At 39.7% G+C, this 144,179-nt stretch overlaps 3 protein-coding genes across 7 annotated transcripts; 1 reads left to right on the top strand and 2 right to left on the bottom strand.

Moving 5' to 3' along the window:
* Positions 1 to 48,755: 48,755 nt before the first annotated feature.
* gata6 (GATA binding protein 6) lies at positions 48,756 to 54,445 on the bottom strand. The gene is made up of 7 exons (XM_068341366.1): positions 54,309 to 54,445; positions 52,804 to 53,712; positions 52,269 to 52,441; positions 51,353 to 51,478; positions 51,150 to 51,237; positions 50,837 to 50,934; positions 48,756 to 50,527 (listed from the first exon to the last, which is right to left on the bottom strand). Exons 2-7 carry the CDS (start codon positions 53,651 to 53,653, stop codon positions 50,366 to 50,368), a joined length of 1,497 nt encoding a protein of 498 aa, XP_068197467.1. The 5' UTR covers positions 53,654 to 53,712; positions 54,309 to 54,445; the 3' UTR covers positions 48,756 to 50,365.
* A 24,453-nt stretch (positions 54,446 to 78,898) lies between these two features.
* mib1 (MIB E3 ubiquitin protein ligase 1) lies at positions 78,899 to 127,975 on the bottom strand. 5 transcript variants are annotated; one of them, XM_068340037.1, is made up of 22 exons: positions 127,102 to 127,975; positions 124,833 to 125,004; positions 122,587 to 122,716; positions 120,273 to 120,377; positions 119,334 to 119,400; positions 118,189 to 118,393; positions 117,718 to 117,901; positions 115,579 to 115,723; positions 115,339 to 115,472; positions 114,642 to 114,749; positions 114,332 to 114,529; positions 113,858 to 114,009; positions 89,132 to 89,264; positions 88,155 to 88,241; positions 87,237 to 87,395; positions 86,203 to 86,384; positions 85,204 to 85,393; positions 85,040 to 85,118; positions 84,784 to 84,933; positions 83,296 to 83,367; positions 82,571 to 82,671; positions 78,899 to 81,153 (listed from the first exon to the last, which is right to left on the bottom strand). In XM_068340037.1, the coding sequence occupies exons 1-22, from the start codon at positions 127,328 to 127,330 to the stop codon at positions 81,013 to 81,015; spliced, it is 3,123 nt and encodes a 1,040-aa protein (XP_068196138.1). In that variant the 5' UTR covers positions 127,331 to 127,975; the 3' UTR covers positions 78,899 to 81,012. The 5 variants fall into 5 exon arrangements, with proteins under 5 accessions (XP_068196138.1, XP_068196139.1, XP_068196140.1 ...); XM_068340038.1 differs by having other exon boundaries at positions 83,296 to 83,364; XM_068340039.1 differs by having other exon boundaries at positions 84,847 to 84,933.
* A 2,316-nt stretch (positions 127,976 to 130,291) lies between these two features.
* On the top strand, positions 130,292 to 143,696 carry abhd3 (abhydrolase domain containing 3, phospholipase). Its single transcript, XM_068339945.1, has 9 exons — positions 130,292 to 130,522; positions 131,991 to 132,154; positions 134,039 to 134,221; positions 136,043 to 136,088; positions 139,613 to 139,725; positions 139,945 to 140,118; positions 140,455 to 140,503; positions 140,595 to 140,760; positions 140,837 to 143,696. The coding sequence occupies exons 1-9, from the start codon at positions 130,361 to 130,363 to the stop codon at positions 141,019 to 141,021; spliced, it is 1,242 nt and encodes a 413-aa protein (XP_068196046.1). The 5' UTR covers positions 130,292 to 130,360; the 3' UTR covers positions 141,022 to 143,696.
* The last annotated feature ends 483 nt before the right edge of the window (positions 143,697 to 144,179 follow it).

The raw sequence follows: 144,179 nt of genomic DNA, 5'->3' as shown, positions 1-144,179 counted from the left end.
CTTGATCTCTGGTCACATTAATTGTCTTATGGCAAGCAAAATATTCTTCGTAGTTCATGGGCACAAACGGAAAGTTTCTCTCTTAAATGTGCATTATATCAACCACCTCACGGGGTCCCCACAAATACTTCTCACCTGACGTGTGACAGTGTGCTTGTCAGCAAATCAGTAAGATCCTGGCCCATCCCCCACCCATCAGGAACAGTTGGCAAAGTCCCCTCAAATACCTCTAACCTGACATCTGAGAGTGGGCATAACAGCATCTTTAAGAGTATAACTGACCTACTGCTCCTTTTCAGTACAAACAGTTTGACCTTAAATAAACCAGGTAAGCCTTAAATTAACAAGTGGTACCTTGTGTGGACAAACTGGGGAGTCTAGTGGTTCCTCTTTAGTGACAATCACAAGTTCACCCTCAGATGTTGCATACAAAGTTTCCTATACCATGGAAAGGACAATTTTCAACATTAACAGCAATATTTTAATCACCATTAAGTTTATTTGAAGCAAACACATTATGTGCCATATGAAACCAATATAGAATGCAGGAGGTTTCTCTGAGTCCATGGACAAAAAAGGCTACATTAATGTCTACGAACTGCATTACATTAACTGCCTCGGGCAGTCCCAAAAAATACCTCTTAACTGACACTTGAATGTGCTTGGTAAACTGCCATATCCTGAATAGATTTTACTTTGATGTCAATACAAATATTAACCACAGCTTTAATTTCCATCACAGGAATGTACAGTAGCTCTGACTTACATAGTAATGACTAATTAGGTACAACAACATATAGTGATCAAGTATGGGCAAAGGAAAACAATCTATCTGCAAGCTCATGTGAAAACAAATCTTGATCTCTGGTCACATTAATTGTCTTATGGCAAGCAATATATTCTTCTTAGTTCATGGACACAAACGGAAAATTTCTCTCTTAAATGTGCATTATATCAACCACCTCACGGGGTCCCCACAAATACTTCTCGCCTGACGTTTGACAGTGTGCTTGTCAGCAAATCAGTAAGAACCTGGCCCATCCCCCACCCATCAGGAACAGTTGCCAAAGTCCCCTCAAATACCTCTAACCTGACATCCGAGAGTGTGCTTAACAGCATCTTTAAGAGTATAACTGACCTACTGCTCCTTTTCTGTACAAACAGTTTGACCTTAAATAAACCAGGTAAGCCTTAAATTAACAAGTGGTACCTTGTGTGGACAAACTGGGGAGTCCAGTGATTCTTCTTCAGTGACAATCACAAGTTCACCCTCAGATGTTGCATCCAAAGTTTCCTGTACCATGGAAAGGACAATTTTCAACATTAACAGCAATATTTTAATCAGCATTAAGTTTATTTGAAGCAAACACATTATGTGCCATATGAAACCAATATAGAATGCAAGAGGTTTCTCTGAGTCCATGGACAAAAAAGGCTACATTAATGTCTACGAACTGCATTACATTAACTGCCTCGGGCGGTCCCAAAAATACCTCTTAACTGACACTTGAATGTGCTTGGTGGTAAAACTGCTATATCCTGAATAGATTTTACTTTGATGTCAATACAAGTATTAACCACAGCTTTAATTTCCATCACAGGAATGTACTGTAGCTCTCACTTACACAGTAATGACTAATTAGGTACAACAACATGTAGTGATCAAGTATGGGCAAAGGAAAACAATCTCTATCTGCAAGCTCATGTCAAAACAAATCTTGATCTCTGGTCACATTAATTGTCTTATGGCAAGCAAAATATTCTTCGTAGTTCATGGGCACAAACGGAAAATTTCTCTCTTAAATGTGCATTATATCAACCACCTCACGGGGTCCCCACAAATACTTCTCACCTGACGTGTGACGGTGTGCTTGTCAGCAAATCAGTAAGATCCTGGCCCATCCCCCACCCATCAGGAACAGTTGCCAAAGTCCCCTCAAATACCTCTAACCTGACATCTGAGAGTGGGCATAACAGCATCTTTAAGAGTATAACTGACCTACTGCTCCTTTTCAGTACAAACAGTTTGACCTTAAATAAACAAGGTAAGCCTTAAATTAACAAGTGGTACCTTGTGTGGACAAACTGGGGAGTCTAGTGGTTCCTCTTTAGTGACAATCACAAGTTCACCCTCAGATGTTGCATACAAAGTTTCCTATACCATGGAAAGGACAATTTTCAACATTAACAGCAATATTTTAATCACCATTAAGTTTATTTGAAGCAAACACATTATGTGCCATATGAAACCAATATAGAATGCAGGAGGTTTCTCTGAGTCCATGGACAAAAAAGGCTACATTAATGTCTACGAACTGCATTACATTAACTGCGTCGGGCAGTCCCAAAAAATACCTCTTAACTGACACTTGAATGTGCTTGGTAAACTGCCATATCCTGAATAGATTTTACTTTGATGTCAATACAAATATTAACCACAGCTTTAATTTCCATCACAGGAATGTACAGTAGCTCTGACTTACATAGTAATGACTAATTAGGTACAACAACATATAGTGATCAAGTATGGGCAAAGGAAAACAATCTATCTGCAAGCTCATGTGAAAACAAATCTTGATCTCTGGTCACATTAATTGTCTTATGGCAAGCAAAATTTTCCTCGTAGTTCATGGGCACAAACGGAAAATTTCTCTCTTAAATGTGCATTATATCAACCACCTCACGGGGTCCCCACAAATACTTCTCACCTGACGTGTGACGGTGTGCTTGTCAGCAAATCAGTAAGAACCTGGCCCATCCCCCACCCATCAGGAACAGTTGCCAAAGTCCCCTCAAATACCTCTAACCTGACATCTGAGAGTGTGCTTAACAGCATCTTTAAGAGTATAACTGACCTAGTGCTCCTTTTCAGTACAAACAGTTTGAACTTAATTAACCAGCTAAGCCTTTAATTAACAAGTGGTACCTTGTGTGGAAAAACTGGGGAGTCCAGTGATTCCTCTTCAGTGACATTCACAAGTTCACCCTCAGATGTTCCAGCCAAAGTTTCCTATACCATGGAAAGGACAATTTTCAACATTAACAGCAATATTTTAATCACCATTAAGTTTATTTGAAGCAAACACATTATGTGCCACATGAAACCAATATAGAATGCAGGAGGTTTCTCTGAGTCCATGGACAAAAAAGGCTACATTAAACGAATTGCATTACATTAACTGCCTCGGGCGGTCCCAAAAATACCTCTTAACTGACACTTGAATGTGCTTGGTGGTAAAACTGCTATATCCTGAATAGATTTTACTTTGATGTCAATACAAGTATTAACCACAGCTTTAATTTCCATCACAGGAATGTACTTTAGCTCTCACTTACACAGTAATGACTAATTAGGTACAACCACATGTAGTGATCAAGTATGGGCAAAGGAAAACAATCTCTATCTGCAAGCTCATTTGAAAACAAATCTTGATCTCTGGTCACATTAATTGTCTTATGGCAAGCAAAATATTCTTCGTAGTTCATGGGCACAAACGGAAAATTTCTCTCTTAAATGTGCATTATATCAACCACCTCACGGGGTCCCCACAAATACTTCTCACCTGACGTGTGACGGTGTGCTTGTCAGCAAATCAGTAAGATCCTGGCCCATCCCCCACCCATCAGGAACAGTTGCCAAAGTCCCCTCAAATACCTCTAACCTGACATCTGAGAGTGTGCTTGACAGCATCTTTAAGAGTATAACTGACCTACTGCTCTTTTTCCATACAAACAGTTTGACCTTAAATAAACAAGGTAAGCCTTAAATTAACAATTGGTACCTTGTGTGGACAAACTGGGGAGTCCAGTGATTCCTCTTCGGTGACAATCACAAATTCACCCTCAGATGTTCCAGCCAAAGTTTCCTATACCATGGAAAGGACAATTTTCAACATTAACAGCAATATTTTAATCAGCATTAAGTTTATCTGAAGCAAACACATTATGTGCCATATGAAACCAATATAGAATGCAGGAGGTTTCTCTGAGTCCATGGACAAAAAAGGCTACATTAAACGAACTGCATTACATTAACTGCCTCGGGCGGTCCCAAAAATACCTCTTAACTGACACTTGAATGTGCTTGGTAGTAAAACTGCTATATCCTGAATAGATTTTACTTTGATGTCAATACAAGTATTAACCACAGCTTTAATTTCCATCACAGGAATGTACTGTAGCTCTGACTTACACAGTAATGACTAATTAGTTACAACCACATGTAGTGATCAAGTATGGGCAAAGAAAAACAATCTCTATCTGCAAGCTCATGTGAAAACAAATCTTGATCTCTGGTCACATTAATTGTCTTATGGCAAGCAAAATATTCTTCGTAGTTCATGGGCACAAACGGAAAGTTTCTCTCTTAAATGTGCATTATATCAAACACCTCACGGGGTCCCCACAAATACTTCTCACCTGACGTGTGACAGTGTGCTTGTCAGCAAATCAGTAAGATCCTGGCCCATCCCCCACCCATCAGGAACAGTTGCCAAAGTCCCCTCAAATACCTCTAACCTGACATCTGAGAGTGGGCATAACAGCATCTTTAAGAGTATAACTGACCTACTGCTCCTTTTCAGTACAAACAGTTTGACCTTAAATAAACCAGGTAAGCCTTAAATTAACAAGTGGTACCTTGTGTGGACAAACTGGGGAGTCTAGTGGTTCCTCTTTAGTGACAATCACAAGTTCACCCTCAGATGTTGCATACAAAGTTTCCTATACCATGGAAAGGACAATTTTCAACATTAACAGCAATATTTTAATCACCATTAAGTTTATTTGAAGCAAACACATTATGTGCCATATGAAACCAATATAGAATGCAGGAAGTTTCTCTGAGTCCATGGACAAAAAAGGCTACATTAATGTCTACGAACTGCATTACATTAACTGCCTCGGGCGGTCCCAAAAAATACCTCTTAACTGACACTTGAATGTGCTTGGTAAACTGCCATATCCTGAATAGATTTTACTTTGATGTCAATACAAATATTAACCACAGCTTTAATTTCCATCACAGGAATGTACAGTAGCTCTGACTTACATAGTAATGACTAATTAGGTACAACAACATATAGTGATCAAGTATGGGCAAAGGAAAACAATCTATCTGCAAGCTCATGTGAAAACAAATCTTGATCTCTGGTCACATTAATTGTCTTATGGCAAGCAATATATTCTTCTTAGTTCATGGACACAAACGGAAAATTTCTCTCTTAAATGTGCATTATATCAACCACCTCACGGGGTCCCCACAAATACTTCTCGACTGACGTTTGACAGTGTGCTTGTCAGCAAATCAGTAAGAACCTGGCCCATCCCCCACCCATCAGGAACAGTTGCCAAAGTCCCCTCAAATACCTCTAACCTGACATCCGAGAGTGTGCTTAACAGCATCTTTAAGAGTATAACTGACCTACTGCTCCTTTTCTGTACAAACAGTTTGACCTTAAATAAACCAGGTAAGCCTTAAATTAACAAGTGGTACCTTGTGTGGACAAACTGGGGAGTCCCATGGTTCCTCTTCAGTGACAATCACAAGTTCACCCTCAGATGTTGCATCCAAAGTTTCCTGTACCAATGAAAGGACAATTTTCAACATTAAAAGCAATATTTTAATCAGCATTAAGTTTATTTGAAGCAAACACATTATGTGCCATATGAAACCAATATAGAATGCAGGAGGTTTCTCTGAGTCCATGGACAAAAAAGGCTACATTAATGTCTACGAACTGCATTACATTAACTGCCTCGGGCGGTCCCAAAAAATACCTCTTAACTGACACTTGAATGTGCTTGGTAGTAAAACTGCTATATCCTGAATAGATTTTACTTTGATGTCAATGCAAGTATTAACCACAGCTTTAATTTCCATCACAGGAATGTACTGTAGCTCTCACTTACACAGTAATGACTAATTAGTTACAACAACATGTAGTGATCAAGTATGGGCAAAGAAAAACAATCTCTATCTGCAAGCTCATGTGAAAACAAATCTTGATCTCTGGTCACATTAATTGTCTTATGGCAAGCAATATATTCTTCTTAGTTCATGGACACAAACTGAAAATTTCTCTCTTAAATGTGCATTATATCAACCACCTCACGGGGTCCCCACAAATACTTCTCACCTGACGTGTGACGGTGTGCTTGTCAGCAAATCAGTAAGAACCTGGCCCATCCCCCACCCATCAGGAACAGTTGCCAAAGTCCCCTCAAATACCTCTAACCTGACATCTGAGAGTGTGCTTAACAGCATCTTTAAGAGTATAACTGACCTACTGCTCCTTTTCTGTACAAACAGTTTGACCTTAAATAAACCAGGTAAGCCTTAAATTAACAAGTGGTACCTTGTGTGGACAAACTGGGGAGTCCCATGGTTCCTCTTCAGTGACAATCACAAGTTCACCCTCAGATGTTGTATCCAAAGTTTCCTGTACCATGGAAAGGACAATTTTCAACATTAAAAGCAATATTTTAATCAGCATTAAGTTTATTTGAAGCAAACACATTATGTGCCATATGAAACCAATATAGAATGCAGGAGGTTTCTCTGAGTCCATGGACAAAAAAGGCTACATTAATGTCTACGAACTGCATTACATTAACTGCCTCGGGCGGTCCCAAAAAATACCTCTTAACTGACACTTGAATGTGCTTGGTAGTAAAACTGCTATATCCTGAATAGATTTTACTTTGATGTCAATGCAAGTATTAACCACAGCTTTAATTTCCATCACAGGAATGTACTGTAGCTCTCACTTACACAGTAATGACTAAGTAGTTACAACAACATGTAGTGATCAAGTATGGGCAAAGAAAAACAATCTCTATCTACAAGCTCATGTGAAAACAAATCTTGATCTCTGGTCACATTAATTGTCTTATGGCAAGCAATATATTCTTCTTAGTTCATGGACACAAACGGAAAATTTCTCTCTTAAATGTGCATTATATCAACCACCTCACGGGGTCCCCACAAATACTTCTCGCCTGACGTTTGACAGTGTGCTTGTCAGCAAATCAGTAAGAACCTGGCCCATCCCCCACCCATCAGGAACAGTTGCCAAAGTCCCCTCAAATACCTCTAACCTGACATCCGAGAGTGTGCTTAACAGCATCTTTAAGAGTATAACTGACCTACTGCTCCTTTTCTGTACAAACAGTTTGACCTTAAATAAACCAGGTAAGCCTTAAATTAACAAGTGGTACCTTGTGTGGACAAACTGGGGAGTCCAGTGATTCCTCTTCAGTGACAATCACAAGTTCACCCTCAGATGTTGCATCCAAAGTTTCCTGTACCATGGAAAGGACAATTTTCAACATTAACAGCAATATTTTAATCAGCATTAAGTTTATTTGAAGCAAACACATTATGTGCCATATGAAACCAATATAGAATGCAGGAGGTTTCTCTGAGTCCATGGACAAAAAAGGCTACATTAATGTCTACGAACTGCATTACATTAACTGCCTCGGGCGGTCCCAAAAAATACCTCTTAACTGACACTTGAATGTGCTTGGTAGTAAAACTGCTATATCCTGAATAGATTTTACTTTGATGTCAATACAAGTATTAACCACAGCTTTAATTTCCATCACAGGAATGTACTGTAGCTCTGACTTACACAGTAATGACTAATTAGGTACAACAACACGTAGTGATCAAGTATGGGCAAAGGAAAACAATCTATCTGCAAGCTCATGTGAAAACAAATCTTGATCTCTGGTCACATTAATTGTCTTATGGCAAGCAAAATATTCTTCGTAGTTCATGGACACAAACGGAAAATTTCTCTCCTAAATGTGCATTACATCAACCACCTCACGGGGTCCCCACAAATACCTCTCACCTGACATGTGACAGTGTGCTTGTCAGCAAATCAGTAAGAACCTGGCCCATCCCCCACCCATCAGGAACAGTTGCCAAAGTCCCCTCAAATACCTCTCACCTGACATGTAACAGTGTGCTTTTCAGCAAATCAGTGGGAATCTGAAGTGTTACCTTGTTTGGAGACAGTGGGGAGTCCAGTGAATCCTTTTCAGTGCCTCTAGCAAGCTTGGTCTCTGGAGTTCCAGGCAAAGTTTCCTGTTCCACAGTCAAAGGAAAAAATTGATTGACAGAAACACTTTAATAACCAAAATTTCCATTGAATCAAAAAAATATGATTTGTCATATGAAAAATATAATTTGCCCTTACCACTAAAATAATGTTTTAATTATTTTTAATCTAGTATATTGCAATTTATCTTTGCTCCACATAGTCAGCAATTACCCAAATGTTTTTATGCTCCACATGGCCCAACCTGAATACTTGAACACTGCCAGCTATGCGTCACAATTTTTTTCAGTTTGTGCTAATTTTTAATAGCTTATATGTATATTTCATTCAGTTTACAAAAGACACACAAAGTACCTGATTAAATCCTTAATTTAATTTTAAGTCAAACAAATGCATTACGTACTTACGTCCTATTCTGGCATAAATCTAAAAGATTCATACCTGGTTTCAATGATCATTGTATAGGGAGGTGAAAGGGACCAGAGCATAAGTCTGTGAAATGGGTGGTTGATTTTTTAAAAAAAGGTATACTGTATGTCGTCATTACAAATAGCGAGGTTGCCGAATTTAAGCAGACTCTTTACCATGAGTATGGGAGTTATGTGTCATGTGTCTTGACATGTTTTTTTATTCATTACTGTCACCATAATTATGGCTGAGTTTGTGTTATTTTTCCTGGATAGAGCAGTTGGTCATTACCAGCAGCATCAATGCCCTGGCCCAAAGCATTTGGGGGGATCTGGTGTGAATAAGCTCAAGGTGGGGGATGTGCTGCTGACAGCACATAGTTTTTTCTTGAACTTGTGAGTAGAGAAATAAAAGGAAAAGTTTTACCTGCAATCTTTTGGTTTGCTCATTTCTGTAAACCTGGCTCTCATCAAACGCATTTACAATGATGTGCATTGTGAAAAAATGCAAGGTGTTTCTCTGAGTCCATGGACTAAAAAGGCTAAATTATTCTCTTTAAACATGCATCTTTATCCGTCTCAACTTTATTTAGAGTTGAGAAATAATCACTGAATCTGGTAAAATGAAACTGACATGATCCTATATAATGACAAATGTTTGACATAATGTTAAGTCTTTGTCATACATCTGTACATATTAACCAGCTGTTGTGGATTCTACCACACTATACCATTAGTGATGGGTTTTTGAGTTTTCCAAACCTTTTTCCTCCAGGGCCAATCACATTCGCCATAGTCATATGAGATTTCATCTCCTGGATGAATTTCCCTTAGGGCAAAGAGAAAGAGATGGGGCTTGCCCTCTGAGACGACTTTCTTCATTTTGCAGTTGGGACTGCGGTGGTCATCATTGACCAGTCGTCCCAAGGTGCCATCTTCTTGTGATGCATCAATACTTTAAAAACAAACATATCATGAATTTGTCAATCAGCAAGTCAAATCAATCATCATAATATTTGACTTAAAGAAGCACTATTTACAACATTACAGAGTGCTTCACAAAGTGATTGAAAGTAAAAAAACAAAGGTTTTTACACTTCTATATTACCTAGATAAATTATCAGTTCATCTAGGTAGTTAAATAGAGTATCATGCTATAGCCAAATAACAAAAGATGTTTCTTATGTTGTATACAAGATAAACTATGCTGGTGGTCATAATGGTTCATTATCAGTGACTGATTAAAAAATTGTCTGATGAGTGAAAAAAATAATTGTTCAGATTGACAGAATTTTGTGTCTTACCACCATTTTCTTTGATTCCAGGAAAAGTCAAACATGAAAACACTGCATCTTTTACGATATATCTTCATCCTTCTTTGAGCTTCTTTAGAACTTATCAAGTCCCCTCTGTACTCCACAACAAAATCTCCTTTTTGGAAATGGGCTGTGGAAAACACCCCTCGACCTTGTGCACACAAAAAGACAACTAAATCACTGAATATATGACAATTTTTAGAATTTTACATTCAATAGCGTATCATCAGAATACAAAGCATACCTTTAAAAGAGTTAATGAACTTAACTTCCAAGTCTCCAGTCTTGTCTAGTTCTTTGGCTGCATGTTCAATTGCATCCATTTCAGGGGTCTTCCTACGAATCATTGTTGCACCAGAGTGACAGGAATGTGTGGATGTTTCAAAACCCTTTAAAAGAGGAGATGAAATGTCAAAATAGACATGTATAGCTTTGGTAACTTAATAGGATATACCACAAAAATAATTTCATCCAAAATAATAACTTACATCACACAAGTAAGTTATTGTTGAGAAAAATCCATTCATTACAAGATCTGCTGTATTTATAACAGTCATAACGGGAGGTACTGAAGGTCACAATTTTAGCTGCGTTCAGACTGCAGGCAATCGGATACCAATAAGATTGCCCTCCATATCTGATATTTAGGAATGACTGTTCACGCTGTTTTTAGCAAGTGTTGAAATGTGACCTGGCTCTGTTCAGATTGGGCCACATTATCGGCTGTTGGGACAAGTTGCCATAACAACGACGTTGGGGCGTATAATGTGTGAGGTCTCATAATGATGGCAATGATGAACATGGACATTGGTTACATTAGCGTATTGGTGATGTCACTGTCTAGTAGAGGTGGAGAAAATCTATGACACACCAGATTGTCAACTTCTTTTTCCATTTTTTACTGCTCCGTAATACGACACTCTTTCTTCTGGTGCCTTGCTCAAGTCGCATACAGTGAAGTCACGGTCTGCCATATCCGATCAATATTTTTGGAGCTGTTCAGACTGAGACGCATCTGTCCAAATGTGATATGAATCTACCTCCTGAATGTGGTTTCAATCTGTCCCGCAAAATTCGGATTTCATGTGGTATGTGACTGTTCAGACAATAAAAGGAGACATCCAGTAACAATGAATGGGCTAAAGAATGGGCTAAAATGGATGGGCTAAAAAGTCAGATTTTGGTGACTGGTCTGTTGCAGATCACATGATGAACACCACTCTAGATGCATATCATTCATCAAGTGTGCTTAGATGTGTTACAGGAAGATCAGGCTTCAACACATTTTAAAGTCTTTCACCGAGAAGCTCACCATAGGGGAAAACAGTATTCATAGCTTGTGTTATTCAAACATCAATGATGTTTATATCGTATATATGAGTTGTTTGGTCTAATTTACCACAAATGCTGTTCAAACTGACAACTGAATAGTTTCCTGGTGTATTTTCTTTACAAATGATTTAACAGTGTCAGTTCACCGCACCAATACAATGAATTTAGGAAACTTCTCTCATTTCTCATTACTTAGTATCACCAGGAAATTCATGTAAAGTTTAGTACACCTTTCAGACAAAGATTAATTTACCATCTATGATACCGAGTAACTTAAACTGGTAACGTTTGTACCATAACTCAGACTGGTGTGGATAATGTCACTTGTGTGGCTTTACTGGCCTGAACAGAGCTCAGCACAGACGCATGTGCTAATGTTTTGATGCTCCTCACGTGGCGGACAGGCGGTGTTTTACTGGTATGAGTGCCGATGTGCACACAGCACAGCGATGTAAAATTAAAATTAGGGCTGTCACTTTAACGCGTTAATTAGATAAATTAATTACGCTGCAAATTAACACGCTATAAAAATTAACGCAATTAATTGCGAGTGGCAAACTTGGCCCATGGGGGGACCCGTAGGCTGCAGTGACGTCACTTCCTACCTGCGCCACTCATCAAAAGCGTGACGAGGGTGACTGACAACAGAGATGGACGCTACACAGGAGAGCGAGGCAAGCCCACTTGGATCTTTGGGCAGAAAGTTTATTTCTAAAAAGAACAAAGACGGGACTATCAACAAAAACGCAGTGATTCTGCGCTGTAGACCCTCCGTCAGTCTGCCCCAGGACAGCTCCAAGTATGAATGAGGAGTGAATGAATAATGGGTCCGATGTAAAGCGTCTTTGAGTGTCCAGAAAAGTGCTATATAAATCTAATCCATTATTATTATTATTATTATTATTATTATTATTATTATTATTATTATTATCATTACTTGTACCTTTTGTAAAAGAGAATTTTCATATCACCAAAGCAGCTCCAGCCTAACATATCATTTAAATGTAAAACATGTCAAGGACACAGAGTTGAATGTTAGCTTACCCTTTTAGCCTTATTTAGAGGCATGTAATACTATTCATTTTGAATTGCTGTATTGAGTCAGCTTTAGCATTCATTTTGATTGAGTCTGCTTATGTGCCTATTTGAGACTCAGCCTTATTTTATTTCTGAAATTTATTTAACGATTTATATTTCATTTTTGAGAAATGCACCTGGTCTAACTGGTTTGCTGATGTTCTTGGCCTGTTTTCTTTTGAATTTCATTTATAAATCACACTTAACCATAAAAATGCGGATTTCAAATCTTCTCAAATTGGTGTATTCTATTGATTAGTCATTCACTACAATTTTGTAATGTCCTAGAATTCAAATTCTTTATTTGGGGGCCTTTAGCGGGTATGAGGTTAAAATGTGATTAATTACATTAATTAATTACAAAACCTGTAATTAGACTATTTTTTTAATCGCCTGACAGCACTAACTAACGTTCAATTCAAGGCTTAACTGACAAACCACAAATAAAACTTTCAGGTGTCGCACCATAAATACTGAGAGCAACTGCAATTATTACATAGTAGTAACTAACTTTATCAACCTTATTAACATGTCCCGTTAGCAGCTAACAGTTAACATTATACTAGCCAGTAGTCAAATCCACGCACAGCGTACGGCAATCACATCGATATTAGCCGTAAACTTTTAAAGCATTGGTAAAATAAAGAAATGTTATTACTCACTGCCAGAAGATATGGCTTTGTGTGTCTGGAGTTTGACTCCGTTAACGTTTAATCACACATTGAACCCTCACAACAACAACGAAGCGCGATCTTTATGGTTGTAGCTTCGTAACTAACTACAAATAAAACCTATTCAGACTCAAACATCCTGTCTTTTCAGATGTCAGACCTTAAATACAAATTTAATAATACCAATACTATTGCCACGGGTACTTTAACATCATGAGCATGTCCGGTTACCGGCAAACATAGAAAACATTATCCTCACCAACTCCAGCCAAACACAATCGCATCAATCTAAGCCGTAAACCCGTTTCATCATAAAGCATCAGTAAAATAATGAAACGTTATGTCTCACCGTTAGAAGATATGTCAAGCCTCTTGCATGTAACTTTCCTGACTTCGCTTTAATATTTCAATACATTCCTTGGTGCACAATAAATCATTAATACCGTCAGGCTCCAGGGTAGTGTTCCGAAACGATTAAAATACGATTAAAATAAAAGCTGACACGCTCTCGCCTCGTGGACAGGCTTCCGGCCTACCTGCCGCCGCGTCCGTAATAGTTACCAAACAGTCACGTTTGCGTGTCCAAAGTAATCCACTCATAATCATGTCACTACAGCAAAGAAAGTTTAATTCTTAACGGGTGTAACTGCAGCAAGCTGCTTGACAGTCCAACCACCGTGCCTTCTCCTATATGTGAGGAAACTTACATGAAATGCGTTCAAGTGCGGTCACGTAAAGACTTTTACACTTACCGCTAAAAGTTGGCTAACTTCTGATCGGTTTTCACTTGTTACCATTTTTCACTATCATTTTCGCTAAGGATTAGTATTTGTTCTTTTGTAACATAACATTTTCAGTAAAATAACTCAAATAAGCACACAATTTAAATCAATACATTACACTCTACAGTTCACGAAATGATGTTGAATGCACCACCTAGTTGACCATCACCAGAACCAATCATGTTTCAAACTTTTCCTTTTGTAATGCACAATACACAACCATGCTTGGGCATGCTGTAGAGAGAATAAAGGCCAAGGGAATGGTTAGGGTTAGTGTGCTTAGTTTAGTTAGTTAGTTAGTGTGCTTAGTTAGGTAGCTTAGTTTAGCTAAGGAATATGGAAAAACAATTACATAATTTTGTACAAATACAAACCAGCACACCAGGACAGGACTTAATAACATAAAACGCACGCGTTCCCAAGCCAGTCAAGAGACAGTCCCTCTAGCTAGTGTGTTTAAGGTAGCTTAGCTTAGCTAAGGAATATGGATAAAACCAATTATATAATGTTGTACAAAAAATATCTAACATGTCTGTCTGCCTATCAATCTAGCAATCTATCTAGCTAACTAGATATCTACCTAACTAGATGTCTAACAATCTATCTAGCTAACTATCTCTATCTATCTATCTAGCTAACTATCTCTATCTATCTATCTAGCTAACTATCTCTATCTATCTATCTAGCTAACTATCTCTATCTATCTATATCTATCTATCTATCTATCTATATCTATCTATCTATCTATCTATCTATCTATCTATCTATCTATCTATCTATCTATCTATCTATCTCTATCTATCTATCTATCTATCTATCTATCTATCTATCTATCTATCTATCTATCTATCTATCTATCTATCTATCTCTATCTATCTAGCTAACTATCTCTATCTATCTATCTATCTATCTATCTATCTATCTATCTATCGATCTATCTAGCAATATATCCATCCATCCATCATTGTCTGTCTATCTGTCTATTTATCTAGCAATCTATTTAGCTAACTAGCTATCTAGCAATCTGTCCAGCTAATTAACTATCTAGCTATCTATCTAGCTCACCAGCTATCTAGCAATCTATCTAGCTAACTAGCTATCTAACTAACTAGAACTCTAACAATCTTTCAAACTAACTATCTTTATCTATTTACCTACCTATCATTGTCTGTCTATCAATCTATCACTCTATCTAGCTAACTAGCTATCTAGCAATCTATCTAGCTAACTAGCTATCTATCGAGCAATCTAGCAATCTATCTATCCATCCATCCCTCATCCATCCATCCATCATTGTCTGTCTGTCCATCTGTCTATTGATCAAGCAATCTATATAGCTAATTAGCAATTTAGCTAACTAGTGATCTATCTATCTATCTATCTATCTAGCTATCTAGCTAACTAGCTATCTAGCAATCTATCTAGCTAACTAGCTATCTATCGAGCAATCTAGCAATCTATCTATCCATCCATCCCTCATCCATCCATCCGTCATTGTCTGTCTGTCCATCAGTCTATTGATCAAGCAATCTATATAGCTAATTAGCAATTTAGCTAACTAGTGATCTATCTATCTATCTATCTATCTATCTATCTATCTATCTATCTAGCTAACTAGCTATCTAGCAAGCTATCTATCAAGCAATCTAGCAATCTATCAATCCATCCATCCATCATTGTCTGTCTGTCTATTTATCTAGCAATCTGTCCAGCTATCTATCTATCTATCTGTCCAGCTATCTATCTATCTATCTGTCCAGCTATCTATCTCTCTATCTATCTATCTATCTATCTATCTATCTATCTATCTATCTATCATTGTCTGTCTATCTAGCAATCTATCTAGCTAACTAGCTATCTATCCATCCATCCATCGTCTGTCTGTCTATTTAACTTGCAATCTAGCTAACTAGCTATCTAGCAATCTGCCCAGCTAATTAGCTATCTAGCTATCTACCTAGCTCACAAGATATCTAGCAATCTATCTAGCTAACTAGCTATCTAACTAACTAGATCTCTAACAATCTTTCAAGCTAACTATCTTTATCTATCTATTTATCTACCTATCATTGTCTGTCTATCAATCTATCACTCTATCTAGCTAACTAGCTATCTAGCAATCTATCTAGCTAACTAGCTATCTAGCAATCTATCTAGCTAACTAGCTATCTATCGAGCAATCTAGCAATCTATCTATCCATCCATCCCTCATCCATCCATCCATCCATCCATCATTGTCTGTCTGTCCATCTGTCTATTAATCAAGCAATCTATATAGCTAACTAGCAATTTAGCTAACTAGCGATCTATCTATCATTGTCTATCTATCTAGCAATCTATCTAGCTAACTCGCTATCTAGCAAGCTATCTATCATGCAATCTAGCAATCTATCAATCCATCATCCATCCATCCATGCATCCATCCATTCATCCATCCATCATTGTTTGTCTGTCTGACTAGCTATCTAGCTATCTGTCTATCTAGCTATCTGTCTGACTAGCTATCTATGTTTTATATAGCTATCTCGCTAACTATCTAGCTATCTCTCTAGCTAGTTATCTAGCTATCTTGCTATCTTTATATTTATTTATCTATCTATCTAGCTACTGTCTATCTATCCATCTAGCTAGCTACCTATCTAGCTCTCTACCAAGCTATCTATCTAGCTAGCTATCTAGCTCTCTACCTAGCTATCTATCTAGCTAGCTATCTAGCTCTCTACCTAGCTATCTCTATCAAGCTAGCTAGCTAGCTAGCTATCTAAAATTAATCACTCAGCAGACAAAGCACTTCAATCGACAAAGAAACCCAACAAGACACTCCTAAAACAAAAAAAGTAAAATAAACTGAAAGCATGGCTTACCTCAAAGTTGGCAGGAGTTGCTCCTCCACTTAATTTATCCCAAACTCTTCTCCTTAGTGATTTACTCCATGCCATGCGGTCTGTTCATGTTGGTAGATGAAGGAGCATGTGTTTGTTACAGTCAGTAACAATCGGTAAGGGCGGGTAATGGTGGAGAGACATCTCCACCCGCCTGAAATGTCCCTTTGTCCAATCTAACTCACCCATGCTGACGTCACATCCGGAAGTGTGCTTAAGTGTGTGTTGAGTGCAATTGTTACTCCTGCCTACAGGGGGCAAACGAGAGTAGACCCTCTAAGCACACTTAAGCACAGAACCGGTGCTGTTGGTGAATTGTGAGACTTTATTTCAAACTTTGGCGGGTAAGTCTATATACCTATCTATAAGTGAATCTATGGTCAGAATGGTGAGGACCGGCATTTTGGTCCCCACAAAGATTTTGGTCCCCACGGCGTGACTGTGTTATCAGGTGGTGGTCCCCGCGACGTAATAATGACAAACACACACACACACACACACACACACACACACACACACACACACACACACACACACACACACACACACACACACACACACACACACACACACAGTGCCTCCTGCTGCGCTCATCTAAGAATATTCAACTACTCAAATGTACTGCATTGCAGAAAAGGCTTCTACTTTAGCAGGTCCACAGAAGTGATCTTCTCATCTCTTGGATAATAAATCAGGTTGTCATTGTTTCATTTTTGACTTTGAATTCCACCGTATTCCTCAGTGTCGAATCAAATCCATCAACATTAGCAGCTGTGGTTGCATTAGGTCAGTGCAGATGAAGGATTTAGATAAGAGTGGGTGTGTGAGGCCGACGCTGAGTCGTCACACAGCTGTGGCTCAACTTGATAGGATCTTATCAGAGGAATCATAAGAGCTCCTGGAAGTTCACCTAAATTTAATCACAGGATTTCAGATGACAGTTACAGTAAAATTTTGACATACTTTACCATTGTGTACAAACGTTTGACTGGTGTCGTGCATAATGCATTTGAGAAAATCAAAAGTCATGGATAATGAGTAAGCAATAAATGTTTTTATTCTATCCAGAATGGGATGTCAAACATTGACATCCCTCGTCAATTCTATTAGACAAGGAATGTGTCTGTGTGTCAAACATGTTCGTCCTGACTGAGTGTTTGTGCTCTATGGTCAAGACAGCAGAGCTGGTTGTGGTCCACAATTAAAGAAGGAGGAGGAGGAGATAGGAGGTGTGGAGTGGTGGTGGGGTCTGTGGTCATGGCCTGGGATTGATGACTCTGTTGTAGGACATGGAGCAATAGCCCACCCGTGTGCCACAGCCCCACAACATCAAACATGCCATATTATGTTGATCTATGGAGATGGCCGGGCAGCACTTTCAACTGAGTCAGGCCAGGTCCATCAAAGGATTTATCTCTTCACAAGATTAAAGGGAGGCCAAGGCGTCTCACAAACAAAGGCTAACTTGGAAAGTCAGACCAGGTCCTGAACCAAGAGATTTACAGAGACAACCTTCAGATCCCTGTGAGACCCAGAACACATCTCAGGCACTGTGACATCTGACTTAAATCTGACAGCTAAATTCAGTTAGCAAGCTGATAGTCGCATCATGATAGTCCACCTCAATTGATAAATTGTCTGTAAAAATCTTTTTTATATACTAGATGTCTCCTCGTGCACGCAGTGTAAATGCTCAGCAGTCGACCCTCTTATAACACTACAAATACATTAGCGCATACTTTCTGTCAGAATGTGAGGCAGGCAGGGTTAAAGTTATTCACAAACTCCTTTATATTTCTGACATGTTCCTGGCATCTTTCAGGATTCCACAATAATGACGATACAACTTTGTGAAAACATGAGGTCGGTTATATTTATATTTCCTTTTAAATGGTAAGATCAGATCTATAGTTAGTCTTCTCTAAGAATACCTGAACTCTCTTTGTACAAAATCGTGTCACATCCAGTGACTTGTACCTGTTACTTTGACCTTTGCACTCCATGCTATTATTCACTCTGTGGTGTTTTAAGTCTGGTAATCCAGGCCTGGTTCCTTGCTGCGCTTAATGTACAATGCACTGGAGTTTTCTTAACAGCTAAATACCAAAACCAAAGATAAAACATTTGATCTTGTGTTAATTAAAAATGCAAACACTAATTATTTACTGTCTTTTTTATTGTAAATGGGCGTCCTCATCTTTCTTCTGGTTTTCTGCATTTTGCACATTAACCAAATACAGACATGAAAAACAAGAACTGGCCAAGAATTTCCTACTTTTGTTTTTCTTTTAGATGAGTTTGCTCCGTTTAAGAGTATTAGCCAGTGTTTTTCATAACATACTTTGCTGTTTTCATTATGTCTCACAATGAAAACACTCATTTATATTCATTTGGAATTTAGTGGGTGAGAGACATAAAGTGGACTGTTGGCAAGATATGATCTGGAGCTGTAACTGGAAGGACATGGGCTCTCACACACGAACATGGAGATTTTAAATAAGGTACGAGCTGAACTTGGGAAGGAAAGCTTGAAATGAGGGTATAATGTTCACAGGATGTACCTCTACATACCTTGCAATTCATTTCAAAGGGCAATATTTGTCTCACTAATCAAATTTGAGGTTGACAGTTTTGGGTGTTGTGAAAGGAAGACTCACATGAAGGGAAAAAAAGATTTTTATTTGAATTCTACTTTTCATCTTGAGAGGTCAGAGCAAAAGTAGAAGGAAAAGCGTGACCTGCGCTGATGTTTTTACAATGCATCATTGATAAAGCTGCAATGGTGGTTTGACTGGCAGCTCTCTCATTCATTAGGTAAAAGTGAGCATGGCGAAAGCTACAGCTGAACCATTTGATACACGTTAACAGTAGCAATATTGGAGAAATCAAAAAGCAGGATTTATTTCTGCAGCTTCTGAACTTTTTAATACACATATGCAATGAACAAATATTATGTCTTTTATTCCTTTTGAATGTGTAAAGGTGTGTATCTGTCTGTTGACCTATCTGTGTTGCACATATCAGTATTAGCACAGTGTTGCTATGGGCTGCACCGCCACGCCTCGCCCATAGTGCGAGGGGAGTACAGGGCAGGGTCAACACTGTGTGAGCCAGAGGAGACGCTGTGCCTGGCACCGCCACACACACACACACACACACACACACACACACACACACACACACACACACACACACACACACACACACACACACACACACACACACACACACACACACACACTAAAAAGGCAACCTTGAGAATCATAGCCAAAGCAGAACAGAATGTACATTAAGGAGGTTGTGTCTCCTCCCCTCCTCTCCTACTTTCCCTGCCTGTACCCTCCACCTGAACTGCACAGTGAGGTTAAAATAAGTTCCCTAAAATTTCCAAACTGTGGTGCAAAGAGTACATTTTTCATTTATGTTACTTCCTGTTTGATTCACAGTGAAAGCAGCAACAATTTCCCATCCAGATTTGTGACTCAAACAGTTCCGACTCCGTTTTACTTTCATGTTTGTTCCTTACCAGTAAGAGCGTTTAAAGGTTGAAGAGCAGTGTGCCATAATCGAGCCCTCGTCCTGCTGCTCCCTTCCTCCTTCAGTCACTGTCTAACAGTCACATGGCCTAACTTTGTCTTGTAAACAGCCATTGCATGGTTTTATTTTTGTGTTAAATGTCCTGCATTAGCCATACACCCAATGAGTAGCAGATGAGGGGAGTTGTGCATATAGGTTTATAGGTGTGTATGTGTCAGGGTCATGTGTGCTGTCATGTAGGACTTGCAGGATCTATTGCAGGATCTGGGACTTTGGAATTAGCTTTACAGCCAAAATGTGAAATGCTATCCTTAAAGGTACCTGACCCATATAAGATTCAAAGGCAAGGAAAATACACATGAACATAAAATCCTGAGAAGTTTATTAATGTAATTTATTCAGTTTTGCTGCATTACAGGATAATTCTATTTTATTGCAGTCCGCATCTTTTTCTGCAGTTTTGGCCACTGTTTCTATTGGTAAAAACAAAGTTGAACTTAACAAAGTCATTCTGGGATATAGGAATGTTGTGGCATTGCAAAGCTTCCAAACTGGGAAAGAAGCAAGGTCAATGGTTTTATGAGTGTGAATCATGGCTATGTTGTACGATTTCTGGAGCTGATAATTTACATGCAGTTTAGGTGCAAGATCAATCAATTGAACATGTTGTCCAGAGCCCAGTCTTGTTCCCAAATGTCATCCAGATGCAGATGGCACCATTTTGCTTTTGACAATGTGTTTGTTCTTTCAGTCAAAACAGATCAGCAAATGTGTGCAGGTTAGGATCTGCTTGGAGAAAGCCGTAGTTTCAAGGAACATACTCTGCTTACTGTACTGTAACCACCATCTTTCCACAACTCTAATTATAATTTAACCATGATTTATTTGCCATAACTACAACCTTTTCTCATAAAATTTTTTTTAATGATTGATGATTAATGATTGATTTGTCATTGTCATCACAGCGCCACATTCCTGTAAATGGGATTTAAACAAAAACCCTACATTAGCCAGTCTTCTGTGGAGCATAAATTGAACATTCATCAATTGTATAATGCCCATCCCAGTATCCATCAGAGTTTCAAGACTTCTTGTTTATACTTTTGAAGATGGATTCCAACATTTGCAGGATAAAAATAGATCAACTTTTTTTATCTGACAATAGGGAAAATTCACAGTTATTTTAATCTGGAGAAAGTAGATTAGATCCTATAGACTTTTGATTTATGTATAATCTGTCTGATTGCAAACTGTTTTTTTTTTGTCCTGAAATATGCTAAATTATGAGACCTTTATTCAAGTGAATATAACCAGTAAATAGGAAAGCCAAAATGACAAAACTAAGACTCAAGGTGTGTCTTCGTGGTCTACTTGTTAAGATGTTTAAGTCCTCCCAGGGTAGGTTCTGCATATGGATCCTTTCTAACATGTCTTTCCTCATGTTTCTTCATTGGATTGGATTCATCATCACCTAATAAAGACTATAATGACTAAATAACCATTTTAAAAAAGTGAGTGAAGTGTGTCTGAGACTATATATCAACTCTGTCTTTACTGCAAGCTCACCACCTCACGTCTTCCTGTTTTGGGTCTAAATTGCTGTTGATGAGAAAAGGTTGAGGGAGAAAAGCGAAAACACAAGCAGCAGATTTCAGGCATTCTACAATGCATTAGGTCATGAGAATTGGAACTTGTGCTGTTCAAATGATGAAACGGTTCACCAAAGGGACCTCGACTGAGCTCAACACAATTGGTCACTAAGAGGTCACAACTATCCGAGAAAAGGAATGATAAATATGCTCTGCTCCACAAAATTATTAAGTTTCTGCTTTTTTTTTTTTCTCTACAGTAAATGAAATTATTCTTTAGGTTCAAACATGAGCTTCGTGTGGGAATTCAAATGTGACAGACACATAGAGAGCGATGAGGGCCAGAGAACAGAGAGGTCATAGCCAGACATCGGAGCTATTTTTGTTAGTAGAAATTCAGAAGTGGTCCTGTTACCCTGGAGGCAGCTCATGTTTTCCATATAGCTCAGCGACTTGGCAGGACTCTACAGGGGCAGTTTCACATTGAGCCCCCTCCCATTCCTCCCTGCCTCCAACTCCACTCTTTCCCCTGCATCTCCCCCACCATACTCCCTTCCTCCCTCCATCCTCCCACCATCTTGCTCTCACCCCCAGCAGGAAAACGCTCGTGGCCTGCAGTGGAGACAGCCTGACTGCGCAGGCGGCCCGGCAGATGTACTGGAGATAAGTTTGTGTGCGTAAGCTGGGCCACGACCCTTGGCGGCAGGACATTGACCAGATCCTGTCAGTAAGAGGGCAAGAGCCGGCCTAGCACCTCTTCTGCTCATTTGCTTCTATGTCGGCCCCCCTCCTCATCCTACTGTCTCCATGGCTTCCCCAGCAGCTTGACAAGGGCCAGAGGGGAGGACAGGCCCCCTGGAGCCAAGACTTTCCTCTGGGATCCAAAGCTCCACCCCTGGTCTCCCCAACACCTCCTGCATGCACAGCAGAGGTGCCACAAACATGTAGTCAAAACTTTGCCAAGCACACAATAGGTCCACAAGATAACTTCCCTTGTCCCACGGAGAGATAATGTCTAGTGGTGTGTGGCCTGCTTTGTGACGGAGACGCCGAACCGCTTATGAAAACACCGTCCCTCATGCTAAATCAGCACTTCTCAGTCTCTTTTGTCTGTGAAATGGTTTTGGAGGAAACGCATAGGCTGGAAATGTGAACAATTTGTCATGTGAATGTGTAGCTGTAGTAAGCATAGTGCAGAGAACTATCATTTGTTCAGTTGATTTTTTTGATAGTCAGGGCTCTCTGCTCCCAACTGGATTTGTCCTCACTTTGAAACATTAATTTAGAATCAGTGAAGCTCAAAGAAAATTCAGCAGCATTACCCAATCATAAAACACACCAACACTCCAAAAAAGGATGATTGTTTCTATAGACTATCCAGCACTTAGTCTTACACATCCCAGAAAGCCAAGCCGTATCCATGACTTCCTGACTCCTTCTAAGTGCTCTGCCCTGAAGGACCATGGGCATAGATGAAAGACCTGGCACAACTTGAAATGCCAGGGGAAGTATTGATAATTTGACTGCTTTGAAGCACAGATAATACAGCTTTTACTGTTTTTATCTCAAACTGAGACTATATTTAAACCTACTCTGGCTAGCATCATTTAGGTCTGTCCTAAAAACCAGTGATCCAATCTCTATAAACGCAAATAATGTGTTGTACGTTTTAGAGGACCATGTCAAGTATTTCACATCTTTTCATCCCAATATAAATCACTTCTATCATGACAAATCCTTCTCTTAGACATTTTGATTGACTTTTTTTTAACCGTTCCAGAAGTTGGCTGTATTGTTTTCACTGGCTTTGTAAAAATCAATTAGCAAACTTGATTGATTTGACAATGACAAGCTTATGTACATGTTTCACAATACAGCTTTGATTAAAAAAAAACACCACTCTCCACAATACCTGCCCCACATCAAACAGCAGACAGATGTGGTAAGAAATGAACTTTTTCAGTTTAAGATCCAAATATTTTCCTAACTCGGTATTCCTGAAATGAATTGAATATTTAATACATTACTAAATCAATAACAGAGTTCCCGATCAACCTTGTTCCTGAAGACAAAAGACTTCTGTTATTTACATGTTCCCTGCTTGTGACCTGGCCCTTACTTCTTCTTGAGAGTTTCACTGCGGCTAGCGTTCATAGGTATTACATCACATCCCTCTGCATGGCTGTGCTTTTCCCAATCTCATCTGGCATAGCCAAGGTCTCTATGAACTTACGCAAGATTCAAATGTTCCTGAAAGATTCACTAGCTGTGCCTGAAAGGTTATCAGTTACTTGCAGAAGAATGCATGCAAAAGAGGCTTTAGGTTCCCTGGGTGGTGAGGATTGGTCAGAAACATGAAGTAAGGTGATGTTGCTTTGTATCTACTTCTTTACCACCTTTTTTTGACAAATTAACTTTTTGAGGAAAGAATATGTTAATGCTGGATTTACAAAAAAGAGAAGTTATTCTGGCCACATTCAACATTGCAGTCCTTCATCGGTTCCTGTCTGTTCCAATAACAAGAGTGTTAATGTACATGAAATAAATCCCTCTCCATCACACGGCTAGGATTTGTTTCTCACAAGACGAGTAACTCCTCCTCACAGAGCAATAAGAAGCTGAACTGGACTACTCATAGCATAAAGGTTAAACCCAGTTTGTCATCAGATTCCAGTGGGATGGAGGAATGAAGACGTTGTGCAAAGAGCAGCTAGGCCTGCTCTCAAGCAGCGTCTGACTCCTACTGACATCTATTCCAGGAAATCTCAACAGCAATTCCCTTTGAAACCAAAAGTTTTTTCATCACTCTTGCTCCTCATATTGGTTAATTTTACAGAGAAATTACAAATTTAACCTATCATGTCTCCACATCTGTCTCACATTTTCCAATGTGAAAAACTAAATTTAAGGAAACACACTATTTTCTGATTTCTGCTATCAGCACAATTGTGAGCCATTTTGTTCAGTAAAGCAATGCGGTACCTTCAAGGGGGCACACAAAATCTACTACAATCTCTGAACTGCCCTTACCATTGGTGTACGTTCCACAGCTTGTGTATACTTACCCTACCCAACCAATGCCTCAAACAGACTAGCACATGCAAAGCAGCCATTATACAAATGCACATTTGAGAACTATGTGGAACTCCTTGGTGGTGTGAGCCAGGTATCAAGATCTAAAAGAACGACGCAGTGAAGCTGTGACATTCCAAACGTCCACACTCCCTGCTGTTTTTCTCATTGCATTGCACAATTTTAAAGAGGTGGTGATCCAAGGTAAATATTTTCACACCATGATCACTTTTGACTGAAATGAATTGTCATCGTGAGTATGTAGATATTAAGCTAAATCAATTTTATTTGTCTGGTTTGTCAATGGGGTGTGCCGACCTGCATTGCTAAAATGATCACCTTTTCCAAAGTACTCCAATCAGCCACTGACTCAAACACCTCTCCCTTGAAAATTATGTGTACATTCAGCTAATTTACAATAGCAAATATGGATAAAAAAGAAATATAACACAGACCAATTATTCATAACAAGGAAATGCCTGCAGGTCAGACTCTGGATTCAGAATGTGGCTACTGGTGTCAGTCCTGGATCCCCCCCTATCACCCGCCCTGTTACTCCAGTGTTGCACAGAAATGTAGTGTTTTGTTCTTTCAAATAAACATTCTCTGAACATGATCCAAGTAGTGATTGTTTCCCTTTTAACTGTGTTTGCTGTTGCAAATTAACAGTGCAGAAACATGATTTTTGGGTCTTGGATTCATGAGAAAATTTTCAATTTTTTTGTTATTTCTGACTTATTCTGTATTTTTGCACAGCAGTTTAAAAAGTGAAGTCTATATTGCCACCAAAGCTAAAGGGAGTGAGTGGAGACATGATACGCTCTGTGATGGATTTCCCAAGGTAGTGAATGTTGACCAATGTTTGCCTCCAGGAAAATTACATGAAATATAACCCCAGATCTGAAAAACTGAAGCATTTTACCACAATATTACTAACCAGTCAATGTTGCACGTCTGAATTATTTCTCACTCATTCTGTTTGAAAATTAAATGGGCTGCTGAACTTTAACAATTTGAAACTATTCTAGACAATAATGTCCAGGCATGGACAACTCGTGATTTTAGTGATACAGTATTTAATGGCTGAGTTTTTCAAGCACTTGAACAACCCTTCTCACGCCAGTGACAGGTTCGTTCATTCTGGGCCAATGTAGAAACAGTCATGAAAGCAAAATGACCTTGGTCTGGCGACGGATGTGAGGCCTTCATGGGAGTTTTTCTACAAGCCACCGTTAACAAAGAAAGTTGGGGATCTCCAATGTAGGTTTTTACAGGACGCTGTGGCCGTCAACAGTTATGTTTCGAGTTTGAATCCAAATGTGTCTGAAAACTGTTCTCTTCTAGCAAAGAAACTGGTTTTCACTGCTTCCTAGACTGTCAGACAATGACAATCTGTTCCTGTTTTAGAGAGAATATTTCTCTCATTCAGTTTTTTTTTGACAAACAGATATACATTACTGGCTTGAAATGCAGGAAGAATCGAAAAAAGGATTGAAAGATTCTAAACTTTCTTGTGGGCCAAGCAAAGATGGCAATTTATCTAAGCAAGGGAAACAAGGTTGAAGGTTCGTCTTGTCTGCAGTGCAGAAGCCATTTTAAGAAGAATGCGTCAAGCAAGAATCAGAATCGATTTCAGAGCTATGAATGATTTAGACACTTTTACGAACTTATGGTGTGTCAATGGTGTCTTATGTTCCGTGTTGAGTGAGGAACCTGTGTTCAGTCAGTCAGTGGTTGGTTTTAATTCACGTATATTTTATACATTTCATATTACTTCTTGAAATGTGAGTTCCTGTTTGCGTAAATCTCTTTTGAATTTTGTGTCAATGTGACTATCTTGAATTTTGACTTTTTTGAATTAAAGTGGTTTTAAAAATCAAATCTTCTTCTTCTTTCCTTCCTTCCGTCCTTTCTTCCTTCCTTCCTCCTTTCCTCCCTTCCTTCCTTCCTTCCTAGAGACTATAGGCCTTTGATATCAAATGTGCATAATAAAATCTATTGAACTAGACAATGTTATCATGGTCATTGTTAAAATGCTAATATTAGTATTGAACACTGGTGGTCTGCATCAAGAAGAGAGATGATAAGAGAATACCATAAGTCATGCGCTTCACTTGTAATTAACATGTGACTGACCATGTTCTTGAGGGAGTGTCTTGTTCCACGGTGTGCAGCATTTGAGGGAATACATTTTCTGATCTTTAGGAGCTTGTCTTTCAGTGCAAACAAGTTCATACAACAAATTGAAAGATCAATTGAAGATTACAGAAATGTTGCGTTACTTCGAAGATTAGATGATCAATGATGTAAAGTTGTTTTTTCTTTCAAACTTTACTGAGACTAAGAAAGGAACAGTAGTTTGATAGATGTGGCGTGTTTGTAATGGTTATGGCTGAGCTATACTGGGTTTCACTCAAATAAATCTTAATCCATTTGGGCTAAAATGTAACTTAATAGTTGATAACCTTTCATTCATTTTATGCCGCTTCATCCACTGTAGCGGGTCACGGGGAGCTGGAGCCTATCTCAGCTGGCATAGGGCATGAGGCGGGGGACACTCCGGGCACGACACCAGTGCACCAAGTCACACACAAAGACAGACAACCATGCACACACACACACTCCTATGGGCAATTTGGGACCGGCCAATCAACCTGAAGCGCATGCTATTGGAGGTTGGTAGAAGCCGAAGAACCCAGAGAGAAGCCACACAGACACGGGGAGAACATGCAAACTCCTCACAGAGCGGTACTCAAACTCGGAGCTGCCATGTTGTGAGGCGACAGCACTACCCACTGCGCCAACGTGCTGCCCTAGTTGATAACCTTGAACCATGTAAAATAATAAGATCCCTGAGCAGTACAGCTTCAAAACAAACATCTTGTGTAACTGGATGAGAAGTGTCCTAGAATATACTTTGGTGAGTGATTAAAATCTATATTGCAGAGCAGAGGAAGAGAAGAAAACTGTGAACCTCAAAACTATACAAAAATATCTGTGCAGCTATATAGCAAAACAAAGCGCTGGTGCCTCACAGCTAGAAGTTCTGGGTTCGAAATCCTTCTGTGTGGAGTTAGTGTGATCTCCCCATGTCTGCCTGGGTTCTTTCTGTGTTCTCCGGCTTCCTGGCACCTCCAAAAACATGAGAACTTATTCCTCCTATTTGTTCATAGGTGTGAGTCTGTGCACGATTGTCTTTCACGTGGCTATGTGGTGCATCGGCGTCGTGCCCAGAGTGTACCCTGCCTCTCACTCGTAAGTCCGCTGGGATGGGCTACAGCAAAAAGTGGAGGAAGTGGATAAGAAGATGAATGAATAAATGAACGAATGAACTGCCAAAGAAAAAGATTTACATATATAAAGACTTTTATATGATCTGTTACTTAAACAGAAAAAAATATTTTGATACCAATATGTACGTCATTCAATTTAAATATTATTACGACAAATGGCAATGAATACATAAATGCTAAAAATAAAAAATATGCATCATCTTTTCACTTGTTTTATACCAACTGAGAAATTCCAAGTCAAACGTAAAAACAAGGTGAAAATGCCAGCCATCAACTTTTCACAAAACCATAAATCAAAAAAGTGAACTGACACCAACATCCGATGACTGAAGCTCGAGTAGGTAAAATATTGTTCTCTACTGTTTACTTCACAAACTGGCAACCCTTTAATCTCTAATCCCTCTCTTAGCCCTCAGACAACACAGGCCAGCAGGCCCATTGTATGGAATTCCACGTTACTCTCTCAAGGTGTGTGATTAACCCCTACTGTATAAGAGCAAACACCACATCAAAAGCCTCCACAGAGGGTGTCTGCAGGTGACAGGTCAGCTGGAGGTAAGGGGTCAGTCACAGGCTGGTAGGGATGTAGAAAAAAATGTTTAAAAAAAACAAACATCTGCATATATTCACTTTAAAAAATTACTTCGGCAACCTATATCTGATAATCATATATGTTGCTTATGATGTAAAAAAAACAAAAAAAAAACACAAGAATGCACAACTGAGTATTAAATGTATGAATACATTTTCATACTTTCGCCACAGACATTTAAAAATCAAACTGATATAACCTAAACCATAATGAATATTTAAGGCTTAACACAACCTGGACTGGATGGGGAGGTTCAGTGCTCTCCAAAAAGACAACATCTGCACAGATGAATCACAGGAACTTCTCAAAATTTGATCACAGAAGAAATGCCTCGCACATGTGAAGAGAAGAAGTGCATGTTACACAACACTGTTCACACACAAAACACATCTCATGCACAAAACAGGTGCTGTTCTCGCCGCACAGTGTTTTGATCACCTGACCAAACTGTTATTTTATATCTTGCTTTATTTATTCTTGTTGCAACATCTACATGGTCAGAGGTCTCAGAGTTTTTGCTGAGCGTGGTATTATAAGAAGGACTCAGACTATTCAGACCTCTGCCAACAAAGCTCTCATTAAAATTCAAGCAATCAGGAAATGGTTTCCAGACTAAACCACAACAAATGTCTTTAATAAATATTTATCAGACAACGCAGTTATAATCCTGCTAAACATTCACATACAGTACAGTTATTTACACAGGAAACAACCATCTATGCAAAAGCAGTAGCAAATTTAAAATAAAAAATTAAACTGTGAAATCTAAATGTGTATACATTTACATTATTGGTAATATTATACTTCAATTATTAAAGATCAAAAAAGGTCCTTTCGGTTTGTCCCGTTAGGGGTCGCCACAACTTATCATTCTTTTTCCATTTTGGAAGAACGCTCATGTTTGTTTGACAAAGTTTTTTATGCCAGATGCCCTTCCTCTGCATTTATCCGGGCTCGGGACTTGACTACAGCTGACACTGGCTTGTGTCCCCGTAGGGCTGCATATGCCAGGGATTGAACCCGGGGCAGCATGCATGCGAAGCATGCGCTCTAACACCAAGCAACATCCCCGGCTATCAAATGTTTAAAGATGAAATTATAAAAGATAAAATAATTATAAGGAATCTGCTTTGTAAGAAAATGACCCACAATAAAGCTACATAGTCATAAATAACTGACTAAATATGCTGGATTGTTTTCTGTTCTATTTCCACAATGCTTTCATTTTCTTAATACACAAGCCATACCTCCCAAAAAAATTATTGATTGTTTTTTTATAATTTACGAATGTTAACACACAAAATCCCACAATAGCAACAACAATATTCCAAACCTTAGATACAATATAAAAACCTCTGCTTCTGCAATATCAGTTCAAAAACAATATATCGCAGCTGATAAACAAACAATTGGATTTTTTTTTAAAAATTTTAAATATTTTTCTCATTTTATAGACTCAATTAATCCTGAAAGGGACGTTAGTGGCACACTCTAGTCTTAGTAATTCATAGGTACATATATTAGTGTGAACAGGCCCTGAACACACACTCACACACACAGGTGTCCTGTACGCATGCATGGGGGGGGGGTAGAGTGGCGGGCAGCTCCTTTATGGTGCGCCCAAATGAGCAACTTGTAAGGGGGACGGCGCCTTGCTCAAGGGCGCGTCAGCAGTGCTGACACCTCCCACTGTCAACTCACACTCCGGGTATTTTTTGGTGGGAGCGGGAATCGAACCGCCAATCTTGGAACATTGGACGACCGGCTCTACCGCTGAGTCACTGCCCCCCCATTGACACACAGCTGATCATTCCAAGGGTGGATCCAGCACACCAAGAGGTTCTATCCCAGGTGCATCACCTTGGATGATATCAGAGATCGTGGAGATTAGAGACACTAATTTTGTGTTTTCTTACGTAGTCCCCCCGCCCAGAATGCTGTTGTGGGTTTCATGGCTATCTTGGTCACTGTAAGCTTTTTCTGTTCTATCATATTGTAAACAGTATTTTTACTGTACCTCCTGTAATAAACTGTAAAGGAAAAAAAACTGATTTGCTCTTTACTGGAATGCTTTTGAATGTGAAAATTGCATGTGGACATAAAGTTCCCAACCAAGACATTTTGTGTACATCTTGCAGGCAAATACCATTAAAACTGAAACATAAAAGTCTATGTAATTTTTCAAATGTCAATGATACCCAGTATTTTGAAACCTGGTGTACTTTGATTGACTGCATGTACCTTATGAAGTGAAAGCAAGCATTATTGTTTGACAAAGTAATTTCATTTTGAGTCATATATCCAAATTAACCATTTGGTCAATCGTGCTTTCTAGGTGTGAGTCCGTGTTAATAGTTTTGAAAATGTGACTGCTGTTTGGACAAACGCCTGTTAGCGACTGAAAAAAACTGTAATCGAGGTCATGCTATCAGTGTTCTAGTTTGTGTTGCTGGCATGGGTTTGGGAGGACATATTTTTGGTACATCTCTCTCTCTATTCCCTTTCTCCTCCTCCTGCTCTGCCTCCCCCTCCTCCTCCTCTCCCTCCTCCTCCTCCACCCCCTCCTCCCCCTTCTCCTGCTGCTGCTCTCATTGAGTGATTCAGAACAGGGCTTCAATATGCCGCCCCTGTGACTCTATCTGACTGGGATATTATCGGAGAGGCTGTTAGACAAGGGTCCAGAACGGCTTGAGAGGAATGCAGTCTACAACTGTGGGCCAGCAACAGACCCTTCACTACAACTGCTGACTCTCAGTTCTCCCCCCCTTTACTTGCCCCTAACCACCTCGGGCCAATCAGTCAACAGGACCCCAGGGTCCATTTTCAAAAACAATCACTCTCTCTAAGTAGTCAAGAGGTGCCAAGGCTAATTATAAACAAACTATTGAAGTTCTAGCAAAGGACTGTGGTAGATTGTGTGTTTGTGTGTGTGTGTGTGTGTGTGTGTGTGTGTGTGTGTGTGTGTGTGTGTGTGTGTGTGTGTGTGTGTGTGTGTGTGTGTGTGTGTGTGTGTGTGTGTGTGTGTGTGTGTGTGTGTGTGTGTGTATGCATGTGCGTGTGTGCCTGTGTTAAGGGTCACAAGAAGGTTCCCCTTGACAGAGCATTCAATTGGCCATTTAACAGACCTCACCCGATGTGAACGCTCCATGAAGACACACCATGAATGACAAAAATCCATAAACAGGATGAAAATAATTACTCAACCTCTTGAAACGTTTTTGTCAGTGTTCAGTAAACTCAACACAAATTATTTAAATGCTTTGCGGACAAGTCACAAACAAAATTTGCGCTTTAATCACGACACTTTCATATAATGAATAGACCCCATGCATCATTTGAATGCCATTACTGTATTATGTTGTTACCAGGGTTGTTCGCCTGTTTGACATGTACATTCACACCACTGAATTTCATTCAAATCATGAGTTGTTCAGGCCTGAACATTGTTTTTTACAACCACGGCGAAATGTTTCAGAAACATTTTTAGCCCAAAATCTTAAAGAAAGCCTTTATTTAATGACAATTAAATAATTTAATGAATTATTCTGCTGTACAGGACCTACCTATATTAAAATTTTCATAAAATTTGTTGATAAATTGTCAAATCTTTCAAGCAATAAGGCAAACAAATAAAATTAATTTTGCAACCTTCTGCAATTCTCATTTATTGCACAAACTGTAGCCAAGGTTGTTGGGACCTTCGTCATTTTTGCTGATATCATGTTGAGCTGTATAATTTAAGTTAAATGATGAAAAAAAAAAGTTCTCCCCAAGTGGATTATCAAATGTCTTTGTAATCTATTAAATAATTTTGGAGACAGTTTAGTAAAAAGCACATAGATTACCCTCATGGTGGTGACACAGGAAAATCAGAGGATCATAAAAACACTTATGACTAAGACTCGAGGGATCATGGATTTATGAGCAAAATGTGATGGCAATCAGAGAGACCAGATAGAGCCAGACAAAACAATGTGGCCACTTTGTCTAAGAACATGGTGTAAAAAGATTGAATGTTAGGGTTAGAGTTGGGGTTAGGTCAGGGTAATCCTCAAAGGCTGAGTCAAAAGCAAATGGATTTATCTTTTTTTTATGTTTCTATATCTGACGTCGTTGACGTCACACTTACACCCAGTGAATACAATTTCACGGCTGAGTGTGTCCAATTTTAAATAATGTATTTAGGTCTCAATCATGCAATAAGGGTACATGTTGTTGGTCTGTGTTGTGTGATGGAGACAAAGAACAGAGTGACAGATGCTCTGCAGAGCCAAAGAGGTCCATCCTCCTCCAGTTAAAACAACAGTCTTTTCCTTGGAGCTATCACACTATGACACATGGTCTGATCCAAGAAGTTATATTTGTTTTGGTATGGGCTAAATTTCCTTTCTTTTAGTAATGAATTAAGAAAACACAGGACCTGGCTCTGGGATGTGGGGATGTGTGGGAGAGAGCTACGTTCACAGCCTCATAGCAAATCAGAGAGGAACGGAGGTGAGCTCAAGCTATCCAGAGATAGGAGCAGTCTCCTCATCCTTTAACCCTGTCTCCTGTCTCATTTCTTGACCTAACAACTCTCTGGTGAAGTTATGTTCTTAGTCCTCTGTCTCAAAGAGGCGGCCAGACTCAGGAGGACTGGATGAAACGGGAACTGAGTGCATTGTACTTTGTCAAGGGAGACTTGAGAGCAATCTAAAACACTTAACAGTACATTATAATGAATGTTTAGCATGTTAGGGTTTGTGAAAGGTCAGCCAAAGACGTTTGGAAACAGCTCCCTCCCCTGCACATGCTATACAGAACACCTTCTGCAGAAGGGTTAAATAAATGTTAGTGATGTGATAACCAGCATGTTTACTGAGGGGCCACCAGCAGGATAGCTAGACCTGCTTGGGTTTCCTCTTTGATGATGTCACAGCACCAGCCTACCTAATCAGGCATCCCTTTCTTTCCGTCGGCTCCTATACATGACTTAAGAAGCCCTGCTCGTACATACTCAGTGCACAAGAAAATCTATACAGCGCGCAAAATTAAATCCAACATAAAATGCAAATTACCATATTTTCCGGATTTAAATTCGCACCTGACTAAAATTTGCAGGACCAGCCAAACAATGAAAAAGTGGAGACATAAAATGCAGAAAATATGGTAATCAGACCAGTAATATTTTTTATGTGACATTATGCACTGCGTGATGGGTGTCCACCCAGTGATACGATATGGTTTCCATATGCTACTCAGCCAATCGTGGCATGGACAGTGCTTTGCATATGTGCCTGATCCTGAGAAAGTTCAACTTTGATAACATTTTATTTGCATTAAAATGAATGCATCAGTGCTGTCAATTCAACAAATCCATGATCACATGGCAAAGTATGAGTATACAAGAAAGCTGGAGAAGTAGAAACTATGCCTTTGAATTTGTGAACTCAATCAATGAGATAGTGAAGAATGAGCAGTCTGTGTAGGTTCTCAGTTATCCAGGTCATGGTTATCCAAAGCTGTTTAAATCAATCCAATGGACTTAAAGAAAGTTACTTGAAAACTTTTCACCCCTCATCCAAGAGGCTTCTTCAGTTCTGGTGGTGGCTGGTCTTGTCCCAGCTTATTAACCCTGTGGGGTGTGGTCAGTGCTATTCACATTCCAATGACCATAGTTGACCGATGTAACATATAACATCGCCAAGCATGTCACCACCATCTTGGCCCTGCTAGTTGGGAATAATCCCTACCATATACACAACTCCATGGACGTTGAGGAAATGGTGCAACCTTTCACTGAAAACATCAACTCGGTGGACAGCAACATCAAGTTCACCAGAAAGGATGTAAAGGACAATTGTTCGCAACTTTTTGGATTGTGAGGTCTGCATTAAAGACGATAAAAGAATTCTGAGTGTTGGGGTACACAGGAAACCATCTCTGAACAGGGGAGGTGGTCTGTGACCTTTTGCCCATTTGCAATCAGATTCTTTCAAAGCTCCTTAAAAGAACTACACCGCAGATTAATTCAGGTGATGTGTCTCATGCTAATGAACCTCATTAGTATACAAAGGGTTGGTGAACGACTCATTTGAACGACCCCCCTTTGACACCCCTTGGCACCCCAAGCAACCATTGTTAAGGAGACAGACAGGTTTCAACTACTGTCATTGTAATGTGAATAGCACTGACCACATCTCACAGGGTTAATAAGCTGGGACAAGACCAGCAACCACCAGAACTGAAGAAGCCACTTGGATGAGAGGCGAAATGTCTTTAAGAAACTTTCTTTCAGTCCATTGGATTGATTTAAACAGCTTTGGATGAAGAATGAGCAATGTTAAAAATGCACCCTGCCATACCTTGATAGTGGATGAGAGCACAGACATAACAGTACATAATATGTCATATTTATTAAATAGAGGGAGGAACATTATGTCAACTATAAAACTGTGTTTGGTCACATCATCCAGCTCACAGCATACAGGATATTCAGGATATTGTGCAGGCAATAACTCAGTTTTACTTCAGACATTGACTGGATGTGTAGAGAATAGTGATGCTGACCTCCGATGGTGCCTCAGTAATGCTCGGAAAACACAACATGGTTGCGGCTTTGTTAAAGAGCCAAATTCTTGATGAAGATACACTGTTATTCAGGCCTCTGAACAAAGTATGATGGCTGTCAAGGCCCCAAGCTGTTCAGACGAGCTACACTGTGCTTCAAGAATACTCCAAAAGAGAATTCACTGATAATAGAGATGCAGTGGCAAAGTACTGCTACAAACAGTTGAGTTATTCAAAGTTTAAGGTTACTGTCACTGCCCTGGGAGACGTTTTGGATGAGCTAACTCTGCCTCTCCTTACAAAGACACAACCTGACTGTGATGGAAGGGCACTGCTTTGCTGAAGCAAAGACTAAAAAGTAGCATCCCCAATACTTAAAGAAGAATGTATGGTTGAGTAACCGTGTCAAAGAGGCAAAGGGGACCAATGGATGAATTGAAGACGTGGTCTGTATTTAACATTGAAGTGTTGAGCTCAGACATCAGTTTTGACTATAGATCAGCAGAGATTGTTACACTGGCAAAGAAATATGAGGCCATTATCCACCAGCCAGTCTATGGGGGCCATTAACTGACAATATGCTGAATTCAAGTACATAATGAAGCAAAAACTTAAACAGGGGTCAATGAGGATATTCTCAGTTATGGTGGAACACTTACTGTATATGTGAGGAGCTAAAGAAGATCTCACACCTTGTGCATATTTTACTACATTTTAAACTTCTAGTGCAGATTGTGAAAGAGACTTTAGTTCATTGAATCATATCAAAACTGCATCGAAATACCCAAAGTGTACAAACACTGGAGAAGTGAAAAGGACAGACGTGAATATTAGTTAAAATTTATGTCAGATTTGTGTATTTTCTTTGGAATTTATTAAGATTTTTTAGTGATGGACGTTAGTTATTAAATGCTGCTACTATTCTATTATGGGTAATACAAATTATAATTAAAAACTGTGTAATTAGATATTTATCAAAGTATTACTAGTTACAGTACACCTGTCATTGTGCAAAATGTGAATGTTTTAATGTGAACAAAATGTTATGTGGGAAAGGTGTTTATGTTTCATTTCTTCCATAAATTTCTTCTCATCAACATATAACTTAATTTCTTTTTGTTTACGCTCTTAACCTGGTATTGTACATATAGTGTATTAAATGTTTATTGTGAGATTGTATAAAGGAGTGTCTATACTTACCCTATATTTTTATTTTTATTCTATTTTTATTCTTTTTGGTTTATTTCTATTTTGCTCGCACAGTGGGGGAGTCTCATTCTTGTTCGCAGAGTAAGTTCAGAGTAGTTTGTGTGTGCTTGTGACTTTTACCTTTCTTTTCATACTTTGTCATTGTTTATGTAGAATGTCATTGTTTATGTAGTTATTGTCATTGTCATTGTTTATGTAGAATGTAGAATTAACTATGCACAGGTAAAGTATGCATGTCTATTGGTTGGTAAAAAATATGTTGTTGTTTTTTTATAATTTAAGGGCTTTGTTTTTTTTTACAAGGCTGGAACAGCTTAAAAATATTTTAGTTATTTTAAATGGGGAACATTTGCTTGAGTAACGAGTTGTCTGACTTACGAGCTAAGTCACGGAACAAATTAAACTCGTATGTTAAGGTACTACTGCAGTCTTCACCTTAGTTGTCACCTATTGCAGCTATGAAGTGTACTGCTTTGCATAAATGGATCATAACAATCATTGTAGACTGAGTGTAATCCAGAGCAATTGGATCCTCTTAATGTTGGTAAAAAGCAGGCAGAATTGTTTCTTCTGTGTTTCATTAAATAATAATAATATATCTTCTTCACACTCACAAGAATGAAATGTTTAAATGGCTGAACAAAAGAGAATCAAAAAGTTTTTATCAGACATGTTAATATAAGTGTGTCAACCTGCTAAATAAGTTCTCAAACATAGACAGTTGTAATAACATTTGGTTAATATCATTCACCTTAATGTTTACTCTCCGTATTTGGGCCGTCTGTTGTTGTTCTTCTGGGTTTACAACATTTGTGTAGATGTACTGTTGTGGAATGGTGAGCATTCTCTTGCTTCACAACCTTCCTGATGAACTGCCCTGCCTCCAGCATGCGAATGGCATGATCCTGGTCATGTTGCCCCAATCAAGTTACTCTTGCAAATGTAATTTTCTCCCCAGTCTCTATGACTGCTCATAGCGGTGGATTAATTTAACAAGAGTGCTCACGTGGTCATTAGTTAGAGAAAGCAACAGAAGAGTGACCAAACCAAAACACTTGGCTGATTTTCACAGAGCCTGCTGTCCATACAGGTGCACCACCAATTTAAAATAAAGAAATGTTTTTTTCTCAAATGAAATACATTCTTTGTTTTAAAATCCATCTGTGCATGAACATACTGTGATGGTTGTGGTTCATCGTTTACGATGCCCCCGTGCCTCTTTTCTTTCTGTTTAATGAGCTGTAAAATCCCAATGAGATCGACTATAAGCCAACCTAAAAATGAGTGATTGAAATTGAATGTTTTACTGCTGCAAAGTCCATTTTGTTTGATTTTCAGTCAAGGGACACTAAGCAAGAAGACCGAGCGCCATTTCTGAACACATCTTATTTTCAGGACAAATGAACAAAAATAAACAAATAACTATACAAACAATGCGCCCTCGCGCATGTGCGCATCAACGCTCATGGCTTCACCTCATTGCGGATTTTTGGTAAGCAGTCACGTGATACCGCATATGCATTCTATTGGCTGACGGCATCTGGAAGTGCGCTCTGTTCCATGAGTCTCGGAATTACGTGAGACACAAAAGTGCTTTAAACAGTCGATAAGAGTGTGGGAAAAAGTAATACAGATAGAAAGTGGTTTAATATCAGTATGGGGAGGGTTCATAAATGTTTACTGTAAATAATAAGATCAACAGTTTGTTGCTTTATCGCGAAATTCATTAATCGCATGTGGTTCCTGGAGCGCATTAACTGCAAGGAACAAGGGCACACTGTATATACTCTTTGATAGTATTGTAAAGTGCAGCAATTCACCTCAGAACCTCAGCAATTTGACTCGAAACACCACTGCCACATAACAATAGATGGCATTCGCTAGACACAGCCAGAGAAAGAATTCCACTCCTCGCTGTCTTCTCTGTTCTTAACTACAGATTTTTTTTTAAATAAGAAACAGTCCACATAAATTCCCCACTTAAAAATGTCCCAGCTCAGTTTTTTGCACACACATAGTCTTCACTTTCTCCTTCTTTTTCCTGTTTCCTCATGAAAAATGCGAAGGGTGAGGCCTGGAGGTGAGTTTCGGTTCAAAGTTGAAAAGGGTACCACTGAAAAATACTGGCAGGTGTTCAACAACTTTGGTGAATTTATGATAAGAGTCAAGTTGACTTCTTGTTCGCAGGCTGTGGATTTAGAGTAACTGAAAAAAGGCAGTGGAGAGATATGAAGTGTGCCTGGTGTCAAGGTCAGTTTGTAACTTTGTGTTCAGGCTTCTTTACTCAGCCTTCATGGCATTAGCAATGACATGAAGTGAAGCTCCAGCTAAATGCTGAATGTCTGTGTTCCACCAGTTGAATTGTGCAGTGTAAGTGAAAGCTTGACCTCATAACTGCTTAGTGTTAATGCTGCAGGAATTCACTGGAATTTTGTTTTCATAAATGAGGACAGGAAAGGGTAACAGTGGAGGCATAAATCAGGAATTTTTTTTCTCTCTCCACAGAATAAGTGGCTGTATGTGTGTAATAATAAACATCTCAGGCATAGATTGATGTTGGATGGGCCTGACTGAGGGCACGTAGTAAATGATCTTTGCACAGGCTGTGCCCACATCAAGCGTCAACTCTTTTCACAATTCCCACATTATTTGGGGGCGAAGCAGGAAGAAATGACAGACATAATTTCCCTGTGATCAAACACTGTTGCTCTGTACATTAACACAACTGATGCAATCTGCACTGGTTGCAAAATAATTGAATGTGCTGAAACTGGGGACTATTTTGAGCTATTTCCTGTCTTTAGAGTAGCCGGGCAGATTGGCATAATTAAGGACAGAAAAACAGGAAGTTTTAAAGTCACAGCCATAATTAATTGGTTGGCTCAGCCAAAGGGTCTGCCTGGTCAGGGGAGAATAAGGAAGCAGCTCTGTTTTTGTCTGTCAGTGGGTTCACATAAGACCTTTAACAGCCCTCCTGCTGCAATTTTCCAAAGAAGAATCAGCTTACTACTTTAGTTAAGTGAAACTTATTTATCAAATTAATTTTATCTGCATTTTATTTTAGTCCCTTCAACTCTCACTTCATTTGTTTAAAAGTCATCCCATTAAAAGTAATCTTGACATAGCGTTCGATATTGTTAGGAAATCATAAGGGATGTGAGTAGCCAGTAGTTGTGACAAGTTGGCAACTGTCATTTAGAGGCCAAATCTAATAAACTAGTCAGGGTGAGGGTGTATGAATAGTCACTAAGTCAATGTCTGTTCTTTATGATAATAGTCTATTAAAGGGGTCATTGGTTGGACCAGGTATATAGTGGTGGCACAGTAAGTAGTGCTGCTGCCTCACAGCAAGAAGGTTGAGGTTTGCAAACCTCTTTCTATGCGGAGTTTGCTTGTTCTCCCCGTGTCTGTGTGGGTTCTCTCTGGGTTCTCCAGCTTCCTCCCCCCTCCAAAAATATGCAGCTTAGTTGAATTGGTCACACAAAATTGTCTGTAGGTGTAAGTGTGAACATGCATGTTTTTTTTTAATTTCATGTGGCCCTATAATTAGGTGGCATTTTATCTGGGGTGTAACCCACCTCTCGCCTGCAGCCAGCAGACCTGTGACCAGTATGGCAGATAAGCAGCTGGAGACTAGATAACTGCAGGTTTCTCATCAACAAGAAGATGGATGGATGGATGCATGGCTGGATGGATGGATGGCTGGCTGGATGGATGGCTGGATGGATGGATGGATGAATGGATGGATGGATGGATGGATGGATGGATGGATGGATGGATGAATGGATGGATGGATAACTCTACACAAAGTCATATACGAGTCATATAAGAAAATTCAACTTGCTATTTTTTTATCCTCGTTTGTGAATCAGTGCCCAAAATATGTAAATAATAATAATAATCTTTTCCTTTTGGCTTCTCCTTTCAGAGGTCGCCACAGCGAATCAGTTGCCTCCATCTAACCCTGTCTTCTGCATCCTCTTCTCTCACACCAACTATCTTCATGTCCTCTTTCACTACATCCATAAACCTCCTCTTTGGTCTTCCTCTAGGCCTCCTGCCTGGCAGTTCAAAACTCAGCATCCTTCTACCAATATATTCACTATCTCTCCTCTGGACATGTCCAAACCATCTCAGTCTGGCCTCTCTGACTTTATCTCCAAAACCTCTAACATGTGCTGTCCCTCTGATGTACTCATTCCTGATCCTATCCTTCCTGGTCACTCCCAGAGAGAACCTCAGCATCTTCATCTCTGGTACCTCCAGCTCTGTCTCCTGTCTTTTCCTCAGTGACACTGTCTCTAGACCAAACAACATCGCTGGTCTCACCACAGTTTTGTACACCTTTCCTTTCATTTTAGCTGAAACTCTTCTATCACACATCACACCTGACACTTTCCTCCACCCGTTCCATCCTGCCTGTACACACTTCTTCACCTCTTTTCCACACTCTCCATTGCTCTGGACTGTTGACCCTAAGTACTTAAAATCCTCCACCTTCTTGATCTCTTCTCCCTGTAACCTCACTCTTCCACTTGGGTCCCTCTCATTCACACACATGTACTCTGTCTTACTGCGGCTAACCTTCATTCCTCTCCTTTCCAGGACAAACCTCCACCTCTCTAGCTTCTCCTCCACCTGTTCCCTGCTCTCACTACAGATCACAATGTCATCTGCAAACATCATAGTCCATGGAGATTCCTGTCTAACCTCGTCTGTCAGCCTGTCCATCACCATTACTAACAAGAAGGGGCTCAGAGCTGATCCCTGATGCAGTCCCACCTCCACCTTGAACTCCTCTGTCACACCTACAGCACACCTCACCACTGTCTTACAGTCCTCATACATGTCCTGCATAGCTCTAACATACTTCTCTGCCACTCCACACTTCCTCATACAATACCACAGTTCCTCTTCCTCTTTGGCAAATCATGTTTGGTTTGCCAAATGTTTTATGTCGAATGCCCTTCCTGACAAAATCCTCTGTATTTATCCGGGCTTGAAACCAGCACAATAAGTCACTGGCTTGTGTCCTCTTGCGGCTACACTAATAATAATAATAATAATAATAATAATAATAATAATAATAATAATAATAATAATAATAATAATAATAATAATAGTTAATCATTAATCAGATTTTGAAGATTTTACTGTATTGTGGATGGTGCATGGCTACTGCTGCTAGTTATCATTTTACCATAGGGTGACAATTTCTGATTGGTTGGCACTAGTTAACTGCATAGACATGACCAATAACATGGGTTAGGTTTGGGGTGAGAAGGTAAAGAAAATCCAAGACAGTATTAACCATCTGTTGTTGGATTGAAACAATTTTGTTTATTTATTTATTTATTTTTTAAACCAGGCCTTATTTAATGTTACAGTCAAAATTAATTTTTAATATTTTTCAAAAATAATGTTATTTTTCTTCATCTGTACTAGGTAAAAAAAAAAAAAAGACATGTTTTAAAAAAACTCACTTTAAAGGTTGTCAAATCTTAACAAGCATATATGTGCTTGTTTTGGAGTCCGCGTGTGTCAGGGAGTATATGGTTATTAGGAGATTAAGTATAAGGTCTCAGTCCAGAAGCGCCCAATCACCAAGCAGAAGAGTATCCTCACTGGTTTCGTCTGTCTAGCTGTTGCATCCTGCAATTTATTCCCTGTTTTCACAGAGTGGCTGTGCTGCTATCTTGAGCGCTACATGTAAATTTATTACATTTCAAGGATTCATTTGGCCAAATGATGTTTACACAAGCATACCTCTTTCTGAAGTCCAACGTCTCAGACATTGCGTTGCATTCTGGGAAGGAGGGGCTGGTAAAATCCCACCAAACTCCGTAGCCCTCATTTGACACAGATGACTAAAGCAGTGACTCCACACTGATTCCCTTACAGACTTGAGGATTTAAACTAAACAACTGATATCAGTGGGAAGGCATTGTTCTCCCGAACTCTTTATTCATCTCAAAAAGACAAACATGTCATGTAGAATTCTGCTGTCTTTCACTTCTTTGTATTACACATTTTAAGAATTCAAATTATTACATCAATGGCAAAACTTAGTTTTATGAAATGTTTCTGATCCATCTAAAAATTGAATCCACCATTTTTATCTGTTCATCCCTTAACAATCATGGCAGACTTCTGATTATACATCACCAGAAGAGAATTTGCTCTCCCCATTGGGGCAATGATTAGCATTCTGCTTGTTGACATATGTTTAATTGATTAAAACAAGCCTGCTGTGATTTCACTGTGTTTTGTTTTTAAAGGCCAAGCTTCTGACAGAAATACTCTGAGATGTATTGCATTTGGCGAGGAGCTTGGGTTCTCACACACAAGAGCGCTGAACTTAATTCAAAATGCCTTGGACACAAGGCTGACTGTTGGGCTAGTAGGACAGGAGAGATAGCTGTAACCTTGCACTGAACTCCCAAGAATCTATGACTACTCCTTGAATCTCGCAGGCAGAAAATACTAATGTATTGGTTGAAATACAGAACTCAGGCCCCCTTGGGTATAGGACTTGGTAAACAAAGAAATGGACTTCATCACAATATCAATTTCCTGACAAGACTAGTATTGTATTGTGCAGAAATAGAGATATATTTGGTAGTGAAATTGTTCTTGGGTTGTCACATGTTTGACCTACTGTTTTTCTGCAATATAAAATTCAGAAAAGAAAAATTTCCACCCATTTCATGGGAGCTCGTACCCTCCTTGTCTTGTTCCTGGTTGTCTTGTCTTGTTTGTGATCAGCATGTTTCTCGATATCCTGCTACTCTTTGCTGTATTGTTCAGTCTTGAGAACTTTGCTTCCTTTCACTTTTTGCCTGCTACTTATGTCAGCTCTCCTATGCTCCTAACCTAACCCTAACCACTGTTGGTCTTGTCAGTGACTAATCCATAACATCCCACACCCCATTCTACCATTTTAACCACCACCTCTAGCTACACCAGTTTACCCTGGACTATAATAAATACAGTAATCCCTCGCTTGTTCGCACTTCAAGATGAACAGCTTTACTACATCACAGATTTTTGGTATGTAGTCACGTGATACCGCAAGTGCATGCTATTGGTTGACAGCATCCGGAAGTGCGCTGCGTTCCAAAAGTCACCGAACGCAAGCTCACTTCCGTGAAACACAAAAGTTCTTTTAACAGTCTATAAGAGTGTGGGAAAATGTAATACAGATACAAGGTGGTTTAATATCAGTATGGGGAAGGTTCATAAACGTTTAAATTACCATAAATAATAAAATAAATAGTTTATCACTACATCGTGGAATTTTGCAATTAATGTGCTTTGGTCCTGGAACGCATTAATCGTGAGTAACGAGGGATTACTGTATATGCATAACCAGGGTGCGATTTGTTGGGAGGATGTGGGGGATCATCCCCCCTCTGGTTTTTCCGTCTCTACCTTTGCTAAATGAATTTTATCCTCGGGGGCAGTGGAAGCTAAGTCAAGCTTTAAGCCACTTAGGTATTCCACTGCACTTTTGTGAATGACTCGCTGATTTGCTTCCTTTTAATCAGAAGTCTGATGTGCCACGTGATGCTTGATTACTCTGTTTTAATACAATAAGTTTCTCAGTTAACTTGACCAATAGTTAACATCTAACAGCAAAAAGTTCAGAGTTCAGATTTCAGTGTTCAGCAGTCACAAAACTGTTAATGCTTCCATGCTGAAACTTAATCCTGCCAACATTGGTTCGTAATTATACCTGACCATCAATTATCCCGAGAAGACCCAATACATCATTCAGCTCCAACAGGGGGACATCTTTAATATTTTTTAAAAATATGAAATGACAAGCAGGTTATCACAGTTTTCTTACCAGAAGCATATAGTCTACATTGCTGGTGCTAACTTTCAACCTGACTTGAATTGTCGGCAGTCCTGATGTTTGCAAACGTCCCCATGCACATAATTATATTGTGCGTTTGCTCACTGCTCAGAAGCTTGGAGAGATGTGGATAAAAGAAGAACGACACACTACAGATGACGTAACAACAGGAAAGCCGAAACGACCACATGTAGTACAACATGAGAGAAAACTGCTCAGTCTTATATTTGCTGAGTTATTTTGACATGACATGTGAAATGTTAGGCTGCGTTCAGACTGCAGGCATATCAGATTTCCTTCCATATATCCATTGCCATGACAATAGTGTCGGGGCGGAGGTGTTGTTCAGTGCATGTAGAGTGTGAGGTCATATAATTGCAACAGCGGCAACAACAACGACGACGAACACGAAGTTTTTGTTACCTTAGTTTATTGGTGATATCACTGTCTGGTAGAGGTGGAGAAAATCTATGACACACCAGACATTATCAACTCCTTCTTCCATTTTTTTACCGCCCTGTAATGTGCAACGCTCTTCCAACTGGCACCTTGCTCTTGCGTCGCGAATATGACGTGACAGTCCACCGTATCCATTCGGAGTGTTTGGAGTCGTTCAGACTGCAGATGCATCTGTCCATATCCGACACAAAACTACCTCCCGAATGTGGTTTCAATCCATCCTACAAATATCAGAAATCATATGGTATGGGACTGTTCAGACTACAAACGAGATATGCGATATCAATCTGGATGGGCTAAAAATCGGATACAGTATAGGCGACTAGTCTGAACAAGGACTTAATCTATGAGTGTCAATGTTCCGCTTTAGAGACTGTTCATACTAAGCTAAATCCTTTTGCCATGTTTGCCTGATTGGTCCTTATCTATGGTATTGAAGTCAAATTAGGCTATCTTCATTATCTTCATTTTCATATCATGGTCGGCACAGAAAATTAATTGTTTCATGTCTTTTTAAGTTTGTGTTAAATGAATGTTCAACTGTTCAGTATGTAGGTTCATAGGGCCTACCATTAACATAAAAATGAGTTTAGCCTCTTCATTGCAATTTTTTTCAAAATTTAACAAATTGCACCCTGTATATAACCTAAAACCAGTTTTATTAAACTTATGTCATTCTTTATATGTATAGTAGTATCATCAGTTTTGTTTACTTTCAGTTGGAAAACTTGTTTTCTCATCCTAGGTTCCATCATACAATCCAAGATGAACCTAGTTTAGATGGTGGGAAAAGCATTTACACACAACCTGAGGACTTTAGAAAAGCGTAAAAGAACTAACAGGCACTATTCAAACTCTCCTTCCCTCTGACCTTGTGATTGTGTGTACCTATATATTCAGGTTTGGCACACTATTACTGCAGAAAATTCCCCGCAGACTACACCTTTAGAAAGAACAACAGACTGAACAAACAGAAATTGCAACCATGCTCTTTCACAGGTAGGCAAGGCATTTAATTCCAACATGGCTTAATTCATCTTGGATGTTTGCACATTAGAGTAGAGCTTTGTTTACTGTGCCCCCAGTACCAGATACTGAAATGTTCAAATAAGAAGAAAGAATTCATATATACATATATACACATATACACGTATATGTATTGGTCTGAATTTCTATCAGATACTACAAAATGTCTGTAGGTCTAAATATCCTTTTGTGAAAGCAGCCCTCAGTCTGGATGAGTGTGCCAAGTAAATTCTGGATTTTGATTAATAAACTGTCTGAATGAAGAGAAAGAGAAAACACCCCGCACTTCCAAAAATATATACTATAAAATGATTTGGCCCAATATCAGTAACTCATAATATGTTATAATCTGTGTGCTGTCTAAAAAAATTAAAGGAGTTTATGTAGAAATCATATACTGTACAATAGTAGTAGCATTGTTACTGACATATTATCATAATAAATCCAGAGGTGCGGAGTTCTGAAATTCTGGATCACTGTTGGTTCCACCAACCTTTAATTGTACCGACCATTGTAGAGCACATTAATTTGTGCTTGAATGTTATGATAGAATTACAAAAAAAATATTAATCACCATAGAAATGTTGCTCTTGACTCATTCACACTAAGTTTTTAGATTTTGGAGGTTGATAATGGCAGACAAAACGAGTGAAGGCGAAGAATCTGCACCAGGAGAGAAAACGTTTGGCAGGTTAAACATTTGCTGTGTACATCCATTATTATGCAGTTGAAAGGCACACAAATTGAGACATCTGAAAGTGTTTCGTTATTTTTGACAACTGAATTTTCTGGCAGTGAAAGTTCTCCAGCTGGATTGATTGTTGCCTGATAACCGGTGTAAGTCTTTATGAACGCTTGAAGGTAATTTTTTGTCATTACAAAATAATTTTCATTTGGTCTTTTATACAGCACACCTCTAGTTTCATCCCTCCTCGTCAACTCCTACTCCTGACAACTGCTCGGCATATCTTACGGTTCACTCATTGTGTCCCACCCTCTGATTCCCATTGTTCTACACCCGAAGAGTCATTTGTTCCAACAATCTTCCTCAACACACCCCCACGGATTCTGTAGTAGGCAGCACCATCTATACTTAGTGATATGACATACTCACTGAGTGCATTTCACTATCATTCTGTTTTTAACAGCATTGTTTTACTATCATAGGGAAGAGTTTCTCTTATTTATTACTTAATTTTCCCTCTTCCACTCTTGTGTAGCCAGCACACAAGTGAGGCAGTCAGAGTTTATAACAAGATGAGGGAAGTGCTTTTATTCCTTCCTACATACCGACTGATATGTTTGTGAACCAAGAAGACCAAATGTTCTGTTTTGGCTTTCTATAAATTTGTCAATGTCAATAAATCACAAAGTAACAATGGTTTATATTCTCGCACTCTCCTTTTGTCAGACATCACTTGATGGTGCTTCAAAGAAGCTTCCACAAACTGGACAGCTATCGTGGGGGGGGGGGTTGGGTTTCGGGATGGGAGGGGTGTCTAGAATGTGCCACTGTGTCTGTCAAGAAAAATCAGAAGGGCTGAGTAAGAGATCTCATCTCTTCCGGAGGCAGGGTCAACAGTTCCCCTCCATTGAAAGGCAAAATGGAAAGATCAACGGGCATCTCCTGAGGGAGTCACTGGCCAGTAGTGTGCTGCTGCCCCATGGTCAAACAGCCCTGGGGCCCGTCTGCTGCTGCTGCTGCTGCTCCTGCTGCTGGCTTAGCCCGTACTGTTTACTTTAAGAGGACTTTAAACCCTGTGCAGCCATCAAGTTCTCGGTATCCTCTCTCTTTGCTGGCTTGCATTTATCTCTTCTCCTCTCTTTATAGCGTCCGAGTGCTCATTTGTACAACATTCCCACCAACGCTGCAGTTCTGTGACAAACAACATTCACTTCCATCACAGTACAGATAACTGTAAGCTTGCCATTTGTATCATTCCGTGTGAACGTAGTTGTTGATGTGACCCTCAGCTCTGCGAACATCTATCCAGATGAGAGCGCAGGGAGGATTTCTGCAAAGTTGTGTTTATATTTCCTCCCTTGCAGCACCATGGATACCCATCAAACAGTGCCAAGGTAGAACCACCTCATAAATTCACAAACCTATAAATATTTGCTCGTTTTGAGTTCAACACCAGTTTTCATTTACATATCTTAAGGTGGTTTTGTAATTTATCTGCGCACAAGCTGAAAGACGTTGTGCTGGTGGTTTTAGTGTTGCATTTTACCTAACACTGCCACAACTGAGCACATGCCATATATTTCCATTTGCCATCTGCACAAAATCTCGGCACAAGTGGCACTCTGAGTGAAAAAAACGAAAGGTTTATGACATCTTGCTAAAGCAAAAAGAAATGTCTGCATCATTATATTAAAATGTCAGATAGACCAAATTGAGGGCTGTGGATGTGATTGTCCAGCAGTGACCATATTCTGCTACACTCAATATACTCAGCGAAATCAATATGTCAAACACAGACAGATTACGTTAAGCTCAGACATAAATCCCAAACATCTCTAAAATCTTTTCATGTGGTATTACTCAAAGGCCATATTCGCTTAAGTACAGTAAACATTGTGACAGGTACTTTGAGCTGCCGGTTCAAGAGGACACAGGAAAGTGGATTGCGCTTTGAGCCTGCAGGGGCCAGTAGAAAAGAAAAACGGTTGAGTGAAAATATGCTGTCAGGAAGACTAAATGATTGCTTTAATGTAGCAAACGTTGAGTGCAGGAGCAAACCAATAAGTAAAAGATGTAAATTAAAATCTGCAGGGATGTTTTCTTTGCTTTTGGATGCAGCTTTTGAAACATTTCTGTGAGACATCTTTCTGAATATGACAAGGAGCTTCTTTTTTCTGGTCCTCTTTCTCTCTTTATGTTCTTCCCTCATGAAAACACCTGATAAATCAATTTGAGTTCAGCTGGGAAAAAATGTGACTCATACAAGGAATTCCAAAGTAATATTAATATTTCTTACCACTGCCTAAAAATACAGATAATTTATCTTTAAAACACAGCATAACTAAATTCATTTGCATCACCAGACCAATTTATTGGATTGCCTTTAAATAGAATAATTTCTTTTAAAAAAAAACACAACAAAATGAGATGCTGAACTAAACAAGATACTTCAAAAATAAATAAGTCCAGAAGAATGACATAACAATTTTGGATGAAGCAAGTTGTGAAAAAAATAAGCTTTTTCAAGAGTTTCACATGTAATTTCTCAGATTATCTGTAGGTTCATTACCTTATGATTTCTTTTCTATGTTGTTGGGGGATTTTTTGTCACCAGAAATGGCTTTTTAAGACTCCACCTGCACCAGTACTGGAGAACATGGTGAAGAAGAATAAAAAATTAAAAAATAAAATAAAATTTCTTAAATTTGAATTTTACATGCAGCTGTTGTTTACCACAAGGCATGTACATTTAAATGAAATTGTCGCCGTTGTTGACTATTTTTATTCTTTTTTGTCCACTTTTAACACATCGTGCTACACTCCTAGCTGCTACGCTGCAGTAAATCCCTCAGGGCTCAGCCAAACTCATCCAATTAACAGAAATTTGTTCTGAAGTGAGCTCATCCTCACCTTCAGTACAGAGTGATGCAACAGTACCTGCTTTTGCGGTGAAAGATACAGAGTTTAAAGTGAGACAGAGAGTGAAGCCTGTCTTCTGGAATTTTGCATGTAACATTAAGGCCAGCGGTTCTACAGCAACTCCGGGTGTGATTTGTTCGAAGAAGCCATCCAAAAGTTTTACACACAAAAGAGTTATTGTGATTCAGTTTTGAGAATAGTACCCAAAAGATGACAAAATCAATATATATCAAGAATTAGTTTGAAGTAGTTGATTATTTGCATAATAATAATAATTAAATAAAACCATTAGATGACAAACTCTTTTATACCCTGTTTAAACCAAATAGTTTCAGTCAAATACAGTAAGAGCTCTCAGTGGAAAACATGTGCAGATTCAACACTACTGTGCTACAAAAACAACCACATATAGAGAAAATGTTAGAAAAGAAGACATCAGGATGGTTTAACATCTACTCTACATTCTTACGTTTATTAACAATCATAGCCATGTTTTCAACAATGGAAGATTTATAAATATTTGTTTTTCTTTTGATTTATTAAACCTGTCTTGGCACTTGTGGCATGATTCCAGTTGTGGAAAGAAAAAAAAAGATCTAAATGTCCTCGAGGAATACAGTGCTTTATGAAGCAGTGGTATCCAATCAACAGCTTTTTCTCTTCACAGAGGAAATCCATACTGTACAGGATGGCTTTACTATAAGAAATAGCATCTGGTTCTGAGCCATGGGGTGGGAGAGATATCAAGTGCATGGTAGGTCGAGAAACCATCAAAAGCAGGTCATCTGATTGATCATTCAGCCTGGCGATTCCCTTTGTTTTCTTATGGCAACAAAACCCCCAAACCAATCTCAGCTATTCCTCATTTGGATGGAGCTTGTAGGGTGTAGGTCTGTAGGTCATCTCACCCATCATTCCACCTTGTCAGAATCTTCTTGCATCAGTGAGGAAGGAAACAAACGTCGCCCCCTAATACTTCCAAACTACATGGCATCCAGACAGAGGGGCCAGAGACCGTTGTTCTCCCAAAGAATTTAATGTTCAAGCTAAAGCCATGGGGCACCAGGGTTCACCCCTCACTGAAGCCACATCTGCCGGCTGGGGCAGACCCACGCTGGTGTACAGACCGTCCTGTCCTGGGTACTTCACCACTGAACCAGAGCCTGTTCCCTCCCCTGAGCTTGACAGCACAGACGAACTGACCTACGACATCAGAGGAAATTAAAAATACATATTTTAGGTGGAATTCTGTTTTCAAATGATTCACCTCTTTAAGAGAATAAACAACTCTCTCAATTTGGATTTTTCTGCATCAATCAGACTTGTGAGATTTTAAATCAATCACCTTTGTTGTTCATCAAATTCAAAATTTGACGCTTAGGTTAGATTCAAATTCTTGGTAATATTTTTATCTTCTTGTTTGAATGAAAAACAGACATTGTAAAGCATTCACTTAAAATATATTTCCTGCATAGAATTCTAATGAAGAAGTTTATCCCTGATAAGTCTTACCCCTGATACCTGTCCTGAAGGAGAGCTGGTTTTTGAGCAGTCTTCGGAATTTGATGAGGATGTAGATGTGGGAGTCATAGAGACCGAGTTATTATTTCCTGAAAAATGCACATTTTTTTTACAATGTTGATATATATATATATATATATATATATATATATATATATATATATATATATATATATATATATATATATATATATATATATATATATATATATATATATATATATAAATCATATTTTTTTGAGATTATGAAAAAGTTCACAAAAAATATACACAAGCACATTAGGAATAATTATCAGTAACTCACCAGATGATCCCTTAGTTTTGTTCAAGGTTTTTGGTTTTCTTTTCCTTGTCTGAATTCCCTCTTTCTTCATGGCGAGCGGTCGAGGTACCTGAAAGTTGCAGATCATGTTTGTTTAGCAAGAATTACTTTTTGATTTGTCACGCATTTAGTAGCAAATAGATCATTAAATCTGAGATGGATGTCGGGTGAAATCTTTCTCGTACCCCGTGTAATTTTGTGTAAAGCCCACATGCGTTACACACTGGCTCTCCCTCCGCGTTTCTGCGCCACAGAGTGGTCGTGCTGGTCTGACAGTTCGCACAGGACAGGCCGATTCTTCTGGATGTCGACTGAAGACGGAAAAATTGGCACTCAATTATTTTTAATCGAATGATACTGGAACATTTCAAATGTTTTCAATGAAAATCACACTTGTCAAATTCAACGCGTCATTCACATCCAATTCCCGAACAGAAGAGCTGCGATTAAGTGCGAAATCTAATGCACGACTTCATCTTCACTTGTTATCAGATTTCCTTGTAAAAACTATGCGTAATGCGTAATGGCATCCATACGATTAAAAGAAATCACAGTTGCACTGACTAGAATCGCAGGTGATCAGTTACTGTACAAATGTCACAGTGTGTTTTTCTTTAATCTGACTAAATAAGTGTCTTCATTTCCACTTTAATCAAGTTAAGGGGGAAAATTATGACCCGAAATATTCGAGACGATTTCCTCAGATCCCGCTTCAACTCATTATGTTTGATTGTTGAATAATGCATTCATATTACAAGTCCACGAGCTGAGCGATGTTTCAGATTGTCACAAAAAAAACACTCCAATTTAAAAAAAAAAAAAAAAGGATGTGTGTATTGCAAAAGATTTTTCAAGCACGTTGTAATGCTTGAAAAATCAGTAACCGTATAATAGAGGGGGGAGGGTGATAAAATACAGCGGATGAATCGGGTGATGATGATTAATGATTGAATGAATGAATTAAAAATAAGTTCATAAATTTCATCTATTGCAAAAAGGTATTTTCTGGATTACATGCTGTGAGGATCATCGGTGTAGCCTCCAGCAATTTGAAACAATTAGGCAGGAAATTGAGCGGATAAGTGGTCCCCTCCTGCTTACCGTCCGTTTCTGTGGTTTAATTAATGGCCGGCTCAGACCATTCATTTTGCTGTAAAGGCCACAGGCGTTACAGAGAAAGTGACCCGTGCCGTCGCGCCTCCAGAGCGGCGTGGAGATGGATCCGCAGTTCACGCACTCTCTGCTCTCCCCAATGTCGTCAAGAATATCTGTAACTAAAAAAAAAAACAGAAAAAGAAAAGAAAAAAAAAACAGATAAATCAATAGATAAATAAATAAATTTTGGAAACACAATCTGTGACATTAGGCAAACAGAATCATATCCTTAGATTTCTGGTCATAGAAGAATCGTCATATTGAAATTACTTCTAACACCTCATTTCCATTTCACACGTTTATGTGTGTATGTATGTATTTTTGAATTTAAGATATATTTGTTTCGGTCAGTTAGAATTTAAATTTTTTTTTCAAAACCTGACATGGTATTTTATGGGTCTTGGTGTATATCATGAAAGAAGATTAGTCGCAAATCACGTCCATCTTCATACTAGGTCACTTCTGTGCTTATTTTTCTTACCTCCGTTTGGGCCTCGAATCAAGGGTGCACCTCGGCTTTGCAAGGTGTGCAGCATCGTGTTATCAAAAGGTCCCCCGGTCCAAGGCGCGGTCAGCTGGGACAGCTGCGGTGCAACGTAAGGAGAGTAGGGACTCGCGTAGGTCCCACTGAGGGGGCGAGATAGGCCATACTGGTCTCTGCTCCCCACATTCAGTGTGTTACTGTAGCCGGTGTCTCTGGGGGCCCCGTTATTCATTGGCGGGCTTGGAGGGTAGTGGAACCGACTGGAGGTGTGCGGGCTTCCGGTGCTGTATGAAGGGCTCTCTGGGGTGGGCTGTGTCCAGACCGAGTGGCTGGAGACAGCGTGGTTGGGCTGCGCCGATCCGCTGGACGGCAGATAGGAGAGGCTGGGTATCATGGGGCCCACCCGAGAGCTGGGGACATACACTGGGGAGTTGGGGTTGGAGTGCATATAACCACCAGAGGAGGAATCATATCCAGTCTGGCTCTGGGCGGCGGCGATGGCCAGTGTTTGGTACATATCGGTCGGGTCCACAAGTAGGCTTGTCTTGTGTGCTCCACCGGAGAGGACAAGTTTGCTGCCTTGGTCTAAATCCGTAAAAAGTGGGATGTCCTCGACAGTGGTCAGGGTGTTGTTATGGTGTCCGAAATGAACGTAGGAGTGTAGTGATCTGCCGTCGGAGCGGCGGTGCCCCAGTGCGTCAAGATCGCTCGGAGGAGTCCTCAGCTCATCCGAGGTGGGACCGTCCCTTCTGCCGTCACCAGGCAGGTATGTCTGCTCAGCCGGCGACCCTGGGCTGCTGGATACTTCTCGCTTCACCATGGACCAGCTGTTTTCGCCCAGGTCCATCCAGGAGCACTTTCCATACAATATAAAGGTTAATAAAAGTCGTCAGGGAGCAGTTTACCCTATGAAAAAAAAAAAAAGATATAGGAAGGAAAAGAGCTTTACGCATGTGATACAAGGGTTATGGATTCAAACACGCCCGAACATCTGGAGAGAAAGTCATTTTTAGAAAATAATTTGTTAAAAAAATCCATCTCTTATCTACAACTTGTCTTCATCTTGAAAAACTAGTTTACGTTTCCACAATGAAAACCGAACATATGACTTTTAATTTCACAGCGCGCATTCAATCCACAGTGACTTCCATGCTCCGATTACGCGCTCTTAAGAGTGACTGGGTCTTGTCCGTGTCCAAATCTGTCCTCCTACACACGCGCACACACACACACACAGAAGTGCGCACCACACATATAACAGATAGGAAACAAAACGCAATATGTCTTCACAGCAAAAGAGATAACCGTTTGATAAGACCCAATACAGATAAGAGCCGAGAAGCCGAGCGATAAAAAAAAAAAAAAAAGATGATGATCTGGGTCCAGCTGCGCGCACGGACCGCACCGCCAGATGTCTGAAGCAGCTGCGAGGAACCATGGAGAAAAAAAACGAGAAGAGACAAGAGAAGATGTGAAACATTTTTCAACAACAAAAAAAATACCTGCTAGTTGTGCGCCATATGTTGTACGCAAAGTTCCGAAAAGTGAGCCTCTGCTTGTCCTGGAAATACTGGGAAACGTTAGAGCTGTGTGACGAGGTTTATGAGAGGAGGCGCTTCTGGTGGCTGCGGCCGCGGGAGGCGGACCAATCATGTGGAGAGAGAGCGGCTGGAAACACGATGGGGGTGCCAGCCTCTGAACTCCTCCAATCAATCACACGGAGAAACTGAGGAAGAGGGAGAGACAGTCAGAAAAGTTTCAGATTAATTTGTAAATGAATTCATTTGTCAGAAAGGGTCTTACGCTTTAACACCTACAGAAATTATTATTATTATTATTATTATATATAATTATTATTGTTATTAGTATGTATTAATATAAAATAATTGTTCTTCTTTTTGTTCTCATTCTTATTCTTCTTATTACTATTATTAAAATTGTTAATAAGAATAATAAATTACTATTATGCTGTTTCTTGTGTTACTTTCTTTAAAATTGTTAGCATTTATTAATGTCTTCTATAAGTACAACGTTGGAACGCAGAACATGCAAAAAATCTAAACCTATCGAATTACAAATTTGAAACACTACCACAACGTTTTATATTGTATTCTGTCACATGCGTTACTATTTATCAATGTTACCTATTAGTTGTTACACAAAAGTCGTGAATTTTGTCCCTGATTTCGTTTTTCCCCCCCCATTAAAAGTCGTATCGTTAGTTGATTAAATCAATCAAATTATTATTGTACAATTACAAAATCTGACATCTTTCTTCACTTTGTGGTATCATTAACGATAATCCCACATGACTGTTAGTGCTCAGAAGAATTATAATGGCGATTTCGAATTATTGCCTGTTTTTAATTTCCATTTCCATATTCGCATGCTCTTAATTTAGTAATGTCCTCCTCCTTTGTGGGTTCTCCATATTCACCGATGATCAATACGTTCCCTCCCTAATTAGTTTATTTAGGTCAGACGGTTTCATTGGGGACGGTTTCAGCTGTGCAGAAGCAAAAACTCTCAGCACGTCTCTGCCGTGGGGCGCTCCCCTTTGAACCGCGATGATTCTCCACTCACAATACGCATTGAAAGGGAGTGAAGTGATCAAAAGTAGCGAGGTGTCAATTGAATCATCCCCTCATTTGCAGCCCTCCTCGTGTGTGTTCACAAAGGTTAACAAATAATCCTCAGGCGGGGTTCATCAGGCGCACAAACCCTCAGAGGGCATTGGTGCCTGTTTACATGCTGACTGTCTGGGAGATAACTAAACAGTAAGCACTAAAAACTGAGCTGCAGACTCCTGCTACTACAACTACTAATACTATTAATAATAATAATACTGAAACTACTACTACCACGACTATTACTTCTGCTACTACTACTATTACTACTACTACAACAATACAAATACTAATACCAAAAATACTACAAGTAAAACTACTAAAACTACTGAAACTACTTCTACTACTACTACTAATACTACTACTGCTGCTACTAGTATCACTAAATCTACTGAAAGTACTACTACTACTTCTGTTAGTAATACTAATACCAATGATACTACTCCTATAGTAATCCACTACTACGAGTAGCCATATTAGTACTACTACTACTATCCTAGTATCACTGCTGCTACTGCTGTTACTCTGACAATGACTACTACTACCACTACTACTACTACTACTACTACTACTACTGCTACTACTACTACTACTACTACCATTACTACTACTACTATTACTACTACTACTACTACCACTAATATGACTACTGCTAATACTGGTACGATTACTACTACTACTACTACTACTACTACTACTACTACTACTACTACTACTACTACTACTCCTACACAGACTGAACTGAGCTTCAGAATAATTTACAGTACACACTTTATTATATATATACTGCTCCCAATATACTACTGTGCACCCAATACATTAACATCAACCTATTTATTATCAATATTACTGGTATATACTCATATAGAATACTAGTATTATAATTCTTAAATGCTGAGGATGGCCTTTGGGCTCCAATTAAAAACTGTTTCTCGTCTACCACGACCTCCTTACAATACTCAACCGGCCTTGGAAACTCTAATACACATAAGTATACTCAAACTACTGTAGTAAGATGTCTACCACTACTTTACTGAACCTATGACAATCTACTTATATGACCTTTTTGTTGCTCATACAACTTGTCTACAGCAACTGTTTTCAGATAGTCTGTCCAGAGCTACAATTATTCTGTTGTTAGTCATCAGTTCACACATTCTATCTATTTCATTATATGTTACTTTTATGTTTTTAATTTCTTTTATTTTGCATTTAAATCTTTTAATTTTCAAAACACTTTGAGCAGCCTTATTGTTGACATGTGACACACAAATAACATCACCCTGCCTCATTACAATTATTTGCACTAATATTACATGTAATAGCACCCCATAAGTGGTAACACGTACTGGGTATAATTTTTTTTAAAAACAGTAAACGGTGGGCTCCTGTATTGAGAGGGATCTGTTCATATGAATATGGACACAAAAAGCATAAATCAAAAAAGAAAAAAATATTTTCAGACATATATTAGAGTTTGAAACAATTTAGAAGAGAAATATGAAGAGAAAAAAAAGATTGAGACAGAAGTTTAATGATTTTAAGACAATTTCATTGGAATGTAGGCCAGCTTGAACGCTTACCTCTGCCAAGTTAGCAGGAACAGGAGGTTCAACCAATGTTAACATGTCCTGTGACCTGACGCTGTGGGCGCTGCCTTTAAAAATAGCCAGAGAGCAGAGCTGCTGCTGCTGTTGTTGTTGTTGTTGTAGCACCTTATGAATAAACAACACGCAATGCTGCTCTCCAGTGTTTGTTAAAGCGGTTCCTGACACCTTTTCAGTTATGTTGTTAGGTGGGTGAGAAATGACTCATCTTCATATCAACACGTGTATGTGCGACTATTTGCGTCACACGCATGAGTCTGCGGAATAATTGGTATTGTCTCTACCATTAGTGTCTCTCATTTTAATTTGTTCGTTTGTGTGTTGTGAAGTGGAAAATAAATCACACATGCTGTTTCGGTGTCCTCACACGGTCCAGTAGATCTTTAATAATTAGAATACATTTTGATCAAACTTTTACGCACGCAGGCATCTTGAAGATCTCCCATGCGTTTTTACAACCCTGGACCCAACTCGGCGCAGCGTCTGACTGCCATGGTAATCACAGAGGTTTTGTTTTGGGGGGTGTAGGGGGTGGGTGGGTTGATTTTATCAGAGGGAGTAACCAAACCATGCGCTACTGTCTCCCATCCCATCGGCTCAGCGAGAGGCTGTCAGGGAGGTGCGAGACAACAAAATCCTGTTTTGTTTTGTTTTTTGTGGGGCTTTTTTTTTTTTTTTTAACCCCCCCCCCCCCTTTTTACTTCTGACACTGACTGGCCGCGGAGCCTCCAGTTTGATGAATGAGGTGTTTTCGCAGTGATGTCAAAGTGTGCTGCTCGGACACGCGGAGCCCGTGAAGAGACGCCGCCCTGTCTCCACATTTATCCACGAACGGTCAAACAGAGTGGGCCTGCATGGCTGTCAGAGATATGCCTAAAATGCCTATTTATATTTATATTTATATTTCTTTTTAAGTTTGAGTCGTGTTCGTTTCTCTGTGGAGGCGTGCGGGCTGATGGACCCTGATGTCAGTGCTTTATGTACCGACTTGATAATGATTATCTCCCAACACTCCAGCGCTTGTTGTAGCCGCTCCTGATTAGTCCGTTCTGCTGCCATATGCATGATGCTGTAGAGATAACAGGCAGGAATACGTTAAGAAATCCTCCACTAAAACCCGGGTCGATGTGTCACGTTTTGTTTTTTTTGTTTGTTTTTTTTTACCCAGTGTGATTTATAATTAGCGTCCTGATAACTGCGTCTCCTCCTATTTCGTTTCAGAAACGTCGAGGTTTGTTGTGAGTTATTTTGGCTTTTTTTTTTTTGGCTGCATCACAAAAAGCCACTGAAGTCCGTTTTTGACTTCTGCTCTGTTACAGAGTCGTACAAAGAATTGCGAACATTGCACACAAGAATGTCTCTGATGTCTCGATTATAATTGATGATAAACGACTTTTGTCTACGGCTGCGCGTAAAAGACGGCAGAAACAGACTCAATTCATCATCTTAATCCATCTTGGTACGAAAATCTTTTTTTTAAAATTTTTTTTTAATCGTGTTGTATTTGAACCTGTCGCACATTAAAAAAAAAGAGAGATCGAGGTTTATTTGGGGAAATACTTTCAAAAGGATCCAGGATGTTTGCGTGTGATTTATTTGATATCATCGATTAAAAGGGGAAAAGTAATTTCTCCTTTTAAATTGACAAGTAAACGCGTTATTTTGGTGATATTTATTCGATGAAGAAACATAAAAGACTGGAAAAAGAGGAAGAAAATTTTCGGTTCCCCCACCTGTTTCAGATAATTTTTACAATATATATTTTTTTTTTTCAGAAGTTATTAAAAGACACTTTGAAATGTGAGATTATTAAAATTAAGATTAAATGTAAATGCCTTTTACATTTACATTTAAAAATGAGATAGTAGGTGACAGAAACGTTCCTTAATAGTTGGTGAAATATATATTAAATGGTGGGATTTAAGAAAATCATATCTTGAGTAACCAAGTATTAAAATACTCAGGGTCAAAATATAATATCAATAAATAAGTGTCCGCCTATATGTAGTTGGTAGGCCTCTTTAAATGACCACGTCAAAAAATATGAATAATTAATTATTATATACTAAATTATTTCGTATATCCACACACTTTTTTTTAATTCACACTGTCACCATAAAAGAAACTAGTTTTTAACAGCAAATCTAAAGTTTGTACTAAACAAAAATGTTTCCCCCCTAAAAAAAATGTAGCAACAGCATGCCTTGTCTTTTAAATGTGTAAATCCAGACATGATGCATCACTCCAAATCAATGGGAATCAATTTATCAAGGATATCTTTGGGGTTTTTTTTTTCTGAATTAACAAATGCAAAATCCATTTCCTGTATTTATTACCTGGCCTCCTCATTGCTGGCGCCTTGTAATAAAATGACATATTTGCTCTTATTTTATAGAAAACAGTTAAATTTTATACCTGCACAGGTCTGTTTTGTCCCTGCTTTCTACTGAAAGGCAACTTGTCCATAGCTGCTGGAGCAAAGGCTGCTGGGAGGCCGTGAACGTCAGTCTCTCCTGTTTGAAGTAGTAGATGATTAAACTAGGAATGACAGGTGTAAAAGCAACCTTTGTCATTCTCGACATGTACTGTCCTTGCTTCCCCGGCTCACCCACAACGGAACACCCTGCTTACCCGGTTCTTATGAGTGTGTGTGTGTGTGTGTGTGTGTGTGTGTGTGTGTGTGTGTGTGTGTGTGTGTGTGTGTGTGTGTGTGTGTGTGTGTGTGTGTGTGCAAGTGCTTGTGCAAGTGCTTGTGCGTGTGTATGTCATAAGTACATAATTCAGTGTTGGAAGCTGACTTTCAGATGGGGATTTATTGACGGCTGCTCTGGCACCATCACACTCCCTGCCAGTGTTGTGGGATGACTGACAGACACACTCCTGCTCATTGTGCTCAGTGTGGATTTTATGTACCAGCATTTATTGCCTTGGCTTTGTGCCGCATGGCAGACAGAACAAGACCATTGTGAAATGTCCAAAAAAAATTATGGTGGACACTCCTGAGGAACGGATACATTTTTTGACTCCTACATGGTACATTTATTTATATTATAGTTCTTTTTTTAATCTCCAGTGTCACAATGTCCCATCAGCCTGACGTGAGTTCATTCAACCTATTGTGAACTTGTACTCTAATCATTCATATGTTCATGTATCATGAAGTGTTTTTACCAACCTTGCTGCTCTTGTCTTCTTGATATCAGTGGAGATGCTCAAGCCAAGCAGAGATAAAGGTGAACCATTGATTGTGATTTCACAGAACACAGATCTGCTGTCCAGGGAATAGAAATTCAAACTAAGAGTAAAACAAGCAGAGTATACAAGAACATTTCTCTTTGTTGCATGTAATTATACTATTAATTTCGATATTTATCTAGCTGTGCTTAATATGGATATTGGAATGAAGAAATGGAGAGGGGTGGGGTGGGAATGGGGGTCTCCATTATGGTTTTGTTAACATAAAAAAATCTGTGCATGTTTTGACTCTATAAGAAAAGCCCTGGAGGATAGAAAGAAATGCATCCTTTCTTCAATCCTATGGCCTGTGTTCATGAATTTCCATGAAAGTATGAGTCATAATCACTCTATTTAACAAGCAGTAGACTCAAAGCACAGTGTTTTTTGCTTTTACTTTTGGACCCATGTCAAAGGAAAAAAGCCAGTAGTCAGATAACCCCCCACCCCACCCACCACCCAACACCTATAAAACTAAAGTGTTTAAAAAGCCACCAAAACAAGATAAGGCAGAAGTGTACAATTCAACACACTTTACTGCTAATTGCATTTACAGTGTGATTCAGAGAATGGAATTTATTCATGTAATATGGGGGGGGGGGGTTTCCATGACAGTGTAATTCACAAGATAAATCTAACATATGAAGACATACATCACCCTCATGGCTTTATGCTCAGTAATACTGAAGCAGATTATCTTAGTTTAGAGTGCAGAGGTAAAAGTTAGCCTAGCTCTACAAATAAAAGGTTTAACATGCTTACTGTAGCGTTACAGGTGCTGGGAGGCAGAATGAAACTGTTTTCTCCTGTTTATTTAACGTTCAGCTATTTGACTCAATTCTAAAAGCCTGTTTAACCCAGAGCATTTATCAAAAATCATTCATTTAAAAGACAAGCAAATGATTTAACTATATGCAAATTCTTCATACTTGAATCGCTTTATTTATCATAGGTTTTAGAGTTCTTCAAACATTCTAAAATAATCAAATTTGATAACTTTGGAATCTAAGGTTGTTGAAAACTAGATGTTCCACAAAAAATGATTAGAGATCAATGAGAGATGGAGTGTTTCTACTCAACGACGCCTGACGACGCCTCTGGAAAACCCAGCCTCATCTCTTGTGTAGATTCCGAGACCGTGTTATTGTTTCCACGCTGACGGCTCCATCCTGTGGAGCCAGGCCCTCTCTATGTGTTTTGTCTCACAAGAGAAGGTCAGGTCTCCGGTACACTTTGTGATTTTCCCCGAATCAGCTGTTTGGAGCCCCAGCCTGAGAGACAACAGCCTTGGGAGAAATGTGACGTCACTGATAGCAAACTAGAGACAATGTGGCGGTGATTGTAACGTGGCGGCAGTAGCGATGAAGGGTATGGATAGTGGAGTGCGTGGGCATGGCGCTGTAATGGTAGAGTATGGATGGAGCAGCTGGCAGACTTTACAGGCCCACTCACGCTTTCAAGGTCTTTGGCATCTCCACAGCTTTTTTGAGAAGATAGGAGGGGAGTGAGTGTCGTGGCTGAAACAATCAACGATTGTTCAAATCAAGATTGAGGCAAAGGAGGAGAAAAACAGGAGTATATTGTGATTGCTCATGACAAACATTGTTTTCATGAAAATCCTTCTGGCATTCCACTGGAAAATTAGTGAGCAAATTGTTCAAGTGAATGATGTTTGAATCCCATTTCGCTGCTTCAGACACCAGGTATTGTGTGTGATAGCTCATTGTCACATTGCAAATACTTACCGGTATACTTGAAATGAACAGCCATATTTTTAGAAACAATGCTCCAACTATGATAAAGACCTTCTGAGAAATCCGTCACTCATTTTGCATTGAAGGCACTTACCTGTATCTCACAAAACAGGTTGTTGTGTTTTTATTTGTTCATGTTATGGATATCCACTTCCACTTTCACTCAGAAATAGTGGAAGAATGGCTGTATTTTTATTCTTGAAATTATGTTTTATAAATAGCAGAATTTAAATTCTGAGGAGTGTAAATATGGTGTAAAATTTTTTTAAAAAGATGTCAGTGTTATGGGTCAGGGGCAGAGGGGTACAGATCTCAAAAGTTTGCAGTTTCCAAGCCCCCAGTTCAAGAGGTGAGAAGTTGCCAGTTCATTGCAGATGATAATAATAATAATAATAATAATAATAATAATAATAATAATAATAATAATAATAATAATAATAATAATAATAATAATAATATTAAAAATATCTAGGAAATGGTACAAGAATGTAGTTATATTGTTTCTTAATGTAAAATAAAACAACCTTTTTGGAAGTCATGGATACCATGGTTGTGCCAAACATTTGTCTGTGTTTTGTTTATTTATGCTGAACAATATATAAAGGTTTTGGTCGAACACATGCTGCCTTTCTGTTTTCAGGAAAGGCCTTGATTATTTCAGCAAGAAAATGAAATTACATCCTGCACGTATTGCATTAGCATGATTTTGCCGAAAGAGTTTGGGTATTTTGAACTGGCCAGGTTGCAGTGACAACTTTTCATCCATTGAAAACGTCTGAAAGGGACACCAAACTCTTAAATCATATCATCAGACCTCTGACCGTGTGTGTTGGACATTCGGATGAAGAGAGGGGCAGAGCTGTCAACCGATCACCACCTGGTGGTGAGCTGGATCCACTGGCAGAGCAGGGGGCTGGGCAGACTCGGCAGGCCCAAACGTGTTTTGAGAGTCTGTTGGGAATGTTTGGTATAACCTTCTGTCAGTGAGGTCTTCTCTCAGATTCTGCAGGAAGCTGTGGATCTTGAGTCAGAGTGACCATGTTCTCCACCTCCATTGTCGAAGTGGCTGCTTGGAGCTGTGGTCGCAAGGTCTCTGGTGCCGGTCGCAGCGGCAACCCCTGAACCCATGGACACAGGAAGTAAGGGATGCCGTCAAGCTGAAGAAGGAGTCCTATCATATATTTTTGAATTGTAGAACTCGGGAGGCAGCTGACAGGTACAGGCAGGCCAGGCGTACTACAGCTCAACTAGTCGCTGAGGCAAAAACTCGGGTCTGGGAGGAGTTCGGGGAGGTCATGGAGGAGGACTATCGGTCAGCCTCAAAGAAATCCTGGCAAACCATTTGGTGCCTCAGGAGGGGAAAGCGGTGCACAGCAACACTATTTACAATAGAGGCAGAGAGCTGCTGACCTCGACTGAGGATATTGTCGGGTGGTGGAAAGAATACTTCGAGGATCTCCTCAATCCTCTTACCATGTCTTACACAGAGAAAACAGAGACTGAGGTCGCAGAGGTGGACTCGTTCATCACCGAGGTGGTTGCCAAACTCCTTGGTGGAAAAGCACCGGGGGTGGATGAGATTTGCCCTGAGTACCTCAAGTCTCTGGATGTGCGGGGACTGTCATGGTTGATACGTCTCTGTAAATCACATGGCAGTTGGGGACAGAACCTTTGGGTTGGCAGACCGGAAGGTGGTCCCTCTTTTCAAAAAGGGGACCGGAAGGTGTGTTCCATCTATAGGGGAATCACACTCCTCAGCCTCCCGGGGAAAGTCTATTCCAGGGTACTGGAGAGGACGATTAGACCTATAGTCGAACCACGGATTCAGGAGGAACAATCCCAGTTGCACAACACTGGACCAGCTACACTCTCCATCGAGTGCTCGAGGGTTCATGGGAGTTTGCCCAACCAGTCCACATGTGTTTTGTGGATCTGGCGAAGGCATTTGACCGTGCCCCTCATGGTATCTTGTGAGGAGTTCTTCAGTAGTATGGAGTTCCCTTTGCTCAGGGCTGTCCGGTCCCTGTTTGACCGAAGCCAGAGCTTGATTGGCATTGCCGACAGTAAGTCAGACCTGTTCCAGGTGCATGTTGGAGTTCGGCAGGGCAGCCCTCTATCACCGGTTCTGTTCATAATCTTTATGGACAGAATTTCCAGGCGCAGTCAGGATTTGGAGGGAGTCCGGTTTGGGGACCAATGGATTTCATCTCTGCTTTTTGCGGACGATGTTGTCCTGCTGGCCTCATCAAACCTGGATCTTCAGCGTGCCCTGGGATGGTTTTGCAGCTGAGTGTGACATGAGTGGGATGAGGATCAGCACCTCTAAATCCGAGGCCATGGTTCTCCACCGGAAAAGGGTGGTGTGCCCTCTTCAGGTCAGTGGTGAGTCTTTGCCCCAAGTCGGGGAGTTAAAATATATCTTGTTCACGAGTGAAGGAAGGATGGAACTTGAGATTGACAGATGGATCAGTGCAGCTTCCGCAGTGCGGTTACTATATAGGTTTGTTGTGGTGAAGAAGGAACTGAGTTGCAAGACAAAGCTCTCAATTTACCGGTCAATATACGTTCCCACTCTCACCTATGGTCATGAGATTTGGGTCATGACAGAAATTACCAGATCCCAGATACAAGCGGCTGAAATTAGTTTCCTGTGTACAGTGGCTGGGCGTACCCTTAGAGATTGGGTGAAGAGCTCAGTCACCAGGGAGGAGCTCGGAGTGGAGCCTCTGCTCCTCCGCCTCGAGCAGAGCCAGCTGAGTTGGCTCGGGCATATGTTTTGGATGCCTCCTGGACGCCTACCTGGGGAGGTGGTATGGCCATGTCCTACCAGGAGGAGACCTTGGGGAAGACTTAGAACATGCTAGAGGGATGTCTCTCGGCTCTGCCTGCGAACGACTCGAGATCCCCCCAGAGGAGCTGGAGGAGGTGTCTCAGGAGAGGGAAGTACGGGCATCCCTCCTCAGACCATTGATCCGTGACCCAGCTGTTGAAGATGGATGGATGGACTTTTTGGTAGAAGCATGGGCTCCTCTGACTTCAATTATACTCCAGAAATATATGAAAAAAATCCCATAGTCAATCTATATCATAAATTCTTGCTGCGGTAAAATACCAGTCAAAGATGTTGACACACCTTCCCATGTGATAAAATCGGAATGCAAACAGATCAGATTGGCTTCAATATACAGTATTGTTATACTGTTACAGTGACACTGTCAGGGACGAATACCTCAAATTCTTGGCATACATCTAAAACTATCTACATATTCACTTGTTATTAGATATATTATTGTAAAGGAATAAAATGGGATTTACATTTTTTGGGGGGTCCATCTACTTTGCAAATGCATACACAAATGGCAGTAATCTAAGCAATAGTAACCAAAAGAAAAATAAAAAACTTTTTCCTATGCAAGTAGATCTGAAGTTTGGCCTTGACCTTCTGCAAATGTGGTTTAACTTTCTTTCCAGGGGAAAATGTGTTCAAAAGGGCCTGTAGCGTTTTAGTCAGAAGAACAAATAAGGCCTCCGAGATCTGATAAGATTTGAGCTTCACTCAATGAGGTCTGGAGCTCCACCAGACATGGCCGACTTTGCTGGGCACTTGTCCTTCTATGACCGAACAGCCTCACCTCGTCTCAGCTTCTCATGCTTCACACGCATGCAGATAAATATACACTCGCACGGCTCCCCTTCTGTACACATTAAACACTCTCATTTCGACTTGAAGGTTTCTGTCGCCCTCTTGTTCACTTTATTCAGTTGCCAGACAATGAAAACATTGAGAAGTAGTTTCTATGGTGTGACCAAAGCTTTTGTTTGACTGAGAAACATATGCATTCTACATGCTCCAATTATGGTTTTATCAGATTGCTGTCAAACACACAAATCATGCACCTTCCTTTGTGCCCTCTCTAACAGTGTGTACTGTACCACACAGAGCAGTGGCTCATAGTGTTTGCCCATGGTGTGAGTGTAATATCTCAGACTGGTGTTTGTTCCAGGTGGAAGAAAACATGAAAAACAATGTGTCACCATCCCTTCTATTTCAGAGTAACTGATTGGTTTCAAATGCTCCTTCTGTGAATACAGAAAAAACTGTTGGCCTTCTCCAGTAGCTACATCCTGTCATTGCCAGGGTTCCTCCTGTCTGCCCCTTCTTTCTTTTTCTTTTTAAAAAAAAAAGGTTCTCCTTATCTGAGCCAGATCCCGTATTGTGACTTGCACTGTGCGACTCAACAAAAGGCCAAGAAAGGCTCACTGATCTGACTCACCACTGGCTCAATAGTTTCAACAGCCTAACTTCTGTTTGGAGTTAAAGTCACGTTTATGTCGCCTGATGTTTCACAAGAATTTTGTTGCCATTACAAAAGCTGTACAACAATATAACCACGAATACATAAATCTTAAGTACGCAACTGTAGCAAGAAATAAGTTGGTAAAAGTTTTACGAATATAGGAAAGTGTGTTTGAAAATCTCGTTTGATTCTGTTATCTGTCTATTTTGAACTTCAAAAGCAGAAGTCCTACAGCTTGACCCCAGACACAAAGACAAAACCTGGCCAGCGTGTTGTTTGTTTTGATAGATACCAGTCAGCAGTTCAGACTGGCTGACATAGGCTCCACTAAGCCCAGTGTTTACAGATCTTCTAGAATGCAGCCTTATAGCCTTAAGATGCTGCCTCCAGGCACGCAGACATCATGGAGCTCTGAAGTCTGGACTGGATGACATCATCCATGGAGTGCCATTAATATAACATGATGATACTGGTGATTTAACGGGAGTGTGGAGTCATCATCGTTGCTGATATCTGTGGTGTGATTAGATAACATCACGGCAATGGAACGATCCCGACAATTATCATTTATGCTTTCCTGATTCTGCTGCCAGACGATAAACTTGATAAACAGATTTAAGATCTCCAACTGCATCAAGGATTTTATTCAACTCCACTAAAATGAACTTTCATTTATAGTAACCAAGAAATTAAAATAAAAAAATCTGCAGAACTTTTTCTTTCTAGTCCTCCTGTCTGGACAAGACATAGCAAGGAGAGACTAATAGACTTTTAAAATAACGTATTTCAATTTTATTAAAAAATATTTGCAAATGCAAGTATATTTATGAATGCCTAATATACAAAAGTAAATAAAAGTCAGAATTACAGAACCACATCTACACCATATGTATGGTAGATCAATGCGTAATAGGAGAAATTTATGATGTGCTGATATTTCGGACACTATAAAATACTAATTTGCTCCCCCTATTACTAGGAAAGTTTAGCTTAGCATAAAGAAGGGGGAAAAAGGGGTTTGGTTCTCTCCAAAGGCCCATGAAAACTTCCGTAGGTCACTCTATCTGTGACAATAGGAAAAAATAGACTTCATACAAGGAGATGCTGCATTGATGGGTAAATGCAACTTTAGAGTTGTTGGTAAATATGTTCTTAAATGGCCAGTGCTAGTAATCTCCACCTGCTTCTGACCTTTACATGACAGGGTAACCCCTAGATCTAGATCTGATGCTAGTGGACTGAACAATCTTTTCATCATGTACAGAATTGAGGGTTATTTGAGGGCTCACAGCTTGAAGGCTCTCTAATAAGGTGATTCTTGAAAATCAACTCATCTCCATTCTGAACACAAAACTATGTAATTCATGACGCTTGAATGATAGACATGACTGTCCACACAATTGAAATGTATCATTTACAAACGTATTGTATACTATACATCTACTCAATAGCCCATAGTGTTCTTTTTAAGGATATATAGGGATTTTCTTGAGTGCACACAGTACGATGTAGACCTAGTCCACACTTGAAGCGTACTTTGTACTATGTGGCATGTTTCGTGCAAAATTTGCTTTGTTCTTTCATGAATTTAGCTTAAATGGTAAAATGAGTTGAAAGTGTGTGCAAATAATTATGGTAGATGAACAAACTTTGAGCAGCAAACAGCTGGTACAGTGATGCTGCAACTAATTGAACTTAATACATTAATTTCAACATGGAACTGACAAGAACCACATGTTATTTTGAATTAGCTACAATAAAAAGTTTTCCAGGCTAGGCTAATCACAAATTTGACATCTGGGAGATCTTGACATCAATACATCAATGGTGAAATCAATTACTTTGGAGCATTCTATTCCCCAATAGGAAGCAGTCTTACGTCAACCAGATTAGAGGTCCGTTTCAAGAAGCAGGGTTAACGAACCCTGAGTTAAACCTGTGACTCTGGGTTGACTTACCCTGAGCCTGTAAACCCTGGGTTTCCGCTGACCCTGATCCGTGAAATGGACCTCAGACCTCAAATGCATCCCGATTTCAGATGTATTTACATGAGCCCTTAGAGAAATGATGATGGCATTACGTGCCAGTAAGCACTTTGAAATGTCTGTTGCCATGATTAAGCGCTTTATAAATCAATCTTGATTGATTGATTGATTGCTCAATACAGATCTGAACAGGGCTTTACATTTTGAAAATATATATAAGTTTGAAAACATTTCCTCCTAACTTTATAGAAGACACCTTTATGTTCAGGTGTTTTATGGAAGGAAAGGTGAAGGTCATCATGAAGGTTATTGAAGTGATCCAGCAAGGGAGAGGACTGCATGAACAAGCTCATGTGGGAGGGAAGGAAGCCAAGAAGGATGAATAGGGGGAGGAAGAGGAAGGAGAACAAAGAATTATTACTTGTAGGGAGGCTGCTTTTACACCACACATGGCAAGGCTGGTGTGTAAAATCCACATCATAGGAGCGTGCACGCATACACAAACACACACCTAGTGGGATTCTTACCTGTGACTCAGGTCAGTGGGAGTCTCAAGAGCGAAGCGCTAATCAGTAACAGTGTTATATAGTGGTGTTAATCATTAACGTGGCCCCTAGATGCTGTGCCCCTGGCTGGAGCACCTGCATCCCCATTTACAGAAATCATCCATGGACAGAATAAATAGTCTGAATTGTTGTTGGGTACAGGTTCACGTGAACGTCTGATATGCCAACATGCATCTGGACAAAAACAACATCTTTTGGCAGAGCTCATTTAGCAATATCTCTCTTCTCTTCTCTTCTCTTCTCTTCTCTTCTCTTCTCTTCTCTTCTCTTCTCTTCTCTTCTCTTCTCTTCTCTTCTCTTCTCTTCTCTTCTCTTCTCTTCTCTTCTCTTCTCTTCTCTCCTCTCTTCCCTCCCCTCCCCTCCCCTCCCTGCCCCTACCCTCTATTCTATTCTATTCTATTCTATTCTATTCTATTCTATTCTATTCTATTCTATTCTATTCTATTCTATTCTATTCTATTCTATTCAAGGTCATATTACACAGAGTACTATCTATCTGCTTGACTCCTCCACGTGGCCTTCTGGCTGCATACACACAAATTAATTTTTGACAAACACCACAGTATAAATCTTGTGGCTACCTCGAAATCAGCAATTTCTGTCCATCATCTCAATCTGTCTGCACGCGCGCGCGCGCACACGCACACACACACACACACACACACACACACACACACACACACTGATTAGCAGACACAGATCCTAATAAAAGCCCTTTCACAAACACCTAGTTCGTCCTCCCTGGGTTCTAGATAAATAGCGGTAGCATAAAATGAAGTACAGGTCGGGGTAACCTCATGGTGACCATCCAACTCCTTCTCCTGTAGTGACCTCTCACCAGCTGCTAAGAGAGACCTGTTGGCTAATTCACGCTGCCAGGTCAACCACACACACGTACACACTTGAATCACTAACACCTGAACATTATATTCACGCTCCAGCACTTCTTTCTTCCATTGCTTTACGATTTTCTGAAAATCCCATGTCCAAACAGAATTGATCAAGTCTCAAAGTCCAAGAGCTTGATGCGAACGTAATGGCAGTGACATCAATAGTGCACTAAGGCAATGTTAATGCTTCTCTATCCGGGCGGTTGGAGGTGTGTGTGCACAGTACAAACAGACCCTTGTACCGAGCACGCTAAGCTGGAGCACTGAGCCATGTAAAAAAATCCAGGCTAATGTCTGTTTCTCTCACTAAATTGTTTTTTGATAAGGGAATATTTGAAGATAAGTGGTAATGCTATCCTATCTGAAAAACCGGAAGCCAGTTTGATAAATCTACTCCGTAATCTAATGGACCTCATGAGCACTGGCTGCCATTGAGGGAATACTTTCTGCTGCACTGCACTGGATAGAAGCTGGCCAGCGCCATCAGCTTGTAAAGAATGATAACATCTTCACGTTAAACAAATGACCATCCCTGCTCATTGAGGATGACTTTGGATTTGTTGACATATTAAAGTAATACTGATAGCCTTTGTCAGTTGCCTAGTGACAGTGTATCTCTGTTACGGTGTACATGACCACAATGTAAAATACTTGGTGCTCTTATTATGTTCTGCTGTACGTGAGGCCACACACACACACACACACACACACACACACACACACACACACACACACACACACACACACACACACACACACACACACACACACACACACACACACACACACACACACGTACACACACAGAATTCATGTCTAAAAATTATAATTTTTGCATGTAACAAAAAATTTCATTCAGAGCCCGATGTTTGTTTGTTTGTTTATTTGTTGTCCTTACCATGTCAGATCATACAATAATATAATACAAGGGATGTTGATTAAATAAATCAGGAATATTTAGGGATGTTGGTATCTATGACTGTACGTCATCTAGTGCAATTCCATTAAAAATCAGAGTCTATCAGACTGAAATTTTTTGCCATGAAAAATGTAACAATCTTAAATCATAGTTTCAGATTTAAATTCTTAGTTCTGGGTAACAATCAAAATCTGTTGAGCCTTAGCAGAGGGAGTACCAGCATAGTGTTGCCATAGTGTGTCACAATATATACAGTACATGGTTCTTTTGTTCCTGTTTTGATTTCAAGAGAAAGAGTCCTGTTGTTGTATGTTCATTAATGTGTAGATGTAAACAGACCCAAACAGTTCTGTCTGAGGCACACTTGCTGAAAACCACATTGCCTTACTACTATCTGAATCATTTAAATGACTCAATGCATTTTTACTGGTATTTCTAATGTTAACCATATTTTATGATTTATTTTAATGATTTATAGCAGGTTTTACATCTTCATTATAAATAAATAGCAGTTTGTTTTTTCACAAGATTTATATAGTAATTAAAATACACTGAAGCTCTCATCAAAATGATTTGATAACATTGCTGTTTGCAAAACAGCAGTAAACATTTGATAAGAGTTACTGTCTTGCAATGTGATATAGGCTAACTGCTGAAGATAATAAGTAAAGCATAATAAATTAAACTAAACAGTCTTGGTGTCAGTAAGGCCAACATAGCAAATATGGAAAAGATGGTTAAAATTGTAGCACATCTGAAGGAGGGTGGGACAGTTTTGTCTCTAAAATAATTTCTGGTTTTCCTCACATTTGATTTAATGTTTAACCAACACTATAAATTTCTTCTTTTTTTTTTTTGCTTGCGTTACTGCCGTGGTTATTAAAACCAAGCCTGTTTAGTTTTTAAAAACATTTCCTTGTCAATGCAATTACTGTGGGAAACAGTAAAAACATTTATGAGACACGCTGAAGGAAGACCTAACCTGTATGAAAAACAAGATAACATTATGAGGCTACAGATGTTTTAGTGCTTCTGATTACAAACTAACAAAAAAAATGACAGATTGTAATGTGACCATTTCTTATTGTTTTGTGTATGTGTCTGTAAGAATGTGAGCAAATGGGGACATAGATGGAAAAAAAACTCTTTAAATCATCTGAACTGGGCCAGGAACTCCTCTCAATGCCATGCAGACCCTTTGCCATTCTGCTCCTTCACTGTTCTGGTGATTTTTCCCCATGACAAAAATTTCCAAACTGGGGGTGAACAGCCCCAGACCAAGCGCAGACCCCACACCCCTGTTGACCTGAGCTCTCAGGGGTTGGTGTTAAGTAAACTTTGTCAGCCATGCAGTGATCTCCAGCAGAGAACTGTCTCCCTGCTCATCAGGAGACCTCTTCCGTGACCCCCTGACTCTCTGCCTTGGCATTCCTCCACCACAGAACCTCCCTGACCAACCTTGTCTTCACCCCCCCCCCCCATCAGTCCCTCCATCCGTCCGTCACCTTGGGTCCTGCTCTCTGTCCCAGCAGTCCATGCGGCTGGCTGGTGTCTCCTCTATTGGAGACAGCCTATCAGGGGCTTCACGTCATCTGTCTCCAGGACCTGACTGACAAGTTGACCTCAGAGATTACCAGCTACTATCAGAGTAGAGAGTGGATATGGGGGAGAGCCGTTGTCTGTCCTCGTTAAGAAGATGCTCCTTTCTTTCCTGCTGGCTGGGAACCGGAGCTTGAGTTGGACTGTAAAAAAAACTCTGATGTGGCATTTTATCTTTCTGGGTTGTCCGTTGTTTCATTACAAGGTCTGCAGGGTTGGAGAAGCACACATTGACAGATATCTATGTTGGCTGGAGAAAAAGCTTAGAGGAGAGAAAATCTTAGGCGTGTTGGTCTCAGCTGTAAACATCTAATGAGTTTCAACAGCGGCTTTGGAACAACAGCATGGAAAATTTCCAGTCTGCTATCAAGGTGCAGATGCTGCATTCCCAGACTGCACAGAAAGACCTTCAACCCTAACATGAACAAAGTGGGTGGGAGCAAAAAAACACAGGTTAATAAAATCCATACAAATCAACAGTAGTCTCTTCATAAGTCATAAGAAAGTGAAAGTAGCAAAAAGCAAAGTAATTTTTGAACGATCATTGAAAGAGTTCTTCAGTATTTGTCGATTACTGCATGTTTGATTGTTTTTTATGCTATGAAAACATATTGTTACCATTCTCATGTCTGTATGCTAAATTTGAGGCTACATCTAGAAGCTGATCAGTCTAGTTTAGAATTAAGATTGGTTAGAGAGGAATCCATATGGATAACAAAACATAACAAAATCAAGCAATCTTTAATTCTAATAGACTTACGATGTATTTATGCTGACTCTCGCTGAGGTTAGGCTGAAGACAACAAGGTCTAATGAAAATTAAGAGTTTTAATGGGAACAATAAATAGTTTTTGTATGAGATGAAACTTCCAGATGAGACCTGAGATTGCCACATGGCCAAGCTCAGATACAAAGAGGGGACCTGCACCTTACCAGACCTGTTTTATCTGTGAAATGGTGGTTTAAAGATCCAAACATGGGCCATAAGTAACTGCTATTGATGTCATTTAGGCTGATGTTTTATTTATATGCATGCCAGCACCCCTTAAAAATGATCACATTATATATTGTCTTTAATATAAATTAAACGGATACATTATGACAGTCTTCAGGCTAAGCTAACTGGTTGCAGACTTTAGCGTCACTCTGATATGAGCAACATCAATCTTTTGTCTAACTCTTGACAAGACGTTATATTCTCTTGTGCTGAGAGTATATTTCCCAAACCTCTCTTTTAGGGACATTAACCGAGCCTTCAAACCGTTAAAAACACGGCTTGAAACTTTTGAGAGGTGATAAATTTCGCTGCCTTTTGTCTTTGCTGTGGGAGCTGTGGCACAGGCCTATCATCCAGCCTCACTGTGGAAGCTGCTGGTCTCTCTCTCTCTCTCACTCTGCCAGATGGTGTGAAACTGGCTAACTCACAAGCCCTCATCATCACTCTGTCTGGAACATGGAGCCCAGGGATATTTGTGTATCGTGTAACGTGTATTGATTTGGAGGTACAACCCTTGGCTGTAAAACAAAGATAAAGAAGTTAGGCATTAACTAGTTTGTCCAGGGGTCACTGTGAGCCTGTTTCACATAGCTGGAACCCATATGAAAAAAAAAAAAAAAAAACTAACACCAAAATGCCTGCCCGTGTGATGGACTCTGGAATATTGATTTTTCTCTTTGGACAAAGAAAGGCATTTGCAGTCAGTATTTCCCTCTGAGCTCAGATAGGGCTTCTACATTCCTGTCTACTCCCTCCAAGGTTACTGCCGGCTCGGTGGAGGCAAGCACCTGTCAGATGTATGCTTGTTTTGCTCTGCAACATGTCTTTGTAGCGTTTGCTGTCTCGGTAGGGTCCCGTTTTATTCCAGCAATGGCAAGAAAATAAAAGAAACAAAAAAGGATTATCCGGTGGAAGTCAGTAAACTCTGTCTTTGAGAGGTCATAAGAAAAATGCTCATGTAGCCTAAAAACCGATTCCAAGGTTGTTTAGAAATCATCGCCTACTCCATGCAGGAGGACTGTGCCGTCAGCACCACCTTATTTGCTCAGTCAAGAGTCGAATGTGCTGAGTTTTGCACTTGTTGATTAAGCATCTCTTCCCCATTGTTCTACATACTTTTCATGTGTGAAATTCATCACATCTAAAGAGAGCTTTGTTTCTTACTGGTTAATTATCTGGAGGGTACTGGATAGGGTAGTCATGGTAGTTAAAAAAAAGAAGAAGACATAACTAAATTATGATTTCTATGTCAATTGATCAATGTCTTCATTAATTGCTGATTTATTTTAAGCATTTTTACATGATTAGTAACTACTGTTCTGTTAGCATTTGTTATCCGTTCAATAAGTTTAATCTCATGCAGCATTTTCAGCATCGTCAGGAAATTTTTTCAATCTGAGCATCAAAAGCACTTGACAGTTTACTGCCTAAGCAAAGGTTGCAACTCCACGGTTTTATAGAATTATTAAGTAAGCAATTATGATAACCCACTGTTTTAAAGATAATAGGATGATAAGGTTTCGCCAAACTCACACTGTAGTTTGCCCTTATACTGCTCTTCCTGAGGAGAAAATCAATATCTTTCGCACTCAGGCCACTCTGTCCTCTTGGCAGACCAAGTGTTTATTTTACCCATTGAGCAAAGAACTCGGAGATGACCCACAGAAAATAATAATTAGAACCTTAAAAAAACCACCTCATTTCCACAGACTGCAATAGGCCTGCTTGGCTAGTGGCATTTTATCAAGACCCATAAACCTTGAATGACTATATATTGATAAAGACTGTTTAAAGTGTCATTGGAACGATAACATTTGCACTGTAAATGTGGCATACAGGCTCCAGTCTCCAATCGTGTTGGGATGATAAGGACAAGTACTGAGTGGGGCTACAACCAATAGGTCAAAAGCCAAAGAATATTTGGTTAAGTGATGCTGAAAGCCAAGTTTTACTTTGTCAAAATCATTAACCGAACATAATTAAATCAACTCTCTTGTGACTCCAATAGCAGATGGTGATTAGAAGTACACGGTACGTTGAAAGTGCAAACTACATTAAAATTTGAAAAAAATTGGTAATGTATAGGTAATACTGGAGGCAACCCACATGCAATCACACTCCTACCACATAGACATGACTTTAAAGACTTTATATTTAATGATAACATGTATGTAACAATTTTTTTTTTTTTAGAAATACTGAAATTTCATGACAAAAGCAAACTTGAAAACATACTGAAAACATACTTGCTTAATTCAATTTTTACACCTATATATATATATATATATATACTATATATATAGATAGATAGATACTTTATTAATCCTATATATATATATATATATATATATATACACACACACACACACACACACACACACACACATACTGTATATATATGTGTGTGTGTGTGTGTGTGTGTGTGTGTTTGTGTATGTATATATGGATGGATGCTGTTTGTGTTACTGTGTCCTTGCCTCTACATGCATAAATGAAAGTCACGTTCCGAGACAGATGGACGACAGCTTTGACACTTTGTCCTGATCAATATCAATAAAGTTATCAGCATGTCAGGGGCTTATGTGTTTTGAGGAAGGATCTGTGGTGAAGGGGAAAAACAGTTTATTGCTGTACTGTGGAGGGTGGGGCAGCTGCACCCAGGTACGCCATCCCACTCATACAAACACATGTATGGTTGTTTCATTTGTGGGGACATCAGTTATTTCAAGGTAACCAAAACTGATTTGTGCTTTTTCAAAATAAAGCAAAATACAGAGAATAAGACAAGAGAAAACATTTTGATCAATGTCCCCAAAATAGCCATCTTTAAGTCAAAAACTTGCTCCCAAAATGCAACAAAAACAAGTTCACTGCTCTACCTCAGGCCCTCCCCTATTTCCTTGCTCCTTGAAGACTCTGTCCATCCAGCCAGCCAGGTTGCACTTTGTTCAGCCTCACCATAAAGTGAGACAATAAATTTAACTGGAACTCTGAACTGGATGACATTAGTGAGAAAGAGAGAAAGAACACTTTTAGACAGGCAGCAATCAATTCTTCCAACATGGAAGAAAAGCCTAAATGGCCAAAACAGATGAAAAGAAGTCTGACTCTTCTTTTATTTATCTGTGTGATCTGACTAAATCCAGAAAAAAACTCCATTTTGCTACATGTCTTGTTTTTGTTTACATTATGATGAATGTATATTAATGTATATTTTAGTGTTCACTTTCTTGTCAATACTTTTAATATGTGACTATCTACAGTATGTGTACTGAAGTTATGAGGAGTCTCTACCTTGACACACATGAGATTAAAAATAGAGTAAAAGTAAATGTGTGAATTTTTTAACTTTTATAATAGTTGTTTTGTTTTTTTTATTGTGGGTTATACTGTAAATTTAGTTGATTTGTTCTGGAAGCTGAAATGAAGGCATCACAGGCAGGAGAGACCTAGTGTATTGTCGTTGTACTGCCACCTTGTGATACGTACTGAAACCTGCAAGTCAAAATCCTGGCAACAGAGCTCCAGCTCTCAGTAAAAGTGAATCCTGTCATATCTGTCAAGCCCCAACGTCAAAAGGCCACAAGCTTGAAGAATGTTGATGGCAGTGGGAGCTTTTCTTTCCCTACAGCTCTCTGATTCTGACTGCAGATGTATGTCACCAATGGTTTTCACTGAACGAAGCACAGACTTGAAGAAGGGTCACAATTATTTTCCTGATTGTTGTTGCCCAATCTCCCCTTCAGGGGGATCAGTTCATCTTTATATGCTGCTCAGTCAAGCCTGCAGTGCAGAGGCTCCGTTACTCACATTCTGCGGAGCAGCTGGTGAATTACCTGACGCCCTGGTGTGGGAGTTACAACCCCTGCAGTCCACTCAGCAAACAAGCAGTTCAAACCAGCAGACGTGGCAGACAGGGATCCTCCCCAGGATGAGGGGGACATAGCGGCGTCCCCAGCAGCCTGACAGTTGGTCAGGATGGTATGGATGGTCTGCGGTCATTCAGGATGATGGACAAGCAGCAGGGTCACCCCTGATGTCTCTATTCAGCTTGAAGCTGTCATGATTCTGAACCAGATACATGCTGACATTCAAAAGGGACACTGTTATTTTATATCTCATCCCAGATCCCAGAGCATCTAGTCAGATTCAGTTTGTAAAATACTTTACAAAATATTTTGGAACTGCTGGGAATTTAAATCATTATTGTAACTATATCTAATATACAGTATGTACGACAATGCTTAGTTCTAATAGTTAACTAGCATTACTGCATAACAAGCAAATTAAATTGCCAGAAAATAACAGCAATTATTTTGAAAAACAACTCATCAAATGTAGGAATTAATTGCTTTTCTCAGTTTTATACAGATATACTTCATTGATCCCAAACTGGGAAATTCGCAATTGCTTACATTTCGTCAGGCTTTGGACTGTTGGGCATCTAAAACAAGTTGGATGGGAAAAAATGAGTTTTAAAAAAAAATTTTTTTTACTGGTCCATGAGGATGTTCAAGAAAAAAATTGAACAAATCAAAACTGTTACATCCACTTAGTTTACTTACAGGCCTTGGCATTGATGGATAAATCAAACAATGAATAATTTGATCCACTTTGATTAAAAATTCAAGCAGACAGTGGAGATCTATCAATATGTTATAGATTGTCCTGCCAAAGCATTTCTAACAGAAAAGACAGCATGTAAAGCATCAAATATTCCACCAGCCTCACCAACAACAGGAACCATTTGAAGACTGACACATACACACACACACACACACACACACACACACACACGCATAATTGTTTGTTGTTGTTTTTTTAATCCGTTTTTATAATGGTATGCACTGTTTTCCTTCACAAGCAGTCAAGAAAAACAGCTGCAGAATAATTCCTGGCATATTTCTGGAAGGAACTAGTGACTAAGCAGCCAGAAGCATCTGCCATTCACTCTCTGTAGCAGGTAAATCACATGAGGATCCATTACTTCAAAGGTACTTGAGTGTAAAATGACAGTCATACACAAACTGCCCAGGCCTTGTGCCAAGTCAGACATCTGAGCGGGAGATGTCACTCTCCCCTACAATCACGGTGCACTCACTGAGTGGGTGACAGCATGATGAATGTCTTTTTATAAGCAGCTGCATTGTGAACCAAGCCCAAAGATGTCCAGGTTATGAATGGACTAGTCAATGAGCTAGAACATAAATGGCCTTCAGTAATAATTTCTTAGTGTTATGGAGATGCCCTGTGATGTCCCGTTGTCACCCAGCTTACTGGAAAAGATGCATTACTCTTTTGGGGTCTCTCATCTCCCTTAAGTGGTTTTCTGTACTCCCCCTTCTTTTTTCTTTCTAATTAATATGGCTGACTCATATCAGGCTGGTGCTGAGTCATTATTAGGTGTTAGGATTTTCAATTACCTTACATCTCCCATCTCTTCCACCCCCTCTCCTCTATGAGGCAGACGCTGCACAGCAGGAGAAAAGCAACAAAATGCTAATTTTCTGCTTATAGGGAGTCTACATTAGGAGTAAAACAAACAAAACAAACAAAAAACAACAACAAGACAATGAATAATTCAGCTTAAAAAGTTGGAAAAACAAACTTCTGTCCCATGGTTGATTCGGATTTTTATTTCAGCTATATGGTTGTTTTAAAAGCACTTAGCAGCAATACAGACAGCGATTTCCAGTATACATGTGGTAGTGCATATGCCACTCATGCCAAAGAAAATACTACTGATACATTTTCAACAGGACAGGAACAGGTATTTAAAATAAAGTACAAAATCGTCTTCTTCGGTACAACCATAATAGAACGCTGCCTTAAAGCTTATTAGTGCTTCTAGCTTTTAGTGTTATTGTGATCAACGAAAAGAATCACAGCTGTGCTCAACAGGTTGCTTTCAGTCCTAAACAGGAAAAAAGTAGCTTGCATGTGGTTTGCAAATTCCCACAAAGCACAGCAAGTGAGCCACAACTGAGTCTTCACATGGGCAACCGCTTTTTCAAAGAGGTAAGACAAGTTGTCTTTTTTTTTTTCTTTTCTTTTTTTTAAAAGCTTCCCTCCCAAATAAAACACCAGTGAAAAGGTTTTTGACACGTTTGACAACAAATGCGTTTTTTTTTTTTAAACTCCATTTCACAAATGAACAAGTTAGGTCTACAGACACCTACTTCGGACAAAAATGTTACTACTGATGATTTCTAGAAAGTCACCGCGAACAAAAAGCAAACAGAAAATGTCGCAAACGCATCTCAATTTTGATATCAAAGCAGAAAATTTGAGAGACTGTTTTGAAGCTACATATCAGGAAGGCAGTGACACCTATAAATCTTACACTTTGAACAGAAATACAAAATAACATTCTATATTTTCGTCTTTGTGTTCAAATAGATTGTACTCTCTAGCTCAGTAAATGCTGACTTTGAGAAAAGGAAATACACTTAAATAAAAAAAGGTAATACATGATAAAGAGCACCTTATCCCTATACAAGTTTTTAAACAAGTAGATTTTTGTAAGCAAATGGCACAGAACAGTCAATGGTAAATAAACAGAGTTGTACTTTTTTTGTCATAAAAATACCAAGTCTCAACAGTTACAAGTTGTGGAAAGATACTTTTCTTACAGAAATGTTTGCATCAAATGTGTTTGTGTGAATAACAAACAGGCACAGCAGGGGCCGATCACTGGACAGAAGCTGAATGGGTGTGTTCGTTTGTCTTTGTCTTCAATCCCTACACAGTGGCTTTGGACTTTGCAGCCAAAGTGTGTTGCGATGGCCTTTGTAATACAGCATGGGAAATCAAAGTATGCTATTAGTGTGCTACCTGGCAGTTCCTGTGACCTTTTTCTTTTTTAGTTTTTTAATTTTAAATCAAGTACGGTAGATCTCAAGTCAGTTCCGACAAGAAATTGTACTTGGAGTCAGGTGTTCATGAACACAAATGCCAACATCTGGTCATCAGATGCGAGGACAATCAGCCTACAGTGTTACAAAGGCCAAACTGAACACACACATGAAGCCGAAACACTTTAAACCTTTGAGTGGTGCAAACAGTTATGTGTCACAAACTTGACATACTGTTGTGAAAATTCTAAGTACTTACAATCCTCTTCTGGAGCCTCTGATTCCAATATGTGTGCATAAAGATTTACAAATACAATAAAACTTGACTGCAGATGTCATTGACTGCAACAGATACACAATAACATTACATCAAAGGTAACAGAGAGACCATCTGACCTTGCTTCTGCTCGATCACAAAGCTGCTCTACAACAGCTCCAAAACAAGGAATCCACCCCAAAGTAAATATCTAAGATGCTAGCATGAAGAAATAAAATGAAAAAAAAAAATCCAGTGAAAAATTACAGAGAAGCAAATGTAGAACGATTGAAACAACGGCTGCAGTTATGACGAAAGACGACAGAATGCTAAGAGTGATTTAAGTCAACTGATGTTTTTTTTCTCGTTTTGTAACAGAAATTCCATCCAAACACAACCAAATGTCCCAAAGGGCATTTGTTGTGTCAAGTAAGACATTTGAGAACACCTTCAGCTGGCTGACTAGGTGTTGAGAAGATGATCGAGGAGCAGCAGCGGCGGCGGCGGCAGCAGCAGCAGGAGTGGCGGCGGCTGGTTTGAGTGTTACTATGAGGGTGTGGTCGTGTGGGCTTTAAGAGAAGACAGCCAGATGGAGTCTGCCTGGAGGTGGGGGGGTGAATCTAGTAGAGGAGGATGCGGCGCTCGATGGCCTTGCGACAGATGGGGCACTCGCTCATTCTGTCTCCACATAGCTGGCAGGTTCCATGGCCGCACATGAAGATCATATTCTTCAGACGATCCAGACACACCGGACACATCGTCTGCAGACGGACGAGGAGAAGAAATTATAGACAACGTTCGATGACATCATCACATTAAAGTTTCTTTTTGCTGTCATGAATGAGCCACATCTTGTTTTGTGTGAATGAATAAAAAAGGGTGTGTCCATTGTGGAAAGACATATTTTTTCAAAACAAATACAGTGGTACCTCTACTTACGAATGTCTCTACATACGAAATTTTCTACTTACGAAACGCCTCAACAGAAAAATATTGCCTCTAGTTACGAAATAAATTTTGAGTTACAAAAGGTAAAAAATACAGTATGGGCTGCTACTCGCAGCTCCCAAAGGTTCCTGAACACAACATTCTTATAGCTGCTCTGCCATTGGCTATAACCTAACATCCTGGCATCCCATTGGCTAAGAGGGACCTGTGTGTAGCTAAATAGGTGTCTACGCAGCGTCCTCGTCATTCGGCCCTCGACTCATGACGTATTCTGATAGTTTTACGTACATATATTAACTTTTTGAGTACTCGCTATGGACACCAAGAAAGTGATGGAGAAAGGACGAAAAGAAAAGACGAAGAAAAAGAGTTTTTCTGTCCATACAAAGCAAGAGATAATAGAAAAGCATGAAAAAGGGATGCGCTTGGTTGATCTCGCCAAAGAAAAGGGCTGTAATGCATCTACAATCTACAATCACCACGTTATTAAAATAAAAGGAAGTTTACGGAGTTTAAGGAATTGCGTGGGTGGTTTTTATTCTTTATTCTTTGTTTTTTACATTATGCACAACTCTCATTTATTGTGTAATAATCTAATTGTAACATGTATTTGTTACATGTTTTGATGCATTTTTATGCATTATGAAACATTTATGTCTCAATTTTGAGGGGCTTGGAATGGATTAGAGCATTTGCATGGAAAACACGTCTCTACTTATGAAATTTTCTACTTACGAAATTTCTTCCAGAACCAATTAATTTCTTAAGTAGAGGTACCACTGTATAGTGCAATGAATATCCTGCAAAAGCCTCGCTAATTCTGGTCAGTTTACTTCAGTTTACACCCCTCTCTTCAGCAGTGATTTTGAAGAGAGGGGTGAAAAATCAAATGAGAAATGAGATAAAACGAGAAGCCAACAACTAAAAGTCAATTTCAGTGATTAAGAGAAGTCGCTCAAGAGGTTTTATCCTCAGCCCCTGCAACACAAGAGTGAAGATTTGGTACTGCAATTTGTCAGTGGCTGTTCCACTGGTGTGCAACAGTTAGTGAGAGATGGTGAAGGCTGGTTTGTGTCATTAAGTCTTTAAATTGTAAATTGGTCAGTCAGGTATAAATATAAAATCTGCAAACTAACACACCAACCCAGGGAGCCAGCTACCTGTAAATGATGTCACACTCTAATGAGATGTGGATTATCATTGGAAGCAGTACACACGTAGATCAGTTACCTGTTCCTTGATGTCCTGGAGCTGCTGCTGTAGCTTCTGTACGTCAGCATTGACGTTGGTGTTATCCTTGTCTCTCTGCAACGCTGGGATGTTTCCGCTGGCTGCTTGGACAATACAGCAATACAAAGGTATGTGAAGGAAGACGGGATTCCGTTACCAGTACAGAAACTAAAAACAAAAGTAACAGTGTGCACTGGTGGCAACATCAGCTTCACCTCCTCATAAAGAGACGACGTACTGCCGGTTCAAGCTGCGATGCTGCCACACAGACAATGTGACTGTGAAACAACCTGGGAGGTAGGATATATCTGAAACATGATACTCTAGCAGTCTCTGTTGGGATTTACTTTTAATCCATGATGACTTGAATTAAGAAATGCATGTGTTGCAATTATTTTGCATGCATTTAATGATGTTGTTGAGAAACTGCATGAATGTATTATTTGAGTCGGTTGACTGTAGAAGTGTTGGGCACTCCAGTCCAGTCTGGCAAGCATCTGCCACAAGTAATGAGCGCCAGATAAATTCTTGGCATGTGACATCACACATCTATACCGTATCAGCAAATACTGTTTCAAGTGTGTGTGTGTGTGTGTGTGTTTGTGTGTGTATGTGTGTGAGAAAGGGAGACGGTTTACAGGGATGGGACAGGGCCAGGGCAGCACTGAAGGGAGCCTTTTCAAAAGGAGTCAGATAAGGGAGGGGGATCGTAGAGATATACTTACACCAACTTAGAGCCAGATTGTTGGGCTGGAGAAGATCCTGCGATCCTCCTGCCATAGTGCTAGAGCTCCCTGCTGGGAATAACCAGTAACATTGTTATCGCAGGAGTTGGCCCCACCAGCTCGACAGTTGTCCTGAGAATCAAAACTATTTACTAAGGCCCCCCAAGCGAGGCTCAGAGAAAGAATTTGATCAGCTAACAGGTTGGCTAACAGTTTGGATATAGTGATTAGGGAAAGAAAGGGAAACAGTCTCTTCACTGAGAAATTGATTGGTGAGAATACATATCAGCAAATGACTCTTTTTGCAATCAGCCAGTGTTAAAGCCAATCTAACGCCTGTGCTCACTGTTAGAATCACATTATGACTTGGGAAGAAGGGAGCCAAACTCACACAAGCGAGAGACATATTCTGTGCACAAATTTGCTTTTGGAACAGACATTAACAGCCGTTGTTACAGGGATGAAGGGAAAGGAGATAAGCAATCAATGCTGCCCCTTGCATGAGTGTTGGTGTTGTTTGGGTCAATTTAAGTACATTTGGTGACAAATGCAGGTAAAATCTGCATGCCAGCAAGCTGATGCATGAATAAAAATGAATCAATATGGATAAACAAGTTAGTGAACTTGAAGTGATTGCCAATTTAAGTCAAACTCAAATGCATGATAGCAACAATCAGCAGTCAAATACACCACTGAGATAAGGATGGGGGTAATAAAACACTGATCAATCTGGACACAATAAGATGATATATGAATCAAACAAATATTACAAATTTCTTTGGATGGAGTGAATTGTTTTTAAATTTAGATAAATTTGATGAGCTTCAATCTCAAACTATGTTAATATGCAGTTAATAAATAAAAAAAGTGGTTTCATTTCTGTACGTGGACATTTTTCTGAAACAATACATCTGCTTGTAATTCACAGTTTATGGGGATACATTTTTTTCATTAAAGGACATATGCTTACAGTAAGTCCTTCCATTTAACAGTAATGTGATTAGTGAGATTTTAGAGACCACAATAACATGAATAAGCAATCAGGTTGGCAGTAAACATTACTGTATTATTCAATGTGGGTCAGCAAACCTAGAAATGACTTCTACTCGTAAAACGATGATTATATTGTGCTATATTAAATACATTCTCCGGAAGATCTATAGGATGAATTTCAGACTAGGCATACAAACATTTGGAAACACTGTCCTTTTTGACAGGTAAACAGAAGATAGTATTGTACGAATGGATACAATGGCTTAAATAGGCCACAAATGCTTTGTGAATTTCTACTAATATCTATGTCTATGGGGATGAGAACAAATATTGATGGAAATCATTGATGAAACACAGGAATACAAATGCATAAATAAAAAAGCAACAGAGCAAAAAACATTAAAGGTTAAGCAAATGTGAATGAAAGTGCAAATTAAAAACCAAGACAGAAAGAAAAGGGGGAATTAAAAGGGAATGTGTGGAAGATTCACTCACTAAGATCATCATCATCATCATCATCATCATCATCATCATCATCAGCGGCATCATCCTCCATACCTTTCCCTCCACAGCAAAGAACAAAGGGAGTGCGGCGTTCCACCACAGCCCGGCACTGTACGCACTTCTTCATGAGGCTGGCACAGTCTGGGGAAAACGGAGCACATTGTTAGACCCGGGTTCAAAATATATTCTTTACGCATTATGTTTCAAGTAATTTAGCTGCCAGGACTTTCAAATATGTCTAACTTACTCTCACAAGCGCACATGTGACCACAGGGCTGGAACAATACGGCTGCCTTTTTGTCAGAGCACACGACACACTCCTCAATCTGTGGATGAAATTCAACAACATGGAAAATCAAAACATCTACACTCATTTCTAAATGATTCAGTCTTTACGTGTGATTCTGGTACCTTTGTTCTCGACTGGACCTGGTCCTTACAGATGAGACACTTTTTGACACGGGGCGAGCAGAGGGAGCAAGTTGCTATGTGTCCACATGGCCCAAAAAGAGTGTCTCTCTTCATGTCTGAACACACCATACACTCCTCCAGCGACTCAATGTTGCTGTTCAGAGACGGGCTTCGGGTTCCCACCTGACCACTGGAACATTCGGAATAAAACCACCAGGTATGAGGAAAGAAGTGATCAAGAAGAGACACTTCAGGAGTACAAAAGCCAAAACACAAACCAACTACTGAGTAACTAAATTTGTGCTGATGTGGACTGACCAAAAAAAAATATAACAAAGATAAAACTAACTGCGTCTGCCAGTACACTTTTGTATAATGATCTGTGTTTAAACCCAGGAAATACTGCTGCTGTTGTGTTTGGATACAAGTACTGCATGTGCATAATTGAGATCTCAGGTGCCACCAACAATAACTGGACCTCAAATGTATCTAAAAAATTAAACTGCACATCTTTAGTAATACTTTCACAGATTCTATCATGTGCTTTTTGAGGAGTCAAAAGGGACAGAAATAGACAGAAACCCAACATTAAAAAGTTGTTATCCCGACATGAAACATTACAAAGTGCCAAGATGACGTATTACTCAGTTTCCTCCTTTTCTTGTGCTTACGATCATAGTGGGCGCCTTAAAAGTGGAAAACCCAACCCTGTAGGTTCATCTTTTTAATCCCTGTATGTTATGTTGGTTTTGTGCTTGTTTAAGGATGTTTCACATATGACAATAAACTAATTTTAACCAAAGTGACTTTGAACAAGTGGGCCTACCCAATGTTTTCCCTCTCTCAAGTCTTTGGGCTAAGCCATCAATCACTTAGCTCCAGCTTCATATTTAACAGACAGACATTAAAGTGGTATTGATTTTGCTATATAACTCTGGGCAAGAAAATAAGTATGTGTATTTCCCAAAATGTCAAACGATTCCTTGAAGGGGTGTTTACCTGCTCTTCTCTTTGTGGCATTTGGCCAGAGCTTTGCAGAGGCTGGGGTCGGGACACAGGTCCAGAGGGGACTGGCCCTTCTTGTTACGAATGGTCAGGTCTGCGCCGTTAGCTGCCAGGAAGCAGGCAATAGATGCTGCACTCTTCTTTTCTGCCCCTTGGGTCCCCAAGCCCATGATTAACTGAAGGCAGACAGACACACAAAAACAGAGAAAAATCAGGGACACATCAGGCTCTGACTTTCCACACAAGAGCTCAAAACAGCTTAAAAACTGCCACTCACACCATGACTGTACAGAAAAAAATAGCAATATCCCAGAACCCTGATAATTCAGATCACATAAAATGATGTGTTATGACCTTTTAGATGTGCATAAAACAGACGTCTGGTGGTGTGTTGTGAGACAAATAATGTTGAAGTTAAGCTGATGTTCTTTGTGATTTAATGTCATAGAAGTCACACAGCTCTTGGAGGAGGATGTATAGCATCAAAAATGCTATAAATCAAAATGATCAGTTATTTTAACCACAGGACAGATGTTCTGACAGCCAGGGACGACAAACCTGTCCCTCAGATGAGTGTAACTGTTCAAATACTTAAGAATCAGGTGTAGGTACAGCTGAATTTTAAAGAGAGCGGGAGATGTCAGTCTGGTTTGATTCCTGTTTTAGCCAAACCAAATAAAGGGGTACTTGAGGGACTAATGTGTTGTCCTTATTTTCCACCCAGGTTACAACCAGTAAAAAGGAGTTGGACATGTACTGAATTAACTTAACCGAAGGTGATGAACTTAAAATTATTTGAGAGACCTGTATGTATTGGGCTATTGATCCTCAAGAGGGCATGAAAGAAATGAAATAGGACTAAGGTGGGAGGAAGCCGGAGAGAACCCACGCAGACACAGGAAGAAACATGCAAACTCCGCACCGATCGGGACGCAAACCGGGAACCACCTTGCTGTGCAGCGACAGAGCTACAAAGATATTTGTAATATAACAGATGCAGTGAGGGTAAATAATAAATGTATATGTACTGTATTCTTAGATGGTTCCCAGGGCTCCACTTTGCTGACGTCCTGCATATCTTGGAGTTGTCGCAACTGGGACAGTGTGTGGTGACGCAGTGCCTCGTGAAGTGGAGTGTCCCCGTCCTTGTCCTGCACATCGAGCTTGGCCTCTGCACGCACCAGCAACTGTCCAGAAAGACATTTACATTTACACAAACAAGTACCGACAACATAAAACAAATAAAAAACAAAGCAGTCATAGACTGCAACATTCCGCGACAACACATTTTTGTGCCCCTGGCTTCCTGAAAACGTTGCTTTTTATTTTGTGATTACATCTAATTTCGGAGATGTGTATCTAAAAAGGTATAAAAGTGAAAATTTGACCTTGACCTAGTTTTCTCAAGGTCAAGCTGCCCGAGTAATGTGCTTTTTCTTTCATCTTTCTATCCGCAACGGTTGTGAAGATATTACAGATGGAAGAACAGACAAACACTGACAGTTACAATACATCACCGCTTCGCGGGATGCAATTATTGACATGGTGCAAATGGCACGTGCTGATGTATAAGGCCAGTGCTTACAATAAACTATCCAGTGTTGTAGTCTCAAATTACGGAGTGCATTTTTTCTTGACTCCACAAGATGGCAACGTGGGAATCTCAATCTAACACTTGACTAAATGACTAACCAGGACATTGCCTCAGAGAGCATCAATCTAAAGCAGAACCTCATTCAACTGCAGGACATTTGCCGGTGGAAATTAAATGTGGGGCTGCATTGATGTTGTTCAGCTCCCTTCTGGGCATAATACTGTTTGAAGGACTAATAGAGAGATGAATAGAGACAGCAACTTCAGTATGTGGTAGCAGTGAAGAAGAGGAATAGAAAAAAAATGCAGAAAGCATATTAAAAAAAGAATAAAAAGCTAGAGGAGCCACTAACCCGCACTATCTGGGTGTGTTGCCGCTCCACTGCCAAATGTAATGCCGTTTGCTGGTTGACATTCTGGATGTCTAAGCTGGCGTTGCCCTAGGAGGTGGGATGGAGGAAAGGTGCACACACAAAAGAAACATATGCATCAAACATACATCTGCAGAGGCAAGCAACAAATGCACACAACAAACATTAAATATCTATAAAGCATGTATTCTGGTTTTGTATTTCAAGGTGGAAACTTCAATCCATCTCATCAAAGATGAATATAATTGTCATTTCTAAATGTGAACGTCTCTCCTAAAGAGATGTGGAAGGATGATAAGCATTGTGATTATGCAGTATTTGAAACCCCAAGCAATAAGACTGACTAACTGGCTGCCTGGCAGGGAATCTGCAGTGCACACTGTTGTGTGGTGCAATTTTTGAATAGAAAGCTGAGACATCACTACGAACCAGCCCATTGCAGGGACTTGGGGAAAAAAGGCTGTCCCTGCTGAAATGCAGCTTTCACAGCGATCGTTCATGCATTGGAATGCTGCTACAACTTCGCTGCCTTTCACCACATTGCAAATAACTTGATTACCAATTGCTCATGTTACTTTAGCTGTGGGTCCCCTGTATGTTTTAGACTACAGGGAGTTAAATTTGCAATCTCAAAGCGAAAACGCAGACATTATGATGGCAAAAGGAGGATATGAGAATGCACACAACAGCCTCCCCTGGAGGCCCTGTGAATCATATGGATTCAATAAAAAAAGGCAGTTATAGCAGCTTCAAGTGGTCTGCAGCTTCTTGGCTGCAGGGAGTGGACTGGAAGTTGCTCTTACCAGTCTGCAGGGAAAGACAGGAGTGCAGGCGTAGTTGATGCAGGTATACTTACCGCTGCTTTGGGTCTCTTAAAACAGTATAAATAAATGGTAGTTTAAGTAATTAACCCTGTATTAGCCTATTTTGTGGGTGTGTGAGTGTTAGTGTTTACTTACCTGGTGCACCAGCAGCTCTGCCACCTCTACATGATTGTTGAGGGCAGCCAAGTGCAGTGCAGTGTAACCGTCATCCTTCTTCTCATCGACGATCCATGGCCTTGGCAGTTTGGATAGCAGCACACGCATGGCACTGCACACAGAGGGAGAGAGTCGATGGGAGAGGAGTTGGATGTTCCAAAGCATGTTTTTACTGCAGAAAATATTTAATATCCACATATTGACACAAGAAATCTAAAACACCTCAGTTGTTTTGTTCTTTACATCGGGCTTTGAGGTGGTTCAAGTATCCCCCTACCATCACTTCTTTTAAAAAGAGAAGCAACTTTTCCCTTGATAATGCGCAAAAGCACCTATTCTTGCGAGGTAAAATGGTAATTACACAAGATTTAACTGCATTCACTCAAGTCTCCTGAGAAGAAATACACATGGAGGGAAGGGGAAAAATCCATTGTTTAAACAGTGTTGTATAAGAGGTGGATTGGTGAGCGGTGAGGAGACACACAAAGTTCTGTGCCACTGAAGATAATTTGGAGGACATATGTCAAAGTGAAGGCCCGCGGGCGAGATCTGGCCCGTGTCAAATCATTTACGGCCCACAGGATGATTTTTAATTACTATTAGAACCGGCCTGCAGGCCACTTTTCCCAATGGTGTTTTGTATGCACCAAAACTACAATTCCCACAATGCAATGGTGATGTAGCGTAACAAGCGGACTTCGGTTTCGTTGCTTATCAGCAGTCAGAGTGGAGGTTGGATTTAGTCATTCCCCTCCTCAAAAATGGCTAAAAGGAAGGTGGACACTGAAAGCAGGGGGTTTCAAGCCAGGAGTCAGAGCACATGTTCAAAGAGGTGAAAGGTAAACCTGCGTGTCTTCTGCTAAGTTTGCACGTTTCATCCTCGACACAATGCCCCAGCTGCGCATCCATGTTTAGTTGCACCTACGTGTGTGAAGAATAATTCTCTCTGATGAAGCTGAACAAAACATCACACAGGAGCCGTCTGACTGATAAACACCTTCACTCCATCCTGAGGATTTCCTCAGCTCAGAGCCTGACCCTGAACATTGATGAATTTGTATGAAAGATGAGATATATACAGGTTTTGGAACAACATATACTGTATGTTGCTACCCAAGCTGCATCTTGTTCATGGATGCCTCTGCTTATTCTAGCAAGACAATGCCAAGCCACATTCTGCTCCTGTTACAACAGCGTAGCTTCATAGTAAAAGAGTGCGGGTACTACACGGGTCTGCTTGCAGTCCAGACCTGTCTCCAATTGAAAATGTGTGGTACATTTTGAAGCTTAGAATACAACAAGGGAGATCCCGGACCGTTGAACAACTTAAGCTGTACATCAAGTAAGAACGTGAAAGAATTCCACCCGAAAAGCTTCACAAATTGGTCTTCTCAGTTCCCAAACGTTTACTGAATGTTGTTAAAAGAAAGGCAATGTAAAACAGTGGTAAAAATGCCCCTTCGCCAACTTTTTTGCAATGCTTTGCTGCAAATTCTAAAATGATGATTATTTGCAAAAGAAATTAACTTTCTCAATGGCTCCGCGGTACACTGGCGTCGTGCCCGGAGTGTCCCCCGCCTCACGCCCTGAGACTGCCAGGATAGGCACTGGCTACCCCGCGACCTGCGTTAGCAGATTAAGCGGGTTGGAAGATGAATGAATGAATGAATGAATTCGAACATTAAATATCTTGTCTTTACAATGTATTCAATTGAAAGTTGAAAAGGATTTGCAAGTGATTGTATTCTGTTTTTATTTATGATTTACACAACATTCCAACTTCACTGGTTTTGTTTGCGTGTGTGTGTGTGTGTGTGTGTGTAAATTTTTTTTACAAAATTATGTTACACCACTATCAGTTATTTGTGTATACATAAATAAAGGTGGTGTACGATCTACCCTTTTCAAATGTTTCCACTACTTATTACATACAAAAATAAAAAGACAAGAAAAGCCATTAGGATTGGATTTATCTATAGAGCAGCTTCCATCAGAAAGATATAGATGTTAGATAAATCAATTAATATTTATATTATGTCAATCTTAGTGTGGTATTTGAATTCTTGGGCCCTTATCTGTTTTCCTTCTTTTCCTGTGCAAACCCGTAGGCACACATCAAGACATTTGGAACATGAGAGTGTCTGTGTGTGTGTCTGTCCACAATTTTTCAGCTCAGGTGAATACTATGGAATATGTAATAAGACGCTTACAAATATACAGCACATCAGGACTATTCTTGTGTCTTTGCTGTAGTTACGTACACAATGCACTTTCACTAACCATTAAAGCATCCACGCTTCTGCCCTTGATTAACCCTGAATAATGATGAAGGACAAGTATTTGAACTGCGACAAAAGGAGGTAGCTGATTTGGCTTGATATGGTTGAACAGCCCTCATACAAGCATAGGAGTGCTTAAACTAAGGTAAATAGGTTTTGAAGGACTAGAGAGAGGAAACGGGCAGACTAGGAAGACCACAGTCTGGGCAATCAATAAAAACTTAACTATTAAGACATAAAAAAAATAAATACCAATTTTCAGACTGAAAGTAATCAGGATGGCTGTTCCCTTTACCTTTTTTTTTGCTAAACCTACAGTTCATCTTCAACCTTCTGGAGTAACGTAAGGGAGCGTCGTTGTCATACCCTCATGAGGAACGCAGGGACAGACGAGCAGGCAGTCAGCACCTCTGTACCAGGGCTGGTACACTGCTGCAGTGATGAACGGCGCAGCACACTGATCTCCAGCTCCCTCCCTCGCTCTCTCTCTACCTTTCATTGCATAGAGGCTTACACACACACACACACACACACACACACACACACACACACACACACACACACACACACACACACACACACACACTCACACAGATGCACACACACACATAAACACAAACACACCTGCATTGCTTGCAGCTATCTTCAATCACTTAATGCAGAGGAGCGCTGCTTAAATATGATTGAAACTGCACCCATCCCAACTAATCTCACATTCACAATGTGTCGCCTTTGTTACATAGAATTATTTGCTTGCACTCAGTAGATTTACCATCTCAGGGGGAGACTTGTAAGTTCATCTATAGCACCCCCACTAGTGAGGAGTTGAGATTTAAACAGGCAAATTATTCATTAAAAAAAACCTTGCCAGATCAGATTTTGCCTGGAGCTATAAAATAAAACTTATTTCCAGTGCTTAAACATAGTACTCTTTGCTTTTCTACAAGTTAGACTGATAGAACAGAACTATTACAGTAGTTTCTTCTGAAATCAAGGGTAACTGTCCCACATATAGCCTTTGTTCTCTTTGTGCTCATTGTCCTGCTGCAACATAGACCATTCGTGTGATCTGGAGTGGCTGGGAATATCTGCTATGTGTAGAATTGCTTGCCAATAAATACATGTTAGCTACACTGAAGACGACTATCTTTTAGTGTCAGTACCTAGTGCTTCATTGCTAGACAGGTGTGTGCTGGAGTAGGGAGCTCCTCCAATAGAAATCTAAATTGACAATCTCCCTGCCACAGTGGGCAAAATAGGTGGACATTAATATTAATGCCTCATACAGGCACTACTGCAATGCAGTTAAGCTATTTGCTGTAAAGGCAAAAAAAAAAGAGGAAAAAAAAAGTGAATTAAGAACCAAGAAAAAATCCTTGTTATTTGCTTCTTCTGAATAAGTGAAGATAAATGCAACACAGGGGAGTATCAAAGATCCTGCTTTGAACCTGAGGTATATGGTCAAGCAAGACGAGGAAGAAGAGCCTAACTGACACTGACTGCAGTCTTCTTACAGAGAAGACGACAGCAACTTGACCCAGGAGTTAACATTTAGACAACTCAAGTGAATTTGCCACGGGAAAGACACTGACATTTAGAGTAAAGTGGTGATCTCCTGGTTGCAACTGAACTTTAAAACTACAGCGATGGTTCATGTGAATGTAGGAGGGCATGCAGCTGAGGAGAGGGAATGGTACAGGAGACAGGTAGAAGGGGAGACATGATGGAATTGGGTCACCCTGTGAGATATCACAAGAGTCCCTCAGGAGAGCTGCACAAGGGTCTGTTGTCCTGGACTGCAATTTGTCATTGACCGGAACACTCTCTGACGCCCTCAGCTCTGTGTGTTTTAGTGCTTGTCATTGCATCAAAGAGGGTGTGATTCGAGAGTGTGTGTGTGTGTGTGTGTGTGTGTGTGTGTGTGTGTGTGTGTGTGTGTGTGTGTGTGTGTGTGTGTGTGTGTGTGTGAAAGAAAGAGAGCAGGGGCCGACAGGACCCTTCTGCTGCCCCCGCCTGGCTGACAGCCATCTGTGAGGTGGTCAGTGGCCGTTATTACAACAGAAAGTGAGAGTCGGGGTGATAATAACGTGGGTAGGACAAGGCAAAATGGAAACAGTCAACATCAGAGATTAATGGCTACGCACAAACATATGGTTATGCTGATGTAAGAGACGTGTTTGGCATACAATCATTGTTTAATGAAGGCTTCAAGCTCAAAAAAGGAGATCCACATTCTGCATTAGAAATGAGTGTCTATTTTCCCACCTTGGGAAAATAGAATGCATTGTGAAAATGATATTTTTCAAGAGTAGGTACATGAATTAAACAGATTACATCTATAACCAGAAGTACAAATACTCCATATAATGCCTTAGCCAAAATGCTTTTAATTGTCAAAGTCAATTCCTGACCTTCGCTTTTGACCAACACAGCTGGTAAATTAAATTATGTTTTCATCAATACCATGTTCCATGAGGTTTATCTTTACATTCCTTCCCCAGAGGAGTTCTTATTCGAGAAGCCTTTTGGGATGAGATGGCTTTAGGCAGGACATGAATTGTCAGCTTTTCTGAAGCAGGATCAATATGTCCTTTTAAATGTTAAACTGTGTTGATGACAAATCATTCAGAAAACCAACATGATACATCAAAACGGAATCCCACTCCAACATGAGTCGTTTGATGCCACAGCTGGGAGGGGCTGCATTAAATGACCTGAACACTAATGTTGTCTTACATACTAATGGTTTTGACACTGGCAAATGAGACTGAAAACAGGCCTAATTTCAACACGAAAGGGGAAACTGGCAAGTGAATTCCACTTCCACAACTGAAGAACAGATATCAAACATGATAAATAATTTAAGAAGCCTGTAATTCCCATGTGCAAAACTAACTGATTGAAGTCAGAGTTTACCCAACTCGTCAGGGCAGTCCAACAGCTATTGGCTGTTCTGCTATGGCCAGAGCTAAGGTAGCATCTCAGCCAGCAATGCAGCTTAAAGCTCGGGACAAGAACCTAACTGGCTCAGCTCAATAAAAAAGGCTTTTATGGCCATGCCGTGAAGAGAATAATTTCCCTTACAATGTGACCTTCTCCTGCCTGCATGTACCTGAGGCCCCTGAGTGAGCATGCTTTTATTAAGTAGTACTGTATTTGCATAAAGCTTGAAGGAAGACAGAAAAGGGGTACATTTCTATATTTTGGTTATCACTCTTGCTATTACATGTCAGGTGCATCTTCAACAAGAAAATGCACCTGTCAGCCAGCAACACCCTAAGGGTAGGTCAGGGTACCCTGAAAGTAGTACCTGACAAGTGCATAGCTTTGACCTTTCAGGGTAGGTCAAAGCTATGCAACAGCTTTGTCCATTGATCAAAGCTAGTGCATAGGTAGATCAAGGCTCTAGCTTTGATCTATGGTCTCACTCACACTGGCCTTCTCCCTCATCTTTCTATCTTATCCAGTTCCTGAGTATCTCAAGGTCAAGGTCATCATCTCATTTTCATCCCCTTTGCTGCCCGAGTAATGTGCTTTTTGTTTCATCTTTCTATCTGCCATGGTTGCAAAGATATTTGGTGGACTAAAGAACAAACGATGAACGAATGAATGGACGGATGAAAACACGAATACTGACAATTACAATACATCACCGCTTTGAAGGCGGGATGTAAAAACATCTGAGGTATAGTTGTAACTCCAATTAAAAATAGGGTGGGGGGCCTATAAAGGTTTATCTTCAATTAGACTTAAATCATCTTGTATTATAAAGTGTTCTGACTCTCAACAATTTATGAAGGAGGAGGCATAAAACCAGCCAGAGCTCAATTGTGCGTTAATGTCCCATTGGTTTAAGATGACCCAATTATTTTCTCTTCCTTTGCACTTTCGTCTCCTCAGCACTTTGGAAAAAGTCTCATTGTCCTTTCGATACTGTCCATAACTTCCATTACATAGATCCATTACCCAAAATCAAAGAATGACATAAAAGATAAGCAAAAGCATGTATAGTAGAATAAAATGAAATCAGTAGCAAACTACATGGAACAAATTTTCACTTGGACCAGTACTTGTAAAGCAGTCATTTTATATTAAACATGACTTTTGGCACATGCTTGAATAGATCTATATAAAGAAGTACACTGTACATTCACTTATTTTTTTGTCTTTTCTTACGATAAAACAGAATAATAAACTGAGACAGTTGAAAAAAAATGAAAAAACCAAATTTAGAGTAATTATTACTTCAGTTGTACTATGCTGAAAATCACTACTTACTGTGAATAACTAAGTGATTAATTAAAATAGACAACTTCTCCACTCAGGTTTTTCATGTATTCGATCACAACTAAGAAAAAGCTTCATCAAAAAGCATGAAAGACAAAAAATATTTATCTTAGTTCAATACATTAAATAATAAACTACAAAACTATATAAACGATAGTTGTTCATAAGAAGCAAAAGCTAATACAGTATGTGTCAGAGAGCTATCCTTGCATAAGTACATCACTTTGGTCTGTAATATTTATTACCTGCATTGCTGTGGCATTTGAAGTGCCATGTATAAATCTTTCCCTTTCTAGGTTTGGCAAGTAAGAAAAACCCATACCATCAATGCTTGTACTGGCTTCACAATTCAAGCCTGTCTCTTGGCATGCTATAGTCACTTTCCCAAAAGCTCTTTATGTCCTTGAGTCCCCTCAGTAAAGGATGCACCCCCCACTCCCAATCCACCCTTGATCCCTCATTTTCTCTCTTTCCCCTCTCTCCATCTTTTCCTGCCTCTCCTACCCCCCCTACCACTCCCTCTTCCAACACAGGCTGCAGTAACATAGCAGCTGGAACTCAATGTTTCTGCATGGTACCGGACAGAAAGAGCATTACAGCATGGCTGAGCTTAACTATTGGCTCAGAGCCACTGTTGGCCCAGCCCTAAGAGGAAGTGTAAGTATTCTGATTGGTCATAGGGGAATCGGGGCTTGTATCAGCTCATCCTCTAGCTGATCTGTTGGCTTGGTCCCAGCTCATGCAGAGGTGGACACTGGTAGGACTTCCACGATTGGGCCGCCTTTCAATTAAGTTACAGTGCATGCTGCAACACAGTGGTACTCAAGCTAACTGGTAGAAGCCATCACTTGACTTCATCTTTAATGTGGACACACCTCTTCGGGTAATACATGGAAAAAAAAAAAAACTCCAACAGAGAATAATAACATAATACTGTACCACAGAGACATTTGCAATTAAAATAATATATCAACAGGATCCATCTCTCGAGACAACATATGTGGATATTAGTCCAACAAATTGTAGTTCATCTCGATTCAAAAAGCTTCTCTGACATAACTGTGATCAGTTGTAATTTAATGAACTACAGCCACCATCCTGCCATCAGGAAATATCATGTGTTACTCTGGAAACATGATGCCATTACACACACAAAACAGATAAGCATGCAAATTATTATGGCTGCATTAGTCTGTCTAAGTGATCCTCCTCCCTTTTTCACTCTGAACCCCAATATTCAATGTGTTTGTGTATGTTTGATGTGTGTATCTGCTTATTAGCATATGGTGACAGGGAAGAAATCATGTCATTTCCCCTTCTATCGTTCTCTGAAGCTGCAACACATTTGCTATTGTGTTCTGTCAACTTAAAAATAATCTTTACAAAGAATTCTGAAAAAGTATAGCTGTGTATCTTGTAATGTATTTTCCCGAGTGGGTGTATAAGCACCCACACACATAGTATTACTGTGGGTGTGGATGCGTCTGAGATGGTGTACAGATACAGTACCCACTCCTGCAGTGCATAGGTATTTGTACAGTTTGAGAATCACTTAACAGTAACATGCAGTGCCAGTAATGAACAGCATAAGATCAGAGGTAGTCAAGGCAGAGGAGCTTCCCCTGCAGTAAGGCTGGAGGGAACAATGGGCTGTTGGATCAGTGAGCCTGACAACCACTGGCTTCCCCCTCCAGTACCCAGGTAGGCTGGCCCATTCATAAATCACTTTTATTCCCCCAAGTGCTCAACAGCCTCACCTCTTCAAATGATGCACTATGTAAAGGGATGAGGAGGGAGGGGTAAGACGGGGGACAGAGGGGGGAGGCAGAGCAGCGGACCTGACGGGAGAGATAAAGCAAGCACGAGAAAGAGCCAGGCTGATGAAAGAGGGGCATGAAGATTTGCTCAAAAAGCACAAACGGGACTCATTAAAAAGGCTCTAATCTCTCTATAATGTTGACTGCTGGGTAGCCACATAGAAGGGAATTAAGACAACATGACAGACTGACTGAGACTAGCAGTGGGATTGACACAAAAAACAGGGGCTTCATCCCTTTCCAATGTTAATTGGAATTTCACATGAAAAAAAATCTTAGCAATCTGTGAGGACACCTGCCTTTCATCATCTGCAAGTAAATAATTTATTTCCAAAATGTCACACATAAGGAGCCTATCCTTACAGAAAGTGGAGCAAAAATGACGTGGAAAAATGTCCCAATAGGAGAGTGTGCCCAAACCTCTGACTAGCAATGTACTTTCATGCATGTCAAACAATGCAGAAGAGACTTTTCAAAGGGCATTCTCACGCTTTGCTACTCTTCTCCTTGTTTTACAATTTTATAAATTTGAGTCACAATCCGCGCAATCAGCATTTCTCAAATAGGTGAAAAAAATGTATTATTTAATGTCAAGGTCAAAACACATCTCTCCAAACGTATCTCACACTTCATAATTTTTGCAATCCTGCTGACCGACTGACTGACAGCAAGACAGATATTAATCAGGATGCATAAGAAGAATAACCTTTCCTACACCTTTATGCGGAGTAGGAAATCACTTCCATTAGTCGACCCTTTTCCTATTGATCAATTAAATGCTCAGATAAACATTCAGTATTGTGTTAATCAACATGTAAGCTATGCTGTTGAGTTTCAGGAGAAGACAGGATGTCAAGATTTAATTGAGATTAAACTGGTGGGTTGAACAAGCAGAGTGGAAACCCAGTGAGGGGATACTCAGAACACACAATGATATTAATTACAGACCACAAAAACCGTAACAAAGAATTGATGTATGCCATCAAGTTAAAAACACACCAAGTACATAATGTGTATGTGTGAATTTATGAGGGGTTAAGGCAGACTAGAGAGTAACTGTTGTGTGTGTGTGTGTGTGTGTGTGTGTGTGTGTGTGTGTGTGTGTGTGTGTGTGTGTGTGTGTGTGTGTGTGTGTGTGTGTGTGTGTGTGTGTGTGTGCCAACAAAGTAGTAACAGCTGGATGTTCACAAATGCCATTGATGTAGCTGAAATTCTGGACTTAGGTTGGATTTTAACTTGCAAATGGTCAATTCACGTAACAGCCGTGAAGCTAATGCAATCAACAAGCTATACATTGTAGTGACAATACATTAATTAAATTGCACACTTGGACCTATGCAGAATTAACTCCACCATCAGAAAGACTTTATTTATAATAGAGAGTGAGGGTAGGATGACCAGCTTGTTAAATGGCTTAACAAAGCAATGGCCAGATAATTGCATGACATTTTTCTAGCTTGTGAAAATATTTTGACAAATGCCCACTTTATATCAAGGGAGTTTGTGAGCTTTCACAATCTCATTCATCACAAATTAAATGCCACACTCTGGTTTCAATATCAGCCCCTGAAAGAGCAAAAAAATGTGCTTCTAAAACCAAAGTATTTTGCAGCTAAATGGATTTGAAGGTAAATAAGAGAACTAGTGGTTGGTATTGAGGTATATGAGGAGATGGTGAAAAAGAGAGGAGGGCACACAGGACATTGTTTCTATACTGTATAATGTGTCCCATAATGAGACCAACTAATTAAGCAGATTCTTCAGTGGCCGCACCTTGGGAAACCTTGAAAAAGACATTTGAAAATTAATGAGAGCTCAAAAAGGAGACAAAGAAGACCAAACTTTTTCTTCAGAGGTGAGACTGCTACTTCTCTCCCTGTATTTACAAGAAGCTGCATAAATACCTAAATTCTTTAATTTAACCAAAGGGAAAACAAGATTATCAGCATTTTATCACCTGATCTCTGCTTACATATTAACCCCTACTCTCCTCTTCATTTCCACAGGCTGCAGTTGTTCTGAGTGAAGACCTGCATATACGGACATTTAGCCATAAAAAGAATAATGACGCCGTGTGAGGGGTGGGGGTTAAAAGGACACAAAAAGTGAAGCGGTGTTATCAGAGGAGGTGGTGGAGTTGTTGAAAAAGTAGAAACACGAGATACCACTTTATTTGGACCTACTAAAAATAGCATGAAAAATGGTATCGGGCTAGCTGGCTAAACACTTCTATCTTCCTTCCTGGCCAGCGGAATTGATAGGCAGGGTGCCGTAGGGGTGGCTTCCCGGAACTTGTAGCCAACATTTGCTGAGGGAGAATATGGAGGGGGGCAAGGAGAAGAGCAGTGGAGTGGAGTGGAGTGGAGCTCAAAATATTTTTTGCACTGCTTGACTAAATATGGTAAGGGAGGTGGTGAGACAAGACACATGAGCAGCCCGGCAACAGGGGTAGAGGCATGTTTCAAATGCTTGGCTTCTCAGATAGTACTAACCGTTCGGCTTTACCCTATATGCTGTGGGGCAGGAAGTCACTGGCTCCAGCACCTTTTTCCCTAATTTGCCGTTACTGTGTTCTTCTTATGCTCTCTGCCCTCCAAAATACATGTGCATCTTGACTTGATCTCAAATGCAGACCTTTGTAACGCACTTTCATGAACGTGCAAGATGGTTATTTCAGGTTCAGTGTTCCTGACAATGGTTAAAAATCTGCATGGATTGCAGGGGACTATTAAAAGCACAGGAATCCTTTAGCACATAGGTCCCTGTTCTAAGCTGCTGTGTAAAGTTCTCCTGAATAATAAAAGTGTATTTCAGGAGCAGGATAACGCTCAGAGGCTGTGTGTGTCGATGGAATAAGAAAAGGAGGGTGGGAGGACAATTCTGCATCCTCTAGACCAGGACATCCTTCCAGCTCTCTCCCTCAGAATGCACATGATGGAGAGTGCTGCAGATTTTTTCAACCCCTCCTTCTCTATCTGCATCCTTTTTTTCCCCCCAAACAGCAGCTCTTCATATCAGCTCTACGTCTTCCTTTTCTAAAGGTATGACTTGTGTTTGTATGGGAATATGTCTGTGTGTATGTGAGTGTGTGCTCGCGTTCTTGCCTCTCCTCCTCCTCCTCTCCCTGACTCTGGCACTCGACCCGCCCATCACCACCCCTCCTCCCCCCAATCATAGAAGCTGATTCAGCGAGTCAGGCGTGCACCCGACACACACGATGGCTGCAGCAGCTGGAGCGCTCTCTAGGTCATTATGGCTTTCCTCACTATGGGAAGAGGAGGAGAGGAGGGGAAGAGAGGAGGAGCAGCTCAGATAAGAAACTGATCTGACAGGTAATATATGCTCTTCCGCCGCTTTTGGACGGACTTTAGCCCTGATGGGCCTTGACGTCTCCTGTCCTGTCTCTTCCCTCTCTTCTTCGGATGCGATCAGTTATTAACCGCATGGTTTGGCTGGAAGTCGCGTAATCGAAAGGGGGAGTGGAATGCAGCAGCAACACCAGTGGGCAAGAACTTAACCAGAGAACACCTTTGGGCTTTTTTTCTGTTCCTCTTGTCTTAAAAGAAAGGGAGAAATAAAGGCTTTACAAAAGAAAAAAGTATGGAGAAGAAGAGGATGTTGGAGAATGTGGACAGGGTAAAGGAAGGATGGGGACTTGCTATGGCCCACATGGATTTTAGCACTGCTTTTTGTACCCTCCACTCCATCTCTCTCATCTTGTTCTTTCTCCCTCCCTCCCTCTTGTCTTGCTCTCTCTCTTGTGTTCCTGGCACTGGCCGGACATGCTGCAGCAGCAGAGCTCTTTGGCTCATTAGGCTTCATGGTTGCAGCTCTGCCGCTATCTAATGATGGACTTGTTAACTCAGACCCGCAATGGTGTGGCGAGACATTCCCTTATCCACAATTTATCCTTTGCGTCCGATACCCTCCAAGATGTTTTTATCACCACGACAAAGGATACTGTTACGACTGGGACTTTAAAATTCTACTTTTTCATTTTTTTTGCCTTTTTTAAATGTATTTTTATTGTTTCTTGATAGTCTAACCAGATCAATTTAGCTGTGGGGCGGGGGAGGTCATTGCCATTTTTAATTGATGGGAGGTAAGTTTGAGAACATGTCGCACTTTTAAGCCCAAGGTTGGCTGATTGGGGTGGAATGACAAAAGCATCAAAATAATGACCATTAATAGGTTGGAATTCTGAATAGGGAGAAAAAGGATTGACAGGGCAAAGCTGTGAGGAGTGTATTAACAGATGTGGGGGGTGATGATGGGCAGTAGGGAATATTAGAGAGCAATGGTTGGCTAAGTATATGTGTGTCACCGGCTGAACCCACAGCAATTAGGGTAGTAACCCAGTTTCCTCTCCCTTTCTCTTTGTAACACACTGGCACAGGCTAGGCAGGGCATGCAGGGAATACAGTACTGCAGTGCTATCACAAAAACCACTACAGACACAACAAGCACCGGGGTAATTTCCTGGTTCATGTTCCCCAACCTCCATTTAGGAAGGAATTTCCCCCTGCCACCCACTCCCCTCTTAGGTCACGCTCTCGGGTGGCTGTGACATTTCCTAAACAGAACGTCACACCTTTAGAACTATGTTCATCCACCAACTGTCACTCTAGTTCAAAATTTTGTCACCACTATTCCAAACTCCTCCAGTGTGAAAATGTTGCATCATTTAAAAAAAAAAAAAATTTATTCAACTGCCAGAGAGACTTTAAAGTCCAATCTAAACTTGTTTTCTCACATCAAATTTTAGCTGTACACCAATTGTGTCAGTACTGAGCCTGGTCACTAGCATAGTGTGGTTGGAGGCAATGTTGACTTGTGGAATGTGATGGTCTGGGGTAAACATTCATTAGAGAGTTACTGAGCAATTCTCGCCATCATGCAAATGGTTATTGATTGTTCCACCCCCACTGCACCAGAGCATCTGGTTTCACTGTGGACAGGTGAGGTTTAATGACCATAAAAATACTGTACGTAGAGAAAGAACAAGGTACGGTGGTGGGGGATAAATAGGCAGAACCAATCCACAACTGCTGAGTGAGCATTAGCGCCTTCATGTGACCTATGGCCTGCCCTTGTGCCTAAAGCCCAAATCCTGCTCACAATTGCTTCCTGTTCCACTTGGATCACCCTTGCTTTCACACATCGGCAAACCCTCCAGTTAGCCACTGGGGACATTGCTGACATAAAATAGTCAAGAGAGGGGTACACACTGATTAGTGGGAGGCAGGAAAAGAGAAAGACTACAGAAAGTGGGGGGTGAAAAAAACACCAAGGTGGTGGTGAGGGAGATGGTCAGAAAGAGAAGTGGGAGGAGAGATGTGAATATGTGTAGTATATCAGCAGGATAATTCAGCTTATAGGTACACCCCTGCTCCCTGGATATAGCAAATGATCATCATTCAAGACAAGGTGCATACAGAGGCACCTTTCATATGGACTTTATTTCAAGGAGAAAACTCTTCCCTTCCTTGCTGAGGGTTTCATCCACACCATCCAAATTGACCTCTACAGCTTTTTTCCTGGGTTGATGAAAAAGTCTACCAAGTAACTGCCATTAAACAGAGAAGTATATTCCACCCCGATCCTCCTGGTTTCTCCTTGTTGTCTGGAGGACAGCGGGGTCACTCGGACAGTTGACTATGGTATGGACTGCAAGACTTCTGTTGTGTTCAGGGGCGGAGGAACTGGCTGTTCAGCCTTACATGGCAACCAAAGGCAAGCCTTCAGTGTTGAACTGAATTTACAATCAAAGTCACCTTACGGTGCAGATTACCATACTTGGGAGAAAGAACCGTGAGGAAAAATATACTGCTCATAACTTCCTGACCTTGGTAAAAGGTGAGAATATTTCATACCTAAGATTACCTCCTTGGTGTACATACTTCTTTATGTACCCATATGAACATATGATAGCTATGGAATGTAAAGAAGTATGTATTCTTGGTGAGGTGAGATCCCTCATTCTGTGAAAAAAATTTGGACAGCGGTTTCTGAGGATATGTTTCTGTTTACAGATCATTAAGACTGTGATCCTTGTGTGAGAAAAACATGCAGGCAAAGTATATCCAGAGAGAGGGAAAATGAGTGGGGGGGGGGAGAAAAATAGAGGAGTGTATGACTCGAGTGGCTAGACTCATACATTAGCTGTACTGTCTCTGGGCAGTCACACTGCAGCAATGATCACTGTAGGGAACTTGCTTCTTTTTCAAACAGGCTGACTTAACCAATAAAAATCTCTCATCCACAAGATGCTAATGATTCATTAGACAGTTGTGTAACGTTAGTTAGTATAACTTGATATATTTTTAGCTTACTCTGTCACTAGTGAGAGTTTAGTAGACTACTTTAAACACCTACACTAACTGTGAGCAGCCGTCTTGTGACATTGCCATATGAACAGGGGCTCCTTTCAGCCAGCAACTTAGTGCACCCTTTGGTAGGCGGTGAGCGGTATGCTGGAGCTGCTCCTGACCATTAATACCATAATCAGTACGCCCAAAGTGGCTCAAGGAGAAAATAAACTAATGTGAAAAGGACCAAACCTCTACCACTGTTGCTTGTTTTATATTCTTTTAAACTGCAAGTGAAAAAAAGGGCCATAATTGCTGAGGAGGCAGAATCAGGAGGCTGCTACTGCTGCCACAAGCTTGTGGCAGCAGCAAAACCTATGATGGGAAATTGGTTTTAATAATTACTTTACCTGTTAAAGTAAAATATCAGCCCAGTCGATAAATTTCTGTCCAAAATAATGATTTGATGTTTACTGATGAATTTGAAAGTTTATCTTTTCACATTTTAAAAAGTTTATTTTTCTTCCTATCAGCAGTTTTATCATATGGCTCCTGTGTTAAAAACCATGTTTGTTCAACTATGACAGCACTCCCCTTTACTCTGTTGCCCTTATCCACACCCCCACCACACATCTAACTGGTTGCCCCAGGCTTCCCTCCCTTCCCCTGATTCCTGCTCTCATTGTTCATGTTTGCTATGCTTGCCAAATGCTTTGCTACGCTGCATGGAAGTAAGATTAGACCATCAAAAAGTGACAATGCAGGATCAGAGACGACTATGGCCCGTCAGCTGATTCCAATTGTTGACTATTTCAAACAAAAGCGGCAACAGAATATGGACAGAAGAACCAAGAGCAATGAAGCGAAGGGGGAGGTGGGGGGCAGTTTGCATGGCGAGCTATTCATATCTAGCACTTTCACCTATTTTGACCTCTCTGGCCTGTGACTGAAAATAGATGTTTGCACCTGTTTGAGCACAGGTTTAACGCTGCTGTTTTATCAGTGTTTTCTTTCTGTTCTCGACCGATCGCAAGATGCTTTGTTCTGAACGATGCTGTATTCAGTTAAGTGCTGACATACGCCAAGTTTGTTGCACAAGGTGCCAAAACTTTTCTGTCTTCCTCTGATTTGCTATCATCTGTTTAGTAATTGGATCAGTTGTCATTAAGCTAAATTGCATGATTAGAAGCCTGATTTTCACTGACAAGGTTCATCCACCAGCCGTCCCTGTTAAAAAACATAACTGACAGCTATAGATATCATTGGCTGCCAGTGAGTTAAAAAGCATGTTACTTAAATAATAAACATAGAATAAAAAACATTAAAAGAAGCCTGCCATTACTGTTTGACAAATTGGTTTAAAAACTGCGCTAAAACAGTCAATAATGGTATTTGACTACATAAGTAAATGCACTTATGGAGTGCTTCTTGATAAAAACTTTTTATTTACTTAAAATATTCCTACGTGCATCCCTGCCGACATCTTTTGAAAATTTGAAGCATGAAAAAGTGAATGAGCTCTTTTCTCAGAAAATACACAACTTTTATTCAGAAATGAATAATTGAGCTGACCTACTCCCTTCTCCTTAAATGTAAGAAATAACTGAGATGAAACCTCTGATACCAACACTAACAATTTGTAAGTATAATTGTTGTACATAAATAATAATATATTGTGTCATTACATTTAATTTTTAAGTTGGATGTGTTGTTTAGGAAGTTAAGAATATGATGGACAGATGATTTTTAATCACTATGAAATGGATTTAGAATTGATTTAAAATACATGAACATGGAAAAACAGTAAAATACACAAGAGAAAGGAACACTTCATCCCAGATGTAAAACAAAAAAACAACATACACACAACCACACACATATATATCTGAATTAGCATATATCAGATCAGATATATAACCCGATAGTCAGACAGATAAATAGATAGACAGATACAGATAGACATAGACAGATAGATAATAGTAGCTCTATTGCTCAATCTACCGATCAATCTGAGTATTTACTGAGAATGCAGGATAATGCTGAAATTTTGGGTTTCATTTTCCCCCCACAATTGAGATGCATGTGCATGGAGCGCCAACAACCGAGCTAGCTTTTCTGTCAAGACATCAGAGGTGTGTGTAGGATTGCATGGCTTGCACTGTGAGTTTCTCCCAGACCCTCAATAGCTTTGACCTGCTGTCTGAGTGACAAACACAGCAGATGCTGACATTATCAAATGAGCCTGTCATCCCCCTTGCTTTTGCCCTGTTATGGCTCTTAGATGAGGTGAGCAGACTGACCACCTGACTCTCAGTGACTGAGACAGAGTGTGTGTCAATGAGCAAGCATGAATACTCATATATACTGTATGTTACAAATAGCCCTGCATCTGGTGTGCCATATTAAGCTGGTCTTAAGTTGACCTCCATCTTATCTATATACGCAGTCATATGCCACTCTGCTGTTGCTGGCCATTGAGATCCTCAGTGACCTCAGTGACAGCAATGCTGAAAAGACTAATAATCATGACTGCTGATTATAGAAATTTTAGCAAATGCACAACATATAAATATCTCTTTAACTACTGTTCAGTAGCACACATACATACTGCAACAGTGATATAAAAAAGAGAAATAGAATCAATATTGTGCAAGTGAAAAATATTTAATGTTGCTCTCATGGCAGTGATGATTTATGCAGCTTACAAATTAATTTTAAATTCCACCGTGATCTTTTTTGTACAAGCAAAGTGATGGATTTCTAGTATGTCCCCACCTATATATTTGAATAAGCTCACTTGAAAAGCTCACGCTGTCACGCTTCCGGCGTCTACCTGGATGTTCGGGCCACTACCCGAGTTAGCTCCGGTCTTCACATTTGTCCATGTCTCTCACTTATGGAGCCGTCATGGCTTCGTCATACATAGCGGTTTATATTCTTTGATTGTGACGGACCTCACGTTGTCATGTGGGGAACAATGATGCTTTATTCACCAGGACCGGTGAAGCCGCTGTCTACCTGGATGGCCGGACCGTAACGCCGAACCTGCCTTCGTCTTCGTGTTCATCCGTTCCACACACACGGAGCCGTTACGGCTTCATCAGATACAGCGGTTTGTTTTCTTGTGATGGCGAAGAAAGAAACAAAAAACAAACGGAGTCTGATATTGTTTTATCGTGGAATTTCCACGGGTTCCCACTAGTTTAACATATAATTGCATGTCATGAAGTGTAAAGACAACTGTAAAATAATCTAGAGTCAGTCAACATTCAAAACTTATCTTCTACACTACAAATTAGTCTTCAGGAATTATCTATTTGGTATAAATTAATGTTGTGACTTAACACCCACAAGTGCTGCTGTACAAACAGGAGTGAGCTTGTGTATGTGGATATTTGTCTGCATTTGTCTACTGGCCATCTCAGTGGCTGCAGTGGCAGTGAGCTTGCAGCAGGGCCCATTTGTCAGAGCTTGTAATTGCTTCATGACTCTTGGACATTTGACTCAAGTGCACTGCTACAGGTTACTATTATTCTTTTCTCAGGGAAAAATGTTTCTTACTTTCTGGGATGGGGCAAGCATAAACTGCATACAGATAGCAAGTAGGACGGGTAGGCTAACTGGGAGTCTGCAAAGGAGGGAATAAGTAAGGTTGATCAAGTTCACCTATGTATTATGTATTATTGGTGAGGTAGTACATGTAGAGTGTTAAATATGTGTGTGTACCTGTGTACCTGTGTGACACAGAGGGTTAGAGGCATATAGACAGGAGAAAATAGAAGAGTGCGGTTCCACCTATGGGGAGACGCGTGTGATGAGCCACAACTAGGAGATAATAAGATGTTAGGATGTAATACTGTCTTTCAGTGTTCAATGATGCTCTAGTTCTTTTTGGACAAACCTTAAGTGCAGTAAAGCCTTTGAGACGATTCATTTCACAGCAGTTCACATGTCTGTCTCTGAACGAGTGATTCCACAATGCTTTGCTAAAGCTGGTAAAATGGAACCAAATCACCTCTTGAATGGATTTGGTCCCCTTCAACCAGCTGTAGCTATGCTTTGATGACTACAGGAGCTCCTTATGCCGCGATGCCTTCAACATGAACACTGAAATGACAGCCGGCCACTTCTTGATGATGACTGGTTTATGGCTTTCATCTGCAAACAACATCTGGACTGTTCAGCGATTGTCATGTTCATTGCTTAACTTGTGTCATTTTTGACTAATAAAGCTACCAATCTCAGGTTCTAAACTTTGGTATGGTCCATTTTCCTGAGTGAGTGTTACCTCTCTGTCTCTAACAGAATTGATATTCTGACCACACTATCAATGGCTGTTTCAAAAATAGCAGAGGGTGGGGGTTAGACATGCTGCCTGTGCTATTTCCGAAGCACAGCACTCAAATGTCTGTGTGAGAATGTGCGGCTGTCTTCCTAAGACTTCTCCAAACTGACTGGATGCTAATAGTTACTTATCAGACTAGGAATGGGTAAAAAAAAAAACCCTAAATAAAAGAGACAGCTAATGCAGCAAGTGAGGTTCACTATAGCATTGTTAAATAGATCTAGAGAAGAAAAACAGTGACAGAAGTGCCAGAAATAAAAAATTGCTAAAATTTTGGTGTTTAGTAGGTGTGCAATAAATATACACAAAACCACAAAAAAAACACACTCAAATGTCTTTGGCCTCCTACCCTTGAAGCCTCCTGCAGTGATGTTAGACAAACTGGTGGGTAGATGTGAGCCAGATGCTCTACAGGGCAGGAGCTGAATGCACAAATCACAGGAGCAGACCGCTCGGAAACAATTACAGTCTTACACAGTCAGTCACTATTACTGCAGAACAAGCAGGCAGATCAAAACTCCCTTCACACTTCTCTTAACCGTCCTCCTTTTCTATTCTCTCCATTTCTTTTTGTCTTCCTTATTTGGCATCTAATGCTGTGTCAAGCTGACTTGGTCTAAGTTCAAGAAATAAACCACCACACAAAACATTCTTCTACGGAATGAAAAAGTGCTTTCCTTTTGGAACAATCACGATCAAATCTATTTTGTTACTCGTTTACGATAGTCTTTTTTCCTGTGTATGAAATTAAAAAAAGATGTGAACATAGCGATGATCTCTTCAAATGTTATCATTCAACACACTTTGTCAATTTTTCTCCATAGGCTCCAAAATGCCATTTACTATTCAATTGTGATTACTACTAGACTACCATCATGTTTTTATTCTGTTTTTGTACTGACATCATAGTTGTCTGCATTTCTGTGTGTATTACTTCAGAGCCCCTGTGGGTCCTCAGGTGAGGTGACTCCCACATGGAAATCGAGTAAAAAGGTACACATTTTCACTACAGGGCTTGTATGGGAGCCATTTGAATCATGGGCTAATGTTTTTTTTTTTCGGGGTGGGGTGGGGTAGGGGTTTACAGCATTGTCATGGCTGCTGGTGTCTAGCAGCCCGAGGAAAAGACAGAGATAAAACAGGTTCTGGGCCTGCAGTAAATACAGCCCCCCCCCCATACACACGCACAATGTAAATGTCAAAGAAAGTCCTCTCCAGAAGATGTTAATACCGAGTGTGACAGCACTTGCAATTTACTGGTAATTGTAAAACGTATGACGTGTAATTTACAAGGAGATGCCTTTTGACTCTGTAGTGGAGCTTATGTGTGTGAAAGTAATGAATGAGGTGAAGTACAGTAAACCCTGAACCCCTGTTGGTAGATTTGATTTCTTTCTGTATTTGGGACCCTGAGTTGAAAGATTTCATCTGTCATACGTGGGGTGCTTTCCTCTGTCTTCCTCAATTTTCTCTCTACCACTGAGCGACCAGCTCACACTCTCAAGACACCACAACACATAATATAAATTACTTAACACTGGGGTTCCAGCGGTTATCAGTTTCACGGTCTACCACAGTATAAAATGTGATGGTTATAATGTCACCATGAACATTTGATTTTACCGATGTTACTGAAATGAAGGTAGAATTCCCAGGTGGGTGTCTCTATTACTCTTGGACTGCTTGACAAAAAAACACAACAGGAGTCACCAACACAAAAACGAAGAGGAAAGAAGAAATAGTAAATGTGACCACTTTGCATAAAACAATAATTTTTCCATGAGGATAGATACCTATGAAAATGTTGTATAAAATGTCTGCTAAAGGAGAAAACACATCGACCTTGTTTGCCTAGCGTCCATCTATTAAAGAGCAATATATGCTTTAGTGAATAATTGCCATTCAAAAAAATATAGCAATATATGGATGGCAAAAGTGAAATACCAATAGAGTTTCCATTTAAAAGCTGATCATAAAATCAGATTTCCTTTTTACTTTTGTTTCCATCTCCCTGACTGGCAGCAACCACACTGTGTCTGCTGACGGAGTTACACCCCAAGTTCTGCTCCCAACTCCACTGGCTTAACTGTGCTTATAGTTGTATTAACTGCTTTAGATCCATATAGATTTGTAATGTTATCATTTTGTTAATTATTAAATCTGCTATGATAACGTCATTGCAGGAAAATAGTGTAAAAAGCTTCTGCATTTTTTTCTTCTGATTATGCCATTCACAATGAGATATTTTTTAAAGGTCTTTTTTTTGGCCTCCTGATTTCTTTGCAATAAGCAGCATTTGTGATTATTTCATTTACTTTGAAAGACAAACTTTTTATAGTTTTAAAGAATAATTTCATAGAATTAAAGTTGTGTTTTTATTCCTTAATTAGTCATTAGAAATAACAATATTAAAAATAATGACAAAAATATTAATGACAATGAAATACTCTACCTAATGACCCAACCCAAGACACGCACACACACACGCATGCATGCATACGCGCGCGCGCGCACACACACACACACACACACACACACACACACACACACACACACACACACACACACACACACACACACACAATGTAGAGGTTTCATGCTATCGTTCAACCAGAGGGCTTCAGATCATTTTCAAGAACTTCTTCAAGAGAGTCATAGAAGATTCTTTGCAGGAATATGATTTACAGTAGAAATTACACTTGAACACTCAATCATAACAACTGCCTCTCCACTAAAAAACATCGCAGACAAGCTACTTTCACTTCAACCAAGGGAGAGATTTCCGAGGGCTTGAGGACTTGTGGACAAGCTTTCTGATATTGCAGGAGCTCAAGTGTGAAATAAAAGTAAATGGGCAGGCTGGAGATGGTGACATATATCTTCGTTTCTCTGAAGGCAAGGGGACAGAGCGTGGACTGCAGCAAGCAAGGCAGCGCTGGCGCACACACGCGCGAGCACGAGCACAAACACACACACACATACACACACAACAACTGCACTACAGGAAATTGTGTACTCAAGCACTTTTTCATGACTTAATCAATGAGTCTTACAGAAAACCACTGCTCCTTTATATTCTGAATCTTGGTTTACATATGTGTACAATGCACAGTTTCACAGTATACCACAGTAGAAATAGTAGAACATTCAGAAAGGTTAAGTTGTCAATGTTCACATTATGCTGGACTGATTTCACTAATACATGCCCTTTGTATAATTTTCATACAATAAAATTAAAATATATGACTCTTGAGTAAAACAAAATACAAAATGTATTATAAAAAATGTAGCTGTGTAATTTTTATTTATTTCTATCATATATTGGGAATGATAAGATTGAGTATCAATCCATTAATTAATCAGATAAATCTACATCTATGTAATTACATTTAATTAGAGAATTACAGGGTTCATTAATTCAGGCAGAACCTGCATAAAGAGAGGAGGCAAGTCAGATTTACTCAAAAAGAAACAAAAATGAACAAGATCATATTATACTCACTTTACACTTTTATGTGATGAATTTTCATCTAGTTTTGCTACTGTTCTGACTTTTTATTTCAGTTCATTCATTTCATATTATTTGCATCCCATCACTACACATTTCCTACAATAATTTTCGGAAGCACTTTATTTTCTTCTTGAAAGTTCAAAAGAACTTCTGCTATTACTAATAAAAAACTGATTAATTGCTGATATTTATATAATATAATTTATATTTTATTTAACTCTAACAAAATTATTTCATATTCAACCCTTTGTGAATTTTACATGGTTTTTCTTTTATGTTAAGTGCATTGCTGTGTTCAACACAGGAAACTAACGCTGCCTTTAAAATAAAAATGTTTTTTTTAAAAAAAAGAGCCAGAGGTGAGAGGTCTGGGTCTGGCTGATCCTGTAGCAGGTGGCAGGTGTTCGACAGATGTGACCTGAATTCTATTTGTCTACAAGCCAGGGGAACAAATGCAAGTGAAAAGGAACAACATCTAGCCTGTGACAGCATAACTTATGTGCTAAACATGCACATACACACTGAAAGTGCTCAGAACAGGAAGAGCAGCTCACCTCTCCTTTTCAGTCTAAAATACTAAGGCTGTTGATGCCCATCATCTTGAGAAGCATAGGAAAATCTCCCATATAAAAACAGCTGTCTTGCTGGGCCTTTTTGAAATGCTCATGGATAAAACACATGAATAAAACTGCTCCATAGTGGTGCAGCAACCTGTTAATGCCATAAATACCTGTGGCTAAAGACAAGTCAAACCAATGCCATACACAGAGCAGCTGTTTCAGGACATCCTCTGTTCACAATGCAGCGACAGAACAGCTTAACTGTAAAAACAGCATCAAATGAACTTTAAGAGCTACTGGCTACACAAATAAGACAATTTTTATTTTATCTTTATATTTATCTAGAGGGGAAATGGCTAAACCCTATACGCCCTCTTCAAACTTCTATCAATATCAAACTAAATTGAAATCGCAGAGTACACTTTATTGTTACTGATGAGTATTCCTCCTCACACACATACACACACAAAAAGAGCAAACTATTGCCGGATAAAATTAGATAAGAGAGGTACTAGAAATAAAGTTCTGTTAGGTTTTAACGCTTGAAATTATATTTTAATTTTTAAGTGGAATCAATGCAAGAGTTTCTAATATCCACATCATGTGGTCCCCCTAATTCTTCAGTTTTAGAATTTCTTCACAAAGAGCATTTAAAATGGAAAGCATCAACCACACCTACACTAAATTCTTACTCAAAGCAGACTAATCTGCGATCTTTATCAATATGTTTCATATATTTTTCTAAAAATAAATTCAGCAATGACTTATTCAGATTGTCTGTCAGTGATTGGAGCTTGTCTGTTTATCATCTAGACATGTAAATAGAGAGCACAAATCTTTCATTCCAACAGAGGATGATAAAGCAATGGATTAGTAGTAACAGAAAAGTAATTCTGCCAGTGCCTCTGTCCTCTGGGTGTTAAGAAGCAGAACATAAAAGCCAAGCAGTCTTAATTCTTATTTTCATTCATTGACATGACTTGATAATAATGCTCTGAAATGTTTTGTTTAAGCCATTTCAGCTCTGCAGAGATTGATATTCGGAACAAAATTAATTAACTATTATTCTGTTCTCAAATCTCAATAAGCTAAATAAAGTATGTGAGGTATGACTGTCACACACACAGCCAGTTGTACATTTTGTGTTTGTGTGTTTAGAGTGTTTGGGTTTTTATTTCTGGATTTGGTCTTATTATTTACATACTATTAGGAGCTGATTTCATCCTCATTTCTCGATATTTAACCTGAGTGGGGGAGGTTGTTTTATTTTATTTTTTATATCTCTGAAGAAGCAACATTCAATATGAGTATAGTAAGAGTCTCAATGTTGATAGTTAGTAAGACTACACAGTAAACCCTTTAACAAATTCCATAAGCACATCACATTTTTCATTTATGAATGCAGTGAGTGATTAGTACTAATAGACAAAGTTTTTTATGTAACATGATTCAGTAAATCTACATATACTCAAGGATTATTCAGAAGACTGTTACTCCAAGTCCTAGGATACTATTTTCTCAGATTACAGTTGAACATACACTAGTTACAGACATCGAACACACATGACAGATCATAGGAATAGAAGAGTGTGTCATACCTGGGGTTTCCTCGAAGGGCAGCGTGATGCAAGGCATTGAATCCGTTGTTGTTAGTGATGGTGACATCAGCACCAGATTCCAACAGAACTGACAGCATATCATCTCTCTTCTTGCTTATGGCATCATGAAGGGGTGTGTCCCCTTCTGAATCCTATTGGGGAAACCTTGGTTTACTTATTTTTTCTTACAAAATCTACACTTACACTTATTTGATTCAAACCTAAAACAGGAGTTTATTTTTAGTTTATTTAGTTTATTTTTTTCGGACATGTTAATATAGCAGACTTCACACCTTCCATCACATTTACAACATCAACAACAACATCCGAAAAAAAGGGCTTGTGGAGTCCTGGTACTCTGGATTCAACGTCTGATTACCTTGAAATATTAGAATCTAAGTATTAAAATCTGTTTCCTGTATTTGCTAGTTTCTTCATTTCCAAGTAGATAAATGAGTCATTATAATAAAATACCTGAAGACTGGGGTGACAGCCAAAGTCAAGCAGTGTTTTGACCACCTGCAAGTGGCCTTTGTTGACAGCTATGTGTAATGGAGTCTGCCTTCTCTTGTTTCTGGCGTTCAAGTCAGCACCGCCCCTCTGCAGCACCTCAATGACAGAGCCCTCATCACCGAAGGCTGCGTGGTGCACCGCCCGGTCTCCATCCTTGTCCTGAATACAGCAACACACCCACATGACTCAGCGTTATGACTGAGTGAATGTCTTATTTATTTAATGCAGCTTCAAAAAAAACCCCAGAAATTGACAATTTAATTATTTGAACCTCAGCTTCCAGATCCACGTTGTGTTTCAGGAGCAGTTTCAGTACATCCACATGACCATTTTGACTGGCTGCCTGCATAGCAGTGTGTCCTGCACACTGCCCGTTCACCTGTCAACAGAAAGTTGTCATCACATTTCAATCTAATGTTTTATGTTTCGGTGTACATCTTAGCTTTTTACTTGGGGGCTAACAAACTGCTGAAAATGAGATTAAACATTTTTGTGCATTTGTACATGAGCGGATGGGTGTGCATGTTTCATCACCAACTGCAGCACTGCAAAAACTGGGAGCATAAATATTAATGTGGACTCCTTTGGGAGTCATGAGACATCTCTTGTCTTGGCAAGCTGATCACTTGGCCAAGCTCAATCTGCACAGCTTTAAGCATATAATTCCACTGAAAGGCAGTAGGGCATCTTGCCAGCCTTAACCATTGACACACACATGCACAGTCATTCATTCTTTTGCTCTTAGTGTACAGCATTACTGACTTGACATACCAAGTTCCTATAAAATATACAGGACACAGACTTCTGTCCTGTCTTAATCAGTCGTGTTAACCTTTCCCTAATCTGAAGCCTATCCCTGGGCCCAATCTGCAACCACTTGGAATATCCATAACTTAATTTCATGTGTGAATCAAGTTACTTACAAATTACTTAATTAAAAACTCATCTAAAAAAAAGCAAAAACTTACATCCACATCTGGTCTCTTGAGGATGTCCTCCACCTTGGCAAGATCTCCATTAGCTGCTGCCTTGACCAGCTCCTCATTGATGTCTCCGGACTCTTGTGTCTCAAATAGTTTTTTCAACAACTGAGAGAGACGTTCTGGCCAAAAAGAGACAAAACATTTGAAAGTTCAAAAGAAGAGGGCAACAGGACTAAGAGCTAAAACTACACTCTCTTTGTGTCAGTACAGCATGGTCACACATACCTCCCGATGCATTACTGACAGCAGAGCCAGACGGTGCAATTTTAGTAACAGCAGCAGGATTGTATGTCCAAGAAGTTCCACAAACTTCAACCTTCAGGTCACTGTCAGAGTAGATCTGCTGCACACGGCCCACTTTGCCGAGGGTCTGTTGAATAATGTCACAACAAACTTTTTAGTACGCTTCAGATTGTTTTCTTTGCCATGTCTTCTGTGTAGAAGACATGGCGAAGGTGGAAAGAAATTGTTTAAAGATATGGGGTAGGGCAAGCATTAAAAGATGACTATGCTATCACAGCAAGGTGATTGTCCCACATATAGCAGCAACAAAGCTAGTGGCTTTATGAAATTTATATTACAGATTTTGGCAGAATCCTCATTATTCAGAGGACAAGCACTTGCATGAGAAAGATGATGTATAAAAGTTCCTACTGGCGAAGCTATTTTTTATTATTGCAGACAGGAAGTAGTAAAAGGCTCTCCAATTTTGAATCATATCATCTCAGCCGTGGCTATATGTGAAATAGCATTTTAAGACTGCTGAGCAGGATCTGGGTCCATCTTGGAGGTTGCCATCAATAATGGCAAGTGCTGCAGTAGAAGCAGCGGTGGGTGCCAAACAGCCATGGTGAGTGATCAAAGCTACAACCCATCTCAGGATATTAAGCCTCATTAGCTTTTGGATGGTAAGGTTGGAGGGGTTTTTTGGCAGGGACAAGAGGCATATTGGAGTAGACTGACATTATATAAATTCGGGCATATTGGGCTGAAATAAATCAAGAACTAAACAATAACGTAATGTTGAAATAAATGATGAATAAAAGGAAATAACAAGTGACACAGCCACACACTGGCTTGATGGGAGGAAACTTGATATTAAGACATATGTGAAGACGTTTCTTCAAAAAAAATGTAGAGCTTGAAAAATGTAGAGCTTGATCCAAGAACAGGAAGTTGTGATTTTAAATATAGCAGATATTTGAAGGGGCCACAGGCACAGTACAGCATAGGAGAGCGGTACATCCATAGTACATGCACCAATAAGTATCCAAGGAATTTCAGCTTCAGTCGTGCAAATGAATTACATAGAATATTGAAAGAAAATCAATTATATCTAAATGTTTCACAGTTCCAGATCAACCACTGTGGACAAAGTGCGTTTTTGCTAATACAGTGTGCCCTCACGCATCAATACTTGCGACTTCAACTCATCACAGATTTTTGGTAGGGAGTAACGTGATAACGTACGTGCATTCTTTTGGCTGACAGCATCTGGAAGTGCGCTACGTTCCGTGAGTCTTGGAACGCAATGCACTTCCATGAGACACAGAGCTTTAAACAGTCAATAAAAGTGTGGGAATAGATAATACAGATAGAAGGTGGTTTAATATCAGTATTGGGAGGGTTCATAAACGTTTAAATTACTGTAAATAATAAGACAGTTTGTCACTATATCGCATAATTCGTTATTCGCGTATGGTTCCTGGAACGCATTAACCGCAAGTAACGAGGGCGCTGTACCTTATAAAATTGTGGTGATAAACACATGACTGCAAATGCTTTGAGGTTTCTAGAATCGAGTAATTAGAAGATATTACATAACTTGGCCATATCAAAATGACAACATCACAATAAACCATAATGCGCCTTGGGTGTAATTATAGAACTGATTGTCTCGAAGTGATGTGAAATGGAATGCGTACATTGCACAACCCCATGAATGCAGCCATTTCTTCTTTTAGAGGCTCAAATGTTGAATAAAATTGCTTTAACAGCTCTGATAAACAGTTATTACAGTATGTTTTTGACACAGCCTGAAAACTTGCTCAGGTGTGTGTGTGTGTGTGTGTGTGTGTGTGTGTGTGTGTGTGTGTGTGTGAGTGAGTGAGTGAGTGACAAGTCAAAGATTTTCTCAGATCTTCAGTAATTACCATTAAGTGACAGAACAGCAGTTTTTTGCAATGAAACTTTCCATCTCAACATTTACTTTACATCGATCATAACTGCCATCATTCTGTTGAAATACAGCTACTGAACATTATATAGATAGATGCTGCAGTAAAACTCAATTTACAACAAATAAAATGTGTAAAAGGTCATGAATTCTTCATAAATGAATGTGATCATCTCTCAGATCCTTACAGGCAGCATCGCCTCAGCCCATTCGCCATGGCCTCTCTGTAGCAGCTTGATGCGGTCGATGTCGTAGCAAATCTGAACCAGGTCTCCCACCAGGAACTGAGAGCTGCCCCCCTCTGCACCAGCTGCTACTTCACCACTGCGCACTACGTTGGCCTTTGTCAGTACTGCTGGGTTGAATGTCCATCTGTGGATAATGGCAACTGAATTGTAACAACTCAAAAAAAACCGTATTGCAGTTAATAAAGGATGACACCAGGCCAAGATTCTGAGCAGAGTTTGCAGAGAAAAATGAAATTTGAAAAATATATATAAAGAATATTGTTTCAATACTGTACCAATGATCAGTGTTATACAGAGTGGTGAGATATCTTATTTGCACATTTTTATGAATCTCATCTCTTAAGTATTACTAACACTTTTTCATCAGATAGTTAGGATCTTTAATCTTACTCAGTCCATCTATGGACTTACCTATTTCCACTGGGGTACTGAACAACGATATCATGATCTTCATCGATGCCACATACTGTTCCAGTGGTGGTGAGCGTTTCGAACATCCCATCAGTCCACCCGCCATGACCGTGTTGAAGAGACTGAACGATCTCAAGGTCTAAGTCAATGTTGACCAGGTCTCCAATCTGGAGGCCACCAGGATTTCTGTTGCCATTCTGCTCACCTGGAAGATAAAGGTAACATAAGGTCTCTTAAAAGCAATTAAAACTTATATGTTAAAAATCATGCCCTGTACAGCATTTAAGGATGGAAAGATTTTTATTTATCAACTTGTTAAAGAATAATTTCTGGTCTGTATATTTAGAGCTGCCCTGTTTTCACCCACTGGAAATACTCCAGTTCGTTTAGGTGTGACTTGGCGACTCAGCACAGACTACAGGAAGAAGGGCAGTGGTACTCATCCATCATGTTGACTTTTTATGCTGGTTTTAATTCCATATCATATTTTGATGTATTCATAATATAAATGAAAGCATGGAGAGTTATACAGTACATAGGCTAACAGAAAAAAACACAAAGCAGTAACACCGTGGAACATCATCAATAAACCCACTCGATTGCAATGATATACATTCTTTTCACACATGGGTTCCAAAAGAGTTTTTAAAATAGCAGGCTGGCAGAGAAAGTGACCAGCATGTCCTCGGTAAGGACAGGTCTACACTGAACATTATGGACAATTTGTCCAACACCAAATTGTCATGAAACTTTAAATAGATAATAGAACATAAAAAACATGTTAATTATGTGGTGGCACATTGGTATATAAAAAAAGCAAAAAACAAAAGAATTATTTCATGGATTACATATCATCAGTACAGCAATCTTGAAATGATGGCATTATCAAACCTAAAGAAGGACATCTGCTGTGATGTTGAATGCAGAGAGACAATTCATCTCCTGAAGTCTTGGAATATTCTTACTGCATGACTAGAGACTATCTGGATTGGGATGTCAGGTTATTATGTAGTGCTGCCATCTAGTGACCAAACAAAACCAACTACAATTGAAACTACACAAATGCCCTTGAATTCACTGCACCAAAATGATAGGGGAGAATTGGTGCAATACTAACAGTGGTGAGACATCAGGGGCTTGCTTACCTAAAACAGGACAGTGGTCTCGGTAAAATGAGCCTCCTTTAGCATCCTGGACACATTTTAGATCCGACTGGAAGAGAAAAGAGGGAAGGGGTTATATAACTGTGAGTTAATCCCACTAAAAAAGACAAAAACTAGCTAGACACAATTGAAGGCAGATTTGTTTAGTCTGTTGAAAAACCCAACATCATCAGTGCCCTTGGACCTAGCCAGGACAACAAAAACTGTAATGTTTCAGACAGAATGCATCATATAATTTGTGATGACTCAGGCATAGTCTCTTTATAGTACCAGGCATAATAGTGAGTTAGAGCAAACATTGATCCTAAATGATGGAACACTAAAGTCAGGCATAGAATAAGTCCCTGCACATAACACTAAAAGTCTGTCCAGCCAGCAAACCACTCTAGATATTGCAATACCTTGTGTGTCAAGGACAATGCAAAAAAGAACAAATATTATGTCTCCAATGCTGCTTTTGGACATTAAATCTGTAGTCCTTTTGCTTCTGTTAGGATCTGTTTACTTAATAATGCATGGTAGACTTAATCCAGCAGCAGATGTCATCAACCTTCCCATTAACATAATACAATTACAGAGATTTGCCGTTGGCCTTTTTGAAGAGAAGGATGTGTTTCATTTGAGAAGTTTGTGGCTGAGAACCAGAGAACATCCCACCCCACTAAATTTGACCTCCCTCTTCACGAATGCTCCAGTAAGCAGAAGGAGCAGCTTGCCTTTGTCATGCAGATACCCTCCAGTTGCTTGTACAATGGCACTTTACTCATTCTGGCTATGTGGCTCCCACAAGCCATCAAAGCTATAGAAAAGCTCCCAGTCCTTGGTCGACACAAAAGCCACCCGACAGCTGATCTTTTGTGAGACTTTGTGTGTGGGTGTGAGTGAATAAGGCATGTTGGGTCAGGCTGGAGGTTTGCTCACCATTCCCTCAAAACCAACTCTGTACAGGTTCTTGGCTCCATTGTCCCACAACACATAGGCAGCACTGTGAGGACTGGCCGCACTCCAGTCCTGGATCTCAGTCACCTGTGGAGGCAGAATTAGAAAAGAACAAAATCAAAACAACAGTATGACCACAGATCGTACAAATTTTTTATTAGAAATTTATTCGTTATTATTTCATTTCTATACATGCAAATTTATTATGTCCATATATTGAAAGGAATTGGGTAATTAATGGGTTTAAAAAGGTGATTTTCCTCTTGATTACAACGAAGAAAATAAAATTAATTAGAATCAGCAGTGATATTTTGACACCAAATGACGGCCAGAGTTAAGGTTGAAAGACCAAATAGAAACCCAAGAGCAACACCGAATATTCAATGCTTAGCTCAAAAGACAATGACACATATAGTAGCACATTCTGGAAAGCCATTTCTATTGATTCAAATCAAATCTAATCAAATCATCATGAGAACACACTCATGGACTATATTCAAAAATGGGTTTGTTCTCCTTATTTACCCTTTTATATTTCCACGTTACAAGTAAATTAAAAGTTCAAAGTCAAGTTCAAGTTGATACAAAATACATTACAATCAACCAGAAAAACTTTTTCACTTCACTCTAACTGCCATCCAAAATACATTTAACCAAACATTCTTTATATCTGTCCACATTGGTTCCAGACTGACATAGGAAACAATTCACAAAAAACTTGTTCCGGTATCAGTACTGAATACCTTTTTTCAGAATTCCTCTAATGAATAAAAATACAAATACAGTACTTACAAATGAATGTCTTTTACTACACATTTACAGTATTTATAAATCTGTTATTCTAACTTTTGCTACCAAGAGCTGATGAAAACCTAAAAAAACCCCAAAAAACCCCAATAATAAACATCTGCCACAAAATCTCAGCACTGATTTTAATCTGACCTTGCGTCGTTTCATTTTGACAACCTAATATGCAGACAGAAGTTAGTTGATCAGAAGTTTTAGAGTATATTTTCCAATAAAATTATGTGTAATAAACAAAAATATGCAATGAGGTATGGGAGGGCTGAAAAATCAATTCAAGCTTAGGAGATAAAGTACAGTCTATAACATGAGACAATGCTCTCTCCATTTAAAGCAGCACAACACTTCCATCAAATTAAAAAAGTGTCAGGAGAAGAGCCATTTCAGAGTAAATGAATTCTTTAATTAAAAGTGGTGCCCTAAGTAAATACTGAAATGAAATCGTTAAATTATTTTCAGGCCTGTTACAGAGATAATTGATTAATGGGCCTTAAGAGGTAATATTCATGCTAAATTAATGGAACATCGAAACTGCAGGACATGCAAGAGCATACAGCTTACAGCATCATAAAACAGTAATGAGATATGGCATTTAAATAACACAGCAAAATGAAGTCTTAAATCGCCTGGAGGGACTCCTAAATTCAATACTCTATAGAGTCTGGACCAAAGTCAAAACACAAGCGCTTTACAGCACATTTAAGGCATTAATCTAAATAAAATTGGCTAAACAAACGCAGTCCCTAGCAACATTATATTACATTTACTTTTAAACAATGTGTTTAAGGCTGCAGCAAAAAAATCAGTTTATAGCCTCAGTAAATATTGAATCCAAATATGCATTTTACTTGATACTGTCAATGCAAATGCACTTATTGTAAATATAACAAAATTCAATAGTATATTCTTTGATTCTTGTCAACATGAGATAAGAAAAGATTCAAGACTACATTTCCACTATTTAACTGCTGAAGTCAACATCTAGGGTAGTACACTATTCTTTACTAATCACACAATAAATTAATTCTTTCTCTCAAATATCTCTTTTATTAATTCTTTTACTTTTAACTTATGGCAGATTAAGCTACAAAAAATATACATTTTAGTTGCTACCAGTGGCTGACAATATAGAGACAGAAAGATGATATTTACTTATTGTGAAATATGTATATCACATGCACTGTGCATGTACAGACAATTTCTCTATGCGGACAATAAGGTCTCAAGTAATTCAGCCATAAGCATTGAACTGGACTGTCTGTGTACTTGTTTGAATAAAACATATTTATGACACAAACAAGTTCAATTAGCCAGTCCTGATTTGGTTTGGTTAATTTCAAATGAAAGTATTCTTTTTTCTTTCCTTAACTTGGAATTTTTATTAACTCTTATTCCAATCCATAACAGTGATCATATTTCCTTCAGTGGCAGACTTGAGGGTGAGTGAACACCAGATTAACTTGAGTTTGCTCTACTTTTGCCATTAACATACTTTTCCTCTCCTTCCATTGCCTCCATCTTGGTCTTCCCACTGCCAGTCAACTCCCCTCACCACCCGGCCACCAGTGAAGATCCCTCTGGCTGTGATTTTCTTTGATTTGCGGCGAGATTCCAAAAGCACTCTGTTCAGATTTAAAAAACAAAAAAAAAGGGTTAAAAATGGAAATAATTTTGGTCATTATTTTAGGCTAACCTTTAATTACTCACTTTACTTTGTCAGACTACGCAGGGGAGGTCAGTCTATCCTCAGTCTTTGACGTCTTTGACAATAATTGCAAACTGTTGCAGCATTGACTCACTGACGGTTGATGAAGGCAAGGTATTAAAGATCCCTCCTTCATACGTTACTCAGTTTATAGCTCAGTAGTGACTTTTGCTTTCAGTTTCTCCTATCACAGACACCATTCACTCTTGTAAGAGACATAGATGCTTTAAAAAGTCAAATCTTCTTCTTTTCCTAATCTAATTTTGTCAATATAATGTTAAGAAATCCATATTTATACAGTTAGAACATAGAGAGGCAGGCATCATGTGAAAACATTGCAAATCACAAATCCAACAACCATTGAAATTGAAATGTAAATGCATTTGCAAGACAAGAGTTGTATAAAATCCACAATTATGCTTACTAATGGATATAATACTGCTTATAAAACATTCAGCTGAGATGTAATCAACAAACAAAGTGAACCTTTATTGTGGACATGGCAGCTGGACACCACAGGTCAAACCAAAAGTCTTGGGGCCTCTAACCACTCCCTCTTCAGCAGTTAGCAACACAGTCTTATGTGGTATAACAAAACACTGACGGAGCAGAGTCCTCCAACACCCATTGTGAATTATGCAATGGCTGTCTCTGGGGAATAAATGCTGCATTCAGTTGAAAAGACTGCCAGCTGTTGGGCCATGTGTTCATTGACTAAATGTTCTGGTGTTTGACGGAAATGGGCCTGAAATGTATGGAGCTTCATCCCAGTACTGACAGAGATTCAGATAACAGTCAAATGCAACCATTGGAATTTCATGAGGATGTATGTAAACTACATGGTCAAAGTAAAGGACCATTTAGGCTTCAATTTAAATTAAAGCCTGGGTTTTTGGCGTAGTTTTTTTTTTACATCCCAGTGATGTATTGTAATTGTCAGTGTTTGTGTGTTCGTCTGTCCATTCGTCCACCAAATATCTTCACAACCGTTGCAGATAGAAAGATGAAACAAAAAGCACATTACTGGGGCAGCAAAGGGGATGAAAATGAGATGATAACCTTGAACTTGAAAAAACAAGTCAAGGTCAAATTTTAACTTTTGTATTCATCATGGATTTTTGGAAGGCAGTCACGTGATACCGTACGCACATTCTATTGGCTGATGGCATCCGGAAGTGCACTCGGTTCCGTTATCCTGGACTTGTGTGAGACACAAAAGTGCTTTTAACAGTCTATCAGAGTATGGGAAAAGGTAATATAGATAGAAGGTGGTTTAACATCAGTAGGGGTAAGGTACATAAACGTTTAAATTACAGTAAATAATAAGATAAATAGTTTTTCGCTCTATCGCGGAATTCATTAATCGCGTATGGTTTCTGGAACACATTAACCGCAAAGATTGAGGGTGCACCGTACTTCTATACAAGATTTGATTGGAGCTTAAAACAAGGCTAAGTTGTTGCTAGGCAACTGAGGGCTAGGATTATAGCAATTGATTCTGTCTGCCTGTGAGGCATGGTACACAAAAGACACTAAGGTAACATAAGGCCCATGTAATGAAATAAAAGTAGACAAACCAATTACAATGACGTGCTGAGGTCATCTTGCTATATACAGTGCACCCTCGTTCCTTGCGGGCAATGTAATCCAGGAACCACACGCAATTAAACAAATTCCGCAATAGAACGACAAACTATTTATCTTATTATTTACGGTAATTTAAACGTTTATGAACCCTCCCCATACTGATATTAAACCACCCTCTATCTGTGTTACCTTTTCCCACACTCTTATCGACTGTTTAAAGCACTTTTGTGTCTCACGGAAGTCCCGAGACTCACGGAACAAAGCGCCCTTCCGGATGCAGTCAGCCAATAGAATGCGCGTATGGTATCACGTGCCTGCCTAACAAAATCCTCGATGAGGGGAAGTCGCAAGCGTTGAGGTGCGAATGTGCACTGTATTTTATAATGGCAGGGTCTAAGGCGAGACACAAATGGTAAAGTATGGTAAACATTACTAGTTAAACTCACCTCTCACTTCCTGGGGTTGTGATCCGGTAAAAACGATGCCTTAAGTGATGTTTGTCTCCATGGTAACAGGTTGTGCAGAGGTCATAATTTGTGCATTCAGCACATTTCCAACGGATTCCAATGATAGGCTGCTGACGGCAGGTGTCGCACATGGTTCCATCATGCTTAATGCCTTAGGATGGAAGTAATAGTAACGATCACTGTTAATGAATTGTAATGGTATTGCGTTATGGCATGTACATATTGTAAAATAACTTCACTCCAGCATTTTGACATTAATATGTAAACTATTCAGACTACATTTATTGTTGACAAATACAATACAGTAGTCTAATCAAGTATTGGAAGAAAAAGTATTCACCCTCCATTGTACAGCTGGGTTTCTTGTGTCAGTTATGTATTATTTATTAGCTGTTTACAAGAACCAAATCAGAAAAGAACAGTTCAGCTAAACACAACCAAATTTCCCTACATATAAAACACAAAATTCTACTTTTATTGATTACTGCAGCTTTAAATGCATTCAATGACAAGCATCTCTAGTACTTTGCATAACATGTGCTATACTGTTTTGATCCTGCTGATATAACCATGGAGTCTCACAAAGCCACTCAAATCTTTCACAGTATACAGCTTTTCAGCATATGCTTAATCTAGCCTTCTCTAGACATACTACCAATCCATTTGCCAGAAAAGTAGGTTTTGTTTCATTGCTCCATTCACAAAATCCAAAAACTCCTGTCATTGATCTAGATCAGTGGTTCTTAACCTGGGTTCGATCAAACCCTTGGGGTTCGGTGAGTCAGTCTTGGGTTAGGCGGAGACGGAGGTCAAGACAAAACACCCAACACGATGTGTCACGTGTTTTTACCGAACATACACGAATCACTGTGTGCATTTGACATCACTGGCTGCAGGTGATCACGCTACATTGATTAGCCTACCTGTGCTACATGGGATTTTGCGCACTCAGTAATTGATTTATGCCTGTCATGATGGTACATGACATATATTATATATATATGTATATTATATATTATGTATATTATGTAAGATATGTATATTATATATACATATCTTATATTTTCTGTATAGTGTATGTTTTTGTGTTTATTTTAGACTTCCTCCCCACCCCCACACCTCTAAGAGCCACTGCTCTTAGCTCAGGCAGCATTTGTAAATAAGAACCTGTTCTTAATTGCTTGCCTGGTTAAATAAAGGTTAAATAAATAAATAAAAACATCATCTGATTGCTTTCTTAATATTTTAATTCATAGTAACTATGTTGAGCAAAAAAAGGAAATGGTCGGACGAATATGTGCAACGTGAATTTACATGTACTGTATAACAAAACGTGATGGGAGTCAGCGTTCTGCATGATTTGCAATGTCAAGTTGAGCAACTCTAGTCTTGCACTGGCAAAAATAAAGGAACACTTCCTTAAGCTGAATGGAAAACAAAAGAAATGGACAGAAAATGAATGTAGCACTTGCCAAGGTGAAGCCGCGCATATCTGAACTGGTCTCTCAGTAACAACAGCAGAAGTCATACTGATTTGCAGGTAAGTCATTTCATGTGAGTTCATGCACTGTCTTGGTTTTGTTCTTTGAAAAAGGTAACATTAATGAACACTTCATTAAATACACCAGTAAATTATATGTTCTTATGTCTTATAATTTGAAAAAAAGAAAAAGAAAAAAATTACTGAAGATGGGTTCGGTGAGTGAGCATATGAAACCGGCAGGGTTCTGTACCTCCAACAAGGTTAAGAACCACTGCTCTAGATGGTTTGAAATATACCATAAGCCATCTGGGTTCAACAGTGGCATGGAACTTGTTGTTTGGGTATGTAAATATAGGCCCCAACAGGCTAGTCACATGTTTTGACAAACATCTGACTTGTAAAAGTATGGTTCTATGAGAGTTTAATACTTCTGAGACTGCGGTTGTTATTTAAGTTGTGTTTTGCGTTGTTGATAAAATACTGTTGAATTAAGCTTTTTAAACTGCTCTTGTGTGACCTGGTTGTTACCACACGGCTCAAATAGAGTCATGAACTTTGAATCACTGTAATTAAATCTTCTCAACTACTATAGTACTTCTTGGTTAATTGCATTATCGCATAAAGCTATTCATCAAGACCCCACACCTATTATGGCAAACTAGTGCGGTGGTACTTTGTTGTATAGTATGCTATACTGATGCTACGATGAAAGGAATGAGTTAGTTTCAACCAACACATTCAATTGATACCTGTTGGTATAGTTACCTGTGGGAGCGCTGTCTAGTATCCTAACGTCATAAGCTCCAGAACAACGGTAGTTAGCAGCCGTCCCGTTATCCCAGACAACAACCACCTCCTCAGGACTTTCAAAACTCCTGACAGTCCCAACATGTCCCTCTCCACCATCCTGCTTCCCCCACTTCCAGTCAGGTCCGCGGACTACTCTTGCTCCTACTCCCTCCATCATCGCCCGGTTGTTCCTCCCGGTGGTCATTTAAGAAGAGATCTCGCAATGCCACAAAATCAGTCTGGTAGTTAGCAAGCTAGCGGTCGTAGCTAACGGGCTACCGAATAACAATCTCTAGAGGCGATTGGTGCAGGTCCAAACAGGAAGAAAGTACGATTCACAAGGCTAGCCCGCGAGCTAAGCTAGCTATCTAAAAGAGGCTGGTGGACCTTCTAATAAGTATTGTGACAAGCTAATGTTAACTGTGAGCCAGTGCCTCTTTAGTCCTGTCCACAAGATGAAAAAACTAATAAACATAAACGTTTATTAAGTATGCTCATCGCTATGGCGGCCAGATCCTACTGACTTTTCAAGACAAACTGTCTTATATGCCAAAATGCCACCTCTTCAACTTAAGTTAGCGGGGCGAGTTGCTAGCAATCCCACCGCTAGCAAAGACAAGCCTCTCGCTAGCAAGTCCTTCTTGTTGAGGTAAGTGTGGCGTCTACGTTAGTATATCCAGAGGTTAATTATCCTTATTATCGTTGTTTGTTGAGCTTAAAATCCATTCAAGGTGCTGCTTTGTCACCCAAAGACGATTCCCAGGAGTCGGGGCAGAATAGACGCGTCGCCATTATTGTCAATCTTCGTTATATTCTCAGACGAGCAACAACTAGCTACGGATGTGAACGACAAAGCTCGAAGACTCGAAGCTCGGGAAACGAGCGTAAATCCGGTGTGTAGCGCACGCATGCGCACCAGCACGATCAAGCCCATTCCCAGTTCACTGTGACTCAGAAATGTACTCATTTAATACTCGTGTGAAAACACTTATTCATACATGCTAGATGTTTTGTGTGCGCAAAACATGTAAACTACATAAATCCATGTATGTGCACATGATCACCCAAAAGTTTGGACAAATCTTCCTATTCACTCAGTAAGAACATTTTCAATGCTGTTATACACTACGTATATGTGCATATAATAAGTGTATGCATGTACACAAACATATTAATAACGATACATGTTACATTAATTTAAATATACTGCCCAATGGATTTATATTGCCGTATAACTGTTTGAATTTATTTTTCAGTTACACACAGTGTAAACACCGCGGTGCACTGGCGTCGTGCCCAGAGTGTCCCCCACCTCACACCCTATGCCGCCGAGATAGGCTCCGGCTCCCCGTGACCCGCTGCGGCGGATATAGCGGTGGTAATCTGAAAATGACTGACTGACTGACAGTGTAAACAGGGTGCAATCCTAAAGTCAGACCAACATTTCTACTAGGTGAATTCCCTAGCCATCTACAACCATTTAGGTTTGAAGGTTCTTTATAGTGAAGCAAACTGATCTTCTGAATACTGAGACAGTCTCAGTATTCAGTATTCAGGCGGACAAATGAACGAATGAATGAATGAACGAACGAACTACTCTTTCCCATAACTTCATTTAATGGCTCATCAGCTTTATTACTCTGTAGTTACCAGAACTCTGCACATCTCCCTTTTTCTAAAAAACGGGCACCAGCACACTTCTCTTCCTTTCCTCAGGCATCTTCTCACTATGTAAGATCCTGTTGAACAACCCAGTCAGAAACTCTACTGCCATCTCTCCTAGACACTTCCATACCTCCACAGGTATATCATCAGGACCGACTGCCTTTCCACTCTTCATCCTCTTCAATGCCCTCCTCACTTCATCCTGTCTAATCTTTGCTACTTCCTGGTCCACAACAGCCACCTCTTCTAGTCTTTGTTCTCTCTCTTTTTCCTTGTTCATCAATGCTTCGAAGTACTCTTTCCATCTTCCCATCACACTACTGGACATTGTCAATACACTTCCATCCCTATCCTTAATAATACTAACCTGCTGCATGGCCTTCCCATCTCTGTCTCCCTGTCTTGCCAACGTGTATAGATCAGTCCCTCCCTCCCTCCTTACTCCCTCCTTACTGTCCAACGTAGCATACAAGTTATCATAAGCCCCTTGTTTGACTTTTGCTACCTCTACTTTCACCTTACGCTGCATCTCCCTGTACTCCTCTCCTCAGTCCTCTCAGTGTCCCACTTCTTCTTAGCTAATCTCTGTCTCTGTATCCACTCCTGTACCTCCTCATTCCACCACCAGTCTCCTTATCTACTTTCCTTCCAGATGGCACACAAAGTACTCACCTACTTGTCTCCTTGATCACATTAGCTGTAGTTGTCCAGTTATGTGGGATCACCCCCTGACCACCCAGAGCCTGTCTTAACTCCTACCTGAGTCATACAACACTCTTCCTTTTTCATTTTCCACCATTTTTTCCTCTTCTCTGCCTTTGCCCTCTTCATCTTCCTCACCACCAGAGTCATCCTACACACCACCATCCTATGCTGTTTGGCTACATTCTCGCCTACCACTACTTTGCAGTCACTCATCTCCTTGAAGTTACACCATCTACACAAGATGTAGTCTACCTGTGTGCTCCTACCACCACTCTTATAGTCATCCTATGTTTCTGCCTCTTCTGGAAGAAAGTATTCACTAAAGCCGTTTCCATCCTTTTTGCAAAGTCAACCACTACCTATCCTTCTGCATTCCTGTCCTGGATAAAAAACCTGCCCATCACCTCCTCATCACCTCTGTTTCCTGCACCAACATGTCCATTGAAGTCTGCATTGAAGACAGTAATAGACAGTAATAGACAGTAACATCTTAACTTCTTCAATGCTTCAAGGCCATCTTCAGCGGTATATTCTGTTATCATACACAATTTCACTAATTATCACAAACAAATCACCGCACTTGAACCTGGAGGCCTTGGGTAATTTTGTCATGAAAATTGAGGCTCATACTTGAAGCTACGGCAGCGCAGAGTGCACTTCACCAGTTTTGACGTTAGGGGGCAGTCGACCGCGCCGCTCTTTTGATAGATGGTCGAAGAGCGCCACCGCTCGCTGATCACATATATTTCCTCACCTCGGCTCCCCTTGACGGTCTCCTTCACCGCGGTCTCCCAGGCAGACACAGCCGACGTTCAGCCGAGCTGGCCGCTGTCCTTACAGTACTGTTGAATATAGGGACCTTGCAATGATCTCGCTGGACTTTAATTTCAACATTTTGACAAGAGATCTGTCACATTATCTAGAAAATCAGGTGAAAGTTGGGCTGTTCGGTTCTGGTGTTGGACTGTCTCTGGTACTGGGCTTTAGCGCAGCGTACACCTGCTACTATTTGATTTCAGTTGCCAAGGTAAGAAACGTCAACGCGTAGCTCATCACCACCTGGACCAGTTTTTTTTTTTTTTTTTTTTTTTTTCATTTTTGGAATATATGTTGAAGCTTAAATACAAACATTTCATGTGCTTTTGACAGAGAGGGAGCGGCGCTTCCACGCAAGTCGTTTCGCTGATGCAGGTCTCGATGGGCTGCATTTTTCTACCGGTGCTTAGTCTACATGTGGATTGGCTCTCAAGCTGAAAGACGGGTTTTAAATCGTCATATTTCCCTGACATCAATGTTATGTAACTACACACGTGTGCAACACTTGTGCAGCTACATTAACTAAAGCAGAAGGTTAGATGTTTTATGACGCTAGGCTAACCCGACTGGGTGTCATCTAGAAATGCCGGTAGTGGGATTTACAGTATATATATATATATATATATATATATATATATATATATATATATATATATATATATATATATATATATATATATATATATATATATACATTAATCTGAGTTGAGACTGTGGATTTCATTAAAATTGCAAATCGACAGTGTGTTTGTCATGCAGAGAGGCAACGTGAAAACATTGTTAGAACGGACACATGTAATGCAGTATTTACAGAACTATAGAATGTTAACCTGAATCGATCCTAATCAGCCAATCGTTTTCATTTATTCACGATAAAAGGATTAATCAAATGACTCTGTATCGTTTAGTCTCAACACACAATGTCACAACAAATGGAAAGATGATCATTTACGTCTACAGGTCCGTTCACAGGGCAGGGGATTGAGCAGCAGGTCGATAATTACTGCGATTATTTTCATTATCAGATTAAAGATTTTTGAGTTTTTGAAATTAACTAACAGGTGTCACTTTTATCAAAACACTGCTGTTATTGATAACGTATTGAAACTGATATATTTTCTATTTTTAAATAATGTACATTTTACTATACTATGGCTTGAATGATTTATTTTTTTTCTTTTGATGGATGGATGAATACTTAATTCATTCTCCCTGGAATTTCACATTCTAGTAAAAAAAAAAACCAACTTACTTGATATTTGTATATAAATAGGTCTTTGCATACTTACATGCTGTGTGACTGTGTATACATGCATGTGTGTACACACAAACACACACGCACACATACACACACAAACAGACACATACACAAACACACACACACACACACACACACACACACACACACACACACACACACACACACACAGTATATTCAAATGTCAACAGTAATTTGAATGGTAGATAAAAGTAAAAAATAAAAGTGAAAGCACACCGCTACCATTCTCTCCCACTGCCTCCACTGTGGTTTAATGGTGTAAAAGCCTAAAACATACTTAATTCCATCCATGCTATATTGTCAAATTAATAGACGTCACGTTAAGTAATTTCCAAAAGGAAGAAAAAAAACAAGATTTATTCAATCATATGCTGCATTTAATTCACTTTGTATTTTGCAGAAGCCACAGCTCATCTCAGGGGGTAAGAAGTTCTACCAGTTTCTGAGAGAGCAATGTCCAGTGGTATCAGAAACATACTACCCCACCTTTTGGTGCTGGGAGAGTCGCATCCAGACCCTGCTTAGACCCTTTGTCACAGCTAAACCTGGTGTCATCTACAGAAAGTAAGTACCCTCCATGATCCACATAGAAATTATACATGATACAAGATGTTTTTTTCTTAAACTGAATTTCTTTGAGGATCTGAAGTTATAAAATGGATAAAAGATAAACTGTGACGCTTGTGGAAGTTTTCAAGTTTATTAACTCATTCATAGTAGATGCAGCCTTAATACAACATATTTGTTTTCAATGCCTGTTTTCTCAAGTTATTACTCATGGTTTCACAATTGGAAATAAACCCTAGCTGGTTTTAAGTCTAGGTGCAAATACTCAGAAGAGAAAGAGATCTTTTGTGCCACAGTGCTGGCTCAGACTGTAAATCTGTTTTAGATTAAATGGCAAAGCATTCCTTGCCACATACACAAAAGGAGATTAACGTTAATTTTGACAGCCTGTATTTTCATTATCAATAGCTTTTATCTCTCAAAGAAGGTAAAGTTCTTGTCACTGTTGGGCAACTTGTCCAAAGTTCACTCTGTAGGAATTTCTTCCTGCCATTTTTTTATTTCGTAAACTTTCTCACATATTTGAGAAAACATGGTACAATGATTGGTATCTACAAAAAACAATGCATTTTTATCTTGAATCGATCAATATGAAAGGATGGAATCAGGATATTTTCATGAGGTTTTTCTGAACATTAAACAATGCTTTTTGAACTGTGTTTACAAGACACACATATTTCATATCATTTATTTATTCTTTTAATGTGATTCCTGTGTGGATGCATTAGTAAATGTAATATTTAATGAAAATGTAATTGTATTATGTGGTGTGATGATGAATTATTAGTCAGTTCATGTAGGAAAGAAAATTTGAATTTCAGTAATTGTTGGTTAGATAGATAGATAGATAGATAGATAGATACTTTATTAATCCCGGAGGAAATTGTACATATCCACTGCTCAGGCATTACATCACGAATAAATACTTTTAGTTGCTTTTTAGTTAGTTAGTTTTGGTTAATTCCAGTTCTTGGTAACAGGTATTTCTGGTCAGTTTTGTTTTTGTTTAGTCTCGTTGTCTTTCCTGTGCTCCTACTTTTAGCACCTTTTTAGTTAAAGAAACAAGTATTCCCATAATGAATACAGACTGTACTCATCCTAGGACCGCTGCCTAGGATGACTACACGCTGGTGTTAGATTGACTGTGCTGTTGTTACTTAGCCTCCCCCACACACCTTCGTGATGAAATTACCCAAGGTTGACCAAAGGACAGATAGAGGGGCGACTGTCCTATTTGTCATTGGCTGTCTGGGAGAAATTCCACTCATCTCATTGTCCAAACGGAGGATTAGAACCAGGCTCACTTGCATGTCCCTCGTTGGTCACTCTGAATTGACTCATGCTGCCTTTAAAGAGTAGCCTGAGGTGTATATTTCATGGTGGTTCTGTAATTTCATGCTGATGGTGTGTATGCGTGTGTGTGTGTGTGTGTGTGTGTGTGTGTGTGTGTGTGTGTGTGTGTGTGTGTGTGTGTGCGCGCACGTGTGCAGTGCAGGTTGTAAAATGCACTAGCACTAGGAATGAATGACCTCATCTGCCAAGATAAGGTTGTACAGCCCAGAAAATTGATTGATCCTAAGAGCCCACTTGTGCTTTGCCCTCCCCATTATTTTAACATATTGTAAATTGCAAAGCACACCAACAGGATAATCACAAAGGAAATGAGGCAGCTCTCAGTGATGTCTTTCCTCACATTTTCAGATCTTCTTTGGCAAGCTGCGTGCTGGATACAATGAAGTAACCATGTTACCTGGAACTGAATAGACATCATAAATTGCGTGGGGTTTTTTAATGTTTACATGTGTGAAATGAGGAAACAGACATACGGTGATATGTTCAGAACTATAGTTGTTGAGTTTCGTGTCATGCTCGTCTCTGTAGTGAGCTCATTAAGGCCGCAGATGGAGGGCAGATCTCTTTGGATTGGTTTGACAACGACAGCAGCTTCTCTCATCCTGACCCCACCTCCAGGCCCACAGTCCTACTTCTCCCTGGTCTGACCGGCACCAGCCGAGAGTCCTACATCCTGCACATGGTCCAGCAGAGCCGGGATCTGGGCTATAGGTGGGTGATCTTGGCAGGAAACCCTGGCAGAGGTCCAGCTCTGAGGGCATATTCAGGCCATTGAATTACACAGTTGATGCTTATGTTCTAATTTTTCATTCATCCATTATTCAGTAAGCCCAATAGCAACAATAATGTTTCAAAAATTTTACTTGAAAATGCCATCTGCAGCAAATGCAGTTTTTCTTATTCACTGCACCCATTCTTTCACCCAAATTTGGGCAGGCTTGGGAAGAGCGCCGGCAGACTCAGTATCTTCCACCCCTCACCCCTGTCTGTGTAGCTTAATGAATTACAGCTTATCCCGGTACAAGCTTTGCAGCTTATTCCAGCCAGACCAGCCCCGAGTGTATGCTTCAGTGCGTGCTTAAGCACCCCCCTACCCATATCCATCTCTGTGTCCGCTTGCCCAATACACCGTCCAGCACCGCCCTACTTTTGGGTAACACCGACAGAAACAGCAGGTCACATTCACCATATAATAAATGAAAGATGCAGGGAAGGAATAGAGGTTGATGTCTTTGCTCTGCAGTACAAACAGAATGATCTTCATGCTGCTGTGCCTCTCTGCACACCTCATTATATTCCCAGTCCAGCTTTTTCTTTTTCTTTTTTTTTTTAGGTAAGATTTGTTGAAAGGAATTTGGGCCACTGTGTTCCTTTGAATATGCAAAGTCAGGAAGTTGAGGTGGCACAAAGGAACACATTAAGCCACATATATGTGATGAAAAGCAAACTGTAGAATTAAATTACTGATTTATTTTATTAATATGATCTACTGGGTGATCATTAAGTCCATAAAATGAAGGAAAATTGTGAAAGTACTGGTGTATTAAGAAAGAGAAAGAAAGAAATGTGCTTTATTGTCCCTCTTGGTGATTTTTTTCTCACTCTTACTATATATAATATCTACTGTGTGTGTATATATATATATATATTTATCAATCAAGAAAGTATATATATACTGTATATATATGTGTATATACAGTATATGTGTGTATATATGTACATATACTGTATGTATACAGTATATATGTATATATTGTATATGTACTGTATATATTATATGTTTATTATGTATATATTGTCTGCGTTGCAAGGTGATATTTTCAATTTGCTTTTTTTTCCTGACAGAACAAAAAACACAATTATTGTAAATAGAACTGAGTACATAATAAAAATGCTAGGACAAGACAACAGTAACTTAGTCCGCTAAGTCTTGGCTGAGGACTTGAGGGTCGCTCGTTCAAGACCCTTGTCGGACAAATATTTTGGACTGTGAACTGGCAGTAGGAGGTGCCAGTTCACACTCCAAGAACTGCCTCTGCAAGGCGCCATACCCTTCATAAGCTGCTCATTTCGGGCACACCAGAAAGGAGCTGCCTACCTCTCTACCTCCCCATCACTTGTATGCCTACAGGCCCCTTGTGTGTGAATATATATATTGTATTCACTATATAACTATATAAGCATGTGAATAACCACCAGTGTGTGTTAGAGTGGACTAGTAATTTCCTTTGAGATTAATAAGGTTGGGTACATTTACATTTGTATTACATGATTATTCATTGTTCATCATTATTCATTCTCTTTTTTTTTTTTTTAAGTTTTTTTTATAATGTCATTCATGAATTGCATGTGGTCAGAGCCTAATGTGAGATCTTTCAGATATTTTATATTATTGGAGAAAAAGTCTAAAACTCAGTTTTGTTTTGTTTATTTTGACTTGATAGTTAAAAACAGTCAATAGATGGCAAGAGGAGGAAAATAACAGAAGAATGTGCAGTGATATTTCATGAGTGTATGTCTTGTGTATTTCAGATGTGTGGTTTTTAACAACAGAGGAGTGTCTGGCGAAATGCTTCTGGTAAGAACTCGATGTATTTCAACCTGGTATTCCTTGTTATTTCATTTCTTCCTTTGGATTATCCGTATTCAGAATGATATTTCAGTTACCAAATTACTATTTATCTTGCTCGTCTGTCTTTTTTCATTGTGTAATTTGGTCAACGCTCAGGTACCTGAAACTGATGCCGAATAGAGAATGTTATTAGCAGAGGAGGGATGAAGCTGCTGTATTTTAATGCTAGTCCTCAGACATATGACGTTGCTGAGCAGGTGCTTTTCACACACCTGCCGTAATGGGTTTATGTACACCTGGGTACATTTTGCTAACTGAATTCAGACTCTATTAGAGTCTATAGTTTACCTGCTGTCTTTTCTGTCAGCCCGTTTCATGTGTGCACATCTTGAAAGAGAAGAACGTTCTTTAGGGTCAAGTGTAACACACAGCCATCATTTACACCCATAGTGTTTCAGTACTTTAATGTAGGTGCAAGAAGGCACAAGCCAGTGTCTTATTGTGCCGGTCCCAAGCCCAGATAAATACAGAGGGTTGTGTCAGGAAGGGCATCCAATGTAAAACTTTTGGCAAATCAAACATGCGAATCAAATCTATGACCGGATTGGTTGAGGCCCGGGTTAACAAAGACTGTCATTGGTGCTGTTCACCAACAGGGTGCCGGTGGAAATTGGGCTACTATTGGTCGAATAAGGAGAGGAGGAAAATGTTTTTGTAGGAAGAAAGAGAAGAGGAACACCAAGAGCTGCATTGTGTTTTTGTAGATCTGGAGAAAGCTTATGACAAGGTGCCCAGAGAGAAACTGTGGTATTGTATGAGGAAGTCTGGAGTGGCAGAGAAGTATGTTAGAGCGGTGCAGGACATGTATGAGGACTGTAAGACAGTGGTGAGGTGTGCTGTAGGTGTGACAGAGGAGTTCAAGGTGGAGGTGGGACTACATCAGGTATCAGCTTTGAGGCCCTTCTCGTTGGCTGTGGTGATGGACAGGCTGACAGACGAGGTTAGACAGGAATCTCCATGGACTATGATGTTTGCAGATGACTTTGTGATCTGCAGTGAGAGCAGGGAACAGGTGGAGGAGAAGCTAGAGAGGTGGAGGTTTGTCCTGGAATGGAGAGGAATGAAGGTTAGCTTCAGTAAGACAGAGTACATGTGTGTGAATGAGAGGGACCCAAGTGGAAGAGTGAGGTTACAGGGAGAAGAGATCAAGGAGGTGGAGGATTTTAAGTACTTAGGGTCAACAGTCCAGAGCAATGGAGAGTGGAAAAGAGGTGAAGAAGCTTGTACAGGCAGGATGGAACGGGTGGAGAAAAGTGTCAGGTGTGATGTGTGATAGAAGAGTTTCAGCTAAAATGAAAGACAGTTTGGACATGTCCAGAGGAGAGATTGTGAATATATTGGTAGATGGATGCTGAACTTTGAACTGCCAGGCAGGAGACCTAGAGGTTTATGGATGTAGTGAAAGAGGACATGAAGGTAGTTGGTGTGAGAGAAGAGGACGCAGAAGACAGGGTTAGATGAAGGAAACTGATTCACTGTGGCGACCCCTGAAGGGAAAAGCCAAAAAGAGAAGAAGGTGTTTCAGTACAGTGAGGAGTTTCCCATGTTTCTAATATTCCTCGTAGCATCATTAAAAATCTGTCAAAGGTAGGTTTATAATTTGCTGTTGTTGCTGATTCATTCTGTCTCATTTAAAAAATAACAGTAAAAGTGACACTTAGTTTTTAAAAATCCATGCCAGTTTACCTACAAAATTTTGTTAGTCTTGCTGTTCTGAGCTGATCTTTACCCTCTCTCAATGTCTGTGTTGGGAGAGTGAATTTTCCCCCCTTACATTAGTCAGGAGTTGTGCTACCATCAAGGCAAAAGATTTAGCAATTTTTGGCTTCTGTTATCTCCATGATCATTTAGTACTGCCCACTTCTTAAATAGGACAGTGTTTTAGAACGACCCACGGTTTGAAAGACACCCTTTCTTCAAAGAAAATCCTCAGAGTGGCTACCCTATTACTTACAGTCTTCATGACACTATCCTGTGGAGTAGCTTTGCTGTTCAGGGATTTAAATGTACTAATATATGTCTTTTTATCTGTTGTATAGTAATTAATTTTGTCAACTCCAAGTCCAAAACTTACAGATGTACAGATCTTTTATACACACGATTCAACTTTTTTTTCATGCACAGTGCTCTTAAAATGTTAGCAAAGTCAGAATTAAATGTATGTATACTTAAAATGTACATCCTGCATCAATTTGATGGAATGCACACAAATACAAACTATGTAATAAGTAATTATAGTATATAAGAAGGGTACAGACGGGATGGAACGGGTGGAGGAAAGTGTCAGGTGTGATGTGTGATAGAAGAGTTTCAGCTAAAATGAAAGGAAAGGTGTACAAAACTGTGGTGAGACCAGCGATGTTTGGTCTAGAGACAGTGTCACTGAGGAAAAGACAGGAGACAGAGCTGGAGGTAGCAGAGATGAAGATGCTGAGGTTCTCTCTGGGAGTGACCAGGAAGGATAGGATCAGGAATGAGTACATCAGAGGGACAGCACATGTTAGAGGTTTTGGAGATAAAGTCAAAGAGGCCAGACTGAGATGGTTTGGACATGTCCAGAGGAGAGATAGTGAATATATTGGTAGAAGGATGCTGAGTTTTGAACTGCCAGGCAGGAGGCCTAGAGGAAGACCAAAGAGGAGGTTTGATGTAGTGAAACAGGACATGAAGGTAGTTGGTGTGAGAGAAGAGGATGCAGAAGACAGGGTTAGATGTAGGCAACTGATTCGCTGTGGCGACCCCTGAAGGGAAAAGCCGAAAGGAAAAGAAGGACAGTATATAAGTAAGTAGTGAAAGAGGGTAAATCTGTCTTACTATCACTGGAGGCTGCAGGAAACCATTGTAATCTGATAGAGATGGATAGAAACTTGTTCCTGATATGAATTAGGCCAAAAAGGTTGAGTATACACAAACACGCCATAGAGAATGCTACCAGAATTGTAGTGACCCAATACTCTAATAATCCCAAAACTGACCAAACATGAACTGATTTGCTGAGACATTTAGCCTGTGACAATGGGAATGAGACATGTGAGACCATTTTTGGTGATGGTTTTTGTGCAATTGTAACTAATTCACAATCAGAAATGTCACAGTATTTCTTTGCGTTACCCCTGAAACAAATGGTATCCTGGATGAGAAAAGTGGTGTTTAGCAAAAAACATTTTTTAACCATATTTTGTAATATTCAGCCAATAGGCTCTTGTTACTGAGCTGTATTGTATATAATTACAGAAGTGAACGTTCTAGTTTGGACCTCATTTGAACACCCAAAGAAAATAGTGACTAATGACATGTTCAAGTACAGTAATTCTAAAGTAATTAAGAACATATATATTTTATTTTCACTATTTTAATATGAAATGGGAAGAAATAACTTCATTTTTTTCCCACAGAGAGTCCTCACAATTTAACAAATGTAATGAACCAGTGATAAAAGAGTGACTTCCTTTTCTGCCCATTTCACAAAGACCCCTAGGACATATTGTGCAGCCAACACAGAGGACCTGGAGACTGTTATTGAGCACATCCACAGGACAAATGAAGCTGCTCCAATCATGGCTGCTGGAGTATCAATGGGCGGGTAATGACACCATTCACCACCAGAGTTACACATCCAAGAAAATTCCGGTGTAATGCTTAGAGATTCTTATAAATCTGTCTGTCTGTGACTCAGGGGCAGCTAAATCTGGATTTTTCAACTCTCACAATTCAAGTTTACAAGTTTATAGAAGTTAAAATACCTGAAAATGTCCCGACCCCTGTTTTTCCTCATCTGTTTCTTCCTCTCTGCATTATTCAGAATGATGCTGGCTAATTACTTGGGGCGTAAAGGCCGGGAAACCTGTCTGAAAGGGGTCGTGGTCTTCTCTGCAGGCTGGGATGTGTTTGAGTGCACCGCTTCCCTAGAAAAACCCCTGGACCGCTTTCTCTTCAATTCATACCTCACCAGCTGCCTACAAGCCTCTGTGCACAGGTCAGCCTAGACCAGACACTGACACACTTCTAGTGCTTGGGGTTGGATTAGGTTACTAGCTGGATCAGCTTTTTTTTCTTTTTCACATTTTTTCAGGTCTTAGTTTTTTCTTCTAAGGTACAGGCAAAATGTGTCGCTATTTCTGTATTTTAATTTTTAGCTGCTAACATTCAGAAATTAATTCTCCGTAGGAGCATGAAATAAAAACATAGTTTGGTTCATCTTCATTCAAAACTTTATTATATTGTTACAACTCTGCCAGCTTATTTTAAGGACATTTTAGAAGTAAATATTGTCATCATAAACAAAAGTCATTTTCTTTTCTATCTCCCTCAGACACAGACCGGTGCTTGAAAAGTGTTACGACATTGATCACGTCATGAAGGTTGGAATGATTTGAAGTCAAATTTTGTCACAAATGCTAAAAAAAAATAAAAACGTAAAAGACATTTAATCAATTTGCTTTGTTCCTGCAGGCAAAGACCATCCGAGAGTTTGATGAGAGGTTCACCTCCATAATGTTTGGCTACCCCTCCAATGATGACTATTACCATGATGCCAGTCCTGTCCACAGGCTGAAATCTGTGCAGGTGCCAATGTTGTGCCTGAATGCTGCTGATGATGTCTTTTCCCCTTCGCATGGTGAGCCCCAGCAGCCTTAAGATTTAATGTTGCAGGTTTGCTGGCAACAAATCTGAATGGTTTGGTTCCTCCTTAGCAATTCCAGTAGAAGCAGTGAAGCAGAATCCCAACCTAGCCCTACTCATCACCTGTCATGGAGGCCATATTGGTTTCCTCGAGGGCCTGTGGCCTCGGCAGAGCACCTACATGGATCGAGTCTTCAAGCAGTTTGCTGAGGCGGTCATCGAACAAGGCAACAGTCTCCAAGATCTCTCCTGTTAAGAGACCTTGACATGCGATTCCACTGGTTTTGTTTCCTTTTTATTTCTTTTTTCCCTCCTTCCTTCAGTCTTTTCTAACTGCAATCTTCTTTGCTTGGTCTTAAGTCATCCTCCTCGTCCCTTAGTTTGAACTTATCCCCTTTTGTTTTTTCCCCTTCATCTCTCCTTGCTGTATTCCATCCATCTTTTACTCCATTCCTCCACATCTTTTCTGCCTGTTTCCTTCCTTCCATTGACTTTCTTTGCATCCCTCCATTCTCTTTTTCATCCTGCCACAAACAAAAAGAATTCTTTCTTATTTCAAGGGCACATGTTATTGAATGCAGAATTTGTTGCATTCAGCATTCTTTTAGTTCTTATCTGTAATCATGTTCTTAATAATATGTTTTGAAAAAATAACAAACATAGCAGTTCATGGAGTCGGTGAACAACTTAATCTGTCACCACTGTGTTAAATTGATGAACTAATTATCAGATTACCTTGTGCAATTATTTTCTTTTGAAGAAAAGATGAGTAAGTACTGTACATGAAAATTCACACATTGTTCATGGAGCGTCCTTAAACACTTGTAGCAGTAGGATTTTAGCCCTCGGGGATTGTATTTATTTACTTGTACTCCTTTCCTTTCTGCATCATAACATCTGATCACTCATTCTATTCTTTGTATTCTTGTTTTAAGGTGGCTGTTTAACTGTTTACATGTGGTTGTAATAGTGGGATGTCATGGGAAATAAGCTTATTTGCTTTTTTTGTTGAGAGTAAGAGGAGAGGACCGTTTCCACTTTTCTTCAGTTTGCTAAAGGTTAAGCTGTAGCCAGGAGATTTCCTTGATATCAACGGAACAACTCTGCTCTGATCAATGGCTTGTCCATTCATTTTGTTATGCAGAGCCAAGCTAAGCATTTCACAGTGCTACACTGAGACCACTTCAGATTTTTAAACATACATGCATTGTAGCATCAGCAGTTGTCTCATATAATTCTTGGCAAGAAAGCAAATGTCTCACTTTCCCCAAATGTCCGAATACTATTTCCTTAACCGATTGCATGCACTTTTTCACACATTCTACCTTTACATGCACCAAACAGTTCCACAGATGTATTCTATGAAATAGTTAATTATTGACCAGGAATGTGACATTGTGCTTTTAGTTGATACCGTCACGCCTCTAATTCCTTAATGCAGTGATCCTCAGTTCATTTGATGTTTGCAACTACTGTATATCCTAAAGGCTAAATAGAGGGGTACATGAACATCATGTGGTTACTTTGAAATTGCTAATGGTTATCATTGCTAATTGTTAAGTCTGAGGGTGCTAGATATGTGATGTGAATGAAGTAATACACATATCGACTGTTAGAAGTGGTGGATGTTGCTTCACAAGATGCATAGTATCATTAATGGAACCTTGTTGCCAGTCCTGGCTCTGTTCAAGTTTCGCCAACAATGATCAAGGGGCTGGCTACCGCGCAGGAGTTGGCATCAATGAAACGAAAGAGCTGACTGGCATCCAAAGTCATTCCCATGCACTGCATGAAGGACTTTGCTTTTTTTTTTTTTTTTTTTTTCTTCTGGTGTCTGTTCTGCCAAGTGTCCATCGAGAAGCATGTGTGTCATCACATCCTGAGCCCTAAACATCAGCTCATAATCTGTAGCACAAATAACATGCTTTTATTTTGTTGGTTATTGTTTAATAGGATGCTGCATTTTATTTTGTACACTACATTAAAAGATGAGAAGAACTTATAATATTGTGCAGCAATAAGATTTTAAATTTAAAAAAATATGTCTATAGTGTAGAAATTACCAATATACGCACATTATCAACATAATTGTAATATGCTGTATTTAATAAATTATTAAACAGAGTCTAAGTTCATTTGTGTGCTTCTGCTTCTAACGCAAGTTTTAAACTCAGTTCATTGGAATGCTTGACAGACTACTGCTAGTCAGTCTTTTTCTTTTTTTCTTTTCTTTCACCACTGACTGCGTCCGAGCGCCCCCTTCCCTCTCATGTCACAGTATTGGGTTGTGGTCTACACTCACAGGCTTAGCTGTTGATAGGAAACTCATCACTGCATCAGTAGATGTGTTCCACCAAAGGCAAAACTAATCCCCCAGCATTCCACTTACCTTCACTCTAGCCCCCCAGTAAGCCCAGAGACAGATGGGCTGCGGTTTTAGCTCAGTGGTTTATGGAAGCATCAGAGTAATTAGACTGCCAAGAGGGATGAGTAATTTACTGCTGCTTAACATCCATGAAAATTCATATTATATAAAATCCCTTTTTTTTCTAAATTTGATCATATGAGAATATTTTTGCATATCAATACTCTGTTAATGTTCTTGAGATGGAATAAAGGACGTTTCTCAGCTGTGGGATAAAATTGCGCATGTCAGTATTTGAAAGTAGTTTGGTTTAATTATTGCCTGATCCGAGGTTGGAATGTCGCAAGAAATAGAAGGAATGATTAAAATATGGAATTATAAGGAGACGTCAGAGAAGTAAGTAAAAGTAACCAAAGCAACAACTTCACTGATCTAAAAAAATGAAGTTAAATCATAATCAGCAAAAATCCAAAGAAATCTTTACATGCTGTATGTTTGTAGTAAAAAAACTAAAAGCAAAATAAACCAAAAACAACCACCACCAATTACCCTCCCCCTTCTTTGTAATTCTATTTGTCACTAAGTAACCAGTTTGGATTCTCTAAAATCTTTAAAGGCAAAACTCTCCTGGGCTTTCCGTGCTTCTCAATAGAGCCATTACCAGGATGCCAGCCACTCTATCTTGGCCTCTCTTCCTCATCTTCTCAGTAAACCAGGTGGATGAAAACAGCCTTGTGTTATTCATACATGGGTTATAGGATGATAGGAAGCATGCTCTGTGCCATTAATGTGAGTCCAAAGTGGATATTACAGCTTCACAAACTTCTGGGATTTACTCTTTTTCACTTAAAAAAAATAAAAAATCAAGGATCCAGTGGCTGCAAAAGAAAGTGAGTGCAATTAATAAGGCAAAGGACAAGGCTGCACGTGCATCTGAACAACTATGATGCAGCATTGTATTGATCCAGTCTGCAATACACTTAAAGATGCAACTGCTACAAAGAAGAACGAGCTAAGAATCTCTCATGAGAATCAGTTGTAGAATATCT

The sequence above is a fragment of the Antennarius striatus genome, chromosome 18, assembly GCF_040054535.1.
Source record: "Antennarius striatus isolate MH-2024 chromosome 18, ASM4005453v1, whole genome shotgun sequence".
Lineage (NCBI taxonomy): Eukaryota > Metazoa > Chordata > Actinopteri > Lophiiformes > Antennariidae > Antennarius > Antennarius striatus.
Note: the sequence above shows the minus strand (reverse complement) of the source record. Positions and strands in the feature narration are given on the sequence as shown.

Coding starts and splice junctions, on each gene's coding strand:
- gata6 (XM_068341366.1), bottom strand. CDS start 53,653: ATGGACCTGGGCGAAAACAGCTGGTCCATGGTGAAGCGAGAAGTATCC. Junction 52,442..52,803: donor GATTCGAGGCCCAAACGGAG/GTAAGAAAAATA, acceptor TTTTTTTTTTAG/TTACAGATATTCTTGACGAC. Junction 50,935..51,149: donor CAAAACTAAGGGATCATCTG/GTGAGTTACTGA, acceptor TGCATTTTTCAG/GAAATAATAACTCGGTCTCT.
- mib1 (XM_068340037.1), bottom strand. CDS start 127,330: ATGACCACCGGGAGGAACAACCGGGCGATGATGGAGGGAGTAGGAGCA. Junction 87,396..88,154: donor AACACACCCAGATAGTGCGG/GTTAGTGGCTCC, acceptor CTTTCTGGACAG/TTGCTGGTGCGTGCAGAGGC. Junction 84,934..85,039: donor TCACATGTGCGCTTGTGAGA/GTAAGTTAGACA, acceptor CGTTTTCCCCAG/ACTGTGCCAGCCTCATGAAG.
- abhd3 (XM_068339945.1), top strand. CDS start 130,361: ATGATCTCGCTGGACTTTAATTTCAACATTTTGACAAGAGATCTGTCA. Junction 136,089..139,612: donor TGTCTGGCGAAATGCTTCTG/GTAAGAACTCGA, acceptor CATTTCACAAAG/ACCCCTAGGACATATTGTGC. Junction 140,504..140,594: donor ACATTGATCACGTCATGAAG/GTTGGAATGATT, acceptor TTGTTCCTGCAG/GCAAAGACCATCCGAGAGTT.